Here is a 144,179-nt window from a genome sequence, read left to right as displayed (position 1 = left end):
TGATAGGTGTAGAAAATGGTTTTTTCATGTGTTTTTCTTGTAAATAGAGGTAAAAATGGACTTTAATATGAAGACAAGGCTGAAGTAAGGCTTATCCCCCATGCTATAGCCATGCTATACATTCATGAACATAAAGCATAATTTTTCTTAATTTTCTGGTGCAAAAAATTAAAATTTTCTCTTTTTTCTCTATTTTTCTTAATTTATTTAGATAAAATTTCTGATATTTTTTATTTATGGGTTGGGACTTGGTGCACAGATTGGATGTTGTATGCGTGCATAGTGAGCACCGAAAGGTCCCCAAGAACAAAAGAACTCTACTTTTGCACAAAAAATAAGAGAAGACTTGCACGACATGAAGCAAAAGACTAATTGGGTACAATCTCCCCCCATGCCTTGTGTGAGTGCTCCACAAAGCATATATTTGATATATTATTCATCTCCAAGCTAAAAAAATAGCCCAATTTACAATTAGAATGCTTTAGCTTTTGTGTTTGCTTTTTTCCCACTAAAGAATTAAAGCTATTGGGCACCCAAAGAGTCGAGCGGTGCCCAAATACAATGTCCAATAACAAATATTAAAATCATGCATCCATGCATATATAAAATAATAAATAAATGTCAGGTGCTTCAATAAATAAGCACGCCAAAATAAATATTGACGCCACGCCTAAGATGTGTACCCATAAAAAATGATAATTTCTTCTAAATAACTTGAATACATGCTATCGCCCAGTGCTTCCCAACGCCACCGCTGCCTACTCTACACATCAACTGAAGATTCACATTTTTTAGAAAATAATAAAATTAAACCGACAAAAGTGAATACCTAGCACTCTTCAGCTACAAAATAAATAAATTGGTTAGAGTTCAATCCTAACCTTAAGTTATTACGAGTGCGCACTCTAAACTCATAAATGTCCATTAATTTAAATATGTACTTTGCGTAATCACCTGCTATGGAATCACCCACTTGCACATTAAATTAACAAGACGCTCGAAAAGGACAAGCATTCCCATCGACTTTTCGCACAATCCACCTTGTGTATGAGCCCCGGCAACAAATACAATTTTACAAAATCCACCGCAAAACATCACGAAATACACCATGGAATACGCCTCCTGGCATCATACCCCCGGGGTGGGATAGCAATTGTCCTCAATTGCTATTATCTCAATGTGGAGCTAGCAGTGAGGGGTAAGCACTTAGGTCTCGAGCATGCATCCATTGGGCCTCTTCAACAGGATGATTTTTAAACTTAACCAGATATCTAGAATATCTACAGCCAGTTCTAGTGGTCATAAAGTTAGTATCTAGAATAGTTTCAAGCTCAAGGATTTCAGTTTCTTCTTCTAGAAAATGAGGGTTTTCATAAATAGGATGTACAGGTAATTGGCCTCTAAAAGGTCGTAACAAACTAATATGAAAAGTGTTGTGGATTTTCCAATGTTGTGGTAATTGTCATTGTCATTGATTTTGTGAATGAACTTGAAAGGTCCATAAAATCTAGGAGCTAACTTTACAACAGGGTGTTTGTCAATACTTTGTAATCTTCGTAACAAAACATAATCATCAATTTTGAAACTCATAGCTTTTCTTTTCTTAATGGCTTGTTTGGCAAATTAAGCATTCAGATACAAAGTTAGATACATCAGATTCCATGTGTGGCGAATAAAAATCTTCAATCAGTGTACGCAAAGTACAAATAATTCCTCTATGACCTTGGTATGGGAGACAATGAATTTCATACAAAACAAATGATCGAAATGGAACAATTACACTTTTTTTTTCCATAGAACATAAATCCATCAGTGTAAGACAATGAATCAATGGGAATCTAGTTATTTGCAACTAATTTATTCCAATCAACTTGAAAACTAGGGTCTTGGTCATAAGTATCTTTCATAGGGAGAAGAGAGTCAAAAGATATAACAGAAATATTATGTATAGTCGGTCTTCTACTTAAAGCATCAGCAACAACATTCTCTTTTCTGAGTTGATATTGTATGAATGGATGAAAACTTTGAATAAAAAGCCCATTTAATGTGTCGGTCAAATATTTGTGGTTAACTAAGGAGATGTTTAATGCTTTGTTGGTCAGTTTTGATCATGAATTCAAATCCCATTAAGTAGTGTTTCCATTGACGTAAAGCTTATACTACATCTAGCAATTCCTTATCATAGATAGAATACTTAAGTTTAGAGGGTTTAAGTTTGCAGCTAGAGTAGGCTATGGGATGAGAATCTTGCATAAGAACGGCTCCTTTTCCAGATCCACTAGCATCAGTGACTACTAGGAAAAATGGTCTATTGAAGTCAAATAATTGCAATAGAGGAGCATGAGTTAAAGCATGTTTTAGTAAATCAAAGGACTTTTGTTGATTGTTGGACCAATGATACACAATGCCTTTATTTAATAGTTTTGTCAAAGGTTATACAAGCAATGAAAAATTTCTCACAAATTTTTTGTAAAAGCTAGAAAGACCTAAGAAAGAATGTAATTCATGCACATGTTTAGGTATCGGCCACTTCAAAATTGCTTCTATTTTTTTAGGGTCAACTTTAATACCTTCAGATGAAATAATATGTCCTAGGTATTCAATTTGTGTTTGGAAAATTCACTCTTTTCAGGATTAGCATATAATTGATTCTCTTTCAATAATTTGAAAACCAAAGACAAATGTTCATAATGCTCGTTCTCATTCTTACTGAAAACCAATATGTCATCAAAGAAAACAATGACACAATGCTGATGCTTCAAAAATATGCAATTCATCATACGACTGAATGTGGCTGGTGCATTAGTTAAACCAAAATGCATAACAAGGAATTCATAGTGTCCAAATTGTGTTCTAAATGTAGTTTTGAATATATCAGATGTGTCTAATCTTACTTGATAATATCCAGATTTAAGATCTATCTTGCTAAATATTGCAGAGCCTTGTAGCTTGTCCATAAGATCATCTATCCTAGGAATCAAATATATATTCTTAACTTTGATCTTATTTAGGGCACGATAATCAATGCACACGCGATAGGTATTGTTTTTTTTCTTCACTAATAAGACATGTGCACCAAATGGAGAACTACTAGGTCTTATTTAATTTGGTTATGTCTATATGGTCGGAATGTATAGGTTGTAATCCAGGTGGTAAGGGAGCAGCAAAACAATCTTGAAATTGTGAAAATAATTGTGCGTGCTTAGGATGCATTTGATTTTATTTAGCTTCAATTTCATTCACCCATATTAAATAAGATTTGCTACCTTTTTGTAATGCACGTTTAGCTTGTGTATGACTAAGCAATGGAAAATTATCGAAAGTGTACATACCATGCAATGTGATTTATTTCCCATTAGAATGAATCTTCATTGAATGCATGGAATAATCTATACCAGGATTGTACTGATGACGCCAAGGCATTCCTAAGATAATGTCACTAGATTGCAAAGGCACAAATAAGAAATTTCTACGTTCAACATAATCACCAATTTTAATTTCTAAGTCATGAATTTCTTGTTTTCCATTGTATCTAGTGCCTAAGAATGCAACCTTGATGCAATAATGTGTAGAAACAGTATGTAAATTCAATTATTTGACTAATTTTACAGAAATAAAGTCGTGTGTGCTCCCATCATCATGCAAAACAGTCTTTTGTTTACCATGTACAAGACATTTCATTGTTAATAAAGAATGGAAATTTGGCATACCTGGTAAAGTAACTGAAGTAGTACCGATATCATCATTGTCTTCCGTGAAATCTGGCATTTCTTCATGTTCTTCATCTTCTGTCACTCCCAAATAATTGATATAAACAATTGGATTTTTGGTCTGACAATTTTCCGCTAGATGTCCAAGTTGATGACATTTGTAACAGACTATGGGTTTGACTTTATATACATTATTGGTAATAGCGGGAAGTTTAGGAATGCAGGGATTTGGCTGGAGAGATGGCTTAGGCTTTGGATTTATGTTTGATGGTAAAGAAGGTGGTCGTGTCCAAGATTTACGGAATGAATATGGAAGGAAACGATTTTGATTGAATCTTCGAAAATTTGAATTGAATTGTTTTGAACCAAGGTTACCATTAGTTTGAAATTGTTGTGGTCGCTTCTCTCATCCTCGAATTTTGTCTTCAGTGTCATGGGCCAAGGAAATTGCATCTTCGAGAGTTGTTGGCTTGAACATGTTGACTTCCACATAAAAATGTCCAAGTAAGCCAGACATAAACTTGCGTTTATGGGTTACTTTAGGTACATCTTTGAGCATTCGCAATTGCAATAAAGCATTCCAAAAATGCTCGGTATATTGTGAAATAGGCTCACGATCCCTCTATTGCAAAAGATCCCATTGTTTGATTGCTTTTTCGTGGAATTGGGGTGGAAGGAAATTCTGCAAAAATTTATTTTGGAAAGTCTCCCAAGTAGTAGGACAATCAATGCTCTTGCGGAGACCATAGGGATGCTCTGTCCACTAGATGATTAGTAACACACTTAATTTTGTATTTCTCAGCATACTGTTCTTCATGGAAATAATCATCAAATTGACTGATAAAAGCAAGTACAGCCTTTTCCATCGTGTGACCCATTGAAAGTACGAAATTTGAAATTTCTTTTACTTATCTTTGTTTCTTTCCAAATAGATTGCGCTTCAAGTGTTGCATCGATCGTACGTCGTATAAGATCTTCAGATTGAGTCCATCTTGGTTGGCGGTAGATCGTTGCAAATTGGCCAATTGAGCTTGCAAAGTTTGACATGCTCTTCGTTCCTCTTGAAGCTGCATCATAATCAAATCCAGTTTTTGCTCCATCGTTGGTTCGGGTAGGTCACCTTTAGCCATAAAAACTTCCATGGTTTGATCGGACATCTTGCAAAATTCCAAAAGACCTCACACACTCGAAATCTTGTTAGCGGGATGAGCATAGCTCAAGGTCAGGTTTACAAGGCTTATTATTTTTTAAATTTAAAAAATGGCTTTTTGTAGTATTTCTTCTTTGCAGATGCGGAATTTGATATCATGGTCGTATTCCAAGAAGATAATTCGTGCATGCAGACTACGTGTTGCAAACTGTTTGCTGGAATTTGGCTCTATTAGTCCACAGGTGTGAATAGGGGCTTCGATGGAAGTAAAAACCCATCCAGGACTAATTGTATACGAACAGTTGCTATGGGAGAGATTGAATCTTGAGATTTTGACCTTTGTGACTTAGTAGACTTGGAGCTTAGTAAGCTTAAAGCTTAAAGCTTTAAACTAATTGTTTTTTTTTTCTAAAAACCAGGATGTCGATATGTTTTAAACGACGTCGATGGCAGGCAGTACGTCCTGCCACCACGGACGTCAAAATTTTTTGAAGATAAGCTTTCTTTTAGAAAGCTTATTAAGATCTCTAATGAAACTTTATGAATTGGACTTATTTGCTTCTCTGGTCTTTGAAAAAAAACATGTTGATGAAGAAGCTTCCCGCATGGTCCTCCGCCTGTAGAGGCCGGTCCTTCACGATCCAACAGTGTAGCAGGGGCTTCTTCACTGCCAGGAACACGCTAGTATTGATGGATTTCCACGAGACTGACTATAGAGCTTGATCGTTCTAGGAGCTCCGCCTTCGTGCGAGATGGAAAGTGATTGGAAGCTCTCGATCTCAGCTTCGCTCTGATACCACTGGTGCGTAGATTGGATGTTGTATGCATGCGTAGTAAGCACCGAAAGGTTCCCAAGAACAAAAGAACTCTATTTTTACACAAAAAACAAGAGACAAGACTTGCACAACATGAAGCAAAAGACTAATTGGATAAATCTCCTGTATGCCTTGTGTGAGTGCTCCACAAAGCATGTATTTGATATATTCTTCATCTCGAAGCTCAAAAAATAGCCCAATTTGCAATTAACACGCTTTAGCTTTTGTGTTTGCTTTTGTCCCACTAAAGATTTAAAGTTATTGGGCGCCCAAAGAGTCGGGCAGTGCCCAAATACAATGTCTAATAACAAATATTTAAATTGTGCACCCATGCGCATACAAAATAATAAATAAATATCAAGTGCTTCAATAAATAAGCGCATCAAAATAAATATTGGCGCCACGCCTAAGATGCGCGCCCATAAAAAATGATAATTTCTTCTAAATAACTTGAATACACACTATCGCCCAGTGCTTCCCAATGCCACCGCTGCCTACTCTACACATCAATTGAAGCATTCACAATTGTTAGAAAATAATAAAATTAAACCAACAAAAGTGAATACCTAGGAGTCTTCAACTACAAAATAAATAAATTGGTTAGAACTCAATCCTAACCATAATTTATTATGAGTGCGCACTCTAAACTCATAAATGTCCATTAATTTAAATATGTATTTTATGAAATCACTTGCTATGGAATCACCCACTTGCACATTAAATTAACAAGACGGTTGAAAAGGACAGGCGCCCCCATCGACTTTTTGCACAAGGAATCCACCTTATGTATGAGCCTCGGCAACAAATATAACCTCATGGAATCAACCGCAAAACCTCACGGAATCCACCATGGAATATGCCTCTTGGCATCAGGACTAATCAAAAACATTGATAATTGACTTCATATTCTTTTCTAATCCATATGAACCCAAAAATCACAACAAAACCCCCAAAATTTATCATTTCTATGAAAACTATAAAATTTTAAGTTTTGCGTGTTTTGATATAAATTATTAATTGATTAAACTTTTTGGTTTTCCTTCAAGATTGCTGATAAATTTCAACATTATCAAACAAAGGCAACTGTTCACAAATAATTTCATGAAACATCTATCATAAAACAAATGAATATATTACTTATGCATAGAATCACACTTTTGGATATGCGTATTTCATGGTTGGGAGGCCACTGACGCTCTCTCTTGGCCATTGATGCTTTAGGAGATGTGTATTTCATGGTTGGGAGGTGTCAATTTTCATGGTTGGGAGGTCATTGACACTCTCTCTTCACTGACACTCTCTCCAACTCTGATCTATGATCTCTTTTGCTCCAACACCATCATCCCATAAAAAACGTCCATCAAACCCTGCCCCCTTCTCTCATAGAATCAGTGTGTCAATAGGCAACAAGAGGAGAGAGGAGAGAGGAAAGAGGAGAGAGATATACTAAAAATTAGAATTTTGATTCCCTTCATGAAAATCAGCATGCTTACAACCAAAACGGAGCTCTCAAGGAGTAGATTAAGAATGTGCAGTCGATTCTCCCTCAACCCCAGCATCAGAGAGACACAAATCTCAAGAAAAATGGAGCACAAAAAAATTTGTGGCCCCTCCCTCCTCATAATGAGTTTTTTAGTTTTCTTCATCTTAATCAAGGTTAAGGTTTTAAATTTAAAATATCTAGTTCATCTCTTTGTGTTCACACTACAACCGAAGTGGATTTTTCACTTTCGGAGGATTCGAGATCCATCTAGCTGGATGGCTTTCTAACATCGAAATACATAAACTTGGGACCCTTAATGCACTTTCTAACTCTTGAATCATGTAGCTACTTCATAACGTGAAACCTTGCGGGGATTAAATGGGGGGTCAAATGAACTCGATCGACGAACCGAGACTTTCATTGGGTTCATGGCATCAAAATCCATCTAGGAAAACTCCAGCTCATCGATCCACAACCATTTCATTTTGCATCAAAATTTGGTCTTTTACAGCCTCTCGAGCTCTTTTTTGCTTTTAAAAAGAATTCTTTAAACGCCTAGTCTTTTACGGCCTCCTAGGCTCTTTTCCACTTTAAAAAAGGTCTTAAAAATCTATTCTTAAGAAGCATATCAAAGTGGTTGAGGCTCTTTGGGTAATGCTTTTCTTCTCCTCTTTCAGGCACTTCACTTCACCTTTCAACCTTTCTTGGTCTTCCAGCATTGACACCAACCTGTTCTCCAAACCCCCCATTTCTTTTTTGTGCCAATTGGTTTCAGAGGTGGAAGCCTTGCCCCCTGTCAGTTTCTGGCTGGATGCTAGCACTTTGGCTAAAGTCTCAATTGTCCTCTAAACATAAGCATTGAGGTTGATTTCCTTTAGGAATGACGCTTTCAAGCATGGACACTTAGATTCTCATCATGAGTACATTGTACGTATGACTAGAGAAGAGTGTATGCACCATTTTTGCTTGCAGTTGGACGGAAGCATTGGGAATGCCCACTAAGCTAATTCCATCATTGGTGTGCACCCTGGCCTTCATCATCTTTAGCATGCTATAGACATCCCTCTTCTGTCTTTTTCCTTGGACATTTACCAGCCCTAATGCTTTCTCCACAAATTCTAGCCAATGCAATCTCAACCTTCTTGGGAGAGCCTCCTAGCCTAACAATTATAGTACTGCTACCCTTGCTTGCATCAAATGTCCTCAAGAAATTTGTGCATTGGCTATGGTCAAGATCTCTTGGCTAGCTTTTTCCACGTGTTTGTGAAGGTTGTACAATTTGATCATCTTCTTCATTACAACTTCACCATTTATCAGTTGCTTCAGGTTGCCGATGCTATGGTACTTGAGTTGGTTGAAGACTTTTGTCTTGATGGCCAACTAGTTTCTACTATTATGCTCTTCTTCTGAGAATGGAATTTATGCTACCATTTTGGGTTCCTGCCAAGATACAATGACTTCCATTAGTTCACTTGCAAGACCATTTTCCAACATGAAAGCAAAATATTGCAACTTTATGTGATGAAATAAGAGGAATTCAAAGATAGAATGGAAATTTTTGCTTTAGGTAGTTCATAAATTCCAAGCAAGCATTTCTTGACTATCCTTCTTAAGCGTAAAGTCTTCTTATTCACCTTTTACTTTCGGGTTTTGATCTCAACATTTTCTTCTTGTCTTCCTCCCCTTTTTATGCTTTATCATTCATGTTCCTTTAAGGTTTTGTTTTCCACCTTACTCCTCCTTCCCCCTGGGAATGATGCAACTCCTCTCTAGGATTGGAGGATGAAGGATTAAGGGCATTGAGTGTATGAGCCTGATACTTTTACTTTTTCATGAGTCAAGCGTAAAACTGCAGGTTGTACTCTAAGGTGGCATGACAGTCTAGAGGTTGAATAACGATCAGGACATCATTTTAGGGGATCATCAGAGTTGATCTCCTAGTGTCGGGACCTTAAATGGGCCCGGGCCGACACTAGCTCTAAGGCACTAGCTAATCCTCTATCACTCGCCTAAAACCACCCCACATGACCTTAGGGAGCTAGGAGCATCTAAGAACATTGCATTTGTAGCATTTTTCATAGTCTAATGAATGATTCTCTCCTCATAGCACACACACAAGGGGTAGCCCTCGATTGATCACCATGGCTCCACTACGGCTTTCCTACACCTCGGGGATTGGCCCCAAGATGCACTGTGAACATCAAAGACATTCGAAAAAAGTCCACTCTTTTGATAAATAGATCTAAGGGATGATATATAAACCTCACCAAATAAACTCCAAGGAACTGAATATCTAGCCATACAGCTCAAGATACCTTACACTCTAAGAATCACATCATCACTCATAAAAATAGGTACTATGCATCCAAGATACAATACCATGTGGTGCATTAATGCAAAAGTGAATATGGCTATCGTGCTCAAATAAATATTCATTGAAAATTAGCAACGTGAAAGTGCAAAGAAAATTCTTTTCATGACTTCCTTTCTATGCAGATGCTTCGTTGCTTAGGGCTACCATCGAGTTTCCTCTTGCTACTAGCCCCTTTAAATCCAAACAACTACAAACTCTATATGATATGCAACATTAGACATCAGCATTTAATTTACTTCAACCACTCAACAAACCCCTCATCCCCTACCGTTTAAGATTTTGCTTGCGTTGATAGGTGTAGGGCATATTTTCCATGTGTTTTTATTTATTAAAAGCGGTCAAAAACTCACACTAAAAAAATAATGGGGCTGGAAATCTCATGCTTTAGCTCCATCATATGTCCACACCATTAATCTTATTTTTTCTTATTTTTTTGATGAAAAAAACCTAAAATTTTTTAATTTTTTAATTTTTCTATTTACTTATAGAAAATAAAAAAAAAGATCGATTTTTAGACATAGAATGATGAATCTTATAGAAAATGATTTTCTTACCATATTTCGTTCCATGGAAACAACTCTCATTTGGTCTTTGAACCAGCTTTGGTGCTTCTTTCTTGGGTTTTTCCTTCTTCTTTGGTGACTCCTTATCTTTCTTAGGGTCGGATTTACCATCTACAGACTTGAGAGGTCCACCTTCCATATTGGGATTAAGGACTTATGCCCCCTTATCATCTTGCTTGGTGTTTCCCATGACAGGTTTTGCCGTGGCTTTTTCGACCTCTTTACCATTTTGACCTCTCATAATAACCCGTAGATTAGAAGCTTCAATGCCATTGATGCAAACATATCCTCTACCATAGCTTTCAGTCTTTTTAATATTTGTTTCGGTCCTTCATCTTACTAGAAATTATTCCCTTGCACTCGATGATTAAGTGGACATGGTTGTTTACTTCCTTATTAGAGAGAGCTAATCTTTCTCCAACAGGTACTAGCTAAATGACTGGACTTCCCACATATGTCACATTTAATATTTGGATAATTCGTAGGGAAATGTTGGCCAACACAGCACTTATAGTTGAATCTTGAGGGGCACCCTCATCAAGGCGTTGACTCCCTATGAAATTGTGCTTATTCTTAAGGAAATTAACATCAATGGCTATTTGTCTATATTGTTTGCTAATCATATCAGTATAGTGCTTCATCATATACTTAACTTCTCCAAGGATATTCAAGGCACTTGACTCATAGCCGCAATTGACGACCTATTGTTCCATTGGCCTAACCACTTGATTAGGGAACAATTGTTGATTCCTTGGAACAATGGTAGGATTTATCATTGGGCTTCCAGCAATTAGTGGAGCTATCTAACTAGGTATGGTCACACTAGGAGGAGCTGGCAACATGGGCACATATGGAATTATGCTTCCTCTCCCATTAGGAGGACTCATGGGCATCCCTTGACCTCCATTCGTCAGTGCTAAAGTATTTCCAAACCCTAAACTTGAATTCCAATCTTCCCCAGAGGTATAAGCCATTGTAATTGTGATTCTACCCCTTCTTCTTGTGTAATAGCCGTATCAATGTTGGCAAGAGCAACACTCCTCAACTACCCTTGAATGTTAAAGTCTAGCCCATTCAAAAAGTATTGCAACTGAGTAGCAGCTAGAAGAGGAATATAGGTTTGCAACTTACAAAATACCTCCTTTAGTTTCTTGGTATACCCACAAACATTCTCCTAAGGTTCTTGAAATGTAACATTGAGGACACATAGCCAATATTGACCTCCCCTTTTAGGGGAAAACTCTCTTTGAAAGGCCAGATAGAATAAGTTGATTGTAGTTATGGTTCTAGCCTCTAAGTCATGATACCACACTACAACTCGTCCTTTTAGAGTCATGTTGAAGAACATTATCAAGTGTCCCTCATCTTGAATTCGATAGTTAAACATTAACTTTTGGAATTCATTGATATGCAGTTCTGCATCTTCCTCTGCTAACACATTAAAAATGGGTAGAGGAAACCCTAAGGCTAGCAAGTCTGGCATCCCTGTTGGGATTGGAATGGGTTGTACCTCCATGGTAACAATTGGATTTGCTAAAGGAGCTTGAACGATCAAAACTATCACTCGGCAATAAATTCTCTATATAAAATAAATTATTTTTAGCTTAGGTCAGCCTTAAAAAATCCCACACATACACCATAGCCTCTAGGGTTTACTGTGGGTACATAGGAGCATAAATAGTGATTCATATGAGCAACAACAATGTCAGACACACTCTTCACACGTTGTAAATACGCTCACTACAAAACTAGTTATAAAAACTATATAGATCTGATAATTTAAGGCTCACTTTAGTTCATAAATCTTCTAACATGTATGCATCAACATCCAAGAACTTATAGGTGCCAACCAATGCTCCAAGCAGCTTCAGCAACCATAAATATGTGTTGTCCAATTCCAGGATGGATTTTAGCCGGTTAATACTTCTTAGAACTTAGAATTAAGCATTCCAAAGCTATGCCAAATTGAATGAGAGTAAGGGCATATATATTGCCAACCATTAGTAGACACAAGAGAGTTCAATATAATTCCCAATGAGCTATAGCTAAGTAGTTGTATGTTGTCCTAGTGTAACTGCTGCAAACTTGCTCTGTTTTACAACCAATAAATGACTCAATAATTTCACAAATGAGCTGAGAGCTGAATATCATGGTCTTGAACTAAAATAGCCCTAATGCCTTGACTATTTGCATTAGCATATATGGTAAACTCTTTAAAAAAATCTAGAAAAACCAAGATATGTATTGAAATAAGTATGGACTTCAACTAATTGAAGCTCTTCTCTACTATGGCATCCCGAATGAAGACTTCTTACTACTTGGGTATTCTCTATCTTCTCTTCCATCTCCTATCTCTACTTCCTTCTACTTCTGATCCCTAGTGGATTCGACCTTTCAACAAAAACCCCTCCGACATTGGTGAACCCGACGTGAAAGGTTGTCCAGAAGAAGGAAAGATAATATGGGAGAACCTTCGAATACAATCTCCAGTGATGTTTTGCAATAGTTGGTGCAAAATATGAATATGTTTATGCAGGTACAACAACAACAACACGTGATGCAAGCTTCAGCTCCAACAGAAAGTGTTGTGATGAATGCTTTGCAAGCAGTTGAGCGTGAGGTGAAGTTATTCAATGGCAGGAATGTATCTGCATATGTACATACATGTGCTCAGAAGATGGAATTCTTTGGAGTGGCTCAATCTGCATGGAGCCGGTATTTTGTACGTGTTACTGTTCATGAACTGAAAGCACGGATTACTAAATTATACTTGCAGGATGTAGACTGGGTAGCCTTCAAGAAGACACTCAGGGAAGAATTTTACATTGAGGACACCAGTTTGATTACGCACAAGACTTTTCAGGAGTGGGTTATACAACCTGATAAGGGTCTTGTGACTATGGAATTGTTAAGAGAATTCGAAAGTCGATTTGATCAGTTGGATCTTGCAGAATAGCAAGCTCTTGCAAGTCAGAAAATTGAATTGTTTCTATAGGCAGCTGATCCTGAGCTTCAAGAGAAGCTTGATGATTTGCTGGAGGATCAGACTACAGAGACAGGTTTGAAAACAGAGTGGAGACATGTCAAGGAAGCTATTACTGCGCTTGTGAAGAAGCATAGAAGAAGAGAAAGATTGCATGTCTCTAGCTTGCCCACTGTTACGAGTAAGACAATTGAAGTATCCAGTAAGCTACCCACCTCTGTGGCTAGCCCTATGGCTGTACCTACTATTGTTCCCTCTGTTAGGGAAGATGTCTTAGATGAATTGGTCAAAGGGATGCGGGATCTTCAATTGAAGGTTACAAAATTGGATGAAAAAGGACAAGAGGAAAGGGGACGACAGCAACCCCTAAGATTGGAAAAAGATGTATGTGATGTGATAGTTTACAGCACGAGAGAAAAGATTGTGCTGTCTATCAGGAGGCCTTGGCACGATAGCTTATCTTTTGGAAAGATGACAAGATCCATGCGCAAGAAATGAGATTGCCTCTTGCTTTGAATTTTGGAAAGGGAGGTATGTAGAAGTTGTTGGAAGACTTGGCTGTTCGAAATGCTTATGCAGTAGTACATGCTTCTACTTTTGGTCTACATTTGGATAGAATGCATGGCCAAGTGATGGTTGGTCCAAAGGCTGAAATATGGACACATGCTTTACATGTAGCTGAAAAGAGAAAGGTCAGTGATAGTGAAATGTCTCGTGCAGGGCAAGACATTCATGGCATAACTGGTTGGGAATCACCGGTAGATGCATATTCAGTGTATGCATATTTAGCAAAGGTACAAAACACGGATGTACTTATGGAAGAAAAACAAAAAAGAGATGAAGATATTGCAGGGACATCTAAAAGAATGATAAGAAGAAGTATGGATCAGCCTAAAGCTACAAATCAGCCACCTCCCGAGCATTTTATGAAAGAGGTCATTCAAAAGCAAAAAAAGATAACAAACAAGAGGGCAAAAAGAAGGGCAAGCAACCAGGATATAAGTTGCAATCTGACATTGAGAGAGCTACAGATCTTAAGAAGGTTCTTGAAGAACGGATCTTAAATAGTTGGATGGAATTTACCTTGGGAGAGGTGCTTGGCATTTCCAAGTAAGAATTTCATGATGAGATCATTGACATAATTAAAAGGAAGCATCACTTTATTGGTGATACCACTAGTGCATTGCTGCAATTTGAAGAGGAAACTGGTTTGTTGGGTATTCGGGCGGTTGAATATGAGTATGAAGTAAGTACTGGATTACCTATGCAGGATGCTACTAATCAGTGGTGGATAGCATGTGGAAAAGAGAAGAAAGTGGCTAAAAATGCATTGTTGTGTAGCAATATGCATGGTGGAGTAAGGCAAATGCAACAATATGGAGAAGAGACTCTAGGATTTATTCCTCGAAGTCACTACACTACCACTGAAACGGTAGTGAAAATAGGGGAGCATGAAACTCCTTGTGTTACTTTACTTGACCATGGGTCTAAGATAAATGTCATTGAGCAAGGATTGTATGAAAATGGTGCATGGCCTGTGGACACTGATCATGGTTGGCGTATGAGGGCTGCAAATAATTCTTCAGGGGAGCTCTATGCTGCATGTCCTAATGTAAAAGTGACAATTGGTGATGTACAGCAAGAGCAACACTTCTTTGTGCAAGATAATTCCTCATATGCAATGATTTTGGGATAGCCCTATATTACACGAGTGCATATGGAAACAAAGGTACTTGATGATAGTTCTACTTATGCAAGAGTCAGAAGTAAAGATGGGAGGAAAGCAGTCCAATTTCTTAATGTTTGTGTTAATCATCCTAGAAATCGTGATATGCTTCAAGAGTCTCCTTTGGTTCCAAATGTAAGGGAATTTAAAGACCTGGATTTTCATTAAGCACTGCTGTAATGCAGGGCTACAGTAGTCATGGGTGTACTTGCCTCTTGATGAAATGAAGCATGTATTTACTATTGGTAATTCTCAGTTTACAGCAAACAATTCCTGTTGGTTTAAGCCTATGGAAGCTATGTGTAGGGCTGAACGCATATCTATGAAATGAGCTATTAAGAAACTGAGAGCATTGGGGTTGTTAGCTGAAAATGATGGCATTTTAGGCATCTTTTATGGGCTGAATATTACTACCACTATGGCTGAAATTTCAGCAACTATACATGCAGAAAATGAGGCTAAAAACAGAGTGTTGTCAGTATGTTCTTTGGATATGTATGATGTTATAGCATTGTTTGCTCAGCAGGAAGGATTACAATGGGCTGAAGCACTTGTGGAGACAAAGTATAAGACAATTGACAAAAAGGTGAAACCAATTGCTTTGCCACTTCCATCAGAGAGTGAGGGTATGTATGAAAAAGTGTCAAGGTAGCCAAGCTTACGGGATCCTAAAGATATAGGTCATCACTTTATATCTGAAACATTACAGGAATTGAAAGTTGGTGCAAAAGGGTTTCTTTTGCCTGCTGAGAGAAACTGTTTTATGCAAATATTGGCTAGACATGGGAAGGCATTTTCATTTCAACCAAGTGAAATAGGTTATGTGGATCCAAATGTTGTCTCTCCTATGGTCATATTTACTGTGCCACATGTACCATGGAACTTGAGGCCTATTACAGTCCCTAAAGCTTACTTGCCAAAGCTAATGGATTTGCTAAATGAAAAGATTCACATGAAGATCTTGGAGCCTTCTTTAGCCCCGTACGCAAATCGTTGATTTACTATGCCCAAAAAGAATGGGGCTTTGAGATTTATTCAAGACATGCAACCGGTCAATAAAGTGACCATAAGAAATGTGGGTGCAGGTCGTGTGGTTGATGAATTTGCAGAGGCCTTTGCAGGCAGAGCGATCTATTCTTTGGGTGATCTTTACTTGGGTTATGATCAGTTTCAGCTTGCAATTGAAAGTAGGGATATCACAACCATAAAGACTCCTTTAAGGTTAGTACGGATGTGTACTCTCCCACAGGGTGCAACAAACTCAGTGGTACACATGACAAATGCTATGAATAGGGTACTCAGGGATTTTATACCACAATTGACTATGCCCTTCTTGGATGATGTTCCAATCAAAGGGTATGCAGTGGATGAAAAGAATGAAGAGGTGGATGCTCATGGATGTAGACAGTTTGTTGCAGACCATATTGTGGATTGTGAGAGGATTTTGACACATCTAGAACAGGTGCATTTAACTCTTTCTAGACAAAAGTCTGTCTTTGGAGTTGAGGAGGTTTTGATTGTTGGGCATATGTATGGGCCTTATGGGCGAAGTCCATCACCAACAAAAATAGATGGGATTGACAGAATGCAATATGTATGCACAAATGTATCAGAGGTGCATAGATTCTTGGGTGCATGTGTGTTCTATTTGATATGGATTCCTCACTTTACACATGTAGCCGATGCTCTTTATCAGCTTCTAAGGAAAGGTCAAAAATTTCATTGGGAAAGGAAGCATGAGAAAGCAATGAAGAAATTGAAGCAACTCTTAAAATATGCTCCTACGTTGAGAAAGGCTGACTATTCACATGGAAAGCCTATCATTATTACTGTTGATACAAGCCCAATCGGAATTAGATGGGAAATTAGGCAAGATGATGAGGAAGGGCAAAGATTTGCAATACGCTTTGGTGCAAAAGTATTGACTGAACGACAGAGAAGATATCCACATGTAAAAAGAGAATTATGGGGAATTGTGACAACCCTTAAATGTGATAAAGAGTATTTTATGGGTGCTCATGTAGTCATTGAGACTGATTGTTTCCTGATATTGGGTATGATTACTAGTTGTACTACCCCGGACATTTCTATACTCTGGTGGATTGCATACATAAAATCTTTGAACCCTGAATTTCAGCATATTGCAGGAAGATATAACCCAGTGGCAGACATGTTATCGCGAGCACGCTATGAGAATGAAGATGGGATGATGGATGAGGAGGAAGAAGATTACTTTATTATGGCTGAAAATGATGTTGCAAGAGTGAATTTAGCAATGCAAGGTGTTGCTACAGCATTAACAGAAGCTTGGACAACAAAGAGAAGACACTTTAGGTGTTTTGTATCTTGTGTAGAAGTGTTTCTGGAAGACAAATATGCAAGAGAGTGGCTGAGAATTTGTCAATATCTCAGTACATTAACAAAGAGAGATGAATGGTCAGTTGAGGAGTTTAAGAAGATCAAGAGGAAAGCCTATGGATTTTTCTTAAAACATGGATACTTACGGAAACATGCTAAAAAGAAACAGGGTATGCCATTGCGAGTTTTGGGTGATAGAGCTTCACAAGTAACTGTTATGCAAGAATTTCTTGAAAGCTTGTGGGCTAGTCATAGAGGTGTTTGGGGTACTTTTACAAAGATCAAAGAAAGATATTGGTGGTAGGGTATGTGTAAGGATGTTGCCCACTTTGTGGAAACATGTACGACATGTCAAATCTATTCAACTGTGAGACATCGGGATGGATTGCAACCCACATATCCATTGTCTCTTCATTTTAAGTGGGTGGTGGATTTGGTCACAATGCCTACAAGTCTTTGGAAAATGAGGTATCTTGTGCTTGCTCGTGAACACTTGACTAATCAAGTGGAAGGGAGAGCTCTACGTACTAAAACGACAAATACCATATGTACTTTTCTCTTAGAAGATATCTTTTGTCAATATGGCTGTGTGGGAAAAATTACAGCAGATAGGGGTGAGTTGGATGCAGATGAAGCTCATGATTTCTTTGCACATTTGGGGATAAAGCTTGCTTTAACTTCAGCCTATAACCCTGAAGGAAATGGCAAAAGTGAAAGAGGTCATCCACCTATTGTGAAGGCATTGGCAAAAGCATGTGGAGAGAAGATAAAAGAGTGGCCACGATTGCTCCCTTATGCTTTGTGGGCTAACAGAACAACTCATAGTGCTGTTACAGGATATATGCCTATAGAATTGATGTATGGTCAAAAATCTATCATGCCAATTGAAGAGATGACAGTCACATGGAGTGTGTTACCTTGGGAGGAGGAGTTGAATCGAGAGGAGTTGTTGGCCTTACGCATTAGACAGTTGGAAAGAAAGTCAGAAGACATAGAGGCAGCAACTACAAAGTTAAGGGTAGCAAGGATACAGAACAAGAAATGGTTTGACAAAAGACATAGACTGAGACCGAGAACCATACAAGATGGGGATTGGGTATTGGTTTATGATAGCAGTTTAGATAACCAGCATAGTGCCATGCGTAAAGTTCCAAAAGATGGTTTGGACCCTATGTGGTAAGAGAGGTGTTTGATAATGCTACTTATGCATTAAATGAGCTGGATGGGATAGCCATAAAACTTCCGGTAGGAGGGAAAAGAATCAAATTATTCAAAAGGCATAAATCTATTGTTTATGAGTTGCTAGAATTGGAAGAAAATAGTGGCCATGATACAGGGGCTAGCCAGGAAGATATGGAAGATGAAGAAGTAAAGGATATGGTTGCAGAGGATGAGGAGGACTCAGAATCTGGTGACAACTAGGATTTTGGCATATACCGGAGGGTGTGCAGGTTCAGAGGGGGTGGATGTCGTGATGTTATGAGGACACAATGTGAAAAAGTGTGAAATGCATCATCATCCGACTTCTTTATTGATCTAGAGAGTCAATGTGATCTAAGCCATGAGTAGTAGTGTGAGTTGCATGGATTATTTGAAAATACTAGATTTTTGGATAATTTTAGTCTATTTTTTATACTATTTATTGTAAAAATATAAAAAAGTTAGAAAAAGCTTCTAGATTAGGATGGCATGCGAAAAGCTAGTTGCTTTTTCAGCCAATTAGGAGATTTTTCATAAAAAAGACAGATTGATGAAATCACACGCGTCGCGATTGCTGTAAACAGGCTGAAAACTGCAGATTGAACTGAAGGAAGAAGAAGGACTGATCTGGGAGATCCGTGATCAGGTGTCTTGGGGTTTTACCCCCCTTTCGGAGCCATCAGAGCCATCAGAATTGGGGTCTCGGATAGTAGAGAAAGAGCTGATTTTTTTTATCCACGTTTTTGGTCTACAAAGGAGCTCCAGGAGAACTAATGCCTGGAGATTGCTTCTAAGTAGTGAAAAGATTCCAAGTTCTTTCAATACATATTGTTTCAATTCATTGTGATTTGTTTTTATAGTGTTTACCACTTGGGTATTCTCTATCTTCTCTTTCATCTCCTATATCTACTTCCTTCTACTTCTGATCCCCGGTGGATTCGACCTTTCGACAAAAACCCCTCCGACACCATTGCCGTTTATTGACCAAATTTTGGATCAATTGACAGGTAGGGAAATATATTCGTTCACGCATTGTTTTGCAGGATATAACCAAATGGCGATTGCTGAGCAAGACAAGCTGAAAACAACATTTATCACTGTCTTTAGTACCTTTGCATACCATGTGATGGCATTTGGGTTATGTAATGCACCTGGTTTGTGGCAACTGGTTCGTGGCAAAGAACAATCGACAATGCCTTTGGTGACATCTCCCAGAGGAGTTAAAAGTATTCATTGATGACCTAGGGGCAGCCACCATAAGAGAAAGACAGTTGATTATTTTGCGAAAGTGTTTCAAGCATTGCAAAGAACTTTGCATAGCTCTTAACCCATGGAAGTGCATCTTTAGAGTGCCTTATGGGCTATTGTTAGGCCATGTGGTCAATTCAGTAGGGATTGCGACTAACCCTGAAAAAATCAAGGTCATAGTTGCCATGAGTTCGCCGCATACTCCAAAGGAAGTGCATAGCTTTCTATCATCGGTAGGGTATTATCGGAGGTTTATCAATGCCTTGGCAGAAAGAACGTTGCCACTGACGAACCTATTGTTCTTTAACTATCAGTTTGCATGGAATGATGCTTGCAAAGTATCTTTTGACTATGTGAAGCAGGATCTTGCCAAAGCACATGTTTTAAAAGCACCTAAAAGGGGTGAAATGTTCTATATATTTTCAACAACAACCATGTATAGTATCAGTTGTTGCTTATCCCAAATTTGGGAGGAGAAATGGTACCATTTGATAGCTTTTGCTAGTCGGAAGTTGGGCATATAAAAAATTAATACACCTATATGGAGAAGTTGTGCCTTGTGATGATATTTGCAACCAAAAAGTTCAAGCACTACATTCTTTATCAGAAGGTGGTTTTTTATACGAAGGCGAAAGGGCTTCGATTGTTGTTGAATAAGTTACAGCTGCCTAATCATTTAGCAAAGTGGTTAATCACTCTGCAGGAATTTGATTACGAGATTAAGAGCAATCCGCTAAAGCTTCAAGGCATTGTAGAGTGTCTTGTGGATTTTGGAGAGCCAAAAGAGGTCTCAGATAAAGGAAGTGATATGGAAACTTTGTTCAAGATTGATACGGCATCTATTCCCTCCTGGTATGCTGCTATAACGCACTATCTTTCTACAGGAGAGACTGGAGCTACTTTATCAAAATTGGAGAAGAGGAAAATTAAACAGCATGCATTGAAATTTTCCTTGATCGCAGGAACACTATATCGGCAGGGTGTTGATGATATCTATTGCTGATGTGTGATACCTGACGAGGTTCCATTTATATTGGAAGAGTGTCATGACTCCACTTGTGGAGGGCACTTTGTTGGGCAGTTAACGGCACAAAAGGCTTTAAGAGCTGGATATTGGTGGCTATCCATTTTCCACGATTCATTTGACTATGTCAAAAGATGTGATACATGTCAAAGACATAATAGTAGAGAGAATAGGAAGCATCCAATTACGTCGATTATGGCTACCCTTCCATTTTAGAAGTGGGGCATCGATTTTGTGGGACCTATTATCTTTAAGATAATCCTAGCTATTGAGCGACCTAGCAAGCGAGTGGTCTCTACTGTATTCATAAGTTGAACTAGGAGGAGTGAAGAGCTTTACAAGGCCTTGGTCGGCTATTCAAACTTGCAAAGGGATATGCTAGCTAGGGTCTTAGAAGAAGCCATACGAGTGGATGACATGCTCAAAGAGAGAAGCTCAAGGACCACAAGCTCAGATAGCACAACCTCTAGAACCTCAGAGAGAGCCATGACCACTAACGAGAGATCAAGACAAAGTGCCCACCAAGAGAAAGAAAAGAGTGTTAACCGGAGGCAGGAATTGGCAGATGTAAAGCTAGAGTTGGCCAAGTTTCAAGAGACGATAAGGAGACCTAACCGACCTCACGTGCATTATGTAGGGAACCACCTCCCGATCGAGTGCATGGATCCTGGATCCAAACCTTGTGCCAATTACGATAGGTTTAGCATGATGCCATGGATTGCCATTTATTGAGGAGATTACCATAGCCACAACCTTACATAAACCATACTACCTAGGAAATAGGCTGCCACATTTCAAAAGGGGAGCTCCATTAGCTCTTCCAGTGCCTAATGATGTCCAGCCAGTTGTCCCTAGAATGGACATCAACCCTATGGGCATGCTTAGACCACTTGGACCCTTCGTGACCCATCCACCACAATGAGTGACACTCTAGTGCATTATGTTGAGGAGCCAAATGAGAAAGAGGCATGTATAAACCCTTATGTCTGCTATGACAAAGAGTGTAATCCCATTCTAATGGATTTCAAACTAGTACCGGTGATGGCATTAGATCAGGGAAAGGGTAGAGGCCTAGGAGGTCAAAACTAAGAGCCAATCACATGTTGACTTGCAGCCACCCAGGACACATCTCATCTCATTGCCTTGAACAAGAGCAAGCTAATCGAGAAAATGCCAACTTGAGATGCCCTGAGTGTAGAATCACTCATTTGTATGCCAAGTGTCCTAGACAGAAACTGTCCACTAGTTCAGCTATCATGCCATCTGTACCTTTGGGGCTATTTAGAGTCGAGACACTTGATGGCGGGGCCACTCCCATCTCATTGGATGTCATGATCAGGGCATAGATGAGGCATGTCAGTATCTCATTACCTAGACCTAGCAACCTTGATGCAGCCTCCATAGGAAAGAGGTGTCGTAGGAGGAGAAGGAAGAGAGATGAGATGAAAGTCGCACTCAAAAATAATAATGCCACTACACTACCGAAGGATAAGCAAGTCATGAATGCAGAAGTGAAAACATCTTCTCCTAAGACGCAATGAAGAAGGGGAGTACCAAGGTTGGGGAATATCTTGATCTGAGGCACCAAATAGAAGTGGTTGACAAGGTCAAGGAGTGGGTGAGAGAGGCCTAAGGAGCACCTAAAGGATGTCAAGCCCATCCTAGAAGATTAGATCTATGAGTTCTCTAGTGTGAGTAGACCTATCTCACCTTCTCACATAGAATCTAGAGAAGCATCCATGCGCCATGTAGCACCACAAAGATGAAGCCTAGGTGCCACAGGTGGGTAGACTACCTAAGAGTACTTGCAAAAGAGTGTAGATCATAATGAAAGGCAAGCAGCCAGTAGCCTGCTTATAACATTGATATCAACCCCCTTGTGACTCTGCCAATATGAGGGGCCTTCTTAGGAAAAGTTCCTCATTATAGCAAGAGTCAAAGCAGTGGGTAGAGGGAACTAATGAGCCAAGAGCAACCAATTTGCATGACCACAATGTAGCCATGCAGATACCAAGCCTAACACTGAATTCAGTGCCTAAGACCTTACATGTGAATGCTTTCTGGGAGGGCACAAATATGCATGTATTCCTACCAATGGTAGCATAAGGAGACATCACTAGAAAGGGATCATAGACACAGGAGAGCTGAAGTAAGTGTACTAAGCCATGCAGTCCTATAGGCTTGGGGTAACCCACCTATGGAGACCGCAAGGTTTAAAGTCACATTGGCTGATGGAATGAAGGTCAAACCATTTGAAGTGCTAAAGGACTGGCCCTTGAAGATAGCAAGATTCTAGTTCTCAATGAATTTCATAGTCATGAAGGGAGTGGACTATGACCTCTTGTTGGGCCGACCTTGGATACAAAATGCACAAGTGATAGAAGATTAGGACAAAAGTCTCATATTCTTAGGCAACAGAGATTAGTGTTAACCAACACTAGTTCGTATCAAGAGATACTATATACTTGATGTTGATCTTGATGTTGAGTCTTCTTCTTACTAGTTTGAAGTGGTAGCTTTGCTGAGAACTAAGTGTTGTAGCATATCAGAGAGTCAATGACATCATTGAGCCAAACAAAGTGAGAAAATGAAGTAAAATATGAGCTTGGAGATTAATGGCTATGGCTTTCTTGTTTAGGGTTTTGATAGGTGACTAGTATTTTGCTTATTACTACTCATAGAGGTAGCCATTTGAGAAACCCTCTGAGTGGGATAGAGATTAGATGTATAGCTTCAAAATCCCTATGATAATGGTCAGAATTGTTGCACATATACGAATTGCACAGGCTATACAAATGGACTACAAGCACAAACAGGTAGCGATAGGGAAAACACGCAATGTTGGAGAGGAGAGACACCAATGTCACTGTGTAAAGTGATAGGTTGAGTCAAGGACGAGTTCTCCAAAAGAGAGCATGGGATGATAATGCCTAGGAAGAGAGATTCAAGCCCTCTAATGAAGGTGGGTATAAGTATGGAGGTAGGTGAGAGATTCATGGGAAAGTGGAGGGAGCCAAAAATTGAAACTGAAATGACCTAATTAGTGGCTTAATGACTCATTAGCTTGAAACTTGCTCTGATACCATGTTAAAATTTTGAGAATGCATGCGAAGATGGATCAATGATAAGCAAATAGACAATCATAATGAGGCATAAGTAATGAAAAAGAAGAATAACTGACATTATCCAAGCATAATGCAGGTACAACTCAATGAGAATGTGGATCAAATGAGTGTGGAGATGAGTTCCTTTTATAGGCTTACAGTAGATGGTATTGGTAGGTGGAAAAAGGTGGAAAGGAACCATGGTATTCACCAACTGTGGTTTTAATAAACCGTGCATACATGCCTGAACTAAAAGCCACCAAACCCATAGAGCCTCAATGGATCTATCAATCAAAACCACAAAGCCTATTGCCCCTAAACTGATCCAACCTGACACTCCTTATGTCCTTGCTATTCCACAAGTAGGAATTAGTACAACCTCAAAGACCCAAGACAAGCTCCTCACACAAGTCAGTGATTGAGAACTCTACTGACCAATCCATGCACCACAGGCATCAATTGATGAGTTATCTAGCCCAGTCAAACCCAAACCTCTAGTAGGCCACCTTAGATCCTCTTATGAGCATTGATCTATTCTCACTTTGGCCTCAAATTTAGCCGAGAACATGAGGGATGACTTGGTCACTTGCATTAGATGTTTGGATGCCACCTTCACTATGCTTGCTAAAAGCTATGAGAGGTTGGTAGGACTTAGGCCTCCTAAAAGAGTCTTTCACAATTGATGTATGCATGCTGCCATGAACCTAGTAAGAATTTGAATTCATGTTCATTAAAGTCCCCATGATAGCCAAGTAATTGATTTCCAATGAGATTTCTCAAGAGTAAACTCGTAAACAAAGACTAATCACCTCCTGTAGCAAGATCAAAGTCTCTACCACAAGCCAAGAGCTAGAAGAACTTAAAAAGTTGGCCAAAACAGACTCTTTATTTCTATGTAAATGTTATGCTCTCCATCTCTAATGGGAACAAGAGGGATGCCCAATTATGACCAATGCCAAGCAAAGAAATGCCATCAAAACCTCTGAGTATGACCCCACTTATGTAGCTCCTACCTCCTTGAGAATATTGGCCATCACTCGCAATCGACCCTTAGAAAATCTTGTCATGGCCCACCTCTATTTAGATTGAATCCTTATCGAGGAAGAGCTACACATTGCCAGCAGGATCAACTTCAGTGACTTCCTAGATAATGTCCTAACCTACATTACACGCATATGCATTCGACCTCACAACATGGACCGACATGCTCACTTAGAGTATATCCCACACTTCTATGATTGGCTCATGCAAACATGAAGTACTTTAACATGTGCTTAATGCCCTTAGCTCTTCATTCTCCAATCCTAGGAGAAGAATTCACATCATTCCTGAGGGGAAGGGGTAAGTTGGAAAAGAAGACATGTCTTAAAATCTCAATCAAATTTTAAAAGCTATTACAGTTGAAGGTCAACTTATGATCAATGAAAAATTCTAGATTTTTGTTGAAATGTGTGGACTGCTTGAAGCAAAACTTTTCATTCTAGACTTAAGCATGTCACCTTTCCATAGCTTGCATTCATTATCTACTTATCTTGTCACAAAGAGTTCTCTCAAGAAAACTAATGGTGAGTTGTGATGTCATGATAGGAATCTGACATGGCAGGTCAAGATAAAGGCAAAAAGCTTCCATTCTTAGAAGAAGAGTAGGTGAAATATGGCCTAACAACAGAAATAAGGGCCTTCAACCATTTTAAGTTCAGGAACATCTTGAACTTGGAAGACGTGGCCATGGAAGAACATGCTATGAAGCAGATTGTTGACCAATGCAACTTGAGCAAGTATGTAGAGAAGGTTGGACAAACTGTGGATTACAACAAGTGCACAGAATTCCTACAAAATTTTGATGCTAATTGGAACTGCGGCATTGTAACCGTGAGACAAGGAGAATAAACCCACATGGTCAAAGTTGAACTGAACCCCAAAATGGTGGAAAGAGCACTGGCTTGGTCAACAAAGTTGAGAGGTAGCCTAAAAGAGATGTCTACAACATGTTAGGAATGGACAAGGCCCTAGTCTTGCACCAATGATGGAATCATCCTAGTTGACATTCCAGACCCTAAGGTCAGTAGGCTACTATAGGGGCGAAGAAAATACATGCTCTACTCTTGAGTCAAAGGTACAATGCTTTAATGAGCAAGATTGGAGTGCCATTGCTAAAGAGCCTCGCAGCCAAGTCCTTAGACAAAGTGAATTGGAATGGCTATGTGGGGAAAACCATTGAAGCTTCAACAAAGGCACTAGCCACAAATGCAACAATAGCAAGCAAAGAGTCCTTGGATTCCACAGCAAGGGGAAGGCACACGAAAGAAACCATCGCCAAGGCCTCAATGAAAGGGTTTGGAGATGTACTCACCACAATTATCTAGGAGGCCATTGGAGACCAGGAAAAACCTGAAGTAGTGGGAGAGACTCCAAAGTGCTCCTCTGTCCATGAATCACCAGCTCAATCACCAATATAGATGTGGACTCTAGCCTCCTTCCCCACAAGAAACCTAGGAGATGAAGAAGCTGCAAGGGTGCAAAGAGAAGAAGCTGAGCAAGCTACAAGAAAGAGAGAAGCATTACTCCAAGCCTAGCAACAACAAGAGGTCTCAAGTGAAAGGACTACCAGTGGGCATGGAGAGGAGGGTTCAGCCCTATCAAGCCAAGGAAAAGGAAAGATGAAGGTGGAAATTCCAAGGAACAAGAAGGAGACAATTAAAACTAAAGACAAAGACTTAGAATCTACAAAGGAGGAGTCAAAGAGAATCTAGAGGATGAGTGAAGGAAGAAGCAAGAGGAAGAGAATGAACCATTGAAGAACATTGAAGAAGAATCTCAAAAAGTAGAGGAGGAAAGAAAGAGGAAGCAACTAGAGGAGGAGAGGTTGAAAAGAGAAGATGAGGAGTAGCTGGTCCTAGCCACGAGGCTATCAATTAAGGAGGCCTCCCACCCTCAAGAGCTAACAGAGAGAAGTCCAAGTGAAGAATGAGGATCAAGCACCACTATAGAAGAGAGGGCTCAAGAACCTATCATGATGGGCAAGGGAAAGGCCTCGATGCACCCACCATATCTAGCCTTGACTATCACACATGCCACTAATCAAGAGGCCTCAAAAGTCCAAGTGGATCAAAGCAACGTGGTAGTGTGGGTGTAGTACACTTGCTGAGCTCAAAGGAGCTAGGGCTAGTGCCCAATGGTGGAGCTTCTATGATAGGGATAAAGAGGTCAGTTTCCACAGGGGACATTAAATCTAGAAAGGACCCAAAGAAGCCCAAAGTAGAAACATCAACAACATCCATGCCACTAGCCTCACCACCAATAGCTAATTATGATGAATATGTATAGGAGCTCCAAGGATAGCTAGAAAATATGAAAGAGGAAAGAAAGGCCACTATGGTAGAGCTAGAGATTGAAAAAAGAGGCATTCATTGCCTATCACCTCGAGAAGATGAAGTAGATTATTGTTTATTAGAGGCTGTTGAATGACCTAAAGGAGTTAGAAGCAAAGAAGGAGGTGGAGGTGAGAAAAGAAGAAGAAGGCACACAAGAACTCCAATTGCAAAGGACAAATGACTAGTTGGAGAAGGTAGAGGATGAAACAAGCTTGGAAATGGATTTTTCAAGTCTCATGCAAGGACAGAAGGACATGGAAGATGTCCTTGAGCAATTGAAGAAGATCATGGGATGAGCTCACTGAGGAGGTGAAAAGAGTGAAGAATCAAGCTCATGCACAATACCATAAAGAGAGAAGGAAAAAGGAACTGTTGCTCAAGGAGTTATAGGAGACCAAGGCACAAAAGGACAAGGAGTCAACCAAAAAGCTGCTAGAGGTTGGAGAAGTGACTCTTCGAGGCTCTCCAAGAGTAGGAAAGACTATAAGAAGAGCTGAATCACCATAAATAAGACAAGGAGAAAATGCTATCAATATGGAAAGAACAAGAAGAGGTGGTGGCAACACTATCACAAGAGTTGTAGCAGCTAAGTCAAGGAAAGTTGGAGGAGAAGGCCGAGGCTTGGAAAGAGAGGAACCTCGGAAGAGTCAGGGACATAGCCAAATGCCTTTCCCTAGTAGAAAGCAGGAGAATCATGGTAAAGGAAAGGGCCAAAGTAGTGAAGGAAGGGCTAGAGGTTCAACAACGCTCCTTCCTCAATATTGCACTTCATGTAACTCAAGCTAGGGATGACGACCCTATGGAAGGGCTAAAAAGGAAGTTGGAGGTCTCAAGAAGAGCCATAAAATATGGGCTCCAAGAGCACACCCCAATGATTAAACCTGATGCAATGAAGGCAACTTTTGCTGCAAGCATGGCTCTCAATAGATGAGTTAGAGTAGCTCAAAATTGAAGAACATGAGCACCAAGACCAGTTAACTAGAGCAGCTCAAGTAGAACCACCAACGGACAAAGGGCTCAATTTTGAGCAACATGCTGACACAGAGACATAGCCTCATGAACAGAGCCCTCCCCCACGTCCATTAATAGAAGAAGAAGGCCAAGAAGAAGATACATTCACTACAGAAAGAATCATTGCGACCAAAAGAAAATGTAGAGAGTTGGCTAACTTCACGAGGAGATAATTAAATTCCAAACCGCAAGACATACCACAGGTCTAGATGCCGCAAACTAAGAAACAAGTGCCTATCAATTGGAAAATAGAATTAAACCATTGGGAGCAGTATGAGAATGCATGCATATGATTTGAATTTGAATTCTTCTACCCATGTGCCCTACATCAAGTGCTACCCCTCCAATGGTTGAAGGAGCCATCTAGGTCACAAAGAGGCTAGGAAAGTAGTGGTTGGATGAGAGGGCAAGAAAATCCACATTATGGGGAAGAGATCCTGCGAGGTATTGGAAGGATAAGATTATAGAAGAGCCTAGAAAGGTAAAAATCTATGAAGCCCCAACCTAAATGGTGCCAAAGAATCTGAGATACTAATTTCAAGGCATGGATGGCTATTTGCCACACGCTACCATCATATGAAAGGGATGACCCCACCTACATGGCTTACCCAAGGTGCCATGATGTGGATTTTGACCAAGGGAATCATGGCAAGTATGACTTCCCTTTGATCTATAACGTCAATGCCTCAAGCCCTAAAGAGTGCCTCACTTTTGGAGCTCAAGACCTCCAACCTTCCTTCACTCACTTCCTACATGAGTTCACAGCATGCCCTAAACCCACCTTCCTTACCACCTGTAATTACCTCCGTCTCTTGCGAATCCTATTAAAATAGAAGCCAATACCATAGGAAGAGTGCTTGCTACCACTCTACTTTGACATCAATGTTGGAATAGTTTTGCAATGACTCACCTCATGCTAAGGGCCGCTCTCTTACCAATATTTTGCATGAGTCTCTTAGAAGATATGAGTGATCGTAGGTTCTCAAAATATGTAACCATCCTTTTCTCTCCACCCCACTCAATGTAAGGATTAATCAAAAGGGCTACATGCTAAACCTTGCATTCCTTAGCAAATCCCTTAAGCCTCATCATGAAGCTCATAAAGATCATGAGGAAGACATCTAGCTTGTTTCCTCCTACTTGTACCACCAAAAAAAAAAAGGAAAAGGAAAAAGAAAACAAAGAAAGAAGAAAAGAAAAAGAAAAGAGAAAATGAAAAAAGGGAAAGAATAAGTGAAGTCCATCTGGTGACCTCAGTCAGCCCTCCACCTAGCCCCTTTTGTTCCCCAACATCACACTTAGGGCTCATCAAGGGTAGGACACACCTAAGGAGATCACATTTGCATATGGTTGGACATGTCTCCTTAAGCTACACCCACCACACCTCCCCTTTACATGAACTAGGTCCTCAAGTGTGGGACAACACCCCAAGCTTGTCGACCCAACTCCCAATTCCACTAGCATAGACACAATGCACTAAATGACAAGGTAGACACACCCCCTAGGTAGTGTACCTTTTTCTTTTTAGGTGAATTTGACCAACCACGACAACCCATTGACTTCAAAGGCCCCATCACCCACTCAATCCACTCTCGACCTTCACAACCTCAACTGTTTTGATATGCTTCTTCTCCATATCCAATCCCCACAAGGCCCCATCATCGGCCTCCATGACAACCCTTCAACCACCCGATCCCTCATCAAAAAACCCCATAAGTTCCATGGAACTAGCACTTGACTAGGAGGGGGTAATGTTAGCGCAAGAAAGGTAGAAAAAAAAAGGAAGCAAAATAAAATTTTAAAATACAAGGGAAAGTGGAAAAAGCAACCTAAGTAAAAATAGGAGAAAAAAAGGCCAAAAGTGCAAAGACACCTTAAAAACCCAACGCAAGTGCAAAAATGGAAGAGGCACATTTTCAAATGCAAAGGTGCCCCTAAATCTTTTTAAAATAGCACCAAGCTCCCTCCTCTGCAATTTGTAAAGAGTAGATAGGCATGGGTGAAGCCACAATGTAAATAGAAGGGAATAGGAAACAATGACCTAGGCTAAAATTGCCAGTCATGTAAAAAAGGGATGAGTGCCCAAAATGTCAAGATTGTGGGAGAGAAGGAAGGAGTCTCGCTTGAAGCTTTCTTGCTTGCACAATGGGGGAAGACACACAAGGGTGGAGGCTGAAAACAGTTTTCCTCTTCTTAGTTGTGTAAGCCAAAAGAAGTCACTTACAAAGAAATAGAAGAACCCTAAATATGGGTCTCAAACCAAACTCAACTAACTAAGGTGGCATACTAACTGAGCCACAAACTAGAGTAGATAAGGATAGCTATCATGTAGCTATTATTCATGGGCGGTGTACCAACCGTGTCTGCAACTGACAAGTCGGTGACATAAATACACAACGGTCACCCTGGCGTATCACGAGTGGAGCTCGATATCTCAACACTCCCCCTCGAGCTCAATCCCAATTCCTGCACACCAAGCAGGTCTCTGAACTTGCGCAGCTTCTCTGCGCCCAATGCCTTCGTGAATATGTCAGCTACCTGATCCTCTGTGCTGACATAAACTAGATCAATAAGACCTAGTAAAACCCTCTCTCGCACATAGTGATAATGCACCTCAATGTGCTTTGTTCTAGCATGATAGACTGGGTTATTTGCCAAGTGTATACTACTCATGTTGTCACAATAAATGACAACTGGCCCATCTGTAGACTGATGCATATCATAAAGTAGCTTATGCAACCAAGCTACCTCACATGCAGCCATTGCTGCACCCCTGTACTCAGCCTCTGTGCTCGACAAGGCAACTGTAGGCTGTTTCTTGCTGCTCCAAGTGACTGCAGCACTCCCAAAAGAGAATACATATCCACTGGTAGATCGTCTATCAGAAATACTACCAGCCCAATCAGCATCAGTGTATCCATGCAACTGTATCTGAACCCCAGTCTCATAAAATAGTCCATACTGCAATGTGGACTTCACATACCTGAGTATGCGTCTAGCTGCATCCAAATGTGGTTTCCTTGGAGCCTGCATAAACTGACTTACCAATCCAACAGCATAGCTCAAATCTGGCCTGGTAATAGTCATATAAATCAAACTCCCTACTATGCGTCTGTACATAGTAGGGTCTTCTAGAAGCTCACCTGCATCTGTGCTTAGCTTCACATTTTGCTCCAAAGGAACTGAAATAGACTTACAGCCTGTCATCCCATATTTGGACAGCATGTCCAATCCATACTGCCTCTGCAAGAGCTGTATCCCACTTGGTGATCTAATCACCTCAATGCCCAAGAAATAACGCAGCTCTCCCAAATCCTTCATCTCAAACTTCTGCTTCAATAGCATTTTCACATGAAGGATATCTTCATCACTGTCACCTGTCATAATCAAATCATCAACATAAATGACAAGTAGCATAATACCTTTCTCTGTTTTTCTCACATAAAGTGAGAAATCTGCCTTGGAAATCTGAAAGCCAATAGTGACAAGATACTGTCCTATCTTGTCAGACCATGCTCTAGGTGCTTACTTCAAGCCATACAAGGCTTTCTTCAACCTGCAAACAAACTCAGGATGAACAGCATGCACATAACCTGGTGGCTGCTCCATATAGACCTCTTCTTGCAAATCACCATGCAAGAAGGCATTCTTTACATCCATCTAATGTAAAGACCATCCCTTTGATGCAGCCATAGCAATGACTGCTCTTACAGTTGCCATCCTTGCAACTGGACTGAATGTTTCTTCATAGTCAATGCCATATGTTTGTGCATACCCCTTGACTACTAATCTTGCCTTGTATCTGTTCACAGAACCATCTGCATTGTGCTTCACCTTATAAACCCACTTACAGCCAATTGCATTCTTACCTTTAGGCAAAGGTACTAACTCCCATGTAGCATTTTCTTCCAAGGCATCCATTTCTTCATCCATGGCTTTCTCCCATTTTTCTTTTCCCATGGCTTCCTCAAAAGAAGTGGGTTCTGGTTCCTGTATTACTTTAACCATATATGCATAGTGAATGGCTGTAAATCCATCATATTTCAGCCTATCCACAGGATACCTAGCTCTCGTAGACCTGCGCAAAGTAGGTTCACTCCCAGGTGCTCTCAAAACATCCCTGGTCTTCCTTACTCCAGGTGTAACAATAGAAGGAATACCCAACTCATCATCAATGCTCTGTTCTGAGCCATTGGATTCACCATCCACATAAGAGTGACCTGCATTCACATCAAACATGGGCTGATCAACCTTCTCTTTTCCTTTTCATGATACCTGCATACCACTATCTGCATTACTTTGAGAAGATTCTCCTGATCTCAATCTGCCTGTCCATGGCGAAGAATGTGAACCACTGCTAGAGGACGCTCCAGGTCCACTAATATTTTGTGACTGCTGCTGTGAATTCTGTGTAGCATTACCATTTTGTGCATCTTCATCATCAATCACATTTACTGGTTTATACCAGCTACTCATCTCATCAAAAACAACATCTCTGCTCACTGTAAACTTACGAGTAGAAGGGTTATAGCATCTATACCCTTTTTGCTGCAGAGAGTAACCAATAAAGATGCACTTCTCAGCTTTTGGATCCAACTTGGATCTCAGCTCATCTGGCACATGTACATAGGCAATGCAACCAAAAATTTTCAAATGAGAAATATCTAGTTTCCTACCAGTATACCTCTCCTCTGGAGTCATTCCATGTATTGCTGCAGTGGGAGTCCTGTTCATTATGTAGACTGCTGTAGCAACTGCTTCAGCCCAATAAAAATCTAGCAAGTCTTTTTCATTGAGCATGGCACGAGATACCTCTCCAATATGCCTATTTTTCATTTTTGCAATTCCATTTTGTTGTGGAGTATGACTGCATGAATATTGTTGCTTTATGCCATGCTCCTGCAAGAACCTTGCAAACTCATTTGAGAGGTACTCTCCCCCTCCATCTAACCTTAGGCATTTTATTTGCAGGCCTGTTTCTTTTTAACCATAGTTTTAAGAGTTGTGAAATGCCCAAATACTTCACTTTTCTTTTTCATAAAATACACCCAAACATTTCTGCTATAGTCATCAATAAAAGTGACAAAATAATGACAGCCTCCAAGAGATGCAGCTTTAGTAGTCCACACATCAGAGTGGATTAATTCCAATGGCTTCTCACTCTCTTGAACATGTCTAGGAAATGGTTTCCTTGCCTGTTTTCCAAACTGACAGGCTTCACATACCTTATGCATTTCTGCAACCTTGAATTTCGGCAAACCTGCAACAATGTTTTGGGCCTGCATTGATTTAAGTCGCTGTACATTAACATGACCAATGCGTTTATGCCAGATATCAATATCTGCAACTACACCGGTCCCATGTGCAAACATTGCTGCACTCAATTCAGACATGTCTGCATCCAATGTAAACATTCTGCCCTTCTTCTTTCCTTTTGCTATCAAGCGACCTTTATTTTTCATATCCTCAACAAAGCATCCATGAGGATTAAATCTGACCTGCAAGCCCTGTTCAACCATTTGACCAATAGAAACCAGATTCTTGGTGATATTTGGGACATGAAATACATCGGACAGGTATTTCTTTTTCCCATCCTGCATAGACAAGGGAATTTTTCCAATCTGCACAATAGGATGTGCAGTATCATCACCAGTCTCCACAAATCCTGGTTTTTCCATTTTCCTTGCATCCTCCATCCATTCTGCATGACCTGTCATGTGGTTTGATGCACCTGAGTCAACATACCATACATCATTGCTTTCTTCTGCACTTGTCATAGAATTGTTCATGTGCTGCACCATAAACAAGTGCTCATTTCTGTCATCACCCTGTCTACTAGAAGATGCATAATTCCCTTGTTGCAGTTTTCCATTCATGATGTCATTCTGCTTTTTATAGCAGTCTTTAGCCATATGACCCATTTTACCACAGTAGTAGCATTCAACATTACTGTTTGCATTTTGGCCTCTTTGCCATCCACCACGACCTCTTTGGCTCCCCCTGCCTCTAGAGTTACCACGTCCTCCTCCATAGGACTGGTTTTCTTGAGTCTGCTGCATATTCTGATTTCTGCCACGGCCTCCAAATCGGCCTCCTCTACCTCTGCCTCTACCTCTTCCAGCATTTGAGTAGAAGACAGCTTCTTTTGAAGTTCCTCCTGAAGAAGATGCACCACCATTTCTCTGTTCCTCAGAAATTAGAAGAGCAATCAACTCCTCAAAATCAGGAAATCTTTCACGAACTGAAATGGATGTCCGAAACTGTGCATAATCCTTTCCTAGACCATTCAAGGTCACAGAAACTAAATCATCATCTTCCACTGGCGACCCAATGGAAGCAAGTGCATCTGCAATCTTCTTCACCTTCATGTGGTAGTCCTTGATGCTCATATTTTCTCTTTGCACATTATGCAACTCTTGCTTGAGCTGCATTTTCCTGGCTTGTGTATTTGTGCTATACATTTTTGATAGAGTATCCCATGCCTCCTTTGGCGTACTTGCATCCTGAATATGCACAATCATAGAGTCTGAAATGCTGATAGACAGCCGGTACATAACTTTCCTGGCTCTCTCATGCCATGCTTTGAATGCCTGCATTTGCTGTTGATTGGGAACATCAGGAAGAACTGGTTCTTCTTCATTTCCTGCAACAAATTCCCAATATCCTTTTCCCATAAGGAAATTTGTCATTCTAAACTTCCATGCCTGGAAGTTGTTCTTGTCAAGCTTTTCAGTGACAATCTGTGAAAGAGAATCAGATGCCATTACAGAAGACTGCAAAAAATTCTGTCACTGCAAAAAACCACAGCTTCACCCTCACAAGGGAAAATCTGCAAAACTGGCGAAAGTGGTATTTGACCACACAGTCACTTCCTAGTGACGATTTTGCATAAACAAGAACCAAGGATGATTCTGAAACTCCCAATGTCTCTGCGCACAAGCATACGATGCAATTTCTACAGTAAATTTTCACCGACCTGTAGAACAGTGGCTAACCAGCATAAATCTGAGCCTTTTCCTGAGTGCGTGCAGAAAACTTCCGCCTCCAAAACAGGCCCCGAAATGGCCTCAAATCAAAAAAACAGGGTCGCCAAGAGCTGAAGCTCTCTCCCGCAGCATATACTGCCCTCTTGCTTCACCGCAAAGGGCGTCTCAACCTGAGACAATGCACTCCTGCAATTTTCGACTATGCTACCTGCAGAGATCTGCTCCCAAAACAGAAAATGAAAGCAACACTGCTCCTCTTACCAGAACACCGCGAGCTTGGCTTGCTTTCTTGAGCTCCTTACCACGAACAAGGCTCTGATACCATGTCAAGATTGTGGGAGAGAAGGAAGGAGTCTCGCTTGAAGCTTTCTTGCTTGCACAATGGGGGAAGACACACAAGGGTGGAGGCTGAAAACAGTTTTCCTCTTCTTAGTTGTGTAAGCCAAAAGAAGTCACTTACAAAGAAATAGAAGAACCCTAAATATGGGTCTCAAACCAAACTCAACTAACTAAGGTGGCATACTAACTGAGCCACAAACTAGAGTAGATAAGGATAGCTATCATGTAGCTATTATTCATGGGCGGTGTACCAACCGTGTCTGCAACTGACAAGTCGGTGACATAAATACACAACGGTCACCCTGGCATATCACGAGTGGAGCTCGATATCTCAACACAAAAGGGATTAGCCAAAAGGGATTAGGGCATGTATAAAAGTCAAAAAGTGAATAGAGAAGCTCATTCTTGTGTGTGGCCAAAAGTAGCTCTCCTCTTCTTCTTCTTCTTGCTCTTGTTTTCTTGTGCTTGTGCTTGAAAGAGGGAGTGTGATAGTGTGAGGAAGTGAGTGTGTGAGGGTAAGAGACTGTGGTAGAGAAGGTCTCCATCTTCTCCTCTGTTCTTCTCTTCTCTTGTCTCACATGTGTGGCAATGGAGCATGGAGCTTGGAGCTTAAGGATGGAGATTTCTTGAAGCTTGTACTTGGGTCATGGAGCTAAATAGCGCTTAAGGGAGGAGGCAACTTGATCGGGCATCGAGGTAAGCTCACTACACCCATAGCCTTGAGAGCACACGCATAGCTAGGTGAGAGATAGCCATTAGCATTCAGTTTGAAACGCTTGAGACAATAAGTGGTCCTTGGGTCTGCGCGCCTGGTTATGTTTCGCTGATCTGCGCGCGGACTGCAGTACACGATCTTGACAATTATCATGGGGCTCTTGTAGAGCATGGAGTAAGCTACATTTCCATAAAAAAAGTTTCCAAAATGATCAACTCTAGCTCTAGATATCTGAAAAAAACCAGGCCTGGGTCAAAACCCTAATCCAGGAAGCCATAGCCATCAAGGTGCAAGCTCATTTTTCCTTCAATTTCTCATTCCTTTCAACTAAGGGCACACACTGCCACTCTTATCTGAGTTTGAACTTAGTTCCCAGCAAGATTAACACTTCAAATCAACAAGCAAGAAGAAGATCAAGCACCGACATTCAATACTAAGCTCAAGAATAGTATCTATTGATACTCAACTAGTGTCAGTTGACACTAACCTCCTTGTGACACTTCACAAATCCCCCTTGCTAGTCTTTTCTCAGTTAATTGGAGGTGCTTAACATGGCAGAACTTGAGCAAATAGCAAAGTTCAATGGAGAAGGCTTCCATGCCTGGAAGGAAAAGACCATGTACCACCTGATGCGAAAGGACTTATGGGACTTGTTTGAAGAAGATGCAGATAACAAGAAGGAAGATGATGAAGACGCATTCGTTGAAGAAGACCAGTTCAAATCCAAAGAATGGAAAAAGATGAATAATAAGGCACTAGGCATCATTTCTTGGGGATTAAGTGATGATGTGTTACATCATATATCTGGTATTAGAAATGCTAAAACCGCCTGGGAGGAACTTGATAAAATGTTTGGTACTCAAGCAAAGAATTCAAAGGTAAAACTTCTCATGCAGTTTTATAAACTGGATATCAAAGACAGTGCTTCTATGACCATACACATTAATAAGTTTAAGAGTTTAAAAACTCAACTTGCATCTCTTAAAAAGAATATTGAGGAAGATGAAGCAATAGTTGTACTGCTTGCAAGTGTAAACAAGGATCCATATGAATGTGTTGTGTCCACTTTGAGTAATGTTCCAAGCCTCACACTTAAAGATATTGAGCACTCACTACTCGATGAAGAAGGCAAAGTAAAAACCAAGAATGCAAAAGACAATGTCTCATCATCTAGGGAAAATCTTTTGTACACCAAAGGAGCTGCTGGACCTAAAGGAAGAGGTCGAGGATTCATCAACAACAATAACAAGGATCGGATTACATGTCACTATTGTGGTAAGACTGGCCATGTAGCCAGTGAATGTTTCCACAAGAAGAGAGCCCAACAATTGCAAAGTGATCATCACCAGAACCAATACATGGAAGAAAGAGAAGAAGAAGAATATGCTTCCACTACCATCAACAACTCTAACAGATTGTTTTGAAGAACTTTCATTGTATCTTTCATATGTTTTTCCCATAGTGGATCTTTCTTAGTGAATTTGATTTATACAACCCTTGCCAAGATGTAAAGTCTCAAGCTTTAACTTGACTAGGCTGCCTATGAGCTAATCTTCCGGGCCATGTCATCATGAAGGGGGGGCAAAAGCCAGCAAGTGTAGAGACTCATCATTTGAGGGGGGTGTTGAGAAATAGACAAATGATGTATGCTCCAAGAGGAGTTGTCCTGAATCCCATATGCACAGTGAGAAGAGTGGAACAACTCAAAGCCTATAAAGCATTGTACTTGACTATGAAATGAACACAATATCATGATGCTTTGTACTTTCAGTTAAGTATCTATCATTGTCGATTCTACACAAGATTGTGTTTATGAGTCCAAGCTAATCTATTTTGGAACCTAATTCACTTGTGTAATAGTTTGTCTCTACTTGTCCATGTCATTATGAACTTGGTTTACATCTTTGATCCACCATAGCTTGTGTCATGTCCTAGATCCACATCATTTAACATGAATAACCTCTATGCAGGAGAGAGAGGGAGGAGAGAGAAAGATTGGTTTTTGTTCTCCACAACCAGGCAACCAATTAAGGAGTGGGGACCAGTGATGGAGAGCGAAGATACGAAGAAGAACAGCCATGAGATCAGTTGGGGGCCCTGTTTGTAAGTGCCATAGCCCCTCTCCACCAAATCTAGCCATGGCACCTTCATCCCTAATCAAGTGGCGAAGAAAATGCCCCCCCCCCCTCCCCCCCCCCCCCAATACTCACAAAAATTTTGGGGGGCTCCTTCAAGGGAGCCCCCAAAGGTCATGACCTTTGGCCTTCCTAAAGTCCATTTTTACTTGGCATTTTGGGCTTGGCCTCCCGGGCACTCCCTTTTCCACGTCCGGTACCCGATTCTTGATTCAAAAAATCCTAGGCATCCGTCTTGAAGTCCTCCACTGCTGGGTAGCTCCCAGGGTCTCATCTTGCATGCCAAAAATTTATGAAAATTCTCCGACCACCATTCAGTGGCTCTTTTAAGCATTTCTGGGGCATTGCTGCTTAAAATCATACTGATTGCCACCGCCGCCTTCGACGAAGTCTATTTTTCCTTGGATATTCGTAATTTTTGGCTATTTTTAAGCACTTCTCGGCATCAAAAATCATATGTCATTGGTGACCATGGGATAGGGCAACTCATCCCGTCAAATCCCACGAATAGATCTGTACATAAACAACAAAAAGGAGCATCAATGTAATACAAAAAGTAGATACACATCAAAACGCATCACAGCTCATACCCTACCCCCTGACAACACCAAGGCATGAAATCCACGAGTAGGCCCAACACAATCTGATAGAAGGCCGGAAGCTAGTCACTAACCAACTACTGCAACACAACCAAGCTAAAAAGAACTATCAAAGAGGTCATCCTAAGTGGTGGTCTGAACTACCTACCTAACTAAGGACAACTCAACCAAGAGCTCCTCTTAGGCATGGACTCCTATAGCCTGATCAAGAAATAGTTTCTTTTAGCACAGTTCTTCTCTTTTAGCTTTTTATTTTTCCATACTCGGGCATGTAAAAAGGAGGGAGCTGAGCGTAGTGACCCAAGGAGAATGGGGCATCGACACAGGTCCTGTATCGGTACCCAAGAACCTACCAACAAGGTGACACTTAATCCTTTTTCTAACACTCACTTTTATTTTCGCTCCTTATTTCCTCTTTTTTTTTACAAGATGTCACCCCAAGGAAGACAAGGCATCGGCCTCAGAGCTTACTCATCCCCAGGAACCTACCAAGCCCTCACAAGGCGATGAACAACAGCTCAATGATTTTTCTTTCTTCATTTTTTATTTTTATAATGGTTAAAACCCCTTTTTACACACCTCCATATATTCAAATATCGTATTTCAGATCTTTAGGGTTTTGTCTCTTTCCATTTTTTTAGTAGGCTTCTCTAACTACCTCACAACTAATAGGAACTCCTAGAACGGTCGCCTAGCAGGTCAGCAGAATAGGGTCACTAGAACTCCCATCTAAAGCATGTCTTTCAATGCCTGACAATGCCTTGCAAGAGCCAAGGACTACTCAGACCTCCCCCAGACATACCTAACCTAAACTTGGGACTTCATGCCTTGATTGTCGGTCCCCAACAAGAAAAAAACCCCCTTCAAGTACACAGATACATATAATGTGAAAGAACAGGCACCCGTAAAGGAGAGATATCACCTGGAGAGAGCCACAAGAAGCTTCCACGCGACAAAGGCTCCGTCCAAGCTCTTCTTTGAATCTGTCTAGCACATGACTTAAAAAGAAACCATTAACTGCACCCATACTAAACAGACACCTGGCCCTTTTGGCCTAATGAAAGAAACCATTAACTGCACCCATACTAAATAGGCACCTGGCTCTTTATTTCATTAGGCCCTTTTGGCCTAATGAAATAAATCATTTCACTGCGAACTAACTGGACCTCTTGGACTAAAGAAATAGATTATTAAAACCTGAAAACAATTGGCCCTCTTGGCCTAAATAAATTTGACATTAACTACTTAAAGTAACTGGCCCTCTGGGCCTAAAATGGATAGTTCATTCTAATCCATGCAATATATGATCTCCTTGGCATATACAACACATCCTCTCAAACTAATCCGGATACCAAGGATAGCATAAAATAGGAGGACTAGCCTTGTGCTACTCATGCGAGTCAGCTAAAAGCTTGATCTAAGCTCTTTGTAGATCCACTAGTCCAACCCTTTCTACTAATATCGCAATAATAATGGCCATCTCTTCTTGGATACTATGAGCCAAACGAATGACCTCATTGGGCTCATGAATCACAACTCCTTGGTTTTCATTCGAATGGATCGGTCGTCCCAACTTTCCAGAAACTCCTCCTACAGGGAGAATCATGGATTTATGATCATTCAACTCTTCTCTAATTGGACCATTACATATGTCAATGATACGATCCAAACTAGACAGAGCTTCAAGCCTAGACCCATCACATAAATGCATCTCAGGGCGGCGGTCCCTATTGTTAGATGTAGCATTATGGCCTTTAGTCGCATCCTCTTGGGAATCCATCAAAGCATGTCCACATGCAATTCTTGGCCCTTCATCTGACACACCAACAGTATTTTTAGGGGTTTTGAGCCTCCAAACCCATCTCATATTCCTTTTTATATTCTTGGACTACCTCTTCTGTCCACATTGGTCCAATGGACTCACTATGGATTTATCACCATTACCAGATGGCCTCACAGCCTTATGGCTTCAATTTAGTACAGGTGGATCTTTGGCATGTTGCATCTTCTTCGTATGAGATGTATTCCGTTTCCTTTGTCCACTCTGCAACAACTGCTTAGTCATAGGAACCATGCTTTTACTAAAAGGAATAGTATAGGATGACACCTATGATGAGGGTGTCTCTCGAGGTGCAAATGTGGACCTTGCATCCAAACAAGCCACGTCAATAAAGGATCACATAAACAAACTCCAACAATTGCAGAAGAGGTTCTTAATGCAGGGAAAGTGATCTCCTCAAAGAACATGGTTGTAACTCTTTTGGCACAGCTACCCACCTATTACAAGTTTCTATTTTTGTTTGATCACTTGGGGATAGATTGATATAATTAAGTGGGGGAAATTGGTTCCCATGGTATTGGATTAGGAGGATTGATATAATCATCTGTCAAACGTAGAGTCCAATGATCACCCTTCCCTACTCTTCAAAGGGAGATCCCATACATCTTGTATAATATACCACATAACACAAACATAAAGGAGGCAACCTCTTGGTAGAATGTCGTGGCCCCACTGCAACTCTCCTACATCCCAGGGATTGGTGCCAAGATGCATTGCCTCAACATAAAGAACATACAAACATACTCCACTCTTTGATTTCGAATGATCTAGGAGACTTCAATATTTCCTCACCAAGCACTTTTCCTAATAACCGATCGTCTAGCCTACAGTAAGGGTATCCTTACACACTCCACATTGGTTGTTTATTAGGCAATCAAGTGCTATGCATCCTAGTTTTATACCATGTGGCATAAAAATTGCAAAAGTATATGACCATTGTGCAAAACCATTTTATGATTAGGAATTAGCCACGTGGTGTGCAAAACAATCCTTTAATGATTTTCAACCTGCGCATTATTGCAGCGTTGCTAAAGACTAGCACCAAGTTTCCTCATGCTACTAGTCTCTTTAAATTTAAATTATCATTTACCTATATGCTTTGCATAAATAAAATAAATCAAAATCTAAAACATTTTTAAAATTTACTCACTTTTACAACCCCTCTTCCCCTTAACCGTTTAGGTTTTTGCAACATTTCATAAGTGTAGGGTTCATTTTTATGTCATTTTTCATATAGAAAGCAATTAAAATGCACTCTAACATAACAAAAAGGATGAACTGAGGCTTAATCCTCATGCCTCGATCCTGTTACGCATTTACAAACATAAGTTATATTTTTTCCTAATTATTGAGTGCAAAAATTTATTTTTTCTCCCATTTTCTCTATTTTTTATTATTTATTTATCCAAAAATTATGATATTTCAGAGTTGTTGGTTTTTTCTGATCAAGTATGCTCAATACTATTTTCCTATCAATTTTCATCTCATATGACCCCAAAAAACTCAACAAACCCCCCAATTTCCATCATTTTCATAAAAATCGCAACTTGCGAGTTTTGCAAAAAATCATTATATCATTAAATTTTCTGGTTTTCATCTATATTTTAGAGAAATGCAACATAGAAAATTAACAAAAATCATTATCAAACACTTTCTTCAATCATTTTTCATAAAACAAAAATAATGATCACTTACGCATAAGAACCGCGGGTTTCGAGGCGTGTATCGCAAAATCGGGAGGCCACTGATATGTCTCCTTTGCCACTGACACACTCTCCTACCCAAATCTATGTCCTCTACCACTTCAGCATCATCGTTGAATCCAAATTCGTCATCACACCAGCCCACTCCCTTCTCTCTTGAATTGATCCATATGAATGGGCAACATGAGGAGAGAGGAGAGAGAAATACTAAAAATCAAAATTGCATTCCCCTCATCTTATTACACATGATTACCATCAAAATCTTGTTCTCTTTGTATAGATCACGGATCTCCCTCTCTCTCTCTCTACACATGATTAAGCATCCAAGAGGCACACATCCCCAAAAATGGCAAATCAAAAAATACCTCTTGCTTGCATCTCGACATGTTTTTTTCATTTAGATTTTCATTTCATTTCATTTATAAAATGTCCACTTAAAAAACCCACTTTCACGTGGCCACAGAAGGGTTTTCAACCTGTTTGGGGGTGCAAACATACTCTGATTCGCGATCCGACTGGATGGCTAGCTTCGTGATGTCGAAATCTATAAACTTGGGCCCTATTGTATACTTTTTCGGCTCTTGGATCTACTAACTTCTTTATAACACCAAACCTTGCGAGGATTAAAGGGGGGGTCAAACAACCTCAGATCAACAAACTGAGACTTGCATTGGATTCTTGATGTCGAACTGCATATAGGAAAACTCCAGCTCAACCCTCCACCACCGTTTGATTTTTCATGAAAATTGGCTCTTTAATGCCTCTTGAGCACATTTCAGATCCAAAAACGGGCTCGAGCACTTCAAGAACGGGTCTAAATTGGGTCCTAAAATCTAGCCCTCATTGGCAACCGTGGGATTGTCAAAATACATGGATCTAGAGCATGGCTATGGTGGTTCAAAGATGGGAAGAAGACTCATGTAGACATAGACTTAGACATTGACTGTCACACAAGTGAATTAGGTTTCAAGATTGAGACTTGAACTCATAAACACAATCTTGTGTGTGGACAATGACACAAATACTTTACTAGAAAGAAAATAGTACTATCATTGCATTAAGAAAAGGAAGCAAGTACAATGCTTTATAGGAAAGTAGGAAACAACAGTAGGCACCACTGTGCATATGGGATAGGTAAGCCTGCATGTCCTTGGCCCTGAAGCTCCATACAAAGAGGCTGTTAGTGAGTGTGATTGCTGAATCTCAACACCCCTCCTCAATCACAACTAGAAAGGCACAAAGTGTGTAGAGGCTGTAATGAGAACCACATGCAAAGTAAGGGCACACCACAAACATGGTAGACACCAGAGGCTGTCGCAGAAAAGGCTAAGTGTGGGCACCAAAACATGGTGGACATCCAGAGGCTGTAACAAGGGCCTCACAAGGTGTACAGGGACTGTAATGCCAAGTTACATGAGGAGTTTACAAAGCTTATGGCAAGAAGCATTAGGGCAAGGAAATATAAGGCTTTTAAAACAGTCTATCAAAGTAATGAGAGTAGAAGGACTAATGAGGCTTGTCCTTTCGACTAATGAGGCTTGTCCTTTCGGTGGTCTTCATCTTCATCTTTTGGTCCATGGTCTTCTTCTTCTTTCACAGCTGCAAGATAGGCCTTTTGGGACCTCTTCCTAGCATGACAAAACTTCTCAGTGTGTCCGGTCCTTTTGTAGAAGTCATAGAAGAGCGGTTCCTTTTTACCTTTGTATCTGTTGTTTACATATAACATTTGTTCATCCTTTGAAGTGCTAGGCTCTTCTTTGCTTTTAAGTTTCTTTTCTTCCTCTAGTAGAGAGGCTTTAATATCAGCAAGTTGAGGATGAGGCATATTGGTTAGAGTGGTTGATACATTATCATAGACAGGAGGCAGACTTTTTAACAAGACACCAATACAAACATCTTCATCCATTTTCAGCTTTATCCTTGCAAATTGAGTAAGCAGGCTTTCCATGTAGTTCAAATGGGATGCCAGGGATGTATGAGGCTTCATATCAAGTCAGAAAAATTCAATCAATAGACCATACTTAGACGACTTTGACTGTGCACCAAATAAGGTATCCAATTTTTCCCAAGTGTCATGGGACGTGTCACAGGCATCCACATGATGGATGTAGCTATCATCCAATTCCAGCTTAATGATGGCTTGTGCCTTGTCATCATTCTTTTGCCAAGTAACTGCAAGGTCTATATCTTGAGGTTTCTTTTCTTTGCCATTTGTGATGGCCCAAAGACCCTTCTTCATCAGGATGAGCTTGATGCAGGTTTGCCAGGTGTGAAACCCGACTCCTTTGAATCAAGCATTTGGAGAGTCTTTTCCCATGTTGAGGTTGCAAGATCAACAGCAAATCAGCTCCAAAATTCTTAGATTACAGCAGCAGAAGAGTTGGTTGTGTCACATGACACAAGTGCTAAGAGCACTAGATGAGTGTCAATGGACACTATGTTTGTATCTTCTTCCTTGAGTCTTCCAAATCTGCAAAATTCTTCAAGATCTTCCAAATCCAAATCTTCCCCTCCTTGATTTGATGCTAGGACTTTAGTGTTCAGTCACATCAAAGTGGTAGTGGACTCATTTAAGTGACAGGAGAGAGAAAATGAAGAATTTCAAGAGCTTCATGTTGAAGATGGCTATGACTTCCCTGAGCTAGGGCTTCTGGACTTGACTAGTTTTCCTCAGATTGCAGCACGTACACCCGATATTTTTATGATCCCTATGGTGAGAAGATAGCTTAGATAGTAAGCTTCCTTTGCCCTATGGTCACAGGAAGAATGGCGTTGCGTATGATGAGATCAGATCGTACGAACAGACAGGAGCACATATATGGCAGCGATTGCGAATCTGAGCAATGCTGGAGCTATGGTTGGTCAATGTTGGTGTTTGAAGTGGCAGGAGGTAGCGCCCTGAGCCAAGGAATGTATCTCCAGAAGAAAGTGGGTTAAGATATTGACTATGGAGGGAGATCAAGAACCTCCAAGGAGGCAGGGTGCAGGTTTGGCTATGGCTACCACAAGGTCAAGTGGAGATAGCTAGGACTGAGCTAGACTTGAGCTGACCTGAGTGAAGAGGAGCTGAGAGAGGAGTGAAATGAGCTAGGCCATGCCCGACTGTGCTCTGATACCATGTCAAAATACATGGATCTAGAGCATGGCTATGGTGGTTCAAAGACGGGAAGAAGACTCATGTAGACATAGACTTAGACACTGACAGTCACACAAGTGAATTAGGTTTCAAGATTGAGACTTGAACTCATAAACACAATCTTATGTGTGGACAATGACACAGACAGTTTACTTCATTGCATTAAGAAAAGGAAGCAAGTACAATGCTTTATAGGAAAGTAGGAAACTGCAATAGGCACCACTGTGCATATGGGATAGGTAAGCCTGCATGTCCTTGGCCCTGAAGCTCCATACAAAGAGGCTGTTAGTGAGTGTGATTGCTGAATCTCAACAGGGATAGGGCAACTCATCCCATCGAATCCCATGAACAAACCTGCACATAAACACAACCACAAAGAGCATCAAGCTAATGCAAAAAAATATACAACAAAACACATCACAGCTCTCATCGTACCCCTAACAAAACCAAGGCATGAAATCCACAAGGAGTGAGCCTAGCATAATCTAATAGAAGGACCAAAGCGAGTTGTTAACCGAATGCTCCAACACGGCCAAGCTAAAAAGAACTATTAAAGAGATCTTTCGAAGTGGTGGTCTGAACTACCTACCTAATTGAGGACAACTCAACTAGGAGCTCCTCCTAGGCGAGGAATCTTATAGCCTGATCAAGAAATATCGTCTTTTAGCACTTTTTCCTTTTAGGCCTTTATTTTTCCATACTCGGGCATGTAAAAAGGCGGGAGCTGAGCATAGTGACCCAAGGAAAATAGGGCATTGGCCTTAGGTCCTATCTCGGTACCCAAGAACCTACCAATCCCTCGCGAGGTGACACTTAATCGTTTTTTCCTATTCATCTTCCACTCACTTTTATTTTCACTCCAACCTTCTTTATTTCTCTTCCTTTCCGGCTGGATGCCACCCCTAGGAAGACAAGGCATTGGCCTTAGGTCACTCATCCATTAGGAACCTTCTTTATTTCTCTTCCTTTCCGGCTGGATGCCACCCCTAGGAAGACAAGGCATCGGCCTTGGGTCACTCGTCCATTAGGAACCCACCAGGCATCTACAAGGTGATGATCAATAGCTTATACCACTTTTCTTTCTTTCCTTTTCTATTTCTTATAGGGGTTAGAATCCATTTTTATACACCTCTGTAAATTTTTATTCTTTAGCCATTCACGATTCTGCCTCTTTACATAAATTTTTTCTGGCAGGATTTTCTACCTAACTCAAATTACCTTCTAAAATAGGTCTTTTAATGCCTGACAATGTCTTTGCAAGAGGCAATAATTGTTCAGAGCTCCCAAACATACCTAACCTAAACCTAGGACTTCATGCCTTGATTTCCAGTCCCCAACAAAAGAAATCCCTCACAAGTACAAAGACATATGTAGCATAAATATAAGGTACTCATAAAGGAAATATACCACCTATGGATTGGGCCATGAGAAGCTCCAATGCAACAAAGGCTTCCCTCAGGTTCCCAGTAATCTGTCTAGCACAACACTAGAACAAAACCCGTAAAATGCATCCACACTAAATAGAAAAATGGCCCTCTTGGCCTAATGAAATAAAACATTTTACTGCAAACTAACTGGTCCTCTTGGCCCAACATAATATGGTCATAATATCGAAAGTAGCTAGTCTTTCTAGCCTAAATTACTTAGGTCATTCTAATCCACGCAATACATGATCTCCTTGGCATATACATCACATCCTATCAAACTAACTAGGATACCAAGGATAGCATAAAATAGGAGGACTAGCCCCATGCTACTCATGCAAGTCAGCTAAAAGCTTGATCAGGGCCCTTTGTGGATCCACTAGCCCAAGCCTTTCTACTAATATCTCAATAATAATGGTCATCTCTTCTTGGATACTATGAGCCGAATGAAAGACATCATTAGGTTGAGATATCTCATCTTCTTGGTCGTATCGTAATTCAAACGGATCACTTGTCCCAACTTTCTAGTAACTCCTCCTATAGGGAGAATCATGGATTTATGATCATTCAACTCTTCTCTAATTGGACCATTACATATGTCAATGATACGATCCAAACTAGATAGAGCTTCAAGTCTAGACCCATCACATAGATGCAACTTAGGGCCGGTCCCTATTGTCAGATGTAGCATTATGGCCTTTAGTCACATCCTCCTGGGAATCCATTAAAGCATGTCCACATGGAATTCATGGCCCTTCATTTGACACACCAACCACACATTTATAAATTTTGGGCCTCCAAAACCATCTCATATTCCTTTTCATATTCTTAGACTACCTCATTTTTCCACATTTGTTTAATGAACTCAAAGTGGACTTATTGCTATAGCCACATGGCCTCACATCCTTATGACTTCCATCGAGCATAGGTGGACCTTAGGCATGTTGCATCTTCTTCATATGAGATGTCTTTACTTGCCTTTGTCCACTCTGCAATTGCTTATTCATAGAAACCATGCTTTTACTAAAAGGAACAACATCTACTCGAAATCATGATTCATCCATAAACTGGAAAGGTCTCTCAAGAGTCTTACTGAGAGAAAAACTAGAACCACTGGACATGCATCCACACTTGTAGGCCCATTGGAGCACCAAGAGGAACACCAAGGAAAAGGGGATCCTACTGCAAGAAAATCTATCTTGTAACATCAAAAAGCTTCTATTTCATTCTTTTGATCATCAAAACAAAGAAAATAGCAAATCTTCACGCAGCATCATAGTAAATATCTCCCACAGATTTGATAGAATCAACCATAATCTTCATCTTCATAGATTCCATCAATATAACAATGAATATAAAATAATACACCATCTTTGAATGGAAATCAATCACATAGTATTCATCTTCAATGTCTTCATAGTTTTCTCTCTCAATCTCTCATATACAGTTACACTATTTTGATAGAATTGACCATCTCTGGCTCTCTTTCTCTCTCTATCAATAGTACATCATATCCTCACTACAATACTCTAATTATGACTCTAAATAATCCTTCTTAGGTCATGGATGCACCTCCCAAGAGGTATGTCTGATGTGAAGAGGCACCAAAGCCACTATAGTGTCTCTTCATAGCTCACTACTATCCCCAGTCTTCTCTTTAGTCTTCAGTAGCTGCTTCTTCCATTTGTTTTAGCTCTTTTGAACTTAGATTCATCCTTTCCAAAAGTTAGAAAACTTTTCTAAAGTCACACATACATTTTACAGAACACTTATAGAAGATCTACAGAATAGTACAGTACAGTACCAGAGCAGATACAGAACAGTTACAGAGCAGAGACAGAGGCTCTATAGAAGGTTTACAGAGGGTTACAGAAGGTTATCAAAACCTCGTAACTCATACTAAAATCATTCCCAATTATCAAAAACTATTCAATAATCTTCCAAAAGATTTCAATCTTCATCAATCATCAATCCATGCTTCATACAGAAGTAAATCAGAACAAAACAAAAGCTTTACAGAAGGTATTTAGAACCAATCAGAACCTCAACAGAACCTATCAGAACATCACAGAGCTTCATATCTCCACTAAGAATCATCATGAACTTCCAAAACATAATCAATATCATCCAAAACACTCTCAAACACTTCCATTAACAACCATACATCACTCTAAATCCATAAAAAATCAATCATTCAGTCCTAAAAAACAACAAAAATTAGTCAAAAATTCAGTCTTTTTCCACTCTCAACATATCCCCACACTTAGAAAGGAAGTGTCCTTGCGACCTAAGGAAAAGAAGAATATAAGTTCACTAAAGAGCTCAATTTTATATTCCGTAAGATCTTTAATAATCTCTCCAAACCACGATCCCAACTTATCACCTATATCTCTAGAAAAATACTTCTAAAGGAAAACTTCGTTATTCATTAACTCATCTGATAAACAGTTGGAAGTCATAACAAATTTGTAAAGGATATGAGAGGTTCTTCTTCAGCTTTCCACCATAGGCGTTCCATCCACCACCAATAGTTTGAAAATAGCTCTCGAACAAATTATTCTCAATCAGCACGAACTCATTACATACAATTATTACAACACACACTCAAACGCTAACACAACAATATGAATGACACCTCCAAAAAGAGACATATATCATTAATAATAATCTAAAATACATTGCAAAGGTATCAATGAAGGTGATCCCTTTTGAAGGCTTGGTGGCTTTGAAAATGATCCATGGAGAAGGACTCATCCACAAATGTCTTTGAAGGATTTTGAAAGAACTGCAGGCAGCACATCCTTTCTAGCAAAACAAGGTATCTGCTAGGTAGACATAGGGTATGAAAATATAGGACATCCAACTATTGGGAATCAATGTTCACATTGAAATTCATACAAAGATTTGGAATGGCCTTTTGATCGTTATGGAAATGGCGATACATGTATGCTAGATACCAAGCAAAATGAGTTGTCAATCTCACTGAAGGATCTAGAGATTGTGAATATTGGTGAGCAAAATGGATGTAATTCTGGTATGCTTGACTAGCAGTTGTCCAATCCCCTGGAATTATTGGCCAGTTTATCTGGGGTCCCATGAGAGAATCAGTCGAGCTCCATCCTCTTCTTCTTGGAATCTGCTGATCAAATCGATCGTACTCACTAACTAACTGAGAGGCAACTACAGAGTTAGCCTCTACTTAAACAACTACAGAGCTGTCAATCTCACTGAAGGATCTAGAGATTGTGAATATTGGTGAGCAAAATGGATGTAATTATGGTATGCTTGACTAGCAGTTGTCTAGTCCCCTGGAATTATTGGCCAGTTTATCTGGGGTCCCGTGAGAGAATCAATCGAGCTCCATCCTCTTCTTCTTGGAATCTGTTGATCAAATCCATCGCACTCACTAACCAACTGAGAGACAACTACATAGTTAGATCTGCAAGTGTGTCTTTAGTAGAGGCTAATAGATCTTGTAACATCTACTTAAACAGATTTGCAAGTGTGTCTTTAGTAGAGGCTAACTCTGTAGTTGCCTTATGCAACTGGTAGTGTGAAGGAACTGATATTTCCAAAGAACCCTCTCTATGTGCCGTGAATAAATTGTTACATGTGAGGTAAGCAGGGAGGTCACTGCCAGATGTAGCAGGAATTGTGACTGAAGGAAGGAGTGAGGAAGTTTTATCTACCACACGCTTCAAGCGCTTCTGCTGAATGACCAATGGAGGAGGGGAATCGAGATCCTCTATGTCAATAGGTTCTGACTCTTCTAAAGGTGGGGGGGAGGTACTGGATCAAATGGAGGAGGTGGTAGCACACCCTTCTTAAGGCCTGAGTATGTCAAGTAAGCATATAAGTAGGAACCATATGTGACATTTGTGACATTTCCTCTGGTTACTTTGACAAAATGTTAGTCCATCTTTGTAAGCAGGTAAGTACTCCAATCAATGGCCACCCCTTTTAAAACCATCCTGGAAGCTATGAAGAGTTCTTTGGACAAATAATGAGATGGTGTTTTGGCAGGCATAAACCTGTCTTGGAGGAACTGGCAGACTAACTTCCAAAGAGGATCAGATCATGGAAAAAGATACTCCTAAAGTGTTTATCACTTTCTTGACATCCAGAATCTCTTTGGTCTGCTTCTATAACAACTTGAAAATCTCATCATTGGAGAATAATTGTCTAGCTATAACAAAGGGCTCTCCTTTGTAGGGAAGAGACAAAGCCTTCCCTAACCCTCGGGGTGTCAACACTATGGAAGCACCATAAACTAGGCCTAACTTCTTACTGTATGATGCAAGAAACTCATCACATAGAGATGGATTATCTGGAATCAATGGAAATGAAGTAGCCATGAAAATCGCAAGTCCTACTTTCGCTATAGGCTCAAAAGCCAGTAGGGAAAAATAATCCCTACTGATCAATGGGACATACAGGATAGGATGAGGACCGTGAGGCACCATTCAGATGGAAAACACGCACACCACAAACACACACAATCGCAAAGAATGCCTGCAAAACAACAAAAATAGCTATAAAAAAGAAATCAATCAAAAGAAGGACACACACATAGATGTAGCTAACCAATGGACCACCCCAGACAACCCACATCCTAGAAAAAATTAGGCATGACCTCTACATATATGCGACTGAAAACTTCATGCGATGCAACAAGCAGGCACCCAAAATCTCGTATCAGGCAAAAAAGAAAAAAAATACAAATCGCACCCGTAATCGTAGCACATAAGCAAACCATAATACCACTAAAATCTAATTAGGACCTGACCATAACTTTGACCAACAATTTCAGCTAAGAGGACTTTACGCGCCCATCCCACTATGTGTGTTTATTAAAAGGAAAAAAAAGTGTAGTGAGGGGAAATGGTTTTAGTGAAGGATTCATTTTAAGAAATTATTAACAATGGTGACATTTTATTAGGTTATAAACCTTAATAAGAAAACGACGGTTCTTTTTTAAAAATTTAGTTATAATTTATTAGGGTGAAGTGATACTTTAATGAAACCTGGACTGCGATTCCTAGACTGGGGTCTCTAAATGCAAATTCATTAATTAAAAATTAATGGTGATATAGAGAACTTTCTTGCCAACGCGTGTTTTTTTGTGACAGCTGATTCATTTTTATTTAAAATTAAGGTGCCTCTTAAGCGCACGTAGCACACACAAAGTGAATGGTTGGTTGATTTTTAAGTTATTAGAAATTGTGTGTTTAGCATAAGTGCGCATGAAAAAATGTGTGAATATAGTTCATTTTAGCAATTAATTATGCTTAAGGGATAATGAAAATGAATAAAACTTAAAAATAAATACTTGGTAGGGGTGTGTATGCAATAGACTGCAGGTGCATTGAGTAGTCCCTAAATGCAAGGAATCCAATCAAAAAAACAAACACCACTAATTGGAAAAAATAAAGCACCTTAGTGTTTTTGTTTGATTTTTATTTTATTTTTATTTTTTTTGTTATTTGTTTGTGGATTTTTTTAAAAACTGTAATTTAGGTTTGTTTGCGTTTTCTATAGTGTTTGGTTTTGTTTGTTTGTTTGTTTTTTTAAATTATTTTTCTTGTTTGCTTTTTTTTAATAATTAAAACGAGACATAGGACACATGAATATGTTGTGAAGTGTAATGGTGGAATTTTAGGAATCCAAAAAGTGTCAAAAATGTTTGTAATTTATTCATGATTTTTCAGCTGATTTTTGGAATTTAAAATGAATTTTCATGAGGTTAAATATCAAAATTAGGTTTTTGGCTTCAAATAATACTTTTGCCAGTTATGGAAGCATTTCTAATTGAGAAATTATTGGCAAAAGGAGCAAGGAGGTTTGTGAAAATTTTTGGATTTTTTTTGGAAATATTTCTAAATTTTTACAAAATTTTAATAAATTATTCTCATTTTACATATATTTTTGAATGAATTTTGAAGTTTTGAATTTTTTGCAGTTTATTTTCTTGAATTCCCACTTTAAAAAATATTCCAAATGATTTCAACAATGTTGAAAAAATTGTAGATTTTTTTTTGCAATTTTCTTGAATTTTAAATAAATTTTAATGAATTTTGGAAGGTTTTAGGTGTTTTATGTTTATTTTGATGTGTTTTGATATATTTTTCGGGTTTGAAAATAGAAGGCGGTACCAGCGCTGCGTGTGAACAATGGAGGATGACTGCGTGTGAGCGGGTGACTGCAACACTTCACCGCACGGACAAACCGAAAGCTCGTCCTCGCGCGTGAACGCCCGCTTACCACACCCGAACACGTACGCACACCGCAAGGTTCACACAGCGTGGGAATAGGGGAGGGAGAGGGGATGGGGATGGGGGTAGCAGGTGAAGAGGGGCGTGGGTGGGAAGGGGGGCTAGGGGAGAGGTAACTAAGATTAGTGGGGGTGCGATTAAGATGGGAACAATGGTTAGGTTTGGGGGGGTGGGGTTAAGGTAGGAACAAGGGTTAGGGTGGATAACCACAGTGGGGTTAAGGGAAGGGGGGGGGGGGGGGTCAATTTGGAGGGGGGCCAATGTGGAGGGGGAGGAGGTGGAGAAGAGGAGGTAAGGAGGTGGTGGAGGGGAGGAAGGAGAGGAGGCTCGGTGGTGGTGGCGATGGTGTGGCAGCAAGGGTGGAGGAGAGAAGGTGGATGCGGTGGAGAGATGGTGGTGGAGAGAGGAAGGCGAGGAGGAGGTGGTGCTGAAGAGGTTGTGGTGGAGGGGGTGGATGGAGAGGTGGAGAAGGTGCGGGAGAGGTGGATGAGAGGAGGGGAGGAGGAGGCGGAGAAGGCGCAGGGGGGCACAAGAGCGGGAGAGGTGGATGAGAGGAGGGAGAGGCGGAAAAGCGGGTGGGAAGGGAGGGTGTGGAGGCGAGTGGGAAGGGAGGCGACGCGCAGGAAAACGCGGGAGAGGGATAACACGAGGGGGAAGGTCGCGGGAGACGCAGAAGGCAGGTAAGTCATTTAAAAATAAATAAATAAATATTTTTTTCTTATTTATTGTTTCTTATTTGTCATTTATTCTTTTTTCTTAGGGTTGTGTGGAGATGGATATTTGTGGGTTTTATTTAAATTTATTTTTTAAATAAAATATTTTTTTATTTTTTATTTTTTATTTGGCTTGAATTGATTGTTATTTTATTGTATTATTATTATTATTATTATTATTAAAAAAGATGAATGGTTTGTTATTGTTGTTTTTTTTTTGTTTTTTTTTTTAAAAATAAAGTGGTTGGTGTGTTTGTTTTTTTTCTTTTCTCTGTTTTTGTGTTTGTTTTTTGTTTGTGTTTTGTTTTGATTTATTATTATTATTATTATTATTATTTTGTGTGTTATTTAAAATAAAATTTAATGTGTATTTTTTTGTTTTTATGTGTGATTGGTTTTGTTCTTTTTGTTTGTTTTGTTTTGTTTTTTTAAATAAAAATAAATTGGGTATGGGTGTGCAAAAGGAACGCACTCACGTCCTACGCGCATGCGTGGGGCGGGGGTAAAAGAATTTGCAATGACGGGATCAAACGGGGCAGGGATGACGATGCACGAACCACAGACGCCATGGGGCGTCCCGAGGCACGTAGAACCAAAAACAGCCGCATTCACGCGCAATACGAGAAACACGGCCACACGACCAAAAGGAATAAAAAGTAATAAAACCCAAACCGTACGTCGGATCGAAAATTTGTAAAAAGGAAAAATGTGCAAGAAGACGAGGGGAAAATGATGGAAAAATGCAACATCGGGTCTGAGGCAAAATCAGGGTGTTCACATGGGAAAAACGAAAAAAAAAGCCCGAAAACACATACGAGTATTAATATTGAAAAATCCACGCATCGAAACGAAGTGCAGAAAGAAGGAAAAATGTGCAAAATAAGGTGTCCAACAATGTTATCATGGCAAAACACAGTTCCGATCCAGAAAAGACGCGTTCACATGGGAAAAACCCCAAAAAATCGACCCAAAAATAAACTCAGAAATTAATATGAAAAGAACCGTGCATTGAAATCAAGGATAGTAAAAAGGAAAAATGTCCAAAAGAAAGGGATTCACAGGGTTGATGCATCAAAACTCAGGTTGGGGAAAATTAGGAGGGGTTCACATGGGAAAAACACAAAAACACACCCGAAAATACTCAGAAAATTTAATAACTAAAAATCCGATAGTCAGAAGAGGGGGGATAAAAAAGGAAAAAGTGGGGGAAAGGCTGGTAGGACACGTTTGTCAAGTTAAATTGAAATTCCGGTGAAAATAGGGCAGGTTCACATGGAAAAATGTGAAAATTCGGCACAAATAAGGCTCGAAAACCTGCGAAAATTAATAACCAATGAACCGTGCATCGGAATGACACAAAGTAAAAAGAAAAAATGTCAGGAGGAATAGGTAGGACAGCGCTGATACATCAGAACAGGGTTTCGAAGCAAGAAAGATGAGTTCATATGGAAAACCGTCCAATTTACGGGAAGTGCTTCAAAAATTAATAACTTTAGAACTATCTGTTGGAACAGGGGCTGGTGAAAAGGAAAAATGGGTAGTTCAAAGGGACGAACAGGGCTGTAGGGGTGGATGTGATTCTCAGTGAACGTAGGGTTCATTCGTATGAAAAAATCACAAAACAAAGAAAAGGGCAAACAGTCAAGGAACAGCCCCGAGGATAGGGTGAAATAGAACGGAGGAGTGAAGAAGGGATCCCATCAGGGTAAAATGAAGTCACGGCATAGATGCATGATCATAGCAGGGTATATGCATGGGGGTATGCAACATAGACGCGCAGGGACGCGTCCCCACACTTAAAACCTTAATTGGAATGGTAAACCACACAACAAGGACCTAGTAGTACACATCAGACCAACCATGAACGTCCCCACACTTAAGACATGACCGTCACTGAGAAACAAAAGGTATAGGGTTAGAAAAACTTGGCCCATATTGCCCGGGAGGAATGCCGACTATCGAGGTTGCATCATGTATCGTTGTCATCTGTAAGAGATACCAAGGTGTCTTCACAGCACATGTCCAACGTGGCAGGGACCACGTGAAAACACCCAAGGAGATAACTGGTTAAAGGAATCGCAGGAAATTCGTCGATGAGACGAAGGATATAGCACTCAACTCACGATCACTCAAATGGAATGAAAGAGCAGTCACTCGCCCCATTACTAATATCACTCGAGGAAATAATGATGGGACCTGAAGCGCACACCCAGTTTAGAAATCGACAAAGGAATGGTGCAGAGGGAGTATGCCAAGGTGCACAGTTGATGGTGCATTAGTGCGTCCAACCCCATCTGGCATCAGTGCAAGTAGGAAGGCCAGGGAGCCTTGTAGTGCAGTGTACAGAATAGAGTGACATGTCCTTTCGTGATGGCAGAGACCCAGTCCGTGGGTGCATAGGGAAACGGGAATGTACCTAACTCCAATGGTCATAACGTCCCTCAATCCTCACCTCTCGATAATTAATTGAAGAAACACTAGTCATACTCAGCCCACCCTCTGTCTCACGCTCTGTTGATAGATACAGAGGGCAGTCCATTCCTACATCCCATTGATGTAATCCTTATTGTCACTTGTGCAAAGCGCGTATGCCTTGTGCGCATTGGATGGTACAACTATGCATCCTGCCCGGTGCCGACATATAGTGCAAGAAGGAAGGCCAGGGAGCCTTGTAGTGCAGTGTACAGAAAGAGATCGTGCGTTGTGCATTGAGAGGCCCATCCCGTGCATGCAACACTCCGTTCACACATCTCACCTCTCATTTAATTTAAAGGGAAAGATTGGTCACTCACCCCACCCTCTGTCTCATGCTCTGATAGATACAGAGGGCAGCCCATACTCACGTCCCCATCCTGTTAGGATGAAAGCTTGCATCACTCAAGGGGTTGGTGATGAAGATCATGTCGACTGTTGTTATCAGCAGGATTTTGAAGACGAGGCTGTATCCAGGGAGGCAACCAACAAGTCTGGTACTTCAATAATTTATAAGAAAAGTCGTCTGTTAAGAAGGGCAGACGGACTGATATTGCAGAGACAACGCACCAAGGGAGGTGGCTTCAAATTACTTACTGGAAAGGTTCACTGCTGATGAGTCAACTTTCCTGAACTATGGGGCGTTACCACCTTTTTCACAATCAGCTTCCCGCCCAAGGGTGTTTCCACCTTTTCTTGGAATGAGGTCCGTTATGACAGGGAATTTCTTCCTTTTCTTCCATAACATTTTGGGTTTTTTTTTTCCGTTTTTCCTTCTTTTTGCTTTTCGTTAAGAAAGAAAATGGTAGAAATACCATGTGCCAGAACCAACCTGATGGACCAAAAATCGGGCCGGCACTGGCTCATGCACTAGCCGGGCCTCGTCACTACGCAGAAGACAATCCCTCAGCCTCGCGGCCAGGAGCGTCTATCAAAATCTCTGCCTTCCTAAACATTGCGTTTGTAATACGTTGTTTGTAGTCCACTCTTCTCTCACCCACTACTCCTAAGAGGGAGTCCCTTACACATTGCCTAATGGCACGAAGCACAGACATAGAGGGTTCCTCCTACGGCTGAATGCCGTCAACCCTCTGCGACTCTCCTACACCTTGGGGATTGGCCCCTCGATGCGTCGCTCAACATATAAACGTTTCACACAAAAATCCACTCAAGGTACCATTTAGTCGTATATACAGGAATGTACCATTGTCCTTACTTCTCTTTTCTCTAGACCCCACGACTAGCCTATGGCTTAGGGTGTCCTGTCTCTCACTCAATGTAGGTCAAGGCCCTAATGAAGACAATTGCTGTGCATTCAGGATTTTTGATACCTCTAAATATTTCCATGATTTATGCATAGTGTGGATGCCAAGTGCTCAAACAATTATAAAACCAATATTGTGCACATGTGGAAAACATCCTTTTAATGATTCTCAACTACCGATCTTGCTTCGTTGCATGGGCCTAGCACCGAGGTGATCCTCGTGCTACTAAGCTCTTAACTTTAATTATCATCCGTCCTAAATGCTATGCATAGAAATCAGCAACTTTCCCATCATTTCACACGGCATTTAGACATATTTCAACTCCTCTACCCTTCCCCGTTTAAGTATTGCATCGTTGGATAGGTTTATAAGGTATTTTGACATCATTTTATGTGTAGAAAGCGGAAAAAGACACATTAGAACAAGAAGGTGGGGTTGAAATGAGGCAAATCCTCATGCTTCAGTCCCCACAAACATTCACAAACATTGTTCTCATTTATCCTTATTTTTCGAAACCCAAAATGTATTTTTCCCCTATTTTTAAGGGTTTTTCCACCCTTTTCTTGTATTTTCCCTTATTTTCCTGCATTATTTAATTATTGAAAATTCAAAACATATTATGGGCTATGGCCCTTAGTTCCTTCTTGCAGAAAAGTGAAAGTTTAGTTGGTGTTCCTATTTACTTTTCCATTTTTATGCCAAAAAACCATCATTTTGCCTTGATTTTTTATGTTTTACGTGTTTTAATGTATTATTTTGAACCACAAGATGCATATTTTTCTGATTTTTTGATTATGACCAGCAAGAACTCATGAAAAACAGCAACATACACAATTTTTAGCTCACATGAACAACATTTTATCAATCAAAAGCCATGAAATCTCAAATTTCCTTTGAAAATTTTGAATTACCGCTTATTTGCGTGTTTCAGGTTTCGTGTCCATGGCTGTAAATTTGGAAATCAGTAGCACTTCATGTCCAGCACAATCACAAATCACCATTTCCAGCCCGTGGAGCAATCCGATCCATGCCAGACGAGCCTCCATCATTCTTTCTTCTTCCCACATGAACTCCCTCTTAGAGGAGAGAGAGGGAGGAGAGAGAAAGACTGATTTTCTCTCTCCCTCTACAGGCTGCCATTGAATGCGTGGAGCGGAGCGATACGAAGCGTAGAAAGGATGTAGTTCCCTGCTGTAGTTGGTTCCATAGCTTACTTGCAAGCTCTCATCACGATTTTGGGGGGGGGGGGGGGCGGGGGGGGGGGGGGGGGCGCATTTTTTTCGGCGGCTGCCTGCACGCCACTTCCTCCCCCTTCACGAAAAAAATTGGGGGGGTTGAGAAGCCAAAGGGCACCCCCCACTAATCACACCCTTTGAAATTTTAAATTTGGCCCCCTTTTTGGGCACCCCGGCTGGTTTTGGGCCAACTTCCGCATACGAGCTCCAATTGACGTGGTGTAAATTTCTTGGCATCCGCCTTGGCATCCCGGACAGGCCTGCAGCTCCCACATCCTGTCCTGGCTAACAAAAAAATTACTAAAAATCCGGAGGTGTCACTTAGGCGCTCGTCGACTGCTTATGCTTAAAATCGTCCTAGATCGAGCCGCCGCCTTTGACAGTGAATATTTTTCCCTTGATATTCATAATTTTTAGCTATTTTTAAGCACTTTCCGACACCAAAATTCCGCTCTCATTGGTGACCACGGGATAGGGCGACTCAGCCCGTCGAATCCACGAACATATCTGCACATAAACAACCAAAGAAGCATCAAACTGATACAAAACGAATGTATAATAAACCTCAACACAATGCTCCCCCGACCCCTGGACAGAACCAAGGCATGACATCCACAAGGAGTAGGCCTAGCATCATCTAATAAAAGATCCGAAGTGAGTCACTGACCAGCTGCTCCAACACAGCCAAACTAAAAAACCAAAGAGGTTGCCCTAAGTGGTAGTCTGCACTACGTATCAACTAAAGACAACACAACTAGGAGCTCCTACAAGGCGAGGTCTCCTATAGCCTGATCAAAGAGTATTTGCTTTCAGTACATTTCTTCTTGTAGGGTTGTTATTGGATGAACATACTTGGGCATGTAAAAAGGAGGGAGCTGAGCGTAGTGACCCAAGGAGAACAGGGCATCGGCCTCAGGACCTGTCTCGGCACCCCAAGAACCTACCAAGCCCTCGCAAGGCGACACTAAATCCTTTTCTAACGCTCACTTTTATTTTTGCTCCAACCTTCCTTGTTTTGTCATCATTTTTTTCTTCAGAAGAAGCCACCCCTAGGAAGACAAGGTATCGGCCCCAGGTCTGACTCGTCCCCAGGAACCTACCAGGCCTTCGCAAGGCAATGATCAACTGCTTATATATTTTCATGCCTTTTCTTTTCTTTGATAGGGGTTAGAACCCCTTTTTACACACCTTCGTATTTATATTCATCTTTTAGGATGTCTAGGGTTTCTTGGCATCATCATTATTAGCTTCTGGCAGGCTTCTCTAACTGCCTCACTACTAACAAGAACTCCTAGAACGGCTGCCTAGCAGGCTAACAGAACAGGGCCACTAGGACTTCCTTCTAAAACAGGTCTTTCGGTGTTTAACAATGTCTTTACAGGAGGCAATGACTACTCCGACCTCCCTCAAACATACTCAACCTAAACCTGAGACTTCATGCCTTGGTGGCCGGTCCCCAACAAGAATGTGTCCCCTCGACAAGTACAAATACACATATAACAGGAAAGAAAGGTACTCGTAAAGGAGAGGTATCACCTAGATTGGCCACAAGAAGCTTCCATCGCAGCAAAGGCTCCTCCAGGCTCCACAAAATTCCACGAACCGCGAAACCTATCCAGCACAACACTTAAAACAAAAAACCCGATTAAACGCACCCGCACTAGACAGGGAAATGGCCCTCTTGGCCTAATGAAATGAAACACTTCACTACGAAACTGAATTGGCCCTCTTGGCTTAATGAAATGAAACAATACTACATAATATCCTCCTGGAAACAACTATGATAGACATCAGAGCATACCATTCCCAGGGGAACAAAGGCTCGTAGCCCCTAGACTAGGTGCATTAGATTATGACCTATCCCTCCTGCGTATATTGCAAGAGGTGTTCACATCACATGTCGTCTAATCAGTCTGTGGGTCCCAAATAATAAAGGCAGATGAGTCTCGCTTACCCTCTGCATCACCCAGATCAACCATTGTCTGCCAAAGAGGGCATGTTCAGAAAGCATACCCCACAAACGACCAGGTCCCGTCTCACCATCAATAGATATATCGGGACAAGGGTCACAATTAAAGAAGATGTCTTCTTCATACGCAAAATTAGCCAAAGAATCGGCAAACTGATTCCAATTCCGTGGAATCAGCTGAAAAGACACTCTATCAAATTCGTCTAGCAGGGCTATGGCAGTATGATGGTACATGCAAAGGATGGAGTTTCGTACCATGTATGTCCCATTGAGTTGGTTTAAAACCAATTGAGAATCCCCTTTCACCAATAACTGGCGGATACCACCCTTCTTTGCAATATTCAAACCCATTGTCAGGGCTTTGTATTCTGCCATGTTATTGGTAAAATTCACCCCGAGATAAACAACTAACTTCATGACAATGCGTCGTCGGGGGTCTCGGATGACAACTCCTACACTTCCTTTTTTGCATGGACCCCTGGACGCCTCATCAAAGTACAAGGTGTATTTTCATAAAGGGTTTACATATCCCGCAATCCAGAACTCTACTCGTAATTATGGTAATCAAAATTCAGCATATTGACTGTAGGCTCCATCCCTCCATCGTCATCGAATTCAACAGGGATGCTCGTCAAAACATCAATAGTCGAAGTCCCTCCGCCTTCGTATAAAGCACGACTTTCTCATAGAGAATATAATGCCTGAATTTCTTGGTCCCAAAGACCATCGCTAGACACAATTTCTCCATGTAGGTATAATTGGTTTCGGATACCCCCAGCTTCCGACTAGCAAAAGCAATCGGGTGGTACCACTTCTCTTCCCAAATTTGGGCTAAACAGCAGCTGATACTATACATAGTGGCTGCTGAAAATATATAGAACACCTCACCTCTTTTAGGTGCTTTTAAAACGGGCGCTCTTGCTAGCTCTTGTTTCACATCCTCGAATGCTACCTTACAAGGGTCACCCCATACAAACGAATAGCTAAAGGACAATAAATTTGTAAGCGGCAACGTTCTTTCTGCCAAGGCGTTTATGAATCTACGGTAATAACCAACCGAAGACAGAAAGCTATGAACTTCTTTCGGAGTGCGTGGTGGACCCATGGCAACTATAACTTTGACCTTCTCGGGGTCTGTCGCAATTCCTACCGAACTGACCACATGACCCAACAATAGCCCATAAGGTACTCCAAAAACACACTTCCGTGGGTTTAAGGCGATGCAGAATTGTCTACAGCGCTCAAAGCATTTTCTTAGAATGATCAACTGCCTTCCTCTCACGGTGGCGGCCCCTAAGTCATCAATAAACACCTTCAACTCTTCAGGGGATATGTCACCGAATGTCTTATCTGCTATTCGTTGCCACGAACCAAGTGCATTGCATAAACCAAAGGCCATCACATGGTACGCAAAAGTACCAAATACAGTGATAAAAGTTGTTTTCAACTTATCATCTTCTGCAATTGCCATTTGGTTGTATCCTGCAAAGCAATCCATAAACGAATATATCTCCCTACCCGCTAATTGATCCAAAATCTGGTCAATAAATGGCAACGGGTAGTAGTCCTTAACTGTCTGCTTATTCAGCTCCCTAAAGTCTACACATAATCGGATTTGATTATTCTTTTTCTTTCTAATCACAACCGGCGAACACCATTCCGTGTGTTGCACAGGAAAAATCAAACCCGCTCTTCGCAGCTTCTGTAACTCTTCAAACAGGCCGTCCCTCAGTTTGAAAGGCATATGCCTTACTTTCTGCCGTACAGGACGACTGCCCTCTTTCAACGGAATTGTATGAACAGCAAGACTAGGAGGGATGCCTCTCAACTCATCATAACTCCAGGCAAAGATATCACGGAATTCCTGGATCAAGGCCACATAGTCCTCCCTTTCTGCTGAGCTGAGCATAGAACCTAATTTGATCGGCCGCGAATCATCAGGCGTACCAAGGTCTAGCTCGATAACATCTGCATCTCTTATACGATCTTGGCCCTCTATCGGCTCATTCAAAGTGATCTGATAGATGTCTTCTGTGGTTGATCCCTCCTTGGACTCATCACTCGATGATGTCTCACTGGCAGATAAATCTTCTAATGTCTCCAATTCTGTAGAAGATAGAGGAGCTCTCTCACTCTGCAGGGACTCAGGATAAGCGTCAACCACCACACGTTGGGCACTCTACCGAACATTAGCCGACCGGCGGGTATATCCACTTGACAGCCCGCTTGCAAGATCCAAGGTCGTCCGAGTAATACTTGGTAACTTGGACGGCCTGCAAAACGAATCACCCTTAGGTCCAACAGGCATTCTACATTGGCAACAGTGACATGGACCTTAGTAATGCAGCCTTCCGGCTGTCTCAAACTATCATCTGCCATTCTGAGAATTGTGGAGGTATCTTTTTGGATTGCAAGACCCAACCGTTCCATCAGTTCAGAACTCATAATGTTAACAGATGATCCCGTGTCAACAATGGCATAGTCTACTAATATCCCATCGACATAGGCCGCAACCCTTGAGCAATGCTTCTTAGCATGCTCGAACCAGTCATTACCAACTCGCGCAATACCCAAAGGTTCTACGATATACCCGGTACGTAGGATCTTTCTAAATTCATTGCGTACTCCTGGGGAAAGCTAAATAAGCTGTAAAAGATTCACATCTGGCTTGACTTCGCAAAGAGAGCTCGCCAAATCGAATTCATGATAGTTTGATAGAGCTTGCTTTTCACGCCAAACCATCCGCTCTTTAGATCACTGAACCGGCTTTATTGCCTCTTTCTTAACTTTCACCTTCTTCTTTGGTGGTTCCTTATCGGCTTTACTTTCTACGGGCTTCAAAGTTCCCCCTTCCATGGAAGGGTCCAAAACTTGCGTTCCTTTGTCGCCTTGTTTAGGCTTTTCGTCAACAGGCTTATCCTTGTCGGCTTCTCTACCCTTTTGACCTCTTGTAAGAACAGCTCGTAGATTAGAGGTTTTAGCATCGTTCACGCGTACAGCCTCAATCAAACTAACCCCACTACCACTAGGTAGCTCCTCCACTGTAGTCTTTGGTCGTTGAAGTATTTGTTTAGGCCCATCTTCTCGCTGGGAATCATTTCCTTGCACACGATGATTAACAGGCCCTGGCTGCCGACTACCACGCTGGAGGGAACTGATCTTACTCCAGCAAGTAGCTGCTAAATGGCCGGATTTTCCACAAATGTCGCACTTAACATTTGGGCAATTTCTTGGATAGTGTTGCCCACCACACCATTTGCAAGTAAACCTCGAAGGTGCACCCTCCTCTGGGTATCTACTTCCTATCAAATTTTGTTGTTTTTTAAGGAAGTTGACATCAACGGCTATTTGTCGATACTGCTCCGTAATCATTCGGTATAATGCTTCATCATGTCCTTAACCTCGCCAAGAACATTGGAAGCACTCGACTCATAGCCTTGGTCATTACCATGTCGTTCCATCGGCCTAACAATTCGATTAGGCACTGGTTGTTGAGCGACAGGCATGGTGTTAGAATTGACCGCCTGGCCTCCACCACTTGGAGCCATTTGACTGCCCGTAGGCATCGATGTGCTAGGGGGAGCTGGTAATAAAGGCACATTCTGTATCATGTTCCCTCTCCCATTAGGGTTAGCCATTGCTATCCCTTGGCCACTACTACCATTGGCCATTGCCATATTGTTTCCCAATATTAAACCCATATTCGAATTGCCTTGAGAAGCATAGGCTGCTTGTAGTCGGGATTCCACCTCTTGTGCTCGTGTAATGGCAGTATCTATATCCCCCAAGGGGACACTACTCAACTGCAATTGGATATTAAAGTCCAAACCATGTAGGAAATATTGCAATTGGGCAGCTGCAGGGATAGGAATAGAGGTGTCCAACTTACGAAAAACCTCTTTTATTTTCTTCGCATAAGCACGAATGTCCTCGTGTGGTTCTTGGCGGGTCACGTTGAGTACACGCAACCAATATTGCCCACCCCTTTCGGGGGCAAACTCCCTTCGAAAAGCTCCATAAAATGCATCAATATTCAATATGGTTCCGGCTTCTAAACCATGATACCATATAACAGCTCTTCCTTTGAGAGTCATATTGAAGAACATCATTAAATGTCCTTCTTCTTGAATGCGACAGTTAAACATTAGCTTTTGAAACTCCCTAATGTGGAGTTATGCATCTTCCTCAACTAGCCCATTAAAAATGGGTAGCGGGTAACCTAGAGCCGGCAAATCCGTCGTTCCTACTGGAATTGCAATAGGCTGCGCCATGACGAGGATTGGATTTGCACTAGGAATAGGGGACGGTGGGGTTACACCTCCCGTACTTGATGTAGACTGGCTTATGGCAGAAAGGGGAGCACTAGAGCTTCCACCTTCTCCTAACTTACTGCTTGTGGCCCCAAGACCACTAGATCCACTCCCTCGTAAGGTTTCAACACCGCTACGCTTAGGGGAATATCTCCTAAAAATTTCAGCACGTTGCCTAGCTCTTTCGTCTCTTTCATACTTTTGGATTTCTGCTAGACGATGCTTATCAATAAATAACAGATCAATCTCAGTATCCTTTGGCATAAACTACTAGTTGGTCCCTAGACAACCAGGATTCGAGGACCGCCACTTTTAAGTGGCTCCCGGCAGACGCACCACTGATGGACCAAAAACCGGGCCGGCACTGGCTCATGCACTAGTCGGGCCTCGTCACTACGCACAAGACAACCCCTCGGCCTCGCAGCCAGGAGCGTCTATCAAAATCTTTGCCTTCCTAAACATTGCGTTTGTAATACGTTGTTTGTAGTCCACTATTCTCTCACCCACTACTCCTCAGAGGGAGTCCCTTACACATTGCCTAATGGCACGAAGCACAGACATAGGGGGTTCCTCCTACGGCTGAATGCCGTCAACCCTCTGCGACTCTCCTACACCTTGGGGATTGGCCCCTCGATGCGTCGCTCAACATATAAACTTTTCGCACAAAAATCCACTCAAGGTACTATTTAGTCGTATACAGGAATGTACCATTGTCCTTACTTCTCTTTTCTCTAGACCCCATGACTAGCGTATGGCTTAGGGTGTCCTGTCTCTCACTCAACGTAGGTCAAGGCCCTAATGAAAACAATTGCTGTGTATCCAAGATTTCTGATACCTCTAAATATTTCCATGATTTATGCATAGTGTGGATGCCAAGTGCTCAAAAATTTATAAAACCAATATTGTGCACATGTGGAAAACATCCTTTTAATGATTCTCAACCACCGATCTTGCTTCGTTGCATGGGCCTAGCACCGAGGTGATCCTCGTGCTACTAAGCTCTTAACTTTAATTATCATCCGTCCTAAATTCTATGCATAGAAATCAGCAACTTTCCCATCATTTCACACGGCATTTAGACATATTTCAACTCCTCTACCCTTCCCCGTTTAAGTATTGCATCGTTGGATAGGTTTATAAGGTATTTGGACATCATTTTATGTGTAGAAAGCGGAAAAAGACACACTAGAACAAGAAGGTGGGGTTGAACTGAGGCAAATCCTCATGCTTCAGTCCCCACAAACATTCACAAACATTGTTCTCATTTATCCTTATTTTTCGAAACCCAAAATGTATTTTTCCCCTATTTTTTAGGGTTTTTCCACCCTTTTCTTGTATTTTCCCTTATTTTCATGCATTATTTAATTATTGAAAATTCAAAATAGATTATGGGATGTGGCCCTTAGTTCCTTCTTGCAGAAAAGTGAAAGTTTAGTTGGTGTTCCTATTTACTTTTCCATTTTTATGCCAAAAAACCATCATTTTCCATTGATTTTTCATGTTTTACGTGTTTTAATGTATTATTTTGAACCACAAGATGCATATTTTTCTGATTTTTTTATTATGACCAGCAAGAACTCATGAAAAACAGCAACATGCACAATTTTTAGCCCACATGAACAACATTTTATCAATCAAAAGCCATGAAATCTCAAATTTCCTTTGAAAATTTTGAATTACCGCTTATTTGTGTGTTTCGGGTTTCGTGTCCATGGCTGCAAATTTGGAAATCAGCAGCACTTCATGTCCAGCACAATCACAAATCACCATTTCCAGCCCGTGGAGCAATCCGATCCATGCCGGACGAGCCTCCATCATTCTTTCTTCTTCCTTCTTCTTCCCACATGAACTCCCCCTTAGAGGAGAGAGAGGGAGGAGAGAGAAAGACTGATTTTCTCTCTCCCTCTACAGGCTGCCATTGAATGCGTGGAGCGGAGCGATACGGAGCGTAGAAAGGATGTAGTTCCGTGCTGTAATTGGTTCCATAGCTTACTTGCAAGCTCTCATCACGATTTTGGGGGGGGGGCGCGTTTTTTTCGGCGACTGCCTGCACGCCACTTCCTCCCCCTTCATGAAAAAAATTGGGGGGGTTGAGAAGCCAAAGGGCACCCCCCACTAATCACACCCTTTGAAATTTCAAAATTGGCCCCCTTTTTGGGCACCCCAGCCGGTTTCGGGCCAACTTCCGCATACGAGCTCCAATTGATGTGCTGTAAATTTTTGGGCGTTCGCCTCGGCATCGCGGACATGCTTGCAACTCCCACATCTTGTCCTGACTGACAGAAAAATTACTAAAAATACGGAGGTATCACTTGGGCGCCCGTCGACTGCTTATGCTTAAAATCGTCCTAGATCGAGCCGCCGCCTTTGACGGTGAATATTTTTCCCTTGATATTCATAATTTTTATCTATTTTTAAGCACTTTTTGACACCAAAATTTTGCTCTCACAACCTCGCCAGCGTTGTTAGATCAGATGAGAAGAGAACAAGGTCAGGTTGAGATGTAACTACGAGGGGCTAGTAGAACGAGATCACCTCATGAGGAGAATCATAAGGGCTATCAGAAGCACGATGAGAAGGATAGTGTGCCGCCCAAAAGGGGAAGGGTAGGTCAACTGTGATTGTCAAGATTCCCAAGGAGGGAAGTACTTCTTCAGACGATAGCCATTGATCAAGAAGGGATCATCAGAGGCATCAACGGTCTACACCTGAACAGAACCATTAGGATTGATAGCAAGTACCTTGTATGGACCCATCCACTGTTGTTGAAGCTTGCCAAGAAACTTGCCAAATCTCAAATCATAGGCCAGAACAAGATCACCTTCTTTGAACTCCTTGTGGTTAATGAAACTATCATGATAGGCCTTGCGTCGCACTTGAGTGGTTTCCATGCACTGTAGGGCCATCCGCCGTATCTCATTCAAGCATTCGAAGTGCAGGAGACGGTGTTGCAGTGACTCATCATCTCCCAAGCGTTCTTCAACTGCCACTCGCAAAGAGGGAAATTCGAGCTCAACAAGGAAGACGGTTTTTGTACCATATGTTGAGATATCGAGCTCCACTCGTGATACGCCAGGGTGACCGTTGTGCATTTATGTCACCGACGTGTTAGTTGCAGACGCGGTTGGTACACCGCCCCTGAATAATAGCTACACGATAGCTATCCTTATCTACTCTAGTTTGTGGCTCAGTTAGCATGCCACCTTAGTTAGTTGAGTTTGGTTTGAGACCCATATATACAGGGTTCTTCTATTTCTTTGTAAGAGAGTTCATTTTGGCTTCCACAACTAAGAAGAGAAAAACTGTTTTCAGCCTCCACCCTTGTGTGTCTTCCCCCATTGTGCAAGCAAGAAAGCTACAAGTGAGACTCCTTCCTTCTCTCCCACAATCTTGACATGGTATCAGAGCCTTGTTCGTGGTAAGGAGCTCAAGAAAGCAAGCCAAGCTCGCGGTGTTCTGGTAAGAGGAGCAGTGTTGCTTTCATTTTCTGTTTTGGGAGCAGATCTCTGCAGGTAGCACAGCCGGAAATTGCAGGAGTGCATTGTCTCAGGTTGAGACGCCCTTTGCGGTGAAGCAAGAGGGCAGTATATGCTGCGGGAAGGAGCTTTAGCTCTCGGCGACCCTGTTTTTTTGATTTGAGGCCATTTTGGGGCCTGTTTTGGAGACGGAAGTTTTCTGCACGCACTCAGGAAAAGGCCCAGTTTTATGCTGTAAAGCCACTGTTCTACAGGTCGGTGAATAGTTACTGTAAACATTGCATTGTATGCTTGTGCGCAGAGACATTGGGAGCTACAGAATCATCCCTGTTGCCTGTTGATGCAAAATCGTCACTAGAAAGTGACTGTGTGGTCAAATACCACTTCCGCTAGTTTTGCAGATTTTCCCTTGTGAGGGTGAAGCTGTGGTTTTTGCAGTGACAGAATTTTTTGCAGTCTTCTGTAATGGCATCTGATTCTCTTTCACAGATTGTCACTGAAAAGCTTGACAAGAACAACTTCCAAGCATGGAAGTTTAGAATGACGAATTTCCTTATGGGAAAAGGATATTGGGAATTTGTTGCAGGAAATGAAGAAGAACCAGTTCTTCCTGATGTTCCCAATCAATAGCAAATGCAGGCATTTAAAGCATGGCATGAGAGAGCCAGGAAAGTTATGTATTGGCTGTCTATCAGCATTTCCGACTCTATGATTGTGCATATTCAGGATGCGAGTACGCCAAAGGAGGCATGGGATACTCTGTCAAAGATGTATAGCACAAATACGCAAGCCAGGAAAATGCAGCTCAAGCAAGAGTTGCACAATGTGCAAAGAGAAAATATGAGCATCAATGACTACCACATGAAGGTGAAGAAGATTGCAGATGCACTTGCTTCCATTGGGTCGCCAGTGAAAGATGATGATTTAGTTTCTGTGACCTTGAATGGTCTAGGAAAGGATTATGCGCAGTTTCAGACATCCATTTCCGTCCGTGAAAGAATTCCTGATTTTGAAGAGTTGATTGCTCTTCTAATTTCTGAGGAGCAGAGAAATGGTGGTGCATCTTCTTCAGGAGGAACTTCAAAAGAAGCTGTCTTCTACTCAAATGCTGGAAGAGGTAGAGGCAGAGGTAGAGGAGGCCGATTTGGAGGCCGTGGTAGAAATCAAAATATGCAGCAAACTCAAGAAAACCAGTCCTACGGAGGAGGACGTGGTAACTCTAGAGGCAGGGGGAGCCAAAGAGGTCGTGGTGGATGGCAGAGAGGTCAAAATGCAAACAGTAATGTTGAATGCTACTACTGTGGTAAAATAGGTCATATGGCTAAAGACTGCTATAAAAAGCAGAATGACATCTTGAATGGAAAACTGCAACAAGGGAATTACGCATCTTCTAGCAGACAGGGTGATGACAGAAATGAGCATTTGTTCATGGTGCAGCACATGAACAATTCTGTAACAAGTGGAGAAGAAAGCAATGATGTATGGTATGTTGACTCAGGTGCATCAAACCACATGACAGGTCATGCAGAATGGATGGAAGATGCAAGGAAAATGGAAAAACCAGGATTTATGGAGACTGGTGATGATACTGCACATCCTATTGTGCAGATTGGAAAAATTCCTTTGTCTATGCAGGATGGGAAAAAGAAATACCTGTCCGATGTATTTCATGTCCCGAATATCACCAAGAATCTGGTTTCTGTTGGTCAAATGGTTGAGCAGGGCTTGCAGGTCAAATTTAATCCTCATGGATGCTTTGTTGAGGATATGAAAAATAAAGGTCGCTTGATAGCAAAAGGAAAGAAGAAGGGCAGAATGTTTACATTGGATGCAGACATGCCTGAATTGAGTGCAGCAATGTTTGCACATGGGACCGGTGTAGTTGCAGATATTGATATCTGGCATAAACGCATTGGTCATGTTAATGTACAGCGACTTAAATCAATGCAGGCCCAAAATATTGTTGCAGGATTGCCTAAGTTCAAGGTTACAGAAATGCATAAGGTATGTGAAGCCTGTCAGTTTGGAAAACAGGTAAGGAAACCATTTCCTAGACATGTTCAAGAGAGTCAGAAGCCATTGGAATTAATCCACTCTGATGTGTGGACTACTAAAGCTGCATCTCTTGGAGGCTGTCATTATTTTGTCAGTTTTGTTGATGACTATAGCAGAAAAGTTTGGGTGTATTTTATGAAAAAGAAAAGTGAAGTTTTTGGGCATTTCAAAACTCTTAAAGCTATGGTTGAAAAAGAAACAGGTCTGCAGATAAAATGCCTAAGGTCAGATGGAGGGGGAGAGTACCTCTCAAATGAGTTTGCAAGGTTCTTGCAGGAGCATGGCATAAAGCAGCAATATTCATGCAGTCATACCCCACAGCAAAATGGAATTGCAGAAAGAAAAAACAGACATATTGGAGAGGTGTCTCGTGCCATGCTCAATGAAAAAGACCTGCCAGATTTTTATTGGGCTGAAGCAGTTGCTACAGCAGTCTACATAATGAACATGACTCCCACTGCAGCAATACATGGAATGACTCCAGAGGAGAGGTATACTGGTAGGAAACCAGATATTTCTCATTTGAAAATTTTTGGTTGCATTGCCTATGTACATGTGCCAGATGAGCTGAGATCCAAGTTGGATCCAAAAGCTGAGAAGTGCATCTTTATTGGTTACTCTCTGCAGCAAAAAGGGTATAGATGCTATAACCCTTCTACTCGTAAGTTTACAGTGAGCAGAGATGTTGTTTTTGATGAGATGAGTAGCTGGTATAAACCAGTAAATGTGATTGATGATGTAGATGCACAAAATGGTAATGCTGCACAGAATTCACAGCAGCAGTCACAAAATATTAGTGGACCTGGAGCGTCCTCTAGCAGTGGTTCACATTCTTCGCCATGGACAGGCAGATTGAGATCAGGAGAATCTTTTCAAACTAATATAGATAGTGGTATGCAGGTATCACGAAAAGGAAAAGAGAAGGTTGATCAGCCCATGTTTGATGTGAATGCAGGTCACTCTTATGTGGATGGTGAATCCAGTGGCTCAGAACAGAGCATTGATGATGAGTTGGGTATTCCTTCTATTGTTACACCTGGAGTAAGGAAGACCAGGGATGTTTTGAGAGCACCTGGGAGTGAACCCACTTTGCGTAGGTCTACCAGAGTTAGGTATCCTGTGGATAGGCTGAAATATGATGGATTTACAGCCATTCACTATGCATATATGGTCAAGGTGATACAGGAACCAGAACCCACTTCTTTTGAGCAAGCCATGGGAAAAGAAAAATGGGAGAAAGCCATGGATGAAGAAATGGATGCCTTGGAAGCAAACGCTACATGGGAATTGGTACCTTTGCCTAAAGGTAAGAATGCAATTGGCTGTAAGTGGGTTTATAAGGTGAAGCACAATGCTGATGGTTCTGTGAACAGATACAAGGCAAGATTAGTAGTCAAGGGGTATGCACAAACATATGGCATTGACTATGAAGAAACATTCAGTCCAGTTGCAAGGATGGCAACCGTAAGAGCAGTCATTGCTATGGCTGCATCAAAGGGATGGTCTTTACATCAGATGGATGTAAAGAATGCCTTCTTGCATGGTGATTTGCAAGAAGAGGTCTATATGGAGCAGCCACCAGGTTATGTGCATGATGTTCATCCTGAGTTTGTTTGCAGGTTGAAGAAAGCTTTGTATGGCTTGAAGCAAGCACCTAGAGCATGGTCTGACAAGATAGGACAGTATCTTGTCACTATTGGCTTTCAGATTTCCAAGGCAGATTTCTCACTTTATGTGAGAAAAATAGAGAAAGGTATTATGTTACTTGTCATTTATGTTGATGATTTGATTATGACAGGTGACAGTGATGAAGATATCCTTCATGTGAAAATGCTATTGAAGCAGAAGTTTGAGATGAAGGATTTGGGAGAGCTGCGTTATTTCTTGGGCATTGAGGTGATTAGATCACCAAGTGGGATATAGCTCTTGCAGAGGCAGTATGGATTGGACATGCTATCCAAATATGGGATGACAGGCTGTAAGCCTATTTCAGTTCCCTTGGAGCAGAATGTGAAGCTGAGCGCAGATGCAGGTGAGCTTCTGGAAGACCCTACTATGTACAGACGCATAGTAGGAAGCTTGATTTATATGACTATTACCAGGCCAGATTTGAGCTATGCTGTTGGATTGGTAAGTCAGTTTATGCAGGCTCCAAGGAAACCACATTTGGATGCGGCTAGACGCATACTCAGGTATGTGAAGTCCACATTGCAGTATGGACTATTTTATGAGACTGGGGTTCAGATACAGTTGCATGGATACACTGATGCTGATTGGCTGGTAGTATTTCTGATAGACGATCTACTAGTGGATATGTGTTCTCTTTTGGGAGTGCTGCAGTCACTTGGAGCAGCAAGAAACAGCCTACAGTTGCCTTGTCGAGCACAGAGGCTGAGTACAGGGGTGCAGTAATGGCTGCATGTGAGGTACCTTGGTTGCATAAGCTACTTTATGATATGCATCAGTCTACAGATGGGCCAGTTGTCATTTATTGTGACAACATGAGTAGTATACACTTGGCAAATAACCCAGTCTATCATGCTAGAACAAAGCACATTGAGTTGCATTATCACTATGTGCGAGAGAGGGTTTTACTAGGTCTTATTGATCTAGTTTATGTCAGCACAGAGGATCAGGTAGCTGACATATTCACGAAGGCATTGGGCGCAGAGAAGCTGCGCAAGTTCAGAGACCTGCTTGATGTGCAGGAATTGGGATTGAGCTCGAGGGGGAGTGTTGAGATATCGAGCTCCACTCGTGATACGCCAGGGTGACCGTTGTGCATTTATGTCACCGACGTGTTAGTTGCAGACGCGGTTGGTACACCGCCCCTGAATAATAGCTACACGATAGCTATCCTTATCTACTCTAGTTTGTGGCTCAGTTAGCATGCCACCTTAGTTAGTTGAGTTTGGTTTGAGACCCATATATACAGGGTTCTTCTATTTCTTTGTAAGAGAGTTCATTTTGGCTTCCACAACTAAGAAGAGAAAAACTGTTTTCAGCCTCCACCCTTGTGTGTCTTCCCCCATTGTGCAAGCAAGAAAGCTACAAGTGAGACTCCTTCCTTCTCTCCCACAATCTTGACACCATACACTACCTGGAAAGGGGTCTGTCTTGTAGCTGCCTTATGGGAGGTTCTATACGCCCAAAGAGCCTCTATAAGTCGATCGTCCCAGTCATGACAATGTGCGGCAATTGTTCTTATTAGGATCGAGCAAAGGATGTGATTGGTGACTTCAACTTGGCCGTTGGCTCTGGGGTAATAGGGAGTGGACTTGCTATGGCGGATCTTGTACAGCTCTGTCAGCTCCTCCATTATTTTGTTAAGGAAATGAGTACCTCTGTCACTTACTAGCTCGAGGGGACTGCCCAAACGGGTGATAATATTCTCGTATATGAATAGGGCTACGCTGTTACCACCATCCCGCTTCAAGGCTTTAGCTTCATATCATTTTGTGACACAATCTTTCATACTAAGATATATCTGTTCTGCTTCCATCTGGTGGGTGGATCAATGGGATCCACAAAATCAATCCCCCATTTCTCGAACAGCTTTAGGGGAAGAATGGGTTACAGAGGCATGGCACTTGTTTTGGTGGATTTTCCCATTCGCTGACAAGCATCACATCTCTTGTAGTAGTCATATGCATCCTTGTGGAGAGTCGACCACCAATATCCTGCTAACAGAACCTTCCTGGCTGTCGCTTCTCCTGCGAAGTGTCCACCACATGGTTCGTCATGGCATGCTTTCAATACTATGCCAATTTCATCCCCTAAAACACATCTTCGCAATACTTCATCTTTGCCTCTCTTGTACAGTGCACTGCCTAGAAAAGTGTAGGGGGCTAATTCTAACATAAGCTTCTTCTTCTCACGGTTTGAGATGCCAGGAGGATACTGTTGAGTTGCCAAGAGATTGACTATGTCTGCATACTAGGGAGTAATTGTTTCAACTAGAAACAAGGAAGCATCAGGAAGGTCTAGATCATCCTGTTCCTCTTCCTCAGTTTGAGGGATCCGTGATAGATGATAAGCTAGAACGTGGGAACAACCAGGTTTAGTGACCACTTCAAACTCCTAGAATAGAAGCAACCATCTCATCAATCGTCCTTTAACATCAGCTTTGTTCATCAAGAAGGACAGGGCTTCATGATCCATGTAGAACTTAAAATGCTTTGACAATAGATAGTGTCGAAACTTCTCTAGTGCAAACATCATTGCCCAGCACTCAAGCTCTGTCATTATGTAGTTCCGTTCCCTATCAGTGACCTTTCAACTTGCATAATAAATTGGTTGATCTAATTTAGAAGGACCCTTTTGATATAGGACAGCACCTAGCCCTTCGACTGATGCATCTGTGTACACATGGAACTCCTTCGTCCAATCAGGAGGTTGTAAAATAGGTGCTTGGATAAGGCACTATTTTAGGGTATAAAAGGCCTCTTCACAGTCATCAGTCCAAGGGAAATCAGCATCTAGGAGCTTGTGTAGAGGGGCTACCTTGGTTGCAAAATGTGCAATAAATCTTCTGTAGTAGCCCAAATGGCCAAGAAATCCTCTCAATTGTTTGAGGTTTGTTGGTGCTATCAAGGTGACAATCTTCTCAATCTTCACCGGGTCTGTTGCAATCCCTTGTTTGTGCAGAGACAATATGGCCCAAAAGAACTCTTGATGAGACGACAAAGATACATTTGTCGGGGTTGAGTGAAATCTCATACTCTCGACATCTATGAAAACATTGCTCTAGATGTCCCCAATGCTTACGGATTAAGCTATAGACACAAAAGTCATCAAGACACATTTCAATGAAATCATGCAAATGATTCTGGAAGGCAGCCATCATTACTCGTTGGAAGGTGGCAGGAGCATTACAGAGCCCAAATGGCATCACTCTGTAGGCATAGGTCCCCCGTTTTGTGGTGAAGGTTGTTTTGGATTGGTCCTCTTTTGTGATTTGGACTTGGTTATATCCGCTGAATCCATCCAAGAGGGAATACAGTTCATGGCCTGCCACTGTGTCCAATAGTTGGTCTGTAAAAGGGATAGGGAAATGATCCTTCTTCGTCTTCGAGTTGAGATTTCGAAAGTCGACACATATTCGAAGTTTCCCGTTCTTCTTAGGAACTACCACAATGGGCGAAACCCATTCCCCACTGTGCAAGCGAGAAAGCTACAAGTGAGACTCCTTCCTTCTCTCCCACAATCTACAAGTGAGACTCCTTCCTTCTCTCCCACAATCTTGACATGTGCATGGTATCAGAGTCTTGTTCGTGGTAAGGAGCTCAAGAAAGCAAGCCAAGCTTGCAGAGTTCTGGTAAGAGGACCAGTGTTGCTTTCATTTTTTCTGGTTTGGGAGCAAGTCTCTGCAGGGAGCACAGTCGGAAAGTGCAGGAGTGCATTGTCTCAGACTGAGATGCCCTTCACGGTGTGGCAAGAGGGCAATATATGCTGTGGGTAAGGGCTTTAGCCCTTGGTATCCCTGTTTTTTTTATTTGAGGCCATTTCGGGGCCTATTTTGGAGGCAGAAGTTTTCTGCACGCACTCAGAAAAAGGCCCAGTTTTATGTTGTGCGACCATTGTTCTACAGGTCAGTGAAAAGTTACTATAGAAATTGCATCGTATGCTTGTGCGCAGAGACATTGGGAGTTACAGAATCATCCTTGTTGCCTGTTGATGCAAAATCATCACTAGGAAGTGACTGTGTGGTCAAATACCACTTTCGTCAGTTTTGCAGATTAGCCCTTGCGAGGCTGAAGCTGTAATCTTTGCAGTGATAGAATTTTTTGCAGTATTCTATAATGGCGTCTGATTCTCTCTCACAGATTGTCACTGAAAAGCTTGACAAGAACAACTTCCAAGCATGGAAGTTTAGAATGACAAATTTCCTTATGGGAAAAGGATATTGGGAATTCGTTGCAGGAAATGAAGAAGAACTAGTTCTTCCTAATGTTCCCAATCAACAGCAAATGCAGGCATTTAAAGGATGGCATGAGAGAGCTAGAAAAGTTATGTATTGGCTGTCTATCAATATTTCAGACTCTATGATTGTGCATATTCAGGATGCAAGTACGCTAAAGAAGGCATGGGATACTTTGTCAAAAATGTATAGGACAAATACGCAAGCCAGGAAAATGCAGCTCAAGCAAGAGTTGCACAATGTGCAAAGAGAAAGTATGAGCATCAATGACTACCACATGAAGGTGAAGAAGATTGCAGATGCACTTGCTTCCATTGGGTCGCTAGTGGAAGATGATGATTTAGTTTCTGTGACCTTGAATGGTCTAGGAAAGGATTATGCACAGTTCCAAACATCCATTTTTGTCCGTGAAAGATTTCTTGATTTTGAGGAGTTGATTGCTCTTCTAATTTCTGAGGAGCAGAGAAATGGTGGTGCATCTTCTTCAGGAGGAACGTCAAAAGAAGCTGTTTTCTACTCAAATGCTGGAAGAGGTAGAGGCAGAGGTAGAGGAGGTCGATATGGAGGCCGTGGTAGAAATCAGAATATGTAGCAAACTCAAGAAAACCAGTCCTATGGAGGAGAATGTGGTAACTCTAGAGGCAAGGGGAGCCAAAGAGGTCATGGTGGATGGCAAAGAGGCCAAAATGCAAACAGCAATGTTGAATGCTACTACTGTGGTAAAATGGGTCATATGGCTAAAGACTGCTATAAAAAGCAGAATGACATCATGAATGGAAAATTGCAACAAGGGAATTATGCATCTTCTAGTAGATAGGGTGATGATAGAAATGAGCATTTGTTTATGGTGCAGCACACGAATAATTCTGTGACAAGTGCTCAAGAAAGCAACGAAGTGTGGTATGTTGACTCAGGTGCGTCAAACCACATGACAAGTCATGCAGAATGGATGCAGGATGCAAGGAAAATGAAAAAACTAGGATTTGTGGAGACTGGTGATGATACTGCACATCCTATTGTGCAGATTGAAAAAATTCCTTTGTCTATGCAGGATGGGAAAAAGAAATACCTGTCCGATGTATTTCATGTCCCGAATATCACCAAGAACCTAGTTTTTTTTTGTCAAATGGTTGAGTAGGGCTTGCAGGTCAGATTTAATTCTCATGGATGCTTTGGTGAGGATATGAAAAATAAAGGTCGCTTGATAGCAAAAGGAAAGAAGAAGGGCAGAATGTTTACGTTGGATGCAGACATGCCTGAATTGAGTGCAGCAATGTTTGCACATGGGACCGATGTAGTTGCAGATATTGATATCTGGCATAAACGCATTGGTCATGTTAATGTACAGCGACTTAAATCAATGCAAGCCCAAAATATTGTTGCAGGATTGCCTAAATTCAAGGTTGCAGAAATGCATAAGGTATGTGAAGCTTGTTAATTCGGAAAACAGGCAAGGAAACCATTTCCTAGACATGTTCAAGAGAGTAAGAAGCCATTGGAATTAATCCACTCTGATGTGTGGACTACTAAAGCTGCATCTATTGGAGGCTGTCATTATTTTGTCACTTTTATTGATGACTATAGCAGAAAAGTTTGGGTGTATTTTATGAAAAAGAAAAGTGAAGTATTTGGGCATTTCACAACTCTTAAAACTATGGTTAAAAAGAAACAGGCCTGCAAATAAAATGCCTAAGGTTAGATGGAGGGGGAGAGTACCTCTCAAATGAGTTTGCAAGGTTCTTGCAGGAGCATGGCATAAAGCAACAATATTCATGCAGTCATACTCCACAACAAAATGGAATTGCAAAAATGGAAAATAGGCATATTGGAGAGGTATCTTGTGCCACGCTCAATGAAAAAGACCTGCCAGATTTTTACTAGGCTGAAGCAGTTGCTACAACAGTCTACATAATGAACAGGACTCCCACTGCAACAATACATGGGATGACTCCAGAGGAGAAGTATACTAGTAGGAAACCAGATATTTCTCATTTGAAGATTTTTTTGTTGCATTGCCTATGTTCATGTGCCAGATGAGTTGAGATCCAAGTTGGATCTAAAAGCTGAGAAGTGCATCTTTATTGGTTACTCTTTGCAGGCAGAAAGGGTATAGATGCTATAATCCTTCTACTCGTAAGTTTACAGTGGGCAAAGATGTTGTTTTTGATGAGATGAGTAGCTGGTATAAACCAGTAAATGTGATTGATGATGTAGATGCACAAAATGGTAATGCTGCACAGAATTACAACAGCAGTCACAAAATATTAGTGGACCTAGAGTGTCCTCTAGCAGTGGTTCACATTCTTCACCATGGACACGCAGATTGAGATCAGGAGAATCTCCTCAAAACAATGCAGATAGTGGTATGCAAGTTTCACGAAAAGGAAAAGAGAAGGTAGATCAGCCCATGTTTGATGTGAATGCAGGTCACTCTTATGTGGATGGTGAATCCAGTGGCTCAGAATAGAGCATTGATGATGAGTTGGGTATTTCTTCTATTGTTACACCTGGAGTAAGGAAGACCAGGGATGCTTTGAGAGCACCTGGGAGTGAATCTACTTTGCGCAGGTCTACCAGAGCTAGGTATCCTATGGATAGGCTGAAATATGATGGATTTACAGCCATTCACTATGCTTATATGGTCAAAGTGATATAGGAACCAAAACCCCATCTTCTTTTGAGCAAGCCATGGGAAAAGAAAAATGGGAGAAAGCCATGGATGAAGAAATGGATGCCTTAGAAGCAAATGCTCCATGGGAATTGGTACCTTTTGTCAAGATTGTGGGAGAGAAGGAAGTAGTCTCACTTGTAGCTTTCTTGCTTGCACAATGGGGGAATACACATAAGGGTGGAGGGTGAAAACAATTTTCCTCTTCTTAGTTGTATAAGCCAAAAAGAATACAAGTACATAGAAATAGAAGAACCCTATATATAGGTCTCAAACCAAACTCAACTAACTAAGGTAGCATACTAACTGTGCCACGAACTAGCTGTCATCTAGCTATTATTCATAGGCGGTGTATCAACCACATCTGCAACTGACAAGTCGGTGACATAAATGCACAACGGTCACCCTGGCATATCACGAGTGGAGCTCGATATCTCAGTACACCCCCTCGAGCTCAATCCCAATTCCTGCGCACCAAGCAGGTCTTTGAACTTGCACAGCTTCTCCACACCCAATGCCTTCGTGAATATGTCAGCTACCTGATCCTCAGTGCTTACATAAACTAGATCAATAAGACCTAGTAAAACCCTCTCCCGCACATAGTGATAATGCACCTTAATGTGCTTTGTTCTAGCATGATAGACTGGGTTATTTGCCAAGTGTATACTGATCATGTTGTCACAATAAATGACAACTGGCCCATGTGTAGGCTAATGCATATCATAAAGTAGCTTATGCAACCAAGCTACCTCACATGCAGCCATTGCTGCATCCCTGTACTCAGCCTTCGTGCTCTACAAGGCAACTGGAAGCTATTTCTTGCTACTCCAAGTGACTGCAGCACTCCCAAAAGAGAACACATATCCATTGGTAGATCATCTATCAAAAATACTACCAACCCAATCAGCATCAGTGTATCCATACAACTGTATCTGAACCCCAGTCTCATAAAGTAGTCCATACTGCAATGTGGACTTCACATTCCTGAGTATGCGTTTCTGAAACCTTGAATTTAGGCAATCCTGCAACAATATTTTGGGCCTGCATTGATTTAAGTCGTTGTACATTAACATGACCAATGCGTTTATGCCAGATATCAATATCTGCAACTACACCGGTCCCATGTGCAAACATTGCTGCACTCAATTTAGACATGTCTGCATCCAATGTAAACATTCTGCCCTTCTTATTTCCTTTTGCTATCAAGCGACCTTTATTTTTCATATCCTCAACAAAGCATCCATGAGGATTAAATCTGACCTACAAGCCTTGCTTAACCATTTGACCAATAGAAACCAAATTCTTGGTGATATTCGGGACATGAAATACATCGGACATGTATTTCTTTTTCCCATCCCGCATAGACAAAGGAAATTTTCCAATTTGCACAATAGGATGTGCAGTATCATCACCAGTCTCCAAAAATCCTGGTTTTTCCATTTTCCTTGCATCCTCCATCCATTTTGCATGACCTGTCATGTGGTTTGATGCATCTGAGTCAACATACCATATATCGTTGCTTTCTTCTACAATTGTCACAGAATTGTTCATGTGCTGCACCATAAACAAATGCTCATTTCTGTCATCAACCTGTCTACTAGAAGATGCATAATTCCCTTGTTGCAATTTTCCACTCATGATGTCATTCTGCTTTTTATAGCAGTCCTTAGCCATATGACCCATTTTACCATAGTAGTAGCATTCAACATTGTTGTTTGCATTTTGGCCTCTTTGCCATCCACCACGACCTCTTTGGCTCCCCCTGCCTCTAGAGTTACCATGCCCTCCTCCATAGGACTGGTTTTCCTGAGTTTTCTGCATATTCTGATTTCTACCACGGCCTCCAGATCGACCTCCTCTACCTCTGCCTCTACCTCTTCTAGTATTTGAGTAGAAGACAGTTTCTTTTGAAGTTCCTCCTGAAGAAGATGCACCACCATTTCTCTGCTCCTCAGAAATTAGAAGAGCAATCAACTCCTCAAAATCAGGAAATCTTTCATGGACGAAAATGGATGTTCGGAACTGTGTATAATCCTTTCCTAGACCATTCAAGGTCACAGAAACTAAATCATCATCTTCCACTGGCGACCCAATGGAAGTAAGTGCATCTGCAATCTTCTTCACCTTCATGTGGTAGTCATTGATGCTCATATTTTCTCTTTGCACATTGTGCAACTCTTGCTTGAGCTCCATTTTCCTGGCTTGCGTATTTGTGTTATACATTTTTGACAAAGTATCCCATGCCTCCTTTGGTGTACTTGCATCTTGAATATGCATAATCATAGAGTCTGAAATGTTGATAGATAGCCAGTACATAACTTTCCTGGCTCTCTCATGCCATGCTTTAAATGCGTGCATTTGCTGTTGATTGGGAACATCAGGAAGAACTGGTTCTTCTTCATTTCTTACAACAAATTCCCAATATCCTTTTCCCATAAGGAAATTTGTCATTCTAAACTTCCATGCTTGGAAGTTGTTCTTGTCAAGCTTTTCAGTGACAATCTATGAGAGAGAATCAGGCGCCATTACAGAATACTGCAAAAAATTCTGTCACTGCAAAGATTACAGCTTCAGCCTCGCAAGGGCTAATCTGCAAAACTGACGAAAGTGGTATTTGACCACACAGTCACTTCCTAGTTATGATTTTGCATCAACAGGCAACAAGGATGATTCTGTAACTCCCAATGTCTCTGCACACAAGCATACAATGCAATTTCTATAGTAACATTTCACGGACCTGTAGAACTGTGGTCGCACAACATAAAACTGGGCCTTTTTCTGAGTGTGTGCAAAAAACTTCCGGCTCCAAAACAGGCCCCGAAATGGCCTCAAATAAAAAAAACAGGGATACCAAGGGCTAAAGCCCTTACCCACAGCATATATTGCTCTCTTGCCACACCATGAAGGGCATCTCAGTCTGAGACAATGCACTCCTGCACTTTTCGACTGTGCTACCTACAGAGACTTGCTCCCAAACCAGAAAAAATGAAAGCAACACTGGTCCTCTTACCAGAACTCTGCAAGCTTGGCTTGCTTTCTTAAGCTCCTTACCACGAACAAGACTCTGATACCATGTCAAGATTGTGGGAGAGAAGGAAGGAGTCTCACTTGTAGCTTTCTTGCTTGCACAATGGGGGAATACACACAAGGGTGGAGGCTGAAAACAGTTTTCCTCTTCTTAGTTGTGTAAGCCAAAAAGAACACAAGTACATAGAAATAGAAGAACCCTATATATGGGTCTCAAACCAAACTCAACTAACTAAGGTGGCATACTAACTGAGCCACGAACTAGAGTAGATAAGGATAGTTGTCATCTAGCTATTATTCATGGGCGGTGTACCAACCGCATTTGCAACTGACAAGTCGGTGACATAAATGCACAACGGTCACCCTGGCATATCACGAGTGCAACTCAATATCTCAACACCTTTGCCTAAAGATAAGAATGCAATTGGTTGTAAGTGGGTTTATAAGGTGAAGCACAATGCAGATGGTTGTGTGAATAGATACAAGGCAAGATTAGTAGTCAAGGGGTATGCACAAACATATGGCATTGATTATGAAGAAACATTCAGTCTGGTTGCAAGGATGGCAACCGTAAGAGCAGTCATTGCTATGGCTGCATCAAAGGAATGGTCTTTACATCAAATGGATGTAAAGAATGCCTTCTTGCATGGTGATTTGCAAGAAGAGGTATATATGGAGCAGCCACTAGGTTATGTGCATACTGTTCATCCTGAGTTTGTTTGCAGGGTTGAAGAAAGTCTTGTATGGCTTGAAACAAGCACCTAGAGCATGGTTTGACAAGATAGGATAGTATCTTGTCACTATTGGCTTTCAGATTTCCAAGGCAGATTTCTCACTTTATGTGAGAAAAATAGAGAAAGGTATTATGTTGCTTGTCATTTATGTTGATGATTTGATTATCACAGGTGATAGTGATGAAGATATCCTTCATGTGAAAATGCTATTGAAGCAGAAGTTTGAGATGAAGGATTTGGGAGAGCTGCGTTATTTCTTGGGCATTGAGGTGATAAGATTACCAAGTGGGATATGGCTCTTGCAGAGGCAGTATGGATTGGACATGCTGTCCAAATATGGGATGATAGGCTGTAAGCCTATTTCAATTCCTTTGGAGCAGAATGTGAAGCTGAGCGCAGATGCTGGTGAGCTTTTGGAAGACCCTACTATGTACTGGCGCATAGTAGGAAGCTTGATTTATATGACTATTACCAGGCCAGATTTGAGCTATGCTGTTGGATTGGTAAGTCAGTTTATGCAGGCTCCAAGGAAACCACATTTGGATGCAGCTAGACGCATACTCAGGTATGTGAAGTCCACATTGCAGTATGGACTATTTTATGAGATTGGATTCAGATACAGTTGCATGGATACACTGATGCTGATTGGCTGGTAGTATTTCTGATAGACGATCTACTAGTGGATATGTGTTCTCTTTTGGAAGTGCTGCAGTCAGTTGGAGCAGCAAGAAACAGCCTACAGTTGCCTTGTCAAGCACGGAGGCTGAGTACAGGGGTGCAGCAATGGCTGCATGTGAGGTAGCTTGGTTGCATAAGCTACTTTGTGATATGCATCAGCCTATAGATGGGCCAATTGTCATTTATTATGACAACATGAGTAGTATACACTTGGCAAATAACCCAGTCTATCATGCTAGAACAAAGCACATTGAAGTGCATTATCACTATGTACGGGAGAGGGTTTTACTAGGTCTTATTGATCTAGTTTATGTCAGCACAGAGGATCAGGTAGCTGACATATTCAGGAAGGCATTGGGCATAGAGAAGCTGCGCAAGTTCAGAAACCTGCTTGGTGTGCAGGAATTGGGATTGAGCTCGAGGGGGAGTGTTGAGATATCGAGCTCCACTCGTGATATGCTAGGGTGACCGTTGTGCATTTATGTCACCGACTTGTTAGTTGCAGATGCGGTTGATACACCACCCATGAATAATAGCTAGATGACAGCTATCCTTATCTACTCTAGTTCGTGGCTCAGTTAGTATGCCACCTTAGTTAGTTGAGTTTGGTTTTGAGACCCATATATAGGGTTCTTCTATTTCTATGTACTAGAGTTCTTTTTGGCTTACACAACTAAGAAGAGGAAAACTGTTTTTAGCCTCCACCTTTGTGTGTGTTCCCCCATTGTGCAAGTGAGAAAGCTACAAGTGAGACTCCTTCCTTCTCTCCCACAATCTTGACAAGTTGCCATCCTAGCAACTGGACTGAAGGTTTCTTCATAATCTATGCCATATGTCTGGGTATAGCCTTTTGCAACCAGTCTAGCTTTGTACCTACTAATAGAACCATATGCATTGTGCTTAATTTTATAAACCCACTTACATCCAATAGCTTTCTTGCCCTTTGGCAATGATATTAGATCCCAAGTCTTTTTGGCCTCTAATGCAGCCATCTTCTCATCCATTGTTGCATCCCAATGAGCATGACCAACAGCCTCCTCAAAACATGTGGGCTCAACATCCTCAATCAATTTCACCATATAAGCATAATGGTAAGTTGCATAACCTTCAAAACCAAATCTGTTAACATGGTATCTCACCCTGCTAGACCTGCGTACCACTGGATCACTCAATGGAGTCTTTGCATTGACGTGTGCTCTCTGCACACCTGGAGTCCTCATTGAAGGAATGCCAAGCTCATCATCCAAGCTCTCTGAGCCACTAGAGTCTCCATCAAGAACTGCATCAATGCCATCAGACACTTTATTCTTTCCTTTGTCTTTACCTGTAGTGCTACTAGATGCACTTGAAGATGTAGAGCTACTTCTTAGTCTCCCAGACCAAGGACTACCAGATGATGTCTCTAGTCCACTAAGAGTTCGTGATTCTTACTTTTCAGCCTGCACATGAGTGTCATGATCATCATCATCATCCAATGCATCACCACTAGATGCATATCAACTGCTCATTTCATCAAAGATGACATCCCTGCTTACTCTAAACTTACATATGACAGGGTTATAATAACGATACCCTTTCTGCTCTAAAGAGTATCCAATAAAAACACATTTTTCTGCCTTTGGATCAAGCTTCTTCCGTAGCTCATCTAGCACATGAACGTATGCAACATAGCCAAATACCTTCAAGTGCGATACATCAGGATTCTTGCCAGTAAAGCATTCTTCATGAGTCATACCATGAACTACAGCTGTGGGAGTTCTGTTCATAATATAAACAGTAGCATGAACAGCCTCAGACCAAAAATGCTTAGGCCTATTCTTTTCAGCCATCAAGGCATGTGCAACTTCTGCAATATGCCTGTTTTTTCTTTCTGCAACCCCATTTTGCTGTGGGGTATATATGCATGTGAACTATCTCTTTATCCCATGAGACCTCAGAAAATCACCGAACTCATTCAAGAGGTACTCTCCCCCTCCATTTGACCTCAAACACTTTACTTTCAAGCCTGTTTCTCTTTCAACTGCAGCCTTGAAAGTTCTAAAGTGCTCAAACACTTCACTCTTTTCCTTTATAAAATATACCCACAGCTTTCTAAAACAATCATCAATGAATGTGACAAAGTATGAATTGCCTCCAAGAGACACATTTTGTGTAGGCCCCCAAATATCTGTATGCACAACATCAAGGATATTTCTGCTTACATCTCTGTCATGTGAAAAGGGTTGTCTTATCTACTTTACCAAACTGACATGCTTTGTATACCTTATGAAATTTTGCAATTCTAAATGTAGGCAAACTTGTAGCCAACCCTTTGGACTCCATTAATTCAAGCCTTTGTACATTTACATGTCCAATGCATTTGTGCCAAATTTCAATATCTGCAAAAACACCTTTTGCTTTAGCATACATAACAGCATTCATAGTAGGAATTCCAGCATCTAGAGTAAACTCTACTTCCCTTCGCAACCAACCTGCACTTGTCATTGAAGTCTTCTACAAAGCAGTCCTTTGCATTAAATCTGACTTGCAGCCCTTGCTCTACCATTTGACCAATTGACACCAAGTTCCTTGTAATAGATGGCACATGTAATACATATGAAAGACTCTTTGTCTTATCATCATGCAAGGACAAGGAAACTTTTTCAATGTGTGAAATTGGGTGGCATGAATCATCACCCATCTGCACATAACCTGTACTTTGCAAATCCTACATCTCTCCAAACCATTCTGCATGGCTGGTCATATGATTAGATGCACCTGCATCAACATACCAAACATAATCATGTGTTCCCTTTCTTGTAATAGCATTCAACATATGCTGCATAACAAACAGACGTTCATTTTTGTCTTCATTCTGTCATGAAGACGATGCATAGTTTCCTTACTGCAACTTACCACTGCAAATATCATCTTTCTTAGCATAACATTGGGCTGCAATATGACTTGTTTTGCCACCGTAGTGACACACAATACCAGAGTTATTAGAACCTTTGTTCTGCCATCCACCTCTTCCTCTAAAGCTCCCCATGCCTCTAAAGTTACCATGACCTCTTGAAACCTGCATATCGCCAAATTGCCGATTCAATATGTTTTGCTGGTTGTCACTACCACGTCCTGTACCATAGCCTCTTGAAGAGGATCTACCACGTTCCCTTCCTGAACTCGAGTACAATACTTGGACATGTTCACCATTTCTTTCAGATGAATCACCCTGCATATTGATCTCTTTAGTAATCATGAGAGAGATCAACTTATCAAAATCTGGAAATGGCTTCCATACATATACTGAAGTAACAAATGATTTCCATGCTTTCTCATTGTTAAGGCCGCTCAGAGTGGATGAAACCAAATCATCATCATCCGGCATTGCATCAATCGCTTATAAAGCATCTGCAATGCTCCTCACCTTCAACACATACTCATTGACATAGATTTTCCCTTTCTTCAAGGCATTCAACTCTTGCTTGAGTTGAATCTTTCGTGCCTTTGGTTTACTGAAAACATACTCTCAAAAATCATCCAATCTGCATGTGAAGTTTCTGCATTCCTGATATGTCCCAGCATAGTATTATCGATTACTGCAGATAGCTAGTACATCACCTTTTTGTCATTCACATTCCACTCTTTCCATGCTTTTAACTCATCTGCAATCAGAGGGATACTCAGCTCTAGCTCCTTTTCTTCACCTGAGACAAACTCATAAAGGCCCTTTTCAATGAGGAAGTTCATCACACGAAACTTCCATGAAGGGTAGTTGTTCTTATCGAGCTTCTCGATAATGGGATTTCCACTGTTCTCTGCCATTATCACAAACAAGGATATAGCACAGCAAGCTAGTCTTCTGCAATCTTCCACAACACATGCATAGTAATACACCAAGCAACCTTTTTCACTGATTGCTCAACATTACATGTAATCTGCAACCTGTTTATAGATAAACCTTATGTTTGCTTCTTGCAAACACCTCAAAAATTACAAAGTCGCAATTTGTAACCTGTGCACCCACTTTCGGTCAATACAGCCAAAATCACAGTATACCCTGAGATTGTTGTCCGCAACCTTGTGGCTCTAAAATGGGGCCTGAAACGGCCTCAGATGCCCAAAATAACTGCGGAAAAGCCCTAAAGGGATTATCTATAGAATATATAGTGCTTTGCTCGCACATCAAATCTCACAGCAATCTGAGATTTTTTGCTCGACCCTGCTTCCGGTGCCTCCATAGGCACTATCCAAGAGAGAGAGTGGAAGAATGGGAGAGCTTCTTACCCGTGGCTTGCTTGCTCAAACCTTGCTTCTTCTCCTTCACTTTAGCCTTTGAATTCAGTCTCTCCCAATGGCATGGCTCTGATACCATGTCAAGAATCGCGTGGTGGGGGGACTTGCTCAAGATGCTACGCCGAACACACACAGAATGCACAAGGAGAAGCTCACTCAAGAGACAAGAAGAGAGATGGAGGCCAAAACGTTTTCTTGCTGGTTTCTTCTTCTTCTTCCACACACTTTACAATGTACACAAAGTATAGATAAGATACAACATAAAGGAAAGTGACCTACTAAGTCAAACAATGCATAACCGACTACACTAGTTGACTGGCGCTATAACTATGCTAGTTGTAATTAGGTGTAACAACTTGAATATAATAAGTAATGAATCGGTGGCCATGTTAGAGTCATAATAACCACCGATGTGCTAAGTGTAGATGTGTGGATCCATCTAACCAGGCGGTCCATCATTAATGTCCGCATGTGTTGAGCTTGTCATCTCAACACTTGTAAGGCACATTAGGCCGTATTCCTTTAATTCCAACATTGGGTCCTCATTTACCAACCTATGAAACACTCCAAGATCCATATACGGATGAGGCCATTTAGTCCTCTTTCTTGGGATCACCACTGGGTCATTAAAATCTTCATATTCGTCATGACCTAGTTCTAGTCTTTTAAGGTCTCTGACCTCTTCTATTTTCACCTCTACTAGTGTAGGGAGGTTAATACTATCCTTAACGTCCCTTTCTACCAACTCATAAAGTGGTCTAGGGAGGCCTATAGCTCTTAGCATGTCATTTCAAACCTTTCTTAGAGGATCTTCCATATCTGGCCCCTTCCTAGGTAGTTCCATGATGGCTTTATCTAGGAAATTCTGCCCCTCATCAAAAGAAAACTTATCCTTCCTTAGCACTTAGGACCTAGGGACCATGCCTTTTAAGCAACAATTCCCTTTATAGCTAGGTCTTCTAACATCCTTGTGATACCTAAAATTTTGGCACGATGCCCCACCACATGGGATGTTTTAGTCATAACAGCACTCCATTGTATGGTGAGTTTTTCCCATGGCACTATGGCTTTAGCATAATCACTTGTTGATGCCATGACCGCCATAGCTTCCAACATAATTATTCCATGCCCTCTAGGTTGATGGATGGTTGTACATGATTTATCTTGGGTAGAGACCACACCAAGGTGAACCTCGGCCCATGCCATTGCATTAGAGAATGGAGTAACCACTAACTGGTTACTCTTCTCATCACCTAAATTATCTTCTATAGAGAACTCATTCTCTACATAACTAACTAAGTCCATCAGTAGTTTTTGTATAGGGAAAGCCAAGGTTTTCCATCCTTGAATGAAACCCATTTTATGGGCAGCTTAGCACACTCCTAATGTACATAATAAACATATGTCCCTTCACAACCTAGATTCAGAGACCGCCACTTATAGGTATCTCCTTACAAACGCACCACATGTTCGGACCTAAAACGCGACCAAGACTGGCTATACGCACTAGCCAGGCCTCTATAACACTCACAAGGCAACCCCATATGGCCTCATAGTTGGGAGCATCGAAGGGTACACTACCCTTATCACTACTAGAGATATTGCGTTTGTAATGGAATCTAGTCCAATGATTGCCTTTCCTTACTCCTCAAAGGGAGATCCCATACGTCTTGGTATAATATACCACGTAACACAAACATAAAGGAGGCAACCTCTCGACAGAATGTCGTGGCCCTTCTGCAGCTCTCCTACACTCCAAGGATTGGCCCCAAGATACACTGCCTCAACATAAAGTACATACAAACATACTCCACTCTTTGATTTTGAATGATTCAAGAGACTTCAATATTTCCTCACCAAGCACTTTCCCCAATAACCAATCATCTAGCCTACAGCAAGGGTATCCTTACACACTCCACATTGGTCATTTATGAGGCAATCAAGTGCTATACATCCAGGTTTTATACCATGTGGCATGCAAAATGCAGAAGTGTATAACCATTGTGTGAAACCATTTTATGATTAGAAATCAGCCACGTGGTGTCACTACAAGGATATGGAGGTATAACGACGATGCTTTTCGATGCAAAATAGCGGCGTCACTATTTGCATTGCTATAAGTGTCGCAAATGTACTATTAGCATCGCAAATGCGATGCTAATAGCAATGCAAATAGTGACGGTGCTCAGACAAAAAAAATGTGGGCCGAAACTTGAGTGCATTATTTTGTGCGCATACACGAAAGAGAGAGTGAAAGGGAGAGAGAATATCTTGCATTTGAGAGGGAGAGGGAGAGAAAGAGAGAAAGAGGGTGAAGGAAAGCTTCTCACCGCCACCGCCGCCGTTCTCATAGAAGAGGAGGAAGTGTATGGAGGGCAAAGAAGAGCCGCTGTCGCGAAGAGGAGCCGCCGAATCCATCTTCAAGCCTTTACGGTGAGTGCATTGTTCCTTCTTGCTTTGTTTTTATGTTTTCTCTTTTTCTTTTACTTGTTTTTGTTAAAATTCATGTGTACTGAGAGAGGGAGAGAAAATGAGAGAGAGAGAGAGAGGGAGAGGGAGGGAGAAGAAATGAGAGAGGGAGGGAGAGGAAGAGAGGGAAACATCAAACATAATAGGGAAAGAGAGAAAGAGAGGGAGAGGGAGGGAGAGGAAAGAGAGGGAAACATTAAACATAATAGGGAATGAGAGAAAGAGAGGGAGAGGAAGAGGGAGGGAGAGGAAGAGAGAAAAGGAAAGAAGGAACAAGAGAGAGAGGGAAAAAAACATTAAATATAATAGGGAAAGAGAGAAAGAGAGAGAGAGGGAGAGGGAGGGAGAGGAAATGAGAAAGGGAGAGAAAGAGAGAAAAAACATTAAACATAATAGGGAAAGAGAGAAAGAGAGGGAGAGGGTGAGGGAGGGAGAGGAAGAGGGAGAGAGAGGGAGAGGAAAATTAAACATAATAGGGAAAGAGAGAAAGAGAGGGTGAGGGTGAGGGAGGGAGAGGAAATGAGAGAGGGAGAGGAAGAGAGAAAAGGAAATGAGAGAGGGAGAGGAGAGAGAAAAACCATTAAACATAATATGAAAAGAGAGAAAGAGAGGGAGAGGGAGAGGGAGGGAGAGGAAATGAGAGAGGGAGAGGAGAGAGAAAAAACATTAAACCAGTTTAGGAAAAGAGAGAAAGAGAGGGAGAGGGAGAGATAAAAAACATTATAGTGGTGGTGGTGGTGGTGGTGGTAGTCGTAGTCGTAGTCGTGATCGTGGTCGTAGTCGTAGTGGTCGTAGTCGTGCTTGTAGTAGTAGTGGTTTTCTTGTTTGTTGTTATTGTTGTTGTAGTATATATATTTTTTTGTTTTCTTGTTTATTGTTGTCTAGTTTTCTTATTTGTTGTTGTTGTTGTAGTAGTGGTAGTAGTAATAGTTTTTTCTTCTTTTCTTGTTTATTATAGTGGTAGTGGTAGTGGTAGTGGTAGTGGTCGTGGTCGTGGTCATAATCGTAGTCGTAGTCATGGTCGTAGTCGTAGTCGTAGTCATCGTAGTCATGGTTATAGTAGTAGTGGTGGTTTTCTTTTTTGTTGTTGTTATTGTTGTAGTAATAGTTTTTTTTGTTTTCTTGTTTATTTTTGTCTAGTTTTCTTATTTGTTGTTGTTGTTGTAGTAGTGGTAGTAATAGTAGTTGTTTTTTCTTTTCTTGTTTGTTGTAGTAGTAGTAGTAGTTGTTGTTGTTATTGTAGTAGAGAGAGATATATGTCTTGTTAAAGAAAATGAGAGAGGGGGAGGAACAGAAAAAGGAAGAAAGAATGAGAGAGAGGGAATAAGCATACAACATAATAAAGAAAGAGAAAGAGAGAGAGAGATGGAAGGAGAGGAGATAATGAATGGATAAAAACAAAGAGAGAGTGGTGGCAAGGTCCGGTGCAACACCACGAGACGGGAAACACTTCGACATACATTAATTTATGGGTGGGTGGCTAGAGACTTTACATATGTTAATTTTTGCTGAGTTACAAGAGAAGAAATCCCTTCTCAAACAATTTAAGAAAGAAAAAAAGAATGATAACAAAAACAAATTGTTTGTTGTAATGTAGACTAAATGGAAAACGATGAAGGTCTTGATGTTCAAGATTGCGAGGCGTATCTTAATTAGCATGTCCCATATCCTTGCTCTCAATGTAAGCTGGAAATTAGACGAAAACATCGATTGTCTATAGAAAATATACGATGCTTTGACGAGTTTCAATCTGAGATCATTGATTAAGCGATCTTGGATTTTCAGCAAATGGTAAGAAAAGTTAATATCAATCATGCATTGTACTCACAAGCTAATTGAATACCATATACAAAAAGATTGGGTGTGGTTGGAAAAGTTTCTATCCAGGGAGGTGACATCTTATCCCAAGGAGAAGTGCACCCTTTGCGGCCAATTAGAAGAGTTTGTAGGCGTACAATGGATGGAGTGTCTGAGTCAATCCACCACTTAGAAGGTACTACCCAATCTATACAGTCAATATCAGAGGAGACAGACAGCCTTTAAGACTTACCTACAATCTTGGAGCCTGAGATGGAGGCAATGATCGATGCATTTATTCCCATGGATATCGAGAGTTTTGATCTTCTTAGAGAGGAGTCATCCATACCATTATATGATGGGTGCCAAGTATCTCACCTGAAGACACTGCTTACACTCTTAAGTGTGCAAGCAAAATACGGGTGGAGCAATGTGAGTGTGACTGAGTTGATCATGTACCTTGTACGTACACTTCGTTAATTTCTTTCCGACACTATCATTAAAAATATTTGTGCTTTTTCAAGGTGCTTTATAATTTTTTTAAAGGTTACTGAATTATCATATATTAACGCTTGTAAATACCATGCTTGAGTCTCATGATGATGCACGACATGTTTTATGAAAGCTTGGCATGGATTACAACATCATCCATGCATGTATCAATGATTTCATACTGTTTTGAGGAGAATACGAGACTATGGAGACATGTCCAAAGTGTGGTTCTCACAGGTATCGACAGGATTTGCAAGGGCAAACCATCCCTCAAAATTTTCTTAGACACTTTCCGCTTATCCCCTGCATAAACCACATGTTTCATACGTCCGGCATGGCAAGCTTGACAACGTGGCATGTGCACAATAGGTCCACATATGGAGTTCAACAAATATCAACAGATTCACACGCATGAAGAGAGCCAAGGAATCTTTGGCTCGGTCTTGCAATGGATAGCGTGAACCCATTCGGTTTGTGCTCAACTTCTTACAGTGTGTGGCCTATAGTCCTTGTCAACTACAATATCCCTCCATGGCTTTCTATGAAGAAAGGACATCTCATCCTTAGCTTACTCGTCCCCGGCCGCTACAAAGTCAAAAATATAGACATGTATCTTCGTCCATTAGTCAATGAGCTTAAGATTCTGTGGGAGAAGGGGGTCACCATTCAAGATATGAGCAAGCGTGATGGTTGACGGTCTGCCAATATTTGAGCCATTCTCATGTGGACGATGCATGACTTTCTAGGATTTGTAGAGTGCTTAGGTAAATAGGCCTCCTTTCTCATTGGTAATATCTATCATAGCTCGTTCAAATTTGTATTCACTGGATAGAGGTATTGGGACAGGTCTGGTTACCTCAAGTTATCATGTATGTCCATTGTGCGGGCCACAGTTAGATTCCCAAAGGTCATGAACCATGAAGAAGATGGTATATCAAGGACACGCCACTTTCTTGCCAGAGGGTCATGAACTCAAGGAAAGTTTTCTTGGATGACCTCCAACACGTATGAATGCCCAAATTTGGTACGAGCTAAAAATGGTCCGCAGGGTGTCACATCCAAACGGAATGTGACGGTTCTTAGTTTTCTGCGAGTTGCCATATTGGACCCACTTACAGATCAACCACTTTTGTTGGATCCCATGCATATTTTCAAGAATGTGGGCAGCTTGCTATGGGACCACATAATAGGAAAGAGAGACACTATAGGGGCACGAATGGATTTGAAGGAGGTAGGCAAGATGGAGGCGCTTTGGCCGTAGTCGAGTGTTGATGGTTGCATGCAGCTACCTCACGCTCCTTAGGTTTTGTCCACTAAAGAAGAGCGCATTGTGAAGCAAATAGTCAAATCTATCTACACTTCTTTCATGTCTGCATTTTCTAAAGACGACCAATTATCAGGGCTAACATCCCATGATTGGTATAAGATATGTCAAGTTTGTACTACAAATGGATTGTAAGTGGCCTGCACATTTTTCTATTAAGAGTATAGTCATTGTTCATAATGCTTTCTCATTTGTGGTAGTTTATACTACTGATCGCGATCACAAGATGCCTTACTCCATAAATATGGCGAGGAGCAATGGAGATGGTTTGTCTCTTTAAGAAATACCTTCCTACCAGCATACTCACGATACAAATCCACCTTCTTGTGCATCTTGTAGATGAAGTGGAGATTGCTGGACCTGTCCATACGTGATGGATGTTCTTCTTGGAGTGCTTCATGAAAACCCTGAAAGGCTTTGTGCGACAACGAGCTTGGCTAGAAGGTAGCATGGCTGAAGTTTGGTGTCTGAGGCGCTAGTGTATATTTCACAATGGCTACCAACGGTGGATCCAGACAACAGTATGCTATGGTCACTGAAGGACGATGATAGACTGACCGGAGATGTGGTGGTTGGAAATGGGGTAGAAAAATAATGGGTGCTACAATGGAGGAGAAAGTGAATCGCTTTTGTATGTTGCACCATGCCTCTATGGAGATGTGGCTCGCTAGGTACCAACAAGCTAGGCAAGATCAAGAGGAAGCGTGATCTGAATTTTGACGTAGTACGTTGTCGTTGCGCGTAGGGTTGAAGGTCACCACAAGGGTTTGGCAAGAGAAGAATGTATGGGGGTTCAAGAGCTTAAACTTTGGAGATGGTAGAGATAAGAGAAGGGTTGAAGATTTCAAGCCAAGTTCTTGAAGATAAGAGACATCAAGGTGTAGGTAGATTCAAGGAGAGGAGTAGACAAAAGAAAAGGGGTTTGAAGAGATTGAAGATGCTGAAGAATACTCCCAAAAACAATTAGAAAATATAGAAGAATACTAACAGATATGAAGCCTGTCAGTTTCTTTCAGCATTATGAGAAAATATAACTCTAATAGACAAAAACATGTATTAAATAATACCTTCCTCTATGGTGCTTAGATCACCAATCTGATGCTTCCAATGGCTCCAAAAGGGGGGTTAAATGCTAGGACACCTGGCTAGAATCATGCCATATCACTTCTTCTTCATCTTTCACTTTCGGAGTGTTGTTCACTGCCTAAAAACAATGATTGTGTGTCGTGCGATTTCGCTAATCTCTCTTTTTACATAAAATCCTCTCAAAGTAGCTGAAAGCTACATTCTTTCTTTTACATGTCATCCTAATCTAGAAGTTGTCTATAGTTTTATGGATCTTTTATAAGAGATAATATCTAGAATATAAAAAATTGACTAAAATCTAATATTTTTGAACCATGGACACTAACACTAATGTCTAAAATGGCATTGGCTCTCTAAATCTAAAAGGAAGCCACACTCATTTTTTTACACGCTGTACACATAGTGGCACGACAACGCACCATCGACCGATTCGATATCCCGAGGGCATGGAGGAGATGCTGTGGTTTATGTCAACGCGATGGTTGCATGAAGCTTTGACCGCAGCATCTCGCGAAGGGGCAAAGGTCTCAACCGAGGAGTGGGAATTCTCGAGGGGATGTAGTTTAAAGGTGGTGACGCGTTTAGGGTTTGTCGTCTCTATATTTTATATTCGACAACTAATTGAGTGTTTCAATGTACAGTACAAAATATATAGTGCAGCATGGTCGTGCGGATGGCATTTCCGCGTGGAGTGTATTGACAAAATGCTCTCCACACCAGACTGTGGTATCATGGCAAGGTTCGAGGAAGAGAGCTGACGACGAGCAACGGATCCAAATACGGTTATAGATGAGATGGAGTATTTTGGGAACTTGCAAAGTATTGTTACGATGGATTACCGTAGCTTCTCCATGATACTATTGGATGTGTAGTGGTTCAAAGTGGTACTTGAAGGAGCTGGAGCAACTGTTCGACAAGGTCCATTTGGATAGAATCCAAAAAAAAATGGATGGATTTGCGTGACACCTTGCCGGCCCATTGTGAACAGGTGCATGAACTCATTTTTTTGTTAATTGTATTATGACATGGTACATGTCACAATAGTTAAATCTCTCTTGTACGTGTTTGTGAACAGGTAATCTTCTATCCAAACCCTCAATAACCTCGACGGTAGTATGCTATACCTTCAGTTCCTCGAAGTGTGAGAGTATATGATCAAAGCGATATTCCAAGCATAGATGAGGACAATATGCAAATAGAAGGGTCGATGTTGCAAGGGATGGAGGCCATCAAAAGCTTGGAACATGTAGAGGAGCCAACATTGGGTAACAATGATGGAAATACAGGAGTCCAAGAATTCTTTAAGAACGAGATGGACTCATCCTTTTGTGGTGACATGTCTATCGACCTTCTAGTTTATGCTGAGTTGTGTCAGGAGATTGACATGGGACCATAGGATACTTCATACTTGGAGCATCCACTTACTTAATTCGTTGACTAATCGCTTATAAGATTACATAAGATATGCATTTTACGTAAGATTATTTTTTTAAGATTTATATTACCGTTATTTGTATGATTTAAATTGATTATGCTAACATCATTTTTTATTTGTACAGGTGACCTTTGTGGATACTTAGATCATCAGGATGAGTCAAGGGATGATCGATGAGGAGTTACAGGATATCTTCATGCGCATATCTCCAGATCAGATGGCGAGATTCAGAGACATGGAGGACCAAGAGAGCTGTCTTGAACATCGTCAGTCTGCTCTATCAGATCTACTTCGGCGCGATCAAATGCTTCAGTTTCGAGCAGACGAGGCTGATGCTCCAAACTTGGGCCAGATAGAGGGAGTGCTTCAAGATCAGGATGCTGCAGAGATCTAGATGCAATGAGCTCGCGAACGGCTTGGGATACAAGTGCTACTCCTCGCTCTCGTGGCAATTCTAGAGAGCGTGGCTCAAGTGGTTGTTGTGGAGGCACAGATGTAGTGTCTCCATCTTGCCATTCTGCTGGAGTTGTATCACCTCCGAGATTTGTCACACCTGTGGAGATGTCTACTCCAGTACCTCCGGCTTTAGCTCAGCCATCCACAGGTGGCACCCCTATGGGCGCTACTCTGATAGATACTACCACAGTCAATACACCAAATGTACAAGGGTCTCCTAGATACGCCCCTGATCATGGTCGTAGGTGGGAGAAGACCCATCTTAGGCATACCCTAGAGGGGTATGCCTACCTTGTAGATGATAGGTCAGAAGCCATCATCATGAATGATGAGGGGATGAGGGTGATGGCTCGCATGAGAGAGTTATGCCAACATGTTTTTCGGCACGTCTTGGATCATTGGAAGAACATACTAGAGGGGAACAAGGACTACATAGTAGCATCCTTGCATGAGGAGTTTCCAGTACCAGCCGCAAAGATAGGTTTTCTGTCACGATTGTGGGAGAGAAGAAAGGAGTCTCACTTGTAGCTTTCTTGCTTGTAGAATGGGGGAATACACACACACAGGTGGAGGCTGAAAACAGTTTTCCTCTTCTTAGTTGTGTAAGCCAAAAGAACTGTAGTACATAGAAATAGAAGAACCCTATATATGGGTCTCAACCAAATTCAACTAACTAAGGTGGCATACTAACTGAGCCACGAACTAGAGTAGATAAGGATAGCTGTCATCTAGCTATTATTCATGGGCGGTGTACCAGCCGCATTTGCAAAACTGACAAGTCGGTGACATAAATGCACAACGATCACCCTGGCAAATCACGAGTGGAGCTCGATATCTCAACACTCCCCCTTGAGCTCAATCCCAATTCCTGCACACCAAGTAGGTCTCTGAACTTGCGCAGCTTCTCTGTGCCTAATGCCTTCGTAAATATGTCAGCTACCTGATTCTCTGTGCTGACATAAACTAGATCAATAAGACCTAGTAAAACCCTCTCCCGCACATAGTGATAATGCACCTCAATGTGCTTTGTTCTAGCATGATAGACTGGGTTATTTGCCAAGTGTATACTGCTCATGTTGTCACAATAAATGACAATTGGCCCATCTGTAGGCTGATGCATATCATAAAGTAGCTTATGCAACCAAGCTACCTCACATGCAGCCATTGCTGCACCCCTGTACTCAGCCTCCGTACTGCTCGACAAGGCAACTGTAGGCTGTTTCTTGCTGCTCCAAGTGATTGCAGCATTCCCAAAAGAGAACACATATCCATTGGTAGATCGTCTATCAGAAATACTACCAGCCCAATCAGCATCAGTGTATCCATACAACTGTATCTGAACCCCAGTCTCATAAAGTAGTCCATACTGCAATGTGGACTTCACATACCTGAGTATGCGTCTAGCCGCATCCAAATGTGGTTTCCTTGGAGCCTGCATAAATTGACTTACCAATCCAACAGCATAGCTCAAATCTGGCCTGGTAATAGTCATATAAATCAAACTTCCTACTATGCATCTGTACATAGTAGGGTCTTTCAGAAGCTCACCTGCATCTGCGCTCAGCTTCACATTCTGCTCCAAAGGAACTGAAATAGGCTTATAGCCTGTCATCCCATATTTGGACAGCATGTCCAATCCATACTGCCTCTGCAAGAGCCATATCCCACTTGGTGATCTAATCACCTCAATGCCCAAGAAATAACGCAGCTCTCCCAAATCCTTCATCTCAAACTTCTGCTTCAATAACATTTTCACATGAAGGATATCTTCATCACTGTCACCTGTCATAATCAAATCATCAACATAAATGACAAGTAGCATAATACCTTTCTCTATTTTTCTCACATAAAGTGAGAAATCTGCCTTGGAAATCTGAAAGCCAATAGTGACAAGATACTGTCCTATCTTGTCAGACCATGCTCTAGGTGCTTGCTTCAAGCCATACAAGGCTTTCTTCAACCTGCAAACAAAATCAAGATGAACAGCATGCACATAACCTGGTGGCTGCTCCATATAGACCTCTTCTTGCAAATCACCATGCAAGAAGGCATTCTTTACATCCATCTGATGTAAAGACCATCCCTTTGATGCAGCCATAGCAATGACTGCTCTTACGATTGCCATCCTTGCAACCGGACTGAATGTTTCTTCATAATCAATGCCATATGTTTGTGCATACCCCTTGACTACTAATCTTGCCTTATATCTGTTCACAGAACCATCTGCATTGTGCTTCACCTTATAAACCCACTTACAACCAATTTCATTCTTACCTTTAGGCAAAGGTACCAATTCCCATGTAGCATTTGCTTCCAAGGCATCCATTTCTTCATCCATGGCTTTCTCCCATTTTTCTTTTCCCATGGCTTACTCAAAAGAAGCGGGTTCTGGTTCCTGTATCACTTTGACCATATAGGCATAGTGAATGGCTATAAATCCATCATATTTCAGTCTATCCACAGGATACCTAGCTCTGGTAGACCTGCGCAAAATAGGTTCACTCCTAGGTGCTCTCAAAACATCCCTGGTCTTCCTTACTCCAGGTGTAACAATAGAAGGAATACCCAACTCATCATCAATGCTCTGTTCTGAGCCACTGGATTCACCATCCACATAAGAGTGACCTGCATTCACATCAAACATGGGCTGATCTACCTTCTCTTTTCCTTTTCGTGATACCTACATACCACTATCTGCATTTCTTTGAGAAGATTCTCCTGATCTCAATTTGCCTCTCCATGTCGAAGAATGTGAACCATTGCTAGAGGACGCTCTAGATCCACTAATATCTTGTGACTGCTGCTGTGAATTCTGTGCAGCATTACCATTTTGTGCATCTACATTATCAATCACATTTACTGGTTTATACCAGCTACTCATCTCATCAGAAACAACATCTCTTCTCATTTAAACTTACAAGTAGAAGGGTTATAGCATCTATACCCTTTCTGCTGCAGAGAGTAACCAATAAAGATGCACTTCTCAGCTTTTGGATCCAACTTGGATCTCAACTCATCTGGCACATGAACATAGGCAATGCAACCAAAAATTTTCAAATGAGAAATATCTGGTTTCCTACCAATATACCTCTCCTCTGGAGTCATCCCATGTATTTCTGCAGCGGGAGTCCTGTTCTTTATGTAGACTGCTGTAGTAACTGCCTCAGCCCAATAAAAAAATGGCAAGTCTTTTTCATTGAGCATGGCATGAGATACCTCTCCAATATGCATGTTTTTCCTTTCTGCAATTCCATTTTGTTGTGGGGTATGATTGCATGAATATTGCTGCTTTATGGCATGCACTTGTAGGAACCTTGAAAACTCATTTGAGAGGTACTCTCCCCCTCCATCTGACCTTAGGCATTTTATTTGCAGGCCTGTTTCTTTTCAACCATAGCTTTAAGAGTTTTGAAATGTCCAAAAACTTCACTTTTCTTTTTCATGAAATACACCCAAACTTTTCTACTATAGTCATCAATAAAAGTGACAAAATAATGACAGCCTCCAAGAGATGCAGCTTTAGTAGTCCACACATCAGAGTGGATTAATTCCAATGGCTTCTTACTCTCTTGGACATGTCTAGGAAATGGTTTCCTTGCCTGTTTTCCAAACTGACAGGCTTCACATACCTTATGCATTTTTGCAACCTTGAATTTAGGCAATCCTACAATAATATTTTGGGCGTGCATTGATTTAAGTCGATATACATTGACATGACCAATGCGTTTATGCCAGATATCAATATCTACAACTACACCGGTCCCATGTGCAAACATTGCTGCACTCAATTCAGGCATGTCTACATCCAATGTAAACATTCTACTCTTCTTATTTCCTTTTGCTATCAAGTGACCTCTATTTTTCATATCCTCAACAAAGTATCCATGAGGATTAAATCTGACCTGCAAGCCTTGCTCAACCATTTAACCAATAAAAACTAGATTCTTGGTGATATTCGGGACATGAAATACATCTGACAGGTATTTCTTTTTCCCATCCTGCATAGACAAAGGAATTTTTCCAATCTGCACAATAAGATGTGCAGTATCATCACAGTCTCCACAAATCCTGGATTTTCCATTTTTCTTGCATCTTGCATCCATTCTGCATGACGTGTCATGTGGTTTGATGCACCTGAGTCAACATACCACACTTCGTTGCTTTCTTGTGCACTTGTCACAGAATTGTTCATGTACTGCACCATAAACAAATGCTCATTTCTGTCATCACCTTGTTTACTAGAAGATGCATAATTTCCTTGTTGCACTTTCCCATTCATGATGTCATTCTGCTTTTTATAGCAGTCTTTAGCCATATGACCCATTTTACCACAGTAGTAGCATTCAACATTGATGTTTGCATTTTGGCCTCTTTGCCATCCACCATGACCTCTTTGGCTCCCCGTGCCTCTAGAGTTACCACGTCCTCTTCCATAGGACTGGTTTTCTTGAGTCTGCTACATATTTTGATTTCTACCACGGCCTCCAGATCGGCCTCCTCTACCTCTGTCTCTACCTCTTCCAGCATTTGAGTAGAAGACAGTTTCTTTTGAAGTTCCTCCTGAAGAAGATGCACTACCATTTCTCTGCTCCTCAGAAATTAGAAGAGCAATTAACTCCTCAAAATCATGAAATCTTTCATGAACTGAAATAGATGTCCGAAACTGTGCATAATTCTTTCCTAGACCATTCAAGGTCACAGAAACTAAATCATCATCTTCCACTGGCGACCCAATGGAAGCAAGTGCATCTGCAATCTTCTTCACCTTCATGTGGTAGTCATTGATACTCATATTTTATCTTTGCACATTATGCAACTCTTGCTTGAGCTGCATTTTCCTGGCTTACGTATTTGTGCTATACATTTTTGACAAAGTATCCCATGCCTCCTTTAGCGTACTTGCATCCTGAATATGCATAATCATAGAGTCTGAAATACTGATAGACAGCTAGTACATAACTTTCCTGGCTCTCTCATGCCATGCTTTAAATGCCTGCATTTGCTATTGATTGGGAACATCAGGAAGAACTGGTTCTTCTTCATTTCCTGCAACAATTTCCCAATATCAATTTTCCATAAGGAAATTCGTCATTCTAAACTTCAATGCTTGGAAGTTGTTATTGTCAAGCTTTTCAGTTACAATCTATGAAAGAGAATCAGACGCCATTACAGAACACTGCAAAAAATTTTGTCACTGCAAAGAACACAGCTTCAGCCTCACAAGGGCAAAACTGACGAAAGTGGTTTTTGACAACACAGTCACTTTCTAGTGACGATTTTGCATCAACAAGCAACAAGGATGATTCTGTAACTCCCAATGTCTCTGCGCACAGGCATACGATGCAATTTCTACAGTAACTTTTCACCGACTTGTAGAACAGTGGTCGCACAACATAAAACTGGGCCTTTTCCTTAGTGCATGCAGAAAACTTCCGCCTCCAAAACAAGCCCCGAAATGGCCTCAAATAAAAAAAAACAGGGTCACCAAGGACTAAAGCCCTTACCCGCAGTATATACTACCCTCTTGCTTCACCGCGAATGGCGTCTCAACCTGAGACAATGCACTCTTGCACTTTTCGGCTGTGCTACCTGCAAAGACTTGCTCCCAAAACAGAAGAATGAAAGCAACACTGGTCCTCTTACCAGAACACCGCGAACTTGGCTTGCTTTCTTGAGCTCCTTACCACAAACAAGGCTCTGATACCATGTCACAATTGTGGGAGAGAAGGAAGGAGTCTTACTTGTAGCTTTCTTGCTTGCACAATGGGGGAATACACACACACAGGTGGAGGCTGAAAACAGTTTTCCTCTTCTTAGTTATGTAAGCCAAAAGAACTCTAGTACATAGAAATAGAAGAACCCTATATATGGGTCTCAACCAAATTCAACTAACTAAGGTGGCATACTAACTGAGCCACGAACTAGAGTAGATAAGGATAGCTATCATCTAGCTATTATTCATGGGTGGTGTACCAACCGCATCTGCAACTGACAAGCCGGTGACATAAATGCACAACGGTCACCCTGGCATATCACGAGTGCAGCTCGATATCTCAACATTTTCTACGAGCTGGATTATGGAGTGTATATATGCATATATGTCACACAAACGATCGGACGCATGCGAGAAGCTCAAGAGTAGGGTTACAAAGCCCAAGTAGCTAGACGTGGACAACTGGCACCGATTGAGGGAGGAGGCTATAGATTCTCTAGGATATTGGAGACAGCAGCATGAGGCGGCGAGGTCTATCATCTTGGGAGTGGCGGTCAGAGGACATATTTGGAGGACTTTGTAAGTTTTTCTTTTGTTTTGCTTGCTTATTTTTTTGCAATATCCTTTGTACTAACAATCATGTTTCTAACAGTTAGTATTTTGTTTCCTTTGCAGCACTCCATTACAAATGGTGATCCGACCGGCCTTGAGACTCGATAAGCAGAGAGGCACTGTCTCATTGCATTGATCCACCGATTGTATGGACGCGGTGGTCCTGTAAGTCACTCATCTTTCTTGTCCGTAGTTACCATGTTTAATTAGAATTCATTATTGTATGGTGGACTGATGTGTAGTTGTTTCTTTTTTTGCAGAGTCCATTTGATACTCCTTTGTGACAGGACGAGCTTTCGGATGGTGATGATCTATAGCTCGCCCTTGGATCCCTGGAGCTCACACACCCTTCTTTTTTGGTCACGTGATCTATGTAGACATTTTCTATGTAGTAGTGATATCTTGCCATGATTGTACCAGTCGCTGTCATTATGTGATCATGTATTTATTTCATGTATCAATGTTATGATTTAAGTACACTCTGTCTTTATTTACACAAGCATTGTACACAGTGCAGAAACTATTTTGTATGGCCCAAATAAAGCACATACTGCTATATGTGGTAGGGCAACTTGCTGCGCTACCATAAATTTTTTTTCCCTTGTTATTGTCATTATTAGCATCGCAAATTTACTACACGCATCATTATTGGTGTCTTTATTAGCATCGCAAAGCGTCGTTATTTGTGTTGTGACGCTAATAATGATGCTAATACCGACTGTTCTATGGCATCGCCAATAATGATACTTTTTGCGATGACGGGGGCAAATTTCTTTATTTACATTTTCATTGCTTTTAACGTCGGTATAAGGCCTATATCTTGTATTGTGTGCAAAACAATCCTTTCATGATTTTCAGCTTGCGCGTTATTACGGCATTGCTATAGACTAGCACATAATTTAAAACATTTTCAATGATTACTCACTTTCACAACCCCTCTTTTCCCTAACCGTTTAGGTTTCGCAACGTTGCATAGGTGGGTTCATTTTTATGTCATTTTTCAGATAAAAAGGTAATAAAAATGCACTCTAACATAAAAACAAGACTGATCTGAGGCTTGATGCTCATGCCTCAATATTATTACACATTCACAAACATGAATCATATTTTTTCCTAATTATTGAGCACAAAAATCTTTTTTTCCTCCCATTTTCTCTATTTTTCCTTATTTATTTGTCCAAAAATTATGATGTTTTAGAGTTATTGGTTTTTTCTAATTAAGTATGCTCATCAATATTTCTATATCAATTTTCATCTCATATGACCCTAAAAAACCCATCAAAACCCCCAATTTCTATCATTTTCATAAAAACCACAACTTGGGGGTTTTGCACGTTTTGCTAGAAATCATTATATCATTAATTTTTTTTATTTTCTTCTATATTTCAGAGAGAATTCAACATAGGAAATCAAGAACAATCATTATCAAACACTTTCTTCAACCATTTTTCATAAAGCAAAAATAGGGATCGCTTACGCATAAGAATCGCGGGTTTCCAAATGCATATCTCGCAATCGGGAGGCCGCTCACACATCTCCTCTACTGCCTATACACTCTCCTTCCCCTATGTCCTCTACCACTTCAGCATCATCATTGAATCCAAATTCGTCATCACACCCCACCCCCTTCTCTCTTGAATTGATCCATATGAATGGGCAGCATGAGAAGAGAGGAGAGACAAGAGAGACAGACTAAAAATCAGAATTTCATTCCCCTCATCATATAACACATAGTTACTATCAAGATCTTGCCCTCTCTGCATAGATCAGGGATCTCCCTCTCTCTCTCTACATGATTGAGCATCCAAGAGGCACACAAATCCCCAAAAAATGGTGCACAAATAAAAAAACGCCCCCTCCCTACATCTCGACATGTTTTTTGCATATTTTCTTCATTTAGAGTTTCATTTTATTTCATTTATAAAAGGTCCACCTCAAAAAATCACTTTCACTATTGTAGAAGGGTTTTCAGCTTGTTTGGGGATGCAAATGGACTCCGATTCGTGATCCGACTAGACGACTGACTTCGTGATGTCAAAATCTATAAACTTGGTCCCCATCATACACTTTTTGGCTATTGGATCTAGTAACTGCTTTATAAGGCCAAACCTTGCAGGGATTAAATGAGGGGTTAAACGACCTTTGATCAACAAATCGATACTTGCGTTGGATTCCTGATGTCCAAATGCATCTAGGAAAGCTCTAGCTTAGCAATCCACCATCGTTTGATTTTTCATGAAAATTTTCTCTTCGATGCCTCTCGCTCACATTTTGGCTCCAAAAATGGGCTCCAGCGCTTCAGGAATGGGTCCAAATTGGGTCCTAAAATCCAACCCTCAGCTGAACATACAGTTAGACTATTGGTCACACACACATAGACACATAGACAGAGCTTGAAGTCTTAACACTGCCCCTCAAGCTCAAGATAACACATGTACACCAAGTAGCTCTAAGAATTGATTGAACTTATATTTACCAAAAGACTTGGTAAAGATATCTACTACCTGTTCATTCATCTTCACATGCATAAGATCCACTTTGCCTGCAAGAACCATCTCACAGATAAAATGGTAGTGTACCTTAATATGCTTCATTCTGGCATGGTAAACTAGATTTGTTGCTAGAAGTACACAATTAAGATTGTCACAAAATAGAGTCACTAGAGCATCCACCTGCATATCCAAATCATCCATCAGCTTAAGCAACCATGCAATTTCATAGGCTACCAAAGTAGCACCTGTGTACTCAGCCTCAGTATACTAGACAATGCATCAGTCGGTTGCTTCTTGCTACTCTAGCTGATCATCCCACTTCCAAAGTTGAAGACATAACCACTCGTAAACCTGCAATCATATGAGCATCCTACCCAATTCGCATCAATGTAACCAATGAGTTTGAAGGCCTTATCCTTCTCATAGAACAACCCATCATCTATAGTGGACTTTGCATATCACATAATCCATCTAACAATATCCAACTATGGATTTGTGGGCATCTACATGATTTGACTTATTAGCCCAACAACATAACTCAAATCAGGTAGATCAAGCTTCCAACCATCTGTATGTATATAGTGACATCATCAATTTCAGCTCCAGTGTTTATGTCTAACTTAACATTGTGATCCAGAGGTCTATCAAGTGGTTTACATTTAACCATGCCATATTTTCTCAACATTTCCATGGCATAGTGTTTTTGTATCAACCACCATAAACCATTATCTTCCTTTATCACCTCAATACCCAAGAAGAATTTCAGCTCACCTAAATCCTTCATATCAAATTTAGATTTCAGCATATTCATGATATTCTGTATTCCAAAGTCATCATCACATGTGATTATCAAATCATCCACATAAATAGTTAGCACTACCAATCGTATTTTTTGTGAACAGACTATGATCAGCCGAGTAATCAGCCTTGCCAACCATGAAACCCAAACTCTGCAAGCAGCTATTGATCCTTGCATGCCATGCTCTAGGAGCCTGTTTTAGCCCATACAAAGCTTTCTTTAGCTTACAGACATAGTGCGGAAACTTAGGGTGTGCATACTCTTCAGGCTGATCCATGTAAACATCCTCTTTCAAGTCACCATTGAGGAAAGCATTCTTAACATCCATCTATTGCAATTTCTAGCCTTCTGCATAGTAGCCAATGCAATCACAGTCCGTATGGTTGCCATCTTTGCAATGACTAAAAGTTTCTTCATAGTCTAGGCCATACTACTGAGCATATCCCTTGGTGAAAAGACTTGCTTTGTACCTCTCCCCACTACCATCCGGCTTGCATTTAATCTTATAAACCCATTTGCAATCAATAGTCTTTTTCCCATCTGGTAGTGGAACAAGATCCCAAGTGCTATTTTGAGCCAAGGTAGTCATCCTCATCCATGACTGTGAACCAATTCTTATCCATCACTGCTTCAACATAACTGGCAAGTCCTTTAACCTCCATAACCTTCGTCATATAAGGATAATCCTCCGCAAAGTAACAGTTGTAAGTCAGTCTATCCACAGGATACCTAACCCTCTATGAGTGTTTGAGCTATGGTGCACTACTAGGTTTCCCTCTCTCATGACGCAGAATGTACCTAGTCTACCGAGTACCATGCATATACTCAGTAGGAATACCAAGTTCACTATCAAGACTATCAGTCGAGTCATAGCTTGAAGTCATCATGCTAGGTGTATCATCACAAATTTTCTCTTTCCCTTTGTTGTCCATCATGTCATATCTCCCCCTGTCAGTGGACAATGAGCCAGAACTCTGCAATCTCCCTATCCATGGAGATACAGGGGATGATACATTCGTAACACTAGGACTTGTCAATGCAGTACTCTATTGCAAACCAACTATAGAAGCATGTGTAGAAGGCATGTCAGACGGTACTCTTGTAGGTGATGCATACCAAGTAGCCATCTCATCAAATATAACATCCTTGCTCACAAGTGTCTCTAGAGTAGAGGGATCAAAACATTTATATGTCTTCTTTTCTTGCACATTACCAATAAAGACACACTTATGTGCTTTTAGATCCAACTTCCTTCTCTTTTCATGAGGGATATGCACATAAGAAATACAATCAAATACTTTCATGTGACTGACATAAGGTTTGTAGCCATACAACTTCTAAAAGGGTGTCATATCATGAATGCATGTAATGGGAGCCGTGTTCAAAATGTACATGGCTATCATAATAGCCTCAGCCCAATAGTAAAGCGGCATACCCTTCTCATTCATCATAGCACGGGCAGCTTCCATCAATACCCTATTCTTCGATTCAGCTACCCCATTCTGCCATGGAGTGTAGTTGTTCAAAGTTGAGAGAGAGAGAGACAGGGAAACTCCATTGTCATGAGCCTTCACGCTCTCAAAGTCTTTTCTTCATGTTCCACACTCCAAACTAAAAAGCACACACTATACAAAGATAAAGTGACCTAGTGTAAGTGTAGACTAGATAGACTAGGTCACTAACTGACTACTAACCTGACTTATTTAATGTAGTCACATGTAGATAGCTGCACACTCTAGCTGTCATAGATGTCGATCATAGATAAAGACACATTGACGGTGAGCTTGATTTCTAACACTCCCCCTCAAGCTCAAAAACAAAACTCAAATCATCTGCATCACTCCAAGTAGCTATCTAAAGTGAATGAACTTATCTTTACCAAGTGATTTGGTAAAGATGTCTGCTACGTGGTCTTCAGTCTTGACATGCTCCAAGTCAATTTGATCTACTAAAACCATTTCCCTGATGAAATGGTAGTGAACCTTAATGTGTTTCGATCTTGCATGATAAACAGGATTGCTTGCTAACATGACACTGCTCAAATTGTCACAGTACAGCTTGACTTTGCTGTCCAAGTGTACTCCCAAGTCATTCAGCAACTTCTGTAACCACTTAGCTTCACAGGCCGCTGAGGCCGCACCACGATACTCTGCTTCCGTACTGGACAATGCAACTGTAGGCTATTTCTTACTCTGCCAACTGTAGGATGTTTCTTACTCTGCTTCCATACTGGACAATGCAACCGTAGGCTATTTCTTACTTTGCCAACTGATCATACTACTACCCAATGCATAGCCGTTGGTTGACCTCCTGTCATACGTGCAACCAGCCCAGTCAACATCAGTGTACCCCATCAAGTCAAGGGGTTTTCCATATGCATAAAATAGCCCATGATTTGCGGTACTCTTTACATATCTTAGAATTCTCCTGACTGCATCCAAGTGTGGTTTGCAAGGCTTTTGCATGAACTGACTGATCATCCCCACAGCATAACTCAAGTTAGGTCTAGTGATCGTGAGATAGATCAAGCTGCCTACCATCTGTCTATACATAGTAACATTCTCAATCTCTGTCCCAACATCAATCTACAGCTTGACATTCTGCTCTAAAGACGTATCCATAGGCTTGCAATCAGCCATACCATATTTTTGTAACATATCATGAGCATACTTCTTCTGTAGTAGCCATATGCCTTGAGGTGTAGAGACAACCTCAATCCCCAAAAAATATTTAAGCTCTCCAAGGTCCTTGACCTTAAACTCAACCTATAAACATGTCTTTATTTTAGTAATCCCATTTTCATCATCTCCTGTAATGATTAAGTCATCAACATAGACAACTAGGAAAACATAGCCACTATCTGTCTTCTTCACAAATAGACTATGATCAGCATCTCCCAATCGGAAACCATGTTGCTGCAAATAACTGCTGATGTGAGCATTCCATGCTCTGGGTGCTTGTTTCAGCCCATATAATGCATTTTTCAGCCGACATACATGTGCTAGAAATTTTGGATGTACATAGCCTTCAGGATGTTCCATGTAAACCTCTTCCTGTAATTATCCATTGAGAAATGCATTCTTTACGTCCATCTGCCATAGTTTCCAGCCTCTAACTGCTGCCAAAGCAATCACAGTTCTAACTGTAGCCATCTTTGCTACAGGGCTGAAAGTCTCCTCATAATCAAGACCATACTGTTGCACATACCCTTTTGCAACTAGCCTGGCCTTATATCTTTCCAATGATCCATCTGATTTACATTTTACCTTATACACCCACTTGCATCAAATAGGTGTTTTTTCCTCAGGCAACTGTACCAAATCCCATGTACCATTTTCAGCCAAAGCTGAATATTCCTTATCCTAGCAACATGCCAATTCTCATCTGCAAACTACCTCATCAAACTTACTTGGTTCTCTAAAACCTTTTATTTTCGTCATATAAGCATAATGACGGGCTGAATATCGAGTGTAAGTGTATCTATCAACAGGTTGTCTGACCCTCTCTGATCTCCTAAGCTGTGGCTCACTGTGATCTTGCCTCTCATGAGGCGGCACATAACGGCTCCGCCTAGCACCTGGCGTCATAACAGACGGAATCCCCAATTCACTGTCTAAGCTGTCACTGCTAGATGAATCATAACCTGCAGTGAGTGGACCTCTTACATCTTCAAAAACCTTTTCTTTTCCCTTATCTGTTCTCCCCCTCACTGACATATCCATATTAGTGGATGCAGTAGTGCGACTTCACAATCGTCCTGTCCAAGGACTCACTATAGATGATACATCACTTGTCTGACCACTCATGGAAGTACTCTCTGCAGGAGTATTTTCAGCATGACTCATATTGGGTGAGCCATCAGTAGGCACTACAATAGGATTCCCATACCAGGATGCCAACTCATCAAATACTACATCTCTGATTATGAGTGTCTCATGCGAAGAAGGTACATAACACTTATAAGCTTTCCGTTCCTGTGCATATCCTATAAACACACTTTTCACTGCCTTAGGATCCAATTTCTTCCTCTTCTCATCTGGTATATGCACATATGCAATGCTGCCAACAAATACCTTCAAGTGCAAAATATCAGGTTTATGACCATATAGCCATTTATACGGAGTGACATCATGAATCCCTACTGTAGGGGTTCGATTCAACACATAGATAGCAGCAGTCACCACTGCTTCAGCCCAATAACCATTTGGCAAACATCCTCTAGCTGACTCCATCAAAACCCTATTTTTCCTCTCTGCAACACCGTTTTGCTGCGGTGTATAACTACATGTGAGCTGTCTTCTGATCCCATATTTAGCAAGATACCTGTCAAAGTAATTTGAGACATAGTCACCTTCTCCATTTGATCTCAAGCATGATATGTAACAGCCCAATTCATTTTCAGCATGTTTCTTGAAGTCTTTGAATGCATCAAACACATCATCCTTATGCTTCAAAATATAAAGCCAAGTGTACCTGCTGAAATCATCAATGAATGAGACATAATACTGTGCACCACCAAAAGAAGCATTATGTGAAGGACCCCAATCATCAGAGTGCACCAACTGTAAAGGCCTAGTGCTGTTTTTTACATGTCTCATGAAAGGAAACCGTGCTTGCTTCTCAAACTGACATGCAGGGCACACATGACCAAAATCATTATACTTGAATTTAGGTAATCCAAGTACTACTTCCTTTTGCTGCATAGATTTCAGCTTTTGTACATTGACATGTCCAATCCGCTTGTGCCAAATCTCTACATCCCGAATGGCACTCTCATCATGAGCAAACATGGCTGCCTTAAGTCTCGGAATTGTCGCATCCAATGTAAACATCCTGCCATCTCTTCTGCCCTTGGCAATTAACTTGCAGCCATTTCCATACTCCTCAATGAAACACCCATCTTTGTAAAACCTCACTTGCAAATTCTATTCTGCCATTTGACCCACAGACAACAGATTCTTTGTTATGGTCGGTACATGTAATACATCATGCAAGCCTTTCTTCTTGCCATCAGGCGCATCATAAGAGGAACAATCCCTTTATGCTTTATGTCATGTTGGGTGTCATCCCTAGTACATACATGACCATGTGTACGTGCAACCATCTCATCAAACCACTCTCCATGCGGTGTCATGTGGTTTGACGCTCTAGAGTCAATGTACCATCTATCATCTCTATCATGTCTCAATGCATTTCTGGATACATGCTGCATGGCAAAGAGTCTATCAACTGGCTCATCATGAGCACCACTAGAAGATGCATAGTGCCCATGCTATCTGCCCTTTGCCTTCATATCTCCCTGCTTCTTGTAACAATCCTTTGCAATATGCCCATACCGGCCACAATAATGGCAATCCTTGTCCCTGTTGGATTGATCAGATGCGTGCCATGAACCAGATCCACCACCTCTACCTCGGGGTGATCTCCCCCTGCCTCTAAACCTGCCAGATCCACGCTGGCCTTGTGTATTTGCACCATGCCAATTACTCTACTGTGTTGCTGCTGCTGCTACTATCCATAAGCATTATGAGTGTCACCACAACCTCGAAATGAACCACGACCTCTAGATCCTCTGCCACATTGGCTAGAGTATAACACAGTGTCTCTACTTTGAGATACACTGGAACCTGTATTCAAACCAAGTTTGACTTCCTCATGCAGCAACAAGGCAACTACCTCTTCCCAGCTAGGGGGCTCTTCTCTGACAGAAATGGAAGTGTCAAAAGCTTTGTGCTCTTTGCCTAAGCATTTCAAGGCAACAGCAATCATATCATCTTCTGACACACTTGAGCCAATGGTAGCAAGTTGATCAGCTATGGTCGTAATCTCCGTGGTATACACCTGGATACTCTTGCCATTCCTAGACATGTTGTTGAACTGCTGTTTCAACTGGATCTTCCTTGCATGTGTCATGGTTCCATAATTTTTCATCAGTATGTCCCAAGCATCCTTCGGAGTCTCACATCCAGAGATTTGAATTACCATAGCATCAGATATACATAAAGAAAACCAATGCAGCACCTTGCATGCTCTTTCATTCCATAGCCTATAAACTCTTTTCTAATCATTTGTTGGATTGTGTACAGGCAACTCAGGAGTAGCCTCATCTCCTGTACATAGATCCCAATAACCTCTACCAACTAGAAAGTTTTTCATTCTGAATTTCCATAATGCAAAGTTCTTGTTGTCCAACTTCTCTCCAACTATTTGAGTGATATTGTCAGTCCATGTGCATTAGCCATGATGCAATAGACTGTCTATCAAGTGCTTGACTCCCTGCAAACCAATAAGTATGACAGTCCGTAACAATTTATGACAGTTTTCTACACTAAATTGCAGAAAAAACAGGGTATTCCAGCCCATTGACACCCCAAAACAACCCACAAACAAGTGGTCTCAAACTGTAGATATAACTGTCAATACATAAGCTATGTGTTTGCTTCAGCTTAAGCTTCTGTAACCTCAGTGCCAGGGTACATACATGCAGTCTGAAAACTATAAACTATGAATAACCAGCAGCAATTTCAAGTCCAAAACTGAGTGGTAATTATGTCATACATGTTCCAAAACCTCCCAAATAGCTGCTAGTACATTTGGCAGTCAAGATATGAGCATAGAGGCACAGAACAGTGCATAACCAGCACATATAAGTGTCAACAAATTCAGTTGCAAGTTGCAGTCAACCAAAATTCAGCATAACAAGCTCCAAGCAGCTCCAAAATGTATTCCAATCATGTCATACATTTACTTTGTAGTGGCAAGTTCAATACATGAGCATCTGAGTAGGCATAGACAACCTGTCTTCGTTGACCAATGGCATAAACTTCATGAACTGTTTGTAATTAACCAAGACAGTGTGTGATTGCATTTACTTCAGCTTCAAATTTCAGTTTTCAATGATGCTCATTGCTTGCTTCAATCCTCCATACATTCAACATGTTTAGGTCAGTTCATATAGATGATAGAATCCCCAAGATGACCTATATTGCTTCAGTAATACACAATGCTTGTCATTGACTGTGTATGACAATTTTCAGCCACTAACATACTTCAGATCTGAGTGATTTTAGTGAGCAACTTCAGCTCAAAATGCATTACATCCGGTACATATGGCTTCTTGACATACATCTTGGCTCCAGTGATGCTTCTGGGTATGTATGAGTGCTTCAAGCTCATGCCAGATAGGTGTATATGCTTTGTAGTGGCTGTATACAGTAGGCCACTGTTTATGACAAACCTATCATCTCTGTTTTCAGCTCATAAGTGAGCTCTCACATAAGCATTCACACCTTGTACTCTTCAAGTACTTTCCACTAGTCTCTGTCAGGCATTGTATAGGTCAGTTCATATAGATGATAGAACCCCCAAGATGACCTGTATTGCTTCAGTAATACGCAATGCTTGTCATTGATTGTGTATGACAGTTTTCAGCCACTAACATACTTCAGATCTGAGTGATTTCAGTGAGCAACTTCAGCTCAAATGCATTACATCCGGTACATATGACTTCTTGACATACATCTTGGCTCCAGTGATGCTTCTGGGTATGTATGAGTGCTTCAAGCTCATGCCAGATAGGTGTATATGCTTTGTAGTGGCTGTATACAGCAGGCCACTATTTATGACAGCCCTGTAATCTCTGTTTTCAGCTCATAAATGAGCTCTCACATAAGCATTCACACCTTGTACTCTTCAAGTACTTTCCACTAGTCTCTGTCAGGCATTTAGCCACCTCATATCACTTGCATGTGATGTTTCCAGCCCACGAAGATGTCTGTAGAACCATGTGCAGTTTGTGCAAATCTGTCCTCTACTCCAGCAGCTTGATTTGATGAGGTTGATGCTGATGGAGCACACACTAGTGCTTAATACCCCCTTCACAAGGCTCTAAACAAGCCACAACCTTTAGCTTGAACCATAGAGTAGGCAATCACTCAATGCATACCTTCCATTTTACAATGGCATTCAGCTTGTTTGACAAATGACACAAGTCTTCAACTACAGATCATCTTCACTCCCTCGTACTCCAAGAGGTCCACCAAGTCAAGCTCTGATACCATGTTCAAAGTTGAGAGAGAGAGAGACAGGGAAACTCCATTGTCATGAGCCTTCAGTCTCTCAAAGTCTTTTCTTCATGTTCCACATTCCAATCTGAAAAGCACACACTATACAAAGATAAGTGACCTAGTGTAAGTGTAGACTTGACAGACTAACTCTAGTCAGGTCACTAACTGACTATTAACCCGACTTATTTAATGTAGTCACATGTAGATAGCTGCACACTCTAGCTGTCATAGATGTCAGTCATAGATAAAGACACACTGATGGTGAGCTTGATTTCTAACAGTAGTTGCATGTAAGTTGTCTATGACTACCACTTTCAGCCAAAAAACTATCAAACTCATGTGATATATACTCCCCACCGTTGTTGGATCTCATACAAGAGATGTAGCAATCAAATTCTTTCTCACCCTACTTCTTAAACTGCTTAAATACAACAAACACCTCATCCTTTGCTTTCAATAATATATAAACCCAAGTATAGTAGCTAAAGTCATCTATGAAGGTCACATAGTATTTAAAGCCTCCCATAGATGCATTATGGGCAGGTCCCCCACACATCATAATAGACCAACTACAAAGGTCTTGTGTTGTTTCATACATGCCTCTGACAAAAGGCAATCATGAATATTTACCAAATTGGTAGGTATCACATACTTTACTAGGATCAATATAAGTAAACTTGGGTAAGCCAGTAACAAGTTGTCTCTTCTTCATGAATTGCAACCACTGAATATTTACATGCCCCACTCTCTTATGCCATGACTAAGATCAGTATAAGTAAACTTGGGTAAGCCACTAACAAGTTGTCTCTTCTTCATGAATTGCAACCACTGAATATTTACATGCCCCACTCTCTTATGCCATATTTCTAGGTCTTGAACATCCTATCGTGTCTATGATCACGAGCAATCAATTTGTAGCCATTACTAAACTCTTTAATGAGGCAACCATGCTTATTATAATAGACCTACAAATTCTACTCACTCATCTTATCCATAGACAACAAATCCTTTGTTATGTTTGGACATGCAACACATCATGCAAGTTCTTCTTCTTGCCATCATGAATCACTAAAGGCACTGTGCCTTTGTTCTCAATGCTATGATGCGTATCGTCGCCTGTACATATGTAGCCATTCTTGTCAGGCACCATATCACAAGTCACCATGAGGTGTCATATGATTCGATGCTCCTGAATCAATATACCAATCATCATTTACATTTGACTTCTTAACAACCCTATTCTACACGTAAGTCATGACAAACAACTGATTTATGGAATCATCCTCTATATGGATGGATGATGCACAATGTCCATGCTACTCACCCTTCTGATTGCCCTACTTATTCTAGCAGCCCTTGTCAATGTGTCCATACTTGCCATAATAATGACAATCCTTATCCTTGTTAGGATTTTCTTTTCAGAGACACGATGTGGCTGCCAGGAGCCTCTATTCCTATGGCTAGATCTCCCCCTGGCTCTAAAATTTCCACCTCCTCGTGCATTTGAACCCTACTAGATATTACTACCATGAGACATATTCTGTGGTGCTCCTCTACCATAAGCAAATCCCCTACCAAGGCTGCCATGGCCATGTTGATTCGAGTAAAAGATGGCATCCTTGCTCTTAGAGCTGCTAGAGCTAGTAGCCAATCCCAATTTGACTTCCTCATGAATGAGCAATGCCACAAGCTCATTAACATCTAGCATTTCAGCCCACACAGATATGGAAGTATCAAAAGATTTATATTCAGGCCCCAACTCATTTGATGCAACTGTAACCATGTCTTCATCCTCCACCTATGTGCTAATGGATGCTAATTGGTTTGCAATGGTGATTAGGATGTCCCCCCTTAACCCACAATGAGATGCCTCCTTATAGGGGAGCAAGGGGAAACCCCAACTCCTCCAAGGGTTATATAAATTGCCTAAAGTACACCCTCACAATTGAGGAGAGTGTACTAGTTGTACCTTGAACAACTTACTAAGCAAGATCTTCTTCTTGTACTTGAGCTCTCTCTCTCCCTCTTTGCACACTCTTGAGCTTCCAACTCTGATCTTCCACATTTACAACATGGAAAATGTAGATAGAAGAGACAACATAACCCAGATAGTGGGTGAGAAACTCGACAGCAACAACTTTGCCATCTGGAAGTTTCGCATGGAGAACTTCCTGATCGGAAAAGGATATTGGGATTTGGTAACAGGAGCAAAGGCTAAACCTAAATTGCCTATTGATAGGAATTCCACTCCAGATCGGCTGAGAGGATGTCCCCCCCTTAACCCACAATGAGATGCCTTTATAAATTAGGCTACAAAAGATGGTTATGGATAGAGAGTGTTACAAGACTCAAAAAAGTTGATCATTTGTGGATTGAGAGGCAAAATTGGCCTCCAATTCCTTAGATACTTCTGGAACACTAGGACACTACTGGTGATATGCCCGGTCTTTTTGCATTTATTGCACTTCATTTTGTCAAGATATTTCTTCTAGCAATTACTTACAATATGCCCTTTTTGTGACAGAAGGAGCACTTTGTAGAAGCTGTATGGACTAACACTTGCTTACAAGAAGTAAATGCTGAAGTTCCTTCATTATGGTTCCTCTTCTCTTCATCCAGGCATGACTGGATGGTACTTGCAAAGGTTGGGTTCGGGATATTAGTAAGGGTAGTAATAAGGGTTGGAAAGACCTTCACAAAATTCAGAAGGATGGCAATGGCATATTCAACATGAATTGGTGCTTGAATAAAGGCCATTTTGTGCCATGAGCCCCTTCATATGTGAAATAAACTTGCTTGGATCTTCTCCTTGTTTATACTCCAAGCTAAAAAAGTCAATCTTTAGAAAGATCACGGAGTTCTTCCTTATAGTGCCATAGAGCCTTTTAAGCTCATCCGACTTCTCCTTGGCAGTGGAGAGTTGGTCAATATGATGAATTAAAAATTCATCCAAATGAAGCATGATGATGGCCTGAGCTCTTTGATCATCTTCTACATCAAGGGGATTGGATGGGTCAATAACTCTGGTCCCTTTTATGAAGGGCTAGTAGCCTCATTCCATCATTTTATGTTTTACAAGGACTTGCCAAGGATGGAAATCTTTTCCATTCAACTTGTGAATTTGAGGCCTTACCTTTGCATAGATCATGGCCATTATAGGAAGGTCTTAACTATTGCTTTAAGCAATGGAAATGTCTAGTCCTTTACAGGTAGCCAAGTACGAAACAAATAGCAGAATTGATAGCCCTACAAATGATAACCAACTTTAAAATTATAAAGATGAAAAAAGTTGGAAAGCATATATATGTAATATCTCAAGATAAGATTTTGGTGGTCCTATTCTACGAACAACCCTTGATTTAAGTTTTACTATTTTCCTAGGTTTCAACGAGTGAACTTTGACTAGACTTCTGGCTCCTCCCCTCCTTGCAGTTTAGTATACAAGCATTTGGTTGAGCAAGGTCAATTAATGACCTCAACACTTGGTGAAGAGTCTGAGGAGATTTAAATCACATCAATATTCATAGGGCAGTAGTAGTGATGTCACCAAATGCCTTTTCTATGCTTAGAAGCACTCATCTCAAGATTGAGATGTTTAGGTATTACCTTGTCAAGCTTAGTGAGACATTTGATTTATTATTGGTATTGAAGTCACGCTTCTTAGTGAACTTATGATGTCCCCCAAGTGATGGAGCTACTCACAGACCAAGAACACACTTCAGAGTACATGCTTCAGTGATTAAAATAACTGTTAATGATTAGAGATTTGAAAAAATTGAAAATGGGAAAGCTTAAAGCTTTCTGGCTATGGCTGCCAAAAACCCACAGTTAGGGTTTTGCTCATAGCAACCATGTAGAGGAGGAATTTATCCAAACCCTCTTAGAGGTAGATGGCCCACTAGGGGGGCTATGAAAGCTATGGTGGCCAAGAAGAATGCACCACTAGCAGACCACACCACATGCACAGATGCCACGCTGCCTAGACTATGCCTTTTCCTGCGTTTTCAGCAATGTCGTCCTTTTGCATCCACATTGTTGAGGTCTCTCATACTATGCTACTGCACCTTGAGCTAGAGAGGAGTTCCTTAGAAGAAACCTTGAGCTGAAATGCCCTCATTTGTTCTCCCCAAGTCCTCCATCAGAGGTGGGTCAAGCTATGGCTATGGTGGTCAAGAGGTAAGAGGTAGAAGTTGAAAGCTTATGTGCACTTACTGATGTAAGGAAGCTAAGAGAAGCTAAAGGATCAGAGATGGCTCTGATGCCATGTGGAAAATCAGAGTTGGAAGCTCAAGAGTGTGCACAAGAGGGGGAAAGAGAGATCAAGTACAAGAAGAAGATCTTGCTTAGTAAGTTGTTCAAGGTACAACTAGTACACTCTCCTCAAGCGTGAGGGTGTACTTTAGGTAGTTTATATAGCCTCTGAAGGAGTTAGAGTTAGGGTTTCCCCTTTCTCCCCTATCCTACAATTCATTTACACCTAGCTACCCTTATCCTCTCCACTATAAGGAGGGTTCACATGCTTACTTCTCAACAGTAAACACTGTGTGACTTCCTGCAAGCCAAGGTTTCTTAATTGGTCAGCTTTATCCTTCCAATTCAATGACAATTTTCAAAAGCAATCCTCTGTTCAAATCAAAGCATTTTAGTCCAAAAACATGTCAACCATATCCCAAGTCAAGTGGCAATACATCTAGGTTTAACAACCTATTTGTATGGACTACATTTATTGCATACTCTATATGTAAACACAATAATTGGCAGTGAACAGACAAGTAGTCTGTAAACAACAACCTATGTAACTAGAAAACTTTCTCAGCTAAAGCAAGGGTATTTATGCCTCAACATGGCCCATAACATCTTAGACAATTTCCACTACTTGCAAGTATCCATACATGTCCATTTGGACACATTGTAATGCATGTACATCATGTATGGAAGTAAATATTCTTCCAGCTAATTAAAAAACAATTAATACCTTGCTAAAACTAGTAGTAAATCAATCCAAATTTGGGCATTTAATACTCACAATATCCCACAAAAATGCATAAAGCTCCAATGGCATGACTCAAGCCTTATAGATACCAAATGGATGTAAGTATGTTTCAACCTTCGAGTGATGACTGTCATACATTCAAATTACAAATTTCAGCCTGTAATTTCCAAATTTCTAAATGCATTCCAAAATTGAATTTTTAATCCCTTTTAATCATGCCCAGGTGTACATGGGTATTGCACAAACATTTATCAAGCATTCTTGATAGTCATATCCCTCATTCCAAAGCATTGGTGGATCAAACGGTGCCATGTAATAGTGCTAGAAATTCCATGATAGATTTCAACATGTCATTATCTTCAAACACTGAGCATTTTTTTACACTCCCAATCCAAGATCAAAAACATAAGATATAACGCATATGCTTTGTCAAAGCATTCACTAAGTATAAGCTCTTCAATGAGATCAATGTCTGTAGAGACTTCATTGTTGCCTATGAGTTACCATACACAACTGTATTCAGCTTGCATTATACAGGTCTATTTGTCACATTCAGACTGCTTTACATCAGTTTGCTACAACATACATAATTCTCCATGAGCTCATGCCAATGCTCAACCATTTAGCAAGTAATATGCCACATTGGATGCATACATTATACATCAAGGCTACCTTCATAGCTGTAGGAACAATATGCACAATATTTATAGGCCACATTTTCTTCCTTGCTACTGTTCGATGAGTTCCTAGTCACTTGCAAGCTAATGCTTCTTCACTGGAGGCTCTGATGTATGCCTCAAATGCCCCATATGATTGCTCAAGCAAGTGGATGATTAATAGTGTCTAGATTTACTCACGTTTTTTCATTCGCAAATTTTCTACATTAACCACAACTGAGCTCAATGATTGGCTCTATCACTTGCCAATGATCCCTCATGCATACATCAACAAGCTCTAACAGGTGGAGGAGATCCAAATCTGATGTATACTTCTCCAATGTTGGCTATGGCTTCCCACTTTTACAATGCCAATGCTAGGCTACAAGCTCTCACGGATTCCATGGTTCATGGCTTTGATACCATGTTAGATGATAGAGTAGGATTGGAGCAACTGAGAGTGAGCAATAATCTCATCCCATTTCTTTTATTATTTTCTCCTGTAATTAATAGAGCAGAATAGTTATAACTAGGTCATCTAGCCAATGTACTAACTGTGGTTAAGTTAGAGACCACCGACTTATTAAATGTCCCACACTTGCTGTGTACAATTGGACATACAGTTAGACTATCGGTCACACACATAAACAGATAGACAGAGCTTGAAGTCTTAACAAAGCTTTGTATGGATAAGAATACAATACACCCTTGAAGTTTTTGGACCCATTACTTGAAGAAATATACTAATAGGTTCAAATTATTTGACAAATATCAAGGCTTCCCAACATTAGTTTAAAAAAATTATATAGACCTTGAAAGGTCAATTAAACATTCAAAAAAGGTAATATGATTTTCCTAAGGACATGAAAAGGGCTTGCTATCGTTGGAAAAATACAAGAAGCTTAGTTCAAGGTACTATGGATCTTATGAAGTAACCAATTTAATAGGAAACAAACTTACAAGCTCAAACTACTATCCCATCTCAAAATTCATAATGTATTCCACATAAGCCTACTCAAGCCCTACGTACCTAATCTAGATTATGTACTTGATGTGATGAGCAAATAGTTATGCATACTTAACGAGTTCTTGAAATGCAACTTGAAAAGATCCTTGAAATAAGGGAAAAGCCTCTAAGGACTTGAATCTTAAGAAACACTTTGTACAATTGAAAGATTATCCTAAAGAAAATACCACTTGGGTTATTAAGATAACTCTCATAAAACAATATCCCTAGTTTCTCTCAAGATGACAACATCTTAATTTTTCTAAGGGGGGAGGATGTTATATTTTCATCGTACACTTCATAAAAATAAATTAATATGAGCTTTTGAAATCTAATTAATTTATGAGAATTATTGAAAAAGTGAAATAAAATTTTTACCTCTAACATTAAAATATGTAAAAATATATTCATCTAAAATTAAATTTTAATATTAAAATTAGAAAAAAAATATTTGTGATGCCTTTGTCTCTAAAAAGTATTTACTTTATGAATTTATGGTATATTATTTGACACCAAGTGTGCTTTTAAAATTTTCTTTTGTGATAAAAATAGGAAGGCTAAAAGCAAGCATGCTTTTTGGGAGAAGGCATCATCTCAACAAGGCTAGTTCAAAAATAAAGTGCCAAGAGAGAAAATGAGAAAAGCATATAAGCTTCTTTTATAAATATCTATATAAATCTTTCTCTTTTGAGAAAAATCATAGAGTTTAATCTTCAATGAGAGAGTTGAAACCGTTAGAGATGCTTAATCTTAAGAATATGAAGATTTGAGCTATGTTGTGCATTTGGAATATCATCACATATATTGTTTTCCAATCTTCTCTAACATCCCTACATGTTGATGCCCTATTTTGTTGATGCTTTATTTAGTTCATGTTTCTATTAACTAAACCTATGTAGTGATTCAGACGGCAAAATAACTTTAAATTGACTCAAAATAATTCATGAGTGCTATTGTAACCCAACTCTATGTAGAGCAATAACAGACCCCCATTTTAGAGGTATGACTTAAAAGAGATTATTTCATATGGCTCAAAGGGATATAGGGGGAATGCTCATGCTTTACCATCAATGAACCCATTGTTGAAGTTAAGGCTCATCCAAAATCTAAAGTGCAACCCAAGGAGACTCTAGAATCCATGCAACTTGAAGTTATGGTGGTCACACACCAACCCAAAGTTACAATGATTCTATATAACAATGGATGGCCTAATGAAGACAATCATTTTGGATAAATAAGGATGATTAAATTTACTTAGAAGTATTCTTTTAAAAATCTCACTTTTTTATTTATGCTTATGCAAACAGTCACACACAAATAAAAAGAATTAAAGAAATAAATCCAAGATAGAGGGAAAAAAGCTAGTAGAATTGATCTTATGGCTTCATAAGCATTAGATGTATATTAATTGAGACAAAATCTACGAAATATAGTAATAAATTTTAGAATGATACTTGATTTTTAGAAATATGAGAGAGGAATAATAATAATGATATTCATATAGTACATGATTAAAATCATGTTAATAATAAAATTTTAATGGCTATGGTTGCTTTTTATATTTGAAATGTGATGGTTAGCTTATCTTATAAATTTGTGTTCATAAAATAACTAGACAAAGTAATAATTATAGTGGTTCAAGCCATTGAGATACCCACACCAACATGCCTTAACATCTTGAGGGATGCCTAAAAACTCACTTGTGGGTGAGGTTTCTAGCTCTTGCCAAAAGCTAGATGATTTTGCTTTTCTAATCACTCAAGTGCCTAATAAGATAAGTGACCAATTGATAAGTAACCCTATAATGTAAGATGGATCCAAAGTCTCAAGAAAGCTTAGAGAAGTGAGTTCTAAGCTAGTAAATTTCCTATTATCTATAGGAGAGAGATTACATATAGCCTAATCTTACAAGATTGAAAGTTCCCATCATAGGTGAGATGGTTGTCTTGTCTTGTGAGGGAGATAGATTTTGTACCACTCTTGTGGGAGTGATAGTTTTGTATATCTTATTTGAAGTAAAATGAAGTATTGTTTTTCAAAGTGTTTTCTATGTGGTACAGGTTATATTAATGAGCCTTCAGTAATGAGATAATAAAAACTAAAGCCATTTTTATATATCAAACAACCATGATAGCATGTTTTGCTTGAATAGATACTTAAAACAAACCTGGTTATGAAACACGGGATGTCTTAGTCCCAATGATCAATCATCTATGGTCAAGTAGACCTCATAAGTTGGGTAGCTTTCCTAAATACTAGATAGATCGAGTAAAATGTGACCCTCCAAATTTAGTAGAATAGTATTAGACTAAATATCATTTTAAGGGATCAATGTCAGACTATGCCTTATGTGTAAAGGGATTCCCGTTCTACTCTCCCTCCTTTCTAACTCTCATTGAACCAAGTGCAGTATTGGTTTCACCTTTTGGTAGGAATTAGACTACTATTAAGGGTGATATGTCCACACTTCCTCTATAATGTAGAATTGGGATTTCCAAATTTCTCAACTAAGTTAGATGTTTAGCCTCAAAATTTGATCAAGTACTAGAGCACTCCTCTCGATTTATTAGAAAGGCACCTCACACTAGGGCTCTATAGATAACTCTTGATTTCTTCATAATAGCATGTGTTGTGTATGAGTGAGAGCTCAATGAGAGAGAGAGAGAGAGAGAGAGAGAGAGAGAGAGAGCTACATGCAATACAATAAATTATTATAGACCATTCAATCTACTACATATTAAACTCATTACAAGATACATACCCACATCCTTCCTTTCTTTGTGTGTTGTAGTTTGCTTCATCCTGCTCTTTTACAATGTATATGTTTGTATACATGTAATATATATGTATACATTGAAAAATCCACCACCATACCTATACATGAATATAGATTCACGTATTCAAATACATCTAGACACAAATGCACAACCACATCCACATGTCTATTTGAGATATACAGCATACAAGAAAGTTAAGACATTTGAAGCGAGGTTATTTTAATTTTTGTAAGCAAAGGGAAACAATCGTCCAATTATCTCACCTGAGACTTTTAACCCCCTTGAATGTTGTGAGAGTAATGCTCCATTTCACTCACAAATGCAAAGCGAATGGCAATGGACATCATACATGCGACCTCGCGACTCGCGAGCTTTGGAAGCCAGCTGCTACCGTCCAATACGCGGTCGGTGCGAGTATGGGTGCATTGACGGAGTGTCTTTGTATCGAATGTTTTTAACAAGTAATTCTTAGTTCTTTTGCGCATCGCAGTCCCGAGTTTGGAAAGCGTGTAAAGTTGTAGGATAGCGATAAGGAAGCAAGCGCGTTTCTTCTGCGTACTGCTCTTTCGCAATCAGTAATGGCTCCTTCCCGGAACCTTCTGCTGCCTTTTCCTGCTCTTCTTCGTATAAGTCTTCTTCATCATCAGCGTCTTCTATAATCCTCCTATGAATTCAGCACCTTCGTGAGCCATCCCTTCTGCTAATTCGCACGTCGTTTCAGTTAGCCATAGCTCGCCCCTGATCGCCCCTCTTATATAGTTATAAGCGTCGTCCTTAGAAGCCAGTCCCATTTTTTATCGAGGGTTGCTTAAACTAATATTCCCCTGCCAATTGTGATTATCAGTCTGTCGGAATATATAATGGCTCCTTCCCGGAACCTTCTGCTGCCTTTTCCCGTTCTTCCTCTTCTTCATCATCGGCGTCTTCTATAATCCTCCTATGAATTCAGCGACCTTCGTGAACCATCCCTTCTGCTTCGCACGTCGTTTCAGTTAGCCATAGCTCGCCCCTGATCGCCCCTTATATATAGTTGTAAGCTCCGATCATCAGTCGTCCTTAGAAGCCAGTCCCATTTTCATCGAGGGTTGCTTAAACCAATATTCCCCTGCCAATTGTGATTATCAGTCTGTCGGAATATTAGGCCTGCAACAAACAGTATTGTGCCGGCTACTGCTGGTCCGCCGGCGATGATCTGCAGTACTAATAATACGCTACGTTTCGCCTCCCAAACAGCACTCAGACGTAGCCCCTCCAGCCGCAATAGCATTCTGTCATCATCATTGTCGTCGTCGTTGTCGTCGGCGTCGTCGTCGTCATCATCAATCAGACGGGCTTTGACGTCTACAAATGCTGCTGTAGCGTCGTCTGGCGCATGCCGTGCCCTAATTGCCGATGATGGGGATGGTAACAACCCACAACCAGTCAGTGTGTTGGAGCTTCAAGAGGCGGAAGTTTGGGCAGTAATCTCGATGCCTGACCATACACTGCATCACCAAGAAGACGAAGAAGAAGAGGAGGAGGAGGAGGAGGAGCTAGGGCAAGAGCCTGCAGACGTGAAGCCTCCCATGCGGCCATCTGAACCCATCTGCGTGCCTGGCCTTGGCATTAATTCTAAGGTCCGATTGCAATCGGGTAATCCCACGTTAATGAGACGGCTTAATTCAAGTGGCCGTGACCATAATGCGAGGTGCGCATCTCGGTTGCCCCCTCACCTTATGCTCCAACATTCGGCTGATCAAATACATGATTCTCATCAATATCATGACAATATGCTGACCAATGCCAGGAAGGGAAGAGACCTTAGAAGGCTGAGAGATGCCGTGTGGAGGAGCACGGGCTTCTCTGGGTAGATTAGACTATCGTTCCAACACGAGTCCTCGCGCAACTATTGTGATTGGTTAGCTTAGATGTGGCCAACTATCCAACATAATATTAAGCTCTGCATATAGTTTCACTTTTAACCATTAGAAGCTTAGTTCGTTAGGAGATTAGTTTATGCCACGCACAACTTGTCTCCATAGCTGAAATTCATATACATGTAACACTCTTTTCTAAAACTCCTCTTGTAATGCATAGATGTAGAGTGTACAGACAGATGTATTGGAATTGGGTACCATATCTTCTGATTATCAAGAGTTCACTTGCATGTCTTTGGAGATTTAATTCCAATGCTCGTTAAATGTTATATAATGCTAATTTGAAGCTAGGGATTTGAGGTTGAACGTAGCTCTAATCTTCATGTCAATTATGAAAACCTTAGCAAAGTCAGAAAAGCCTTGAAATCTTAATATCATGCACCACCTTAATCTAGCTCTACATTGCCTAAACCTAATTAGGCAATAGCTCGCTTTAGTTACGAATTGAGACACCACTAGGGATTCTATCATACTCACTAGTATAGGCTCTGACCTTTATTTGTGATTTCCCTGGTGACACTAAACATATCTTATTGTTATTAAGCATTTATTAGAGAAATGAGTGTTTAAATATAAAGATAAATCAACAATTAAATTTCCTTTTTATGCAACTGATAAGTTATTTTATTTTACTTTTTTTAATTAATTGGTTAGTTAATATTTTTACAAACTTAAAAGGGTTTACATTTTTATAATATATTGACCTATTTTTCAAGTCAAAGAACCGATTAAATAAATTAACATGGTTATGTATGATAGGATTATGGTATGTTTGGCATTCAATTGATTCATTTCAATCAAGAGTGTCATACATAGAGTTATCCTTCCTTGAGAGTATGCTTGTTAGGTTTAATTTTTGACATAGAGCTCCTATTGAAACTAAATAAATGTGTCATCTGCTAAGTCTTCCACATGCAATTGATGCAAGTGTTATGTGTTATTTGCATCTACAATCTTGTATCAAATATAATTCCTGATGTGAAGGCCAACGAGCAACAATATTTGATGCGAAGTCATTTCTCAATTTGACAATATCATGCATTTATGCTCTTGATTCTTTTGCTTATATGTTTATTTCTTTAAGAATATTTTATAATATTATATCTCTTATCTACTTGGAACACCATATTGGGGAATATGGGAATTTCCCATAAGTTTGGGACACATGGTCAAAGCTTTGGATTTGTCATAACTTGAACACTATAACTCCAAATTGAGCACTCTATAGCTCAATATATTCCATTTTCCAAGTTCTTTCCAATGATAAGTCACATCATATGGTTTTGAGAAACTTATGGGTATGTTATCCAGGTGCCACCTTTTTAATATTCAAAAAATGAGATTTGGCAGATTCCCAAACTCACTAATATTGTGTTTTGGAAAGAAATTATAATTTTGAACCGAGTTGTTTTACTTTGAGTCGATGTGCCATAGCTCATTGCCCATTACTATTTCTTGTTTATCATATTATAGCTCTTATCTACTTGGAGAGCAATGATAATTTGGAACCAAGTTGTTTTACTTTGACTTGATGTGTCATAGCTCATTGCCCATTACTGTTTCTTGTTTATTTTTCCATGATAATCTACTTTGACGTATTCATACTAAGCCAACTCTTTGGCTAGGATATGTCAAACTTTTTTTTTTCAATTTACATCATAATGTATTACTCTTTGGCCTAAATATTAAGTCAAGTCCTTGGCATGAATATGTTAAACATTTGTTTTTTCATTTACATCATAATCTACTACTTATCTATTAGGTCAAACATAAGTATAGTGCCACCTTTTTGGTATCATACTGATACATCATAATGTACTACTCTTTGGCCTAAATATTAAGTCAAGTCCTTGGCTTGAATATGTCAAACATTTGTTTTTTCATTTACACCATAATCTACTACTTATATGTTTGGGTCAAACATAAGTATAGTGCCACCTTTTTGGTATCATATTGATACATCATAATGTACTACTCCTTGGCCTAAATATTAAGTCGATTCCTTGGCATGAATATGTCAAATATTTGTTTTTTCATTTACATCATAATCTACTACTTATCTGTTTAGGTCAAACATAAGTATAGTGCTAGCTTTTTGGTATCATATTGATACTTATTGAAAGTTTCAACTATATTTACCATTGAGTAATTGTGGGTTCACATGTGGAGTTGAATGATTGCTTCACATTGCATATCATTGTGGGACACCCTACTTTCCCTCTATACATAGTGTAATGTTGTTGACAAGATAACAATGACACTCACTATCATTGATAAGTGACATGATTGCAAAATCATTATCACTAAAAAATGTTAGAATCACATTTAGAAGTGTATGTGCAGTTTTTATAATAAATTGTATTCTATTGGTGGATATTCTTATTGCTTAGGGTTATGTTATCTTTTCATATAAAGCTTCCTATTCTCATGTTTTTGAATGTAAGATATAGAGTCTATGTTATCGTGTTTTTAAAGTATAAGCCTTTTATTATGTTATGATTTAGGATTGTGAATCCTAATTCTTTATTATCTCATGATGCTATGTTGTATCTATTTGTACTTGGCACATCCACTATCTTACTAGTAGACATGGCTCCATCTAACAAAATTGGTGGCTCTAAATTAACATAGATTTTTGCTTTATTTAACCTTAAGGGAAAGAATGAGGGTTGAAATGAAATTATATACAAGGTATTAAGCTAACCTTCAAAAATGAGAATGCCATTTGTGTGGCATAACTAAATATGTCTAGTTGTTGTGTTTGTGTTGAGCTATTCTAGAATTCTAGGAGCATATTGTGTGCAATAAGTATGTACCTTGAAGCTTTTATAGAGACCATATTTGTGATAAATCTATATATAGTTGAATCATACTTACTAAATAAAGATAATAGAAATAAATGTTTAATAGTGTGTGGAGGTTGGTTTTGAAATTGAGCCTTAGAATTAAAAAGGTTTTTGTTAAGAAACGATCAAAGAAATACATCACTAACTTGTTGAGTCTAAGCCTTTTTGAAAGGATCTTCAAAATTATTTGGATGTTGTTACCAATTTTTACACACTCCAAATGGATACCTCCTATCCCAACCTAGATAGGGTGTTGATATGGCTTGGTGGATAAGAAAACATGCAATTTGAAAACACAATAGTTGTAGACTTAGTTTTTTTGAGTGGGGAAGAAGAACAAAGAATAATAATAATAATAATATAGCCATATCTTTGTGTGTTCTCAAGCCTCCATTGTTTTTATGTGTGTGTGCTCTTAGGTGCTTCACCTCTCTCCCCTTTTGTTTGTTTTCATGGTATCAGAGTAGTCCATGGCTGCATAAGAGCTTGATTAAAGGCTAAGTTGAAGGCATTAGAGGATGAAAGAAAGCAACAAGTAACAAGCTCTTCCACCTTGCTCCATTTGCCTTAAGTTATAGCCACATGAGTCTCTTGAGACTAGCAAGGATACAGTCTCTAATTGTGGTGAAACTTACTGAGTAGAAAGAATAGTGTATATACTATAGATAACCCCTTTAGGACTTGCCAGCTATGATTTTTGGTATTTGAGGCCATTTCAATCTTCATTCTAACTTTGTAAGTGGTCCTAACTATACTTTTTGGGTATACTATAGTTTCGGATGTGTCCGCAATTTACAGTTGTACAAGTTGTTAGAGATTTTAAATCTATAAGGTTTCAAGTATTTGCTAGGTTGCAGACATAGAATACATTTGCATACAAATTGCAGATTGCAGTTATTATTGTGCAGTTTAGTGAAAAAGGCTGCATGCTTAGTTGTGATGCATCTAGTATCAACTTGCTTGCAGCTTTGAGGTTTTGCAAGGTTTTCTATTTTCTCAAAATATCTGATAACTTCAACCAAATTTTTAGCGAGAAGCTTGATAAGAACAATTATCGTGCGTGGAAGTTCAAGATGATAAATTTCTTGAAGGGAAAAGGTGTTTGGAATTACAATGAATGAGACATGGCAATAGCACACATAGAGTAAAGTCATGTATTTTTTATTTGTTAGTGTCACAAATAGTATAATGGGCTATTTGCAATAATCTAAAACCCCCACTATTATATGGAAGAATTTGGCAAGGCTGTTTGAGATAAGTACAAAGGCCAGAAAGTTGCAACTCAAGTTAGATTTGAATCAAGTGAAAAGAGGGGACCTATCCATCAATGATTATGCCTTGAAGATCAAGAGTATTGTGGAAGCTCTTGGCTCTATCAATGTGGTAGTTGATAATAATGATGTTGTGTGTGCATGCTTAGATGGACTTGGATATGGAGATGAGAGTTTTAGGTCATTTATGAATACAAGGGATGATATCCCTGATTTTGCAAACTTGATTTTTATATTGATACTTGAGGAGAAGAACATGTTGAGATATCGAGCTCCACTCGTGATATGCCAGGGTGACCGTTGTGCATTTATGTCACCGACTTGTCAGTTGCAGATGCGGTTGGTACACCGCCTATGAATAATAGCTAGATGACAGCTATCCTTATCTACTCTAGTTCGTGGCTCAGTTAGTATGCCACCTTAGTTAGTTGAGTTTGGTTTGAGACCCATATATAGGGTTCTTCTATTTCTATGTACTAGAGTTCTTTTGGCTTATACAACTAAGAAGAGGATAACTGTTTTCAACCTCCATCTTTGTGTGTATTCCCCCATTGTGCAAGCAAGAAAGCTACAAGTGACACTCCTTTCTTCTCTCCCACAATCTTGACATGGTATCAGAGCCTTGTTCATGGTAAGGAGCTCAAGAAAGCAAGCCAAGTTTGCGGTGTTCTTGTTGAGATATCGAGCTCCACTCGTGATACGCTAGGGTGACCGTTGTGTATTTATGTCATCGACTTGTCAGTTGCAGACGCGGTTGGTACACCGCCCATGAATAATAGCTACATGACAGCTATCCTTATCTACTCTAGTTCGTGGCTCAGTTAGTATGCCACCTTAGTTAGTTGAGTTTGGTTTGAGACCCATATATAGGGTTCTTCTATTTCTTTGTACTAGAGTTCTTTTGGCTTACACAACTAAGAAGAGGAAAACTGTTTTCAGCCTCCACCCTTGTGTGTATTCCCCCATTGTGCAAGCAAGAAAGCTTCAAGCGAGACTCCCTCCTTCTCTCCCACAATCTTGACATGGTATCAGAGCTTTGTTCGTGGTAAGGAGCTCAAGAAAGCAAGCGAAGCTCGCAGTGTTCTGGTAAGAGGAGCAGTGTTGCTTTCATTTTCTGTTTTGGAAGCAAATCTCTGCAGGTAGCACAGCCGGAAATTGCAAGAGTGCATTGTCTCAGGTTAAGACACCCTTCGCGGTGAAGCAAGAGGGCAGTATATGCTGCGAGAGATGGCTTTAGCCTTTCGCGACCTTGTTTTTTTTATTTGAGACCATTTCGGGGCCTGTTTTGGAGGCGGAAGTTTTTTGCACGCACTCAGGAAAAGGCCCAGTTTTATGCTATGCAGCCACTGTTCTACAGGTCGGTGAAAAGTTACTGTAGAAATTGCATCGTATGCTTGTGCGCAGAGACATTGGGAGTTACAGAACCATCGCTGTTGCCTGTTGATGCAAAATCGTCACTATGAAGTGACTGTGTGGTCAAATACCACTTTCGCCAGTTTTGCAGATTTTCCCTTGTGAGGGTGAAGCTGTGTTTTTTTGCAGTGACAGAATTTTTTGCAGTGTTCTGTAATGGCATCTGATTCTCTTTCACAGATTGTCACTGAAAAGCTTGACAAGAACAACTTCCAAGCATGGAAGTTTAGAATGACGAATTTCCTTATGGGAAAAGGATATTGGGAATTTGTTGCAGGAAATGAAAAAGAACCAGTTCTTCCTGATGTTGCCAATAAACAGCAAATGCAGGCATTTAAAGCATGGCATGAGAGAGCCAGGAAAGTTACGTACTGGCTGTCTATCAGCATTTCAGACTCCATGATTGTGCATATTCAAGATGCAAGTACGCCAAAGGAGGCATGGGACACTTTGTCAAAAATGTATAGCACAAATACACAAGCCAGGAAAATGCAGCTCAAGCAAGAGTTGCATAATGTGCAAAGAGAAAGTATGAGCATCAATGACTACCACATGAAGGTGAAGAAGATTGTAGATGCACTTGCTTCCATTGGATCGCCAGTGGAAGATGATGATTTAGTTTCTGTGACCTTGAATGGTCTAGGAAAGGATTATGCACAGTTTCGGACATCCATTTCAGTTCATGAAAGATTTCCTAATTTTGAGGAGTTGATTGCTCTTCTAATTTCTGAGGAACAGGGAAATGGTGGTGCATCTTCTTCAGGAGGAACTTCAAAAAAAGCTGTTTTCTACTCAAATCCTGGAAGAGGTAGAGGCAGAGGTAGAGGAGGCCGATTTGGAGGCCGTGGCAGAAATCAGAATATGCAGCAAACTCAAGAAAACCAGTCCTATGGAGGAGGACATGGTAACTCTAGAGGCAGGGGGAGCCAAAGAGGTCGTGGTGGATGGTAAAGAGGCCAAAATGCAAACAGTAATGTTGAATGCTACTACTGTGGTAAAATGGGTCATATGGCTAAAGACTGCTATAAAAAGCAGAATGACATCATGAATGGAAAACTACAACAAGGGAATTATGCATCTTCTAGTAGACAGGGTGATGACAGAAATGAACACTTGTTTATGGTGCAGCACGTGAATAATTCTGTGACAAGTGCAGAAGAAAGCAATGATGTATGGTATGTTGACTCAGGTGCATCAAACCACATGACAGGTCATGTAGAATGGATGGAGGATGCAAGAAAAATGGAAAAACCAGGATTTGTGGAGACTGGTGATGATACTACACATCCTATTGTGCAGATTGGAAAAATTCCTTTGTCTATGTAGGATGGGAAAAAGAAATACATGTCCGATGTATTTCATGTCCCGAATATCACCAAGAATCTGGTTTCTGTTGGTCAAATGGTTGAGTAGGGCTTGCAGGTCAGATTTAATCCTCATGGATGCTTTGTTGAGGATATGAAAAATAAAGGTCGCTTGATAGCAAAAGGAAAGAAGAAGGGCAGAATGTTTACATTGGATGCAGACATGTCTGAATTGAGTGCAGCAATGTTTGCACATGGGACCGGTGTAGTTGCAGATATTGATATCTGGAATAAACGCATTGGTCATGTTAATGTACAGCCACTTAAATCAATGCAAGCCCAAAATATTGTTGCAGGATTGCCCAAATTCAAGGTTGCAGAAATGCATAAGGTATGTAAAGCCTGTCAGTATGGAAAACAGGCAAGGAAACCATTTCCTAGACATGTTCAAGAGAGTAAGAAGCCATTGGAATTAATCCACTCTGATGTGTGGACAACTAAAGCTGCATCTCTTGGAGGCTGTCATTATTTTGTCACTTTTATTTATGACTATAGCAGAAAAGTTTGGGTGTATTTTATGAAAAAGAAAAGTGAAGTTTTTGGGCATTTCAAAACTCTTAAAGCGATGGTTGAAAAAGAAACAGGCCTGCAGATAAAATGCCTAAGGTCAGATGGAGGGGAAGAGTACCTCTCAAATGAGTTTGCAAGGTTCCTACAGGAGCATGGCATAAATCAGCAATATTCATGCAGTCATACCCACAACAAAATGGAATTGTAGAAAGGAAAAACAGGCATATCGTGTCATGCTCAATGAAAAATACTTGCCAGATTTTTATTGGGCTAAAGCAGTTGCTACAGCAGTCTCCATAATGAACAGGACTCCCACTGCAACAATACATGGAATGACTCCAAAGGAGAGGTATACTGGTAGGAAACCAGATATTTCTCATTTGAAAATTTTTGGTTGCATTGCCTATGTACATGTGCCAGATGAGTTGAGATCCAAGTTGGATCCAAAAGCTGAGAAGTGCATCTTTATTGGTTACTCTCTGCAGCAAAAAGGATATAGATGCTATAACCCTTCTACTTGTAAGTTTACAGTAAGCAGAGATGTTGTTTTTGATGAGATGAGTAGCTGGTATAAACCAGTAAATGTGATTGATGATGTAGATGCACAAAATGGTAATGCTGCACAGAATTCACAGCAGTAGTCACAAAATATTAGTGGACCTGGAGCGTCCTCTAGTAGTGATTCATATTCTTCGCCATGGACAGGCATATTGAGATCAGGAGAATCTTCTCAAAGCAATGCAGATAGTGGTATGCCAGTATCACGAAAAGGAAAAGAGAAGGTTGATTAGCCCATGTTTGATGTGAATGCAGGTCACTCTTATGTGGATGGTGAATCCAGTGGCTCAGAACAAAGCATTGATGATGAGTTGGGTATTCCTTCTATTGTTACACCTAGAGTAAGGAAGACCAGGGATGTTTTGAGAGCACTTGGGAGTGAACCTACTTTGCGCAGGTCTACGAGAGCTAGGTATCCTGTGGATAGGCTGAAATATGATGGATTTACAACCATTCACTATGCATATATGGTCAAAGTGATACAGGAACCAGAACCCACTTCTTTTGAGCAAGCCATGGGAAAAGAAAAATGGGAGAAATCCATGGATGAAGAAATGGATGCCTTGGAAGCAAATGCTACATGGAAATTGGTACCTTTGCCTAAAGGTAAAAATGCAATTGGCTGTAAGTGGGTTTATAAGGTGAAGCACAATGCAGATGGTTCTGTGAACATATACAAGGCAAGATTAGTAGTTAAGGGGTATGCACAAACATATGGCATTGACTATGAAGAAACATTCAGTCCGGTTGCAAGGATGGCAACCGTAAGAGCAGTCATTGCTATGGCTGCATCAAAGGGATGGTCTTTATATCAGATGGATGTAAAGAATGCCTTCTTGCATGGTGATTTGCAAGAAGAGGTCTATATGGAGCAGCCACCAGGTTATGTGCATGCTGTTCATCCCGAGTTTGTTTGCAGGTTGAAGAAAGCCTTGTATGGCTTGAAGCAAGCACCTAGAGCATGATCTGACAAGATAGGACAGTATCTTGTCACTATTGGCTTTCAGATTTCCAAGGCAGATTTCTCACTTTATGTGAGAAAAACAGAGAAAGGTATTATGCTACTTGTCATTTATGTTGATGATTTGATTATGACAGGTGACAATGATGAAGATATCCTTCATGTGAAAATGCTATTGAAGTAGAAGTTTGAGATGAAGGATTTGGAAGAGCTGCGTTATTTCTTGGGCATTGAGGTGATTAGATCACCAAGTGGGATACAGCTCTTGCAGAGGCAGTATGGATTGGACATGCTGTCCAAATATGGGATGACAGGCTGTAAGCCTATTTCAGTTCCTTTGGAGCAGAATGTGAAGCTGAGCACAGATGCAGGTGAGCTTCTAGAAGACCCTACTATGTACAGACGCATAGTAGGAAGTTTGATTTATATGACTATTACCAGGACAGATTTGAGCTATGATGTTGGATTGGTAAGTCAGTTTATGCAGGCTCCAAGGAAACCACATTTGGATGCGGCTAGACACATACTCAGGTATGTGAAGTCCACATTGCAGTATGGACTATTTTATGAGACTGGGGTTCAGATACAGTTGCATGGATACACTGATGCTGATTGGGCTGGTAGTATTTCTGATAGACGATCTACTAGTGGATATGTGTTCTCTTTTGGGAGTGCTGCAGTCACTTGAAGCAGCAAGAAACAGCCTATAGTTGCCTTGTCGAGCACAGAGGCTGAGTACAGGGGTGTAGCAATGGCTGCATGTGAGGTAGCTTGGTTGCATAACCTACTTTATGATATGCATCAGTCTACAGATGGGCCAGTTGCCATTTATTGTGACAACATGAGTAGTATACACTTGGCAAATAACCCAGTCTATCATGCTAGAACAAAGCACATTGAGGTGCATTATCACTATGTGCAAGAGAGGGTTTTACTAGGTCTTATTAATCTAGTTTATGTTAGCACAGAGGATCAGGTAGCTGACATATTCACGAAGGCATTGGGCGCAGAGAAGCTGCGCAAGTTCAGAGACCTGCTTGGTGTGCAGGAATTGGGATTGAGATCGAGGGGGAGTGTTGAGATATCGAGCTCCACTCGTGATACGCCAGGGTGACCGTTGTGTATTTATGTCACCGACTTGTCAGTTGCAGACGCGGTTGGTACACCGCCCATGAATAATAGCTACATGATAGCTATCCTTATCTACTCTAGTTCGTGGCTCAGTTAGTATGCCACCTTAGTTAGTTGAGTTTGGTTTGAGACCCATATATAGGGTTCTTCTATTTCTTTGTACTTGAGTTCTTTTGGCTTACACAACTAAGAAGAGGAAAACTGTTTTCAACCTCCACCCTTGTGTGTATTCCCCCATTGTGCAAGCAAGAAAGCTTCAAGCGAGACTCCTTCCTTCTCTCCCACAATCTTGACAGGATTCAGATACAGCTGCATGGATACACTGATGCTGATTGGGCTGGTAGTATTTCTGATAGACGATCTACCAGTGGATATGTGTTCTCTTTTGGGAGTGCTGCAGTCACTTGGAGCAGCAAGAATTAGCCTACAGTTGCCTTGTCGAGCACAGAGGCTGAGTACAGGGGTGCAGCAATGGCTGCATGTGAGGTAGCTTGGTTGCATAAGCTACTTTATGATATGCATCAGTCTATAGATGGGCCAGTTGTCATTTATTGTGACAACATGAGTAGTATACACTTGGCAAATAACCCAGTCTATCATGCTAGAACAAAGCACATTGAGGTGCATTATCACTATGTGCGAGAGAGGGTTTTACTAGGTCTTATTGATCTAGTTTATGTCAGCACAGAGGATCAGGTAGCTGACATATTCACGAAGGCATTGGGCGCAGAGAAGCTGCGCAAGTTCAGAGACCTGCTTGGTGTGCAGGAATTGGGATTGAGCTTGAGGAGGAGTGTTGAGATATCGAGCTCCACTCGTGATACGCCAGGGTGACCGTTGTGTATTTATGTCACCGACTTGTCAGTTGCAGACGCGGTTGGTACACCGCCCATGAATAATAGCTACATGACAGCTATCCTTATCTACTCTAGTTCGTGGCTCAGTTAGTATGCCACCTTAGTTAGTTGAGTTTTGTTTGAGACCCATATATAGGGTTCTTCTATTTCTTTGTACTAGAGTTCTTTTGGCTTACACAACTAAGAAGAGAAAAACTGTTTTCAGCCTCCACCTCTGTGTGTATTCCCCCATTGTGCAAGCAAGAAAGTTACAAGTGAGACTCCTTCCTTCTCTCCCACAATCTTGACAGTTCTGGTAAGAGGACTAGTGTTGCTTTCATTTTTCTATTTTGGGAGCAAGTCTCCGCAGGTAGCACAGCCGGAAAGTGCAAGAGTGCATTGTCTCAGATTGAGACGCCCTTTGCGGTGTAGCAAGAGGGCAGTATATGCTACGGGAAAGGGATCTAGCCCTTGGTTGCTCTGTTTTTTTTATTTGAGGTCATTTCGGGGCCTGTTTTGGAGGCGGAAGTTTTCTGCACGCACTCAGAAAAAGGCCATGTTTTATGCTGTGCGACCACTGTTCTACATGTCGGTGAAAAGTTACTGTAGAAATTGCATCGTATGCTTGTGCGCAGAGACATTGGGAGTTACCGAATCATCCTTGTTACCTGTTGATGTAAAATCGTCACTAGGAAATGACTGTGTGGTCAAATACCACTTTCGTCAGTTTTGCAGATTTGCCATTGTGAGGCTGAAGCTACAGAATTTTTTGCAGTGTTCTGTAATGGCGTCTAATTCTCTTTCACAGATTGTCACTGAAAAGCTTGACAAGAACAACTTCCAAGCATGGAAGTTTAGAATGACGAATTTTCTTATGGGTAAAGGACATTGGGAATTTGTTGCAGAAAATGAAGAAGAACCAGTTCTTCCTGATGTTGCCAATCAACAACAAATGCAAGCATTTAAAGTATGGCATGAGAGAGCTAGGAAAGTTATGTACTGGCTGTCTATCAGCATTTCAGACTCTATGATTATGCATATTCAAGATGCAAGTACGCCAAAGGAGGCATGGGATACTTTGTCAAAAATTTATAGCACAAATACGCAAGCCAGGAAAATGCAGCTCAAGCAAGAGTTGCACAATGTGCAAAGAGAAAGTATGAGCATCAATGACTACCACATGAAGGTGAAGAAGATTGCAGATGCACTTGCTTCCATTGGGTCACCAGTGGAAGATGATGATTTAGTTTCTGTGACCTTGAATGGTCTAGGAAAGGATTATGCGCAGTTTTGAACATCCATTTCCGTCCACGAAAGATTTTCTGATTTTGATGAGTTGATTGCTCTTCTAATTTCTGAGGAGCAGAGAAATGGTGGAGCATCTTCTTCAGGAGGAACTTCAAAAGAAGTTGTCTTCTACTCAAATGCTGGAAGAGGTAGAGGCAGAGGTAGAGGAGGCCGATCTGGAGGCCGTGGTAGAAATCAGAATATGCAGCAAACTCAACACAACCAGTCCTATGGAGGAGGACGTGGTAACTCTAGAGGCAGGGGGAGCCAAAGAGGTCGTGGTGGATGGCAAAGAGGCCAAAATGCAAACAATAATGTTGAATGCTACTACTGTGGTAAAATGGGTCATATGGCTAAAGACTGCTATAAAAAGCAGAATGACATCATGAATGGAAAATTGCAACAAGGGAATTATGCATCTTCTAGTAGACAGGGTGATGACAGAAATGAGCATTTGTTTATGGTACAGCACATGAACAATTCTGTGACAAGTGTAGAAGAAAGCAACGATGTATGGTATGTTGACTCAGGTGCATCAAACCACATGACAGGTCATGCAGAATGGATGGAGGATGCAAGGAAAATGGAAAAACCAGGATTTGTGGAGACTGGTGATGATACTGCACATCCTATTGTGCAAATTGGAAAATTTCCCTTGTCTATGCAGGATGGGAAAAAGAAATACTTGTCCGATGTATTTCATGTCCCGAATATCACCAAGAATCTGGTTTCTGTTGGTCAAATGGTTGAGCAGGGCTTGCAGGTCAGATTTAATCCTCATGGATGCTTTGTTGAGGATATGAAAAATAAAGGTCGCTTGATAGCAAAAGGAAAGAAGAAGGGAAGAACGCTTACATTGGATGCAGACATGTCTGAATTGAGTGCAGCAATGTTTACACATGGGACTGGTGTAGTTGCAAATATTGATATCTGGCATAAACGCATTGGTTATGTTAATGTACAGCGACTTAAATCAATGCAGTCCCAAAATATTGTTGCAGGATTGCCTAAATTCAAGGTTGCAGAAATGCATAAGGTATGTGAAGCCTGTCAATTTGGAAAACAGGCAAGAAAACCATTTCCTATACATGTTCAAGAGAGTAAGAAGCCATTGGAATTAATCCACTCTGATGTGTGGACTACTAAAGCTGCATCTCTTGGAGGCTGTCATTATTTTGTCACTTTTATTGATGACTATAGCAAAAAAGTTTGGGTGTATTTTATGAAAAAGAAAAGTGAAGTTTTTGGGCATTTCAAAACTCTTAAAGCTATGGTTGAAAAAGAAACAGGCCTGCAAATAAAATGCCTAAGGTCAAATGGAGGGGGAGAGTACCTCTCAAATGAGTTTGCAAGGTTCCTACAGGAGCATGGCATAAAGCAGCAATATTCATGCAGTCATACCCCACAACAAAATGGAATTGCAGAAAGGAAAAACAGGCATATTGGAGAGGTATCTCGTGCCATGCTCAATGAAAAAGACTTGCCAGATTTTTATTGGGTTGAAGCAGTTGCTACAACAGTCTACATAATGAACAGGACTCCCACTGCAGCAATACATGGGATGACTCCAGAGGCGAGGTATACTGGTAGGAAACCAGATATTTCTCATTTGATGATTTTTGGTTGCATTGCCTATGTTCATGTGCTAGATGAGTTGAGATCCAAGTTGGATCCAAACGCTGAGAAGTGCATCTTTATTGGTTACTCTCTGCAGCAAAAAGGGTATAGATGCTATAACCCTTCTACTCGTAAGTTTACAGTGAGTAGAGATGTTGTTTTTGATGTGATGAGTAGCTGGTATAAACCAGTAAATGTGATTGATGATGTAGATGCACAAAATGGTAATGCTGCACATAATTCACAGCAGCAGTCACAAAATATTAGTGGACCTGGAGCATCCTCTAGCAATGGTTCACATTCTTCGCCATGGACAGGCAGATTGAGATCAGGAGAATCTTCTTAAAGCAATGTAGATAGTCGTATTTAGGTATCATGAAAAGGATAAGAGAAGGTAGATCGGCCCATGTTTGATTTGAATGCAGGTCACTCTTATGTGGATGGTGAATCCAGTGGCTCAAAACAGAGCATTGATGATGAGTTGGGTATTCCTTCTATTGTTACACCTAGAGTAAGGAAGACCAGGGATGTTTTGAGAGCATCTGGAAGTGAACCTACTTTACGCAGGTCTACCAGAGCTAGGTATCCTGTGGATAGGCTGAAATATGATGGATTTACAACCATTCACTATGCCTATATGGTCAAAGTGATACAGGAACCAGAACCCTCTTCTTTTGAGCAAGCCATGGGAAAAGAAAAATGGGAGAAAGCCATGGATGAAGAAATGGATGCCTTGGAAGAAAATGCTACATGGGAATTGGTACCTTTGCCTAAAGATAAGAATGCAATTGGTTGTAAGTGGGTTTATAAGGTGAAGCACAATGCAGATGGTTCTGTGAACAGATACAAGGCAAGATTAGTAGTCAAGGGGTATCCACAAACATATGGCATTGACTATGAAGAAACATTCAGTCCGGTTGCAAGGATGGCAACCGTAAGAGCAGTCATTGCTATGGCTGCATCAAAGAGATGGTCTTTACATCAAATGGATGTAAAGAATGCCTTCTTGCATGGTGATTTGCAAGAAGAGGTCTATATGGAGCAGCCACCAAGTTATGTGCATGTTGTTCATCCTGAGTTTGTTTGTAGGTTGAAGAAAGCCTTGTATGGCTTGAAGCAAGCACCTAGAGCATGGTCTGACAAGATAGGACAATATCTTGTCACTATTGGCTTTCAGATATCCAGGGCAGATTTCTCACTTTATGTGAGAAAAACAGAGAAATGTATTATGCTACTTGTCATTTATGTTGATGATTTGATTATGACAGGTGACAATGATGAAGATATCCTTCATGTGAAAATGCTATTGAAGCAGAAGTTTGAGATGAAGGATTTGGTAGAGCTGTGTTATTTCTTGGGCATTGAGGTGATTAGATCACCAAGTGGGATACGGTTCTTACAGAGACAGTATGGATTGGACATGCTGTCCAAGTACGGGATGACAGGCTGTAAGCCTATTTCAGTTCCTTTGGAGCAGAATGTGAAGCTGAGCGCGCAGATGCAGGTGAGCTTCTGGAAGACCCTGCTATGTACAGACGCATAGTAGGAAGTTTGATTTATATGACTATTACCAGGACAAATTTGAGCTATGCTGTTGGATTGGTAAGTCAGTTTATGCAGGCTCCAAGGAAACCGCATTTGGATGCGACTAGACGCATACTCAGGTATGTGAAGTCCACATTGCAGTATGGAATATTTTATGAGACTGGGGTTCAGATACAGTTGCATGGATACACTGATGCTGATTGGGATGGTAGTATTTCTGATAGACGATCTACTAGTGGATATGTGTTCTCTTTTGGGAGTGCTGCAGTCACTTGGAGCAACAAGAAACAACCTACAATCGCCTTGTCGAGCACAGAGGCTGAGTACAGGGGTGCAGCAATGGCTGCATGTGAGGTAGCTTGGTTGCATAAGCTACTTTATGATATGCATCAGTCTCTACAGATGGGCCAGTTGTCATTTATTGTGACAACATGAGTAGTATACACTTGGCAAATAACCCAGTCTATCATGCTAGAACAAAGCACATTGAGGTGCATTATCACTATGTGCGGGAGAGGGTTTTACTAGGTCTTATTGATCTAGTTTATGTCAACACAGAGGATCAGGTAGCTGACATATTTACGAAGGCATTGGGCAAAGAGAAGCTGCGTAAGTTCAGAGACTTGCTTGGTGTGCAGGAATTGGGATTGAGAGTTACAAGAGAAAGCTCATATGTAGCAGACACCTAGTTATGTGAATGAGAATCATCCAGATTGTGTTATGTTAGGTTCACATTGGACTATGCGTTATTCTATAGTGCAAGTGTGCCATTAGAGTTGCATGGATACATAGATGTAGATTAGGTTGGTAGTATTTTACAGGAGATCTACCAATGGTTTTATGATTTTCTTTAGGAGTGCTGATGTTTTTTGGAGTAGCAAGAAATAGCCAACAGTCAGCTTGTCTAGTAGTACAAAGGCAGAGTATAGAGGTGTTGCAATTGCAACATGTGAGGCAGCTAGGTTACGCAAGCTACTTGGTGATTTAGGGATGTAGGTGGATAAGTAGATTATCATCTACAGTGATAATCTTAGTAGCATTCAATTGGATAGGAACCTAGCGTATCATGCATGGACCAAACTTATAGAGGTCCACTACCATTTCATTCAGGAGTGCATTCTAGATGTGATATTGACTTGGGTTATGTCAGCACAGATAATCAAGCTACTAACATTTTCACCAAGGCTTTAGGATCTGAGAAGCTTCAAAGATTTAGGACCTACTTCATTTTTTTAAAATGATGATTGAAAAAAGATAGAGAGAGAATAAAAAAGATAGGAAGAGAAAAACATGGAGAGAGAGAGAGGCAATTTCTACACCCCCACCCCAATAAAATCATTAATAATGTCATTTGTTAGAGAGTACCCCCCAATTATTAGGGATTTTATGATAGTACTCTCCTCCCTATTTATGATGATATTTTATACTTTCCACATCCTAATAAACATGTGCATAATTGTAATTGTAATTAAGACGTTAGATCTTTTCCCCTTGCCACACATAGACATCTGAAATATCCCATGACAAAAGTGGGATTCTCACCCCCCTTCCCCCACCTATAAAAGAAATACCAATTGTGAGTAAAAAATAAGAGAGATAGGTGTGAGCAATGCTAGAAATAGAGGAGCAACAAAATACTAGTGTATTTGAGAGAAAGTGAGAAGGCAAAGATTTAGATTCTTGAAGTACTATCCTCCTAAGTCATAAATCCCACCCACTTTCGTTTTTTCTTATTCATCATCCCTTTACCTCATCTTACCTGCTTCCTGTTTCTCCATCCATCATGCCCCCTTTCAAGAAGGTTAACGAGGCATGGCCTTCCAACATGATGGGTTTATCTTCAATGACAGTTAGCACATGGGAATTTATGACCAACAACGCTATTAATTTTAACATACAAATTTATGTTATTTTTGCTTAAATATTTATGTAAAAATTAGATCTTCCTATATTTATAAAAAAATTGGAATAATAGATTAACTACATATTGAATAGATAAATTTTAAGTTCTTAAAATATCCATAAATATAAGCTTAATCAAGTCACTATTAATGAATTAAAGTTAAGAAAAAAATCTCAAAAGATGATAGGGCACAATTAAGTAAAAAGAAATTATTACAAAATATAAATAAAAATGGTTATACACATATTATAATGAATAAAAATCATGAGGCCTAAGGAGTTACAAGTGTAATCTAGACTACAAACTATGCAAAACTGATGAGAAGCTAAGATGAAATGCGTTGATAAAATGTGCATACTGGTAAAAGCATATAATTTTAGCTAGTGGTGTAAGAAAAATTTATCAAAAGGCTTAATACTATAATTTTTTCTTAATTGATACGATTGCTTAAATTAGGAAGAACGGTCTCATTAAAATTATAAAATATTATTTGAGAAAGATTGATTGGTTATCGCTTGAGTTGAATGTTACATATAGTATATATCCAAGAAATTTATTAAAATCTTTTGCTTATGCTTAGATATCAGGTAGGATTGAACATTTTACAACTCCCCCAATGGAAATTACTAAGGCTTAGTTTGAGTCAGTTTTGTTCCAGCTACTATGGGTGCTTGACTAGCATCTAGGCAGCATGAAGGTCCCATATGAAAACTTTCCTCCTTTGGCAAAATATAAATAAGGGGGCTCTATTCAGAAAAGAGTAATTACATAGTTGGACC

The sequence above is a fragment of the Lygodium microphyllum genome, chromosome 27, assembly GCF_053477565.2.
Source record: "Lygodium microphyllum isolate KBCC chromosome 27, Lygodium_microphyllum_v1.1.10, whole genome shotgun sequence".
NCBI classification, from domain to species: domain Eukaryota; kingdom Viridiplantae; phylum Streptophyta; class Polypodiopsida; order Schizaeales; family Lygodiaceae; genus Lygodium; species Lygodium microphyllum.
The sequence above is the reverse complement of the archived record's forward strand: the minus strand, read 5'-3'. Positions refer to the sequence as shown.